The sequence below is a fragment of the Tamandua tetradactyla genome, chromosome 6, assembly GCF_023851605.1.
Source record: "Tamandua tetradactyla isolate mTamTet1 chromosome 6, mTamTet1.pri, whole genome shotgun sequence".
Taxonomy (NCBI): domain Eukaryota; kingdom Metazoa; phylum Chordata; class Mammalia; order Pilosa; family Myrmecophagidae; genus Tamandua; species Tamandua tetradactyla.
The window spans coordinates 160,007,348-160,151,526 of record NC_135332.1 but is presented as its reverse complement, the minus strand read 5'-3'; the positions used below and the strand labels follow the sequence as shown (position 1 = coordinate 160,151,526).

General features: G+C 36.6%; 1 long non-coding RNA gene and 1 pseudogene across 1 annotated transcript; one reads left to right on the top strand and one right to left on the bottom strand.

Moving 5' to 3' along the window:
* Positions 1 to 58,991: 58,991 nt before the first annotated feature.
* On the top strand, positions 58,992 to 122,774 carry LOC143686461 (uncharacterized). The gene is made up of 4 exons (XR_013177171.1): positions 58,992 to 59,165; positions 80,779 to 80,972; positions 98,088 to 98,263; positions 122,177 to 122,774. It is a non-coding gene; the product is annotated as an uncharacterized LOC143686461 (long non-coding RNA).
* On the bottom strand, positions 116,302 to 116,827 carry LOC143686460 (NADH dehydrogenase [ubiquinone] 1 alpha subcomplex subunit 12 pseudogene; annotated as a pseudogene).
* Positions 122,775 to 144,179: the final 21,405 nt, after the last annotated feature.

Sequence of the window (144,179 nt, the reverse complement as noted above, 5' to 3'; positions counted from 1 at the left end):
AGTAATTAAAATGCAAGTTCCAAGGGGGAATACCTTTCAGAAGAAAGCCACAGAAGCACCTGATTCTAAAAATATCAGGCAGTTTTCAGAATTTTAGAATGCCATTTGTTAGAAGGTACAAGTATAGTTTATAATAGTACCTGACTCTCAATAGCTTCAACAGGAAGCTGGTAGTTTGATGAAAAAGATTTGGAAGAACCTTATTTAAATCTTTTCTTCACTTTGGTAGCCACCATTTAATCACTGAAAATTATATTTCCCTTTAGTAACATTTGCTTTCTCAGTTTTTCAGTGTTTTAAAAAATTATGACTTTTCTAACATGTCTGGGTGAAATGCTAAAACCAGTGGTTAGATTGAAGTCATTATACATCTTTAAATATAAAAACATTTCACATGAATGAATATTACGGAGAAATATAGCAGTACTCTTAACAAAAGGAATGTAATAAAATCATTCTGTTTTGATAAGGCAGCCCTTTCAGTCTATCTGGAACAGTTGACAAAGACATAAGATTTCCATTTTAAGATAGTAAAAAGGTGGAAAATAACATGCTCTTAATTATTATTATATAACCACTTAAACTTTGAAATAAAAGTTCTATCTCACGATTTACGTGGTCTGCATTTTCCAAAAATATTTTCTAGACCAAAGGGTAATTTAAAACTTACTTTTCTCTCCCTAAAAATTCTTTTTCGAACTTAATCTTACTTATCCAGCCTAAGATAAGAAATCAGAAAGCTCCAGTTCAATGTCAGTATATCCCACATTTGTGAGCCTTGTCTATTAGCTCTAACGACCTCCCAGTTTGTCATGGGAAGCTGCCTTGGACTCATCTTAGTAACCTCCCCAAGGTCTTCATCTTTCCATCCATGACCCTGTTCATATACACTTCCTTCTTAATGCTTTCGCTCTCCTTATTTTAGTGTTTTGGGAATTCTATTCAGGCTCCTTAAGTATCAAATAATAGCTAGTAGTTGCCTATTGTTCATGAGTGCCAATTGAGAATTCCTTCCCTGGGATCTTTATTGAGTATTTGCTGTGATTTAAATGAGTAAACTACTTTATAATTTACATACGTGCTCCAAACCACAAGCCTATGATGTAGATAGGACCACGGTCAATATATGGATGAGGAAACCAAGAAGCATATGCTGAAATTCATAACAGAATTTTTGATTCTTTACTGCTCACTCTGTACCAAGCATTGCAATCGAGCTCAAATACATGGGACCTCATGTATTACTCATATCCAAAGACTCTGTAGTCTTTTTTGAGCCCTCTGTTTCTTTCCTATTTGATAGCTGATCCTTTACCAAATCCTGTCTGTTCTACTTTCAAATTACACCCGGAATCTAACTGTTTCTTACCACCTCCACTGCTGTCATCCTGGTCCAAGCCTCCACAGTCACTCACCTGGAGGATCACAGTAGGTTCCCAAGTGAAGTAGCCTTCATTCTTATATTTTCCCCACCACAGCCCATTCTTAACACAGCAGCCAAGGCAAACTTGCCAAAACAGTGAGACTGTATCATGAATTTGCTCACTGCCCTTAGTTGGCTGTCCACTTCACTCAGAGTAAAAACTACAAGTATTACTCTTATTCGTATAATAATATTATTATTAGACTCTACACAATCATCTCCTTTACCTCTGTGACTCTCTCTCTAAACAAGCTCCCCTGTGTACCCCCCAGACTCCCCCAATGTCCCAGGAATACTCTCCACTCACAGCCTCTGCATCTGATATTCCTTTCGTTGCCTTCCTTTTTACAGATCTTTCTTCAGATGCCCTCCCATCTCTGAAGCCTCCCTTGTGCTCCCCATCTAAAATACAGCCACTTCCCCCAATCTGATTCTTCTCATTGCCCTTCATTCTCCAGTTTGTTTTCTTGATAGCACTAACACTGTCTAGCATAGTGTATATTTTGATATGCATTTGGAAATAGATTAATCTTGTTTGAGCTCTGGCTGCTCTTTTAGAATGTAAACTGCATGAAGGCAGGGCTTTTTTTTTTTTTTTTCCCTTTTCCTTTTATAGATGAGAGATGAGAATAGTGCCTGGCATTTGGAGGACACTCAATTAGTATCCGCTGAATGAATGAATAAACGCCTGCATTATGTAAGCAGCAGCAGCAGCACCATTATTATTATTATCTGCACTTGAGTAGTAGCTAACTGCAGCCCTCAGAGTGATCAGATAACTTGTGAGAAGCGACAAAACCAGGTTGTCTAACTCCAGCAGGTACTTGTAACCACTACTCCATCCTCCATCCTAGAACTACAACTGTAATTCCTGACCTTGGGCTTTCCCTACTTTCCTATGCAATTTCCTACCTGACATGTCCCTATGAGACATGAGCTCAGGCACATAAAGAATAAGGCAGGGCTGTAGCTGTGGGTTGCACAGCGCAGATATGCAATGCTTATTTGAGCACATGTGAGAAATTGAAGGATTGAGAATTATCCTATAGGTGCGTGCAGTTTATATGAAATTTAAGAAGTACAATTTATAAGGAAATGTTTCTACTACTTAATAGCTGGATGACTTGGGGGAAGTTTTTTCACTTCTCTATGCTTCCGTTTCCCATTAATAAAATGGGGTTAGTGCTGGGGAATCAGTGATGCTGTGTATACTGCTAAAAGTAGGGCCAAGCACATAGCAAGCACCAGGTGTGCTCCTTCTTCCTATTAGCATTATTAGGGTTGTGGCTGGTATTTTAAGTTGAATGAAATACAAACAACTGGATGCTAGAAGGAATTTTAATATAGTGATTCAACAGTCATACTCATTTGATAAATCCTATCTTCTATATTATAACTCCTCCTTCTCCTTTGATCCTTCTCCCAATCTATAGGGATCCTTGGGTGATGCCCATTCTGTCTTCTTCATGTTGAGAAAGGGTCTCAACACTAAAGGATAGAGGGATGCAATTAAGGAGCAGCTAGAAGGAAAAACCTGAAATAGTGGAATGGTAACCCATAACAAACTCTGGAATCTGTTCTGTAACTACTTGTTGAAGTGTACTTTGAAAATTAATTGCTTTTTCTTTCTTTGCTTTGTACATGTTATATTTCACAATAAAAAATGTTAAAAAATAAAAATAAAAACAACCACCACGACCTAAATAGCTTTACAAAATCTCACTTCTGCCAAATTCACAACTTCACGTCTTTTACATTTCCCCACTTGCTCGGCTCCAGCTACTCACTGTTCTCCTTCGTGAACAGCTCATTCTCTGCTCAGGGCCCACAACTGGCTGTTCATCCCAGAGAAAATTCGCCTCTTCCCACTGCTGCTTTTTCAATCTTTAGGTCTCAGTAAACAGTTACCTGCTTAGTGAGGCTTCTGTGGCAACCCAAACAGCTCCCCTTAATGGTTAGATAACTATCTATCAATTTCCTTTTCTGGTTTTTCCTTCCATATTTGGAGTTATCTAAATGTTTTAAATTTTTAAAATTGCCTGCCCAGAGGAATGCAAGGGGACAATGGCCTTCTCTCTCCTCTTTATGTTAGCCCCTCAGCAGTGCCTAGTTCATATACTGGATGTTCAGTAAAGACTCATGGAATAAGTGAATGAATGAATAGGTAGACCGTTTATTTAGGATGTCAGGTTCAGATGAGGAAGTTCAGATATGAGGACTTGAAAACAGATCAGATAGATAATAGCCTAGGAGGTACGAATGAGAATTCAGCATGTGGGGACAAATCCTCAGCAAAGACACATGTTTTGTTTAACTTCTGGTACAAATGTTGTATTGATTACTTGGGCACAGCCCTTGCATGTCTTCGTAGCATTAAAGGTGCTTTCAAAAATGGTGCAATTGTTGATCAGTTGGAGGCTTGGTTCCCAAGAGTATTATTTGGGTACATGGCCCATTTTCACAGGCTCCTCTCTCTAATGTACTCAGCATATCATTTGACCCCCTAATTACTGAAGAGAATCTGAATCCCCATGCTTTTGAAGTGCCTACAGGTAATGTGAATCATTAGAAGCATATGCCATAAAAGCTGAAGACATTTTTCAAATCACTTAAATTATAATAATTAATTTAATATGCTTCATATGTTTAAACTATATTTAGTTTCATGCCATATGCTTTTTTACATGAAATGCAGTTCCAGATTTTTCTATTGCTTTTAAAATACAGTTCCCAATCTGGAATTTTTCCAGCACATCAAGAGTTAACGTGCCTACAGTAAAGAAACACGTCTTCAGTATCTGTACTGAGTATTAAGGGTAAAAAACGAAACTGTCTTTTAAAAAAATGACCCACTTTGAGTAACACCATTTCTTAAGTCAGTTACTTCTGCCTTGGTGAGCGCTTGCTGTGTCCAGCAGTCAAGGCTTTGTTCAGACAAAGGCCTGAGCAGCCAACTCTGCTAAGATAATTGATGCCACAGCCTAAGACTTCCTGTCACAGGTTCTTAACTCTGCTCTGAAGGTGCTTTTTTTTTTCTTTTTTTTTTTTAAGAATCTGGCTTTCAAAATATTTTAGGATTTGAGATGCCTGTTTTGTCCTTAAATATTTCTAGTTCCTCCCCCCCTTTTTTTTTTCAGTGATGAGTTAGCTGTTTTAAAGTTCACCATTGCTTCTATTTTATATGTTGTTTAGTTTACTTTTCAGTTGTTACCATCACAAGGTCACGTAACAGTTAAATCTTGCCACTGAGGCTTTGCTGATGATCAGATGCGAGGGAAAGTGTGCTGACAATATATGCAGTGGCAAATATAAGATTTTATGGCATAAATAGAACTACAAGTGGAAATACTCATTGACAAATATTAATTTTTCTGTTTAGACTTGAATTGTTTTTTATTTTTCTTTTAAGAGGGTATTCAATTTGTGGCTTATCTGGCAAAGGCTATGTAGCAGATTCATTTTAATTTGCTCTCTCTGCTGCTTTCAACAGTTGTTGGGTAACTGGGCTGATAATGGAGATGAGATGAAGAGAGACTACTACTTAGTGACATGACAAGTCATGACTGAAAGGATTATTAATCATTTGAATTCCACTGCATTAGTTCTCTGACTTTTCATGAACTTTTATGTAGATAAGCGATGACATCATTTCAGGAAGCAATTTTTTGAGAGAGATAGGAATTTTTTTCTATCAAGCCCTCTACATAAGTTATATTAGGAGATGCACTAGTCAAAATATAAATTTTGTACCAAATTTTGTACCAAAATGTTTATTTGAGAGATAGGAATTTGTTTTTCACCTTAATTTAGGACTTCCAAGGATCCTGTAATTTACTTGAAAAAGACCCTCTTCTTTTCAATTTGCATGCTTTGAGTTACTTCACTGATCACCCAGTAACCTGTTCCGCCGTGATATTTATCTAGGGGAGATTCTGACAACCAGAATTTAGTATCACCTGCTTAGCTAAATTGTGAAAGGTTCTTATTCTTAACACACATGTATGCTTGCATTTGCTTCCTTGTGTGTGTGCGCGCACGTGCGTGTTTTAATATGTATAGAGAGAGACAAGTAGTTTTGCCCCAAGTGAAAATCCTGGGGAATCTAGTTGACAGCAATATTCCCTATTTGATGTCTGTAAACTCAAATTAGCTACAGAAAGGGGGATTGCCAGGCCAGTGTGTGATGCTGATAAACAGCTGCATGGACAGGGCTGGCTATCTGCTTCTAAGCTTGCTTTTGCTAATGTCCACCAGAACACGGAAGAAACATAAATAAATTTTTCTTTTTGCAAAGACTACTTCATTACAGACCAGCTGTAACCTTAATGGTCAACAGCTGTAAGTACACGTTGGCCAAAAGCAGAGAGGAATTAAAACATAAGAGATTCAGAAAATAGAAGAATTGACAAGTGTTGGAAGAATACACAATTGCCTAAAGTCAAAGATGATTTAAAGTGGACTATTCTGGGAAAATGTCAATGGGAAGAATGTTCTTAGGATTAAAAAAGACTCCTAGTAACTGGTGCTTCAGCTTTAAGAATTGATCCTTGGTCCTTAATGTTTTATTTATAGCTCTGACCCTCATGTGCTATTGCTCCCAAATGCATTTTGGACAAAAGTATGCTTTCTTCCTGCCTTTGATTTGTCAAATATTTTTTGGAAAAATAGTTTTTGATCAATTTTATTCTTAAAGTTTTATTGAATAATAAAATACACATTTTTCTGTTCAGAAAATTAAATTTAGGTTAAAGCTGTAGCTTAAAGAGCTCCAACTTTCCTCAAATAAAAGCCAAATTAATTATTTTATAGTATCCCTCAGGTTATGGACGAGATGTGTTTCAGCAAAATTTGAATGATACTAAACCCTTTTATGACCCATTTAAAATTTTGCTGGACATTTTTCTACTTTACTAATTGTTTTATAAAAGGAATTGAGTCCAGAAGATCAAGTAATAAAAACACTGTTTCCAAGAATTAATTTCAGCTCTACAAATGATTCCCTTTCTGACTTTCGAAACAGGATCTACCTGCAGTTTCTCTAATTGATTGAATCTTAAAAAAGTAATTGTTTTTATGAGCTGTTAGTATGAAAACGTGTATATTCTCAAAACAGTTGCTAATCAATAAATATTATTGGAAAGTCATTTTACGTATAGCCCATTCAGCTTATGCAATAAGAACTTATGCAGTATAATTTCAAATAGCTTTTTGAAAACATTGTGATATAGATATTAGCTTTAGGTCTAAAGTATTAACACCTGGGGAGAGTTACAGAGTAGGATGGAAGATAGCAGGGAAAGAACTGCTTGCGGATCAACACTTCGTGCAATTTTATTCTTGGGACTGCCAGGTGATGATTTATATGTTTATTTTCTTGTAAACTCCAGTTCATTAACTTCCCTGAGACTTGGAGCTCTGGAAATTTAAGTTATATTAGAGGTGGAGCACCTGCTCAAACTTCTATAGGGTTTTTGCTGGTTTCATTCTTTTGGTCTCTTGCTGCAGACATTCTGCCAGTGGAAATGCCAGCGATGCCTTCTGGTGCTCTCGTGATGCTATGCTACCATTTTACAGCATATTGAAATCACAATAAACATGCCAACCTCAAAACAAGCAATGTAAGCAGACTGCATAACTGCCTCTTTATACAAATGGTGCCAATACAACACTGTACAGGGCTAGTGCCTCCAAAAGATATCATTCTTTTACTCCTCATCAGAATTGTGTTGTCGTCACTGAAAACCTTTTGCTCTTCACTTATTTTGGCTAACCCACATTTTACGGTAAAATGAACGAACATTTTAACATGCACTAAAAGCATGTCCTTTTACCGTCCCCCCCCCCCCCCTTTCTTGTCTATGTGCTAAGGATAGTCATAATGTCCTCCTTGTTCTTGCTATTTAAAAAAAAAGTTTACAATTCATACTGCAAAACATTCTGGTAAAGCCTCTGGCAACTACATACAGTAAATCAGCCCTGCCCTTGCCGAAGTTTTAATTTGCATGCCTGCATCTCTGGAAACATTCCGGAGTCTTCTAAGAAAGCATTCCAGTGTCTGCCTCTGTAAGAGTCCATATGGCAAATGCCTTTGAGATCACAGAACTTTTCTTATTTAAGGCCAAACATATCCCCCTTTGTGTTTCGAGTTCTCAGTAGGAGCCTAACAAAGATTCTGGAAATTATGGGGAGAGTAAAGGCAAAGTAGAGTCAAGAGAATGAAGGAAAATAAATTGGAAAGCCAAATCCTTTACCTGCTGATTAAGCAGCACTCATAATGCACATCTTGGAACAAGGCACACTTCTCGCTTTTTTACTTCAGGAAATGAGAATGGAGGGGACATATATCAGATGATGGAGCTGATTCGGTTAGCAGTTCAATTTAAGTTTTTAAATGTTCCCTCTGATACATACTGGTTTCTCATTTAATTGTACTCAGGAGACACCTACCATGTGTGTTATTTAAAATGTAAGACCTAGGGATTTTAGGAACATTTGAGTTTTTTGAATGGGGCATTTATAAATTACATGTGTGCAAACCAAACTTTCAAGTGTGTGCTCACCCGGTCCAGCCCTAAATGCAAAAGGCAGTCATGCCTCTGGAAAAAATAAATCACAACATCAATTCTGTCTCTGAAATGTAAAATTACAACTTTGAAATCACATTTAGGACCTCGTGCTAACGATGAAAGAAACTTAAAGGGAATAATGAAAGGGAAGATATTTTTAAGTGGGTCTTAACCCCCTAAAGACTTTGGTAGTATTTATTTGTTCCAGAAGCATTCACAGAGTGCCTTCCCTGTGCCCTGCTCTCTGAGGGGTGGGGGGGGGGGGGGTGGGGGCGAGCAGAAATGATTATACTATAGTTCACCCCTTTAGGAAACCCACACTCTCATGGAAGAGACAGACATGTAATGAATGATTATAAAACCGCTGGGGGAGAAAATGACGAAGAGGCTATAGAGTTAAATTCCTTTTCCCACCGCCACTACTAACCTGATAGGAAGGTTTTGTAAAATAACCGCTGAGCTGAATCTCATGGATAGAAAGAGCTAGCTCCATAAATAGGTGTAGGATTGGGGGAAGCAGAAAGCACGAGCACAGATGCAAGTGGGGAAGAAAGAGCCGGGATGCTCCTTTACACACGCAGTTCTACACAACTGTGGTATAAAGAGTGAGAAAAGGATTGGTGAAGGGGGAAGTTTAAGAGATGACCAGGTGGTGCCCAGACCATTGGGTTCTTGGGCTTGGAGTTTTTTCATTGTAGGTCTGGATATCCTACACCAGTGTAGGTGCGACTTCACTATTTTTGTCACAGCTTTGTATTACCATCAGTACATTCTTTAGGTGGTCTCCTTTGGTTTTTTTCAATTCAATAATTTACTTTCAAAAAGAAATTTTATATATGGTTCTTCCAATCAAAAATTTAAAGGGGGGGGGGTGGGTGGTGACCGAAGGTTTAGTAGATGACTGCAGTGAAGACTGGTGGGCTGGGAGAGAGCTGAATGCTGTCAGCACCAGAGGGAAATGAACATGCTCTCGAGGCAGTGATAGGAACCAGGGAAGACTCTAAACCACCCCTTCTGATCCTCAGGGCTGGCAGAAAGACGAGCCTTGACCAGGCACAGAGAAAATGTTTTCAAGGGAGAATTAGATTCCAGTACAGGGCCCTCTTTCAACATTGGGAGGAATATAGAAGAAACTGTTACAAATAATTTAAGATTCCAGAGCAAAGAAGCAAGCAGTGTGGTCTGAAGTAAGGGTCCAGGTTGGGGCATTTATAAGAACTGGTTGAGGGTACTGAAGAGGATAGGAGACTTGTGGGGTGCCTGGGGTGGGGGTATGGGTGTCAGGTAGGAGGGAAAGCTGGTAACTGCAGCTTGGAGAGTGATTGGCTTCAAATGGTCTAATTTTGCCCAATTGATTCAGTGCCAAAACCGGTCAAGCCATAGAAGGCTAAGGTTAGTATCCGAATGGATTTGAGATGGTATTTCAATTTTGTCCTTCATCAATGCTAGGTGGCTAAGCTAGAAGGCAACCTAATTAATTCTACCAGCTGGACTGCAATATTGACTTGGCCTCTTGATGTTGTATGACTTGAGCCTCAGTGTCCCCAGCAGAAAAATGGGTATAGTCATACTTAACTTCTTAGAATTGATGCCATTATTAAATGAGGTGATGTGCATAAAATGCTTATCAGACTAAGTGCTCAGAAACTTTGGCATGGTGTTGTTCTTAGAATGAACTGGAATTGCCTCACATGCTTCCCTTAATGTACGTTATTGCTTAAAAAGTTTCAGTGGAATATATTTATAAAGAAATATTTGAGACATATATTATTCTTAGGCCATATACAGAATGCTTAAAGTAGTCCAGTTACATTCTAGGTTTTTTTCCTTTGTTCCCAAGCACTTCAAATTAGCTTTGTCATTGAAAGATCAAAATCACTGGGAATGACCATGTTCACAACAAATAATTTAACCCACGTTTTGTGATGGCTGATATACGCATGCATGCCTGCTTGGCAAAAGTTCTTCTTGACAGCCATCCCCTTTCGCTACCACTGCAATATGACTGCCACTTTACCCCTGGGGAAATACTCATTTTTTCCCTGTTTGCACAGTTTCCTGTACAAAGTTCCACCCAAGACCCTTTCTCATATTACTTATATATATGAAAGGAATGCTTTCCATCACTCAGAAATATAGTAAAGCTCTCAAATATTTTTCCATGAGCCAGCCCCTAAAGACTTCTTAATGGGAACAAATTATTGGAAAGGGAATGGATATTATGGATAGGCAGACAGGATGAAAATTAATGAAGGCTGATCTAATGGTAATATTAGAGGAGTTATGGAACCAAAAATAGAAAGATAGATTTTCCAGGCTTCTTTGTCCTCACACCCTACATTTCTTTGTCTCTCTCCTTAAGTGTCTCCACTATCCTTATTCCTTATAAAATTCCTTATAAAATTGTCTGACCAAATATGGAGGGGCAAACAAGATAGAACGTGTTTTCTCAGCAATGCCATTGGCTCCCTGAGTGTTCACTGTGGAAAGAGACAGGAAGGAGGTGAAACACTTGCTCCCAACTCATCAGAAGATGCCACTAAACAGCCTGGGAATCCAGAAATTATTACTTCTGTGCAGATTCTTATTATTCTCTGAGCTCTTTGAAATATTGTAATATATGTTAGGTTTGTCCCCAGCTCTTCCTTTTCAAATATCTGACGTCAAATACTTTAAAGCCTCTCCAGGATTTTCTGCTAAGAAAAAAGGGATCTGCTCAGTTAATTCATATTGAAATGACTGTGATTATTATTCTTGGGGGGTGGCATTTATATTGCTGTTTAAAAAAAAGCATGAATAATTATCTTTTAGAGAACTAATATTTTTTAGAGAAATTGTATTTAAAGGGAAATTTTGACACCTTTACATAGTCCTCCACCAATATGTGGATAATCTTCAAGGCAAAATTTGGTTTATTTCTTCCTTCACTTGTTACTGAATTTATGTGAAAATTGCAGTTCAAAGCATTTTATTTCTCATGGTTGCATCATGAGAACAGTGACATCTGATTGTAGGCAAATTTGTAAGTACTCACTGCAGCTTCGATGATCTTCATTTATTCTTTATCTCATAGACATTCCTCCAATTTCCCCCCTTGAAATTTGATCCCACATTACCTTTCTAATCAATGGGCAATGGCGGGGGTGGGGGTGGGGGTGGGGGTGGGGTGGGAGGTGGTGTAAGGCCTGGCACCAGGACTACTTAGACGTATCTGAAAAGTGAAACAGTGAAAAATCATGCTTTAAAAAAAAAAAATCTCAATATTTAAAAAGTATGGATTTAGGTCATTACTCATGTATTTATTCTCCCAGCAAAATATAAAACTTTGCAAAGTATTTGTTGATAACGAATACGAAAGTCAGGTCCTGGAGAGTTATATTCAATGTGCTATATGAGAAGGAGAAAAAGGATCATGGAGTGATTCGTTACTATTTCACCCGCAGAAATTATAAGCAATTGCAAAGGGGAAAATACGTGCATCCGAAATTGTGTTAGCTTAATGTAACCACCATGTTAAAAACAAAATAGAAACAGCACCTCACGTTCGCCGAAACATCAGCTGTGCCTTTAAACTAACTTCTAGGCAATGTTCAAAATCCAATCAACTTATCAATATCCCATCCGTGACAACAGTATTGAGGAGATATTCTGTGGGGCTTTAGTTCCCGACGTGGTGGCTCTGGCGTTAACCAGTGATGGAGGTAATGTTCAATTAGTCACAAACAATTGTATGTCAAAGTTTGCAGGGCTGGTAACTGCTGGGAGAAGAGCTGCGACACCATCATCAAAATCCACATGGGAGAAAAAAAAAATTGAATGTCTCATAATCAGTCACCAAATCATTATTTCTGGGACTGGAACTTCCAACCTACGTATTAATAAGTGTTCCCAAGTGAATTTTATGCCTTTGCCTTACTTTACTATATGTGTAGAATCTAATGACTTCTTACAACTTCTGCCACCACTCTGCTCCAAACCCTCCTCGCCTCTTCCCGGATGATCGCACCGACCTCCTGACTCGTGCCCTTGCCCTCTTAATTCTCAAAACAGCAGCCAGAGTGACCCTGGCATGACACAAATTGGATCACATCACACTTCCACTCAGCACATGTCAAAGGCTCAGAATAATATCTGAGGTCCACTCAGGGCAAACAAGGACCCTACATGTTCCAGCCTCTCACTAACTCTCTGCTGTGTCTCTCGCTTCTCTCTCCTTATTGGCTCCTTGTTGCCTCTCCCTTTGCTTTCCTCTCCAGGGCCTTAATATTTGCTGTCCCTTCTGTAAGGAGCAACGTTGTCCACTAGAACACAGTGACACAAAGTGACACAAAGTCCAACAGTGACAGAAAGTCCAACACTGTAGTCACATGAGGCCAGGGTTTTATGTCGGACATCACAATTCTAAAGGGCTTTCCCCTAGATAATTACATTCCTTCCTTTCTTCTTCCTCCAGATCTTACTCTAATGTCATCTACTCAGTGAGACCTCTCCCAACCACTGTCCCTAACATTTCAACGCACATCCTTCCAGAATTTTCTATCTCCTTCCCTAATTTATTTTTCTTCTTAGCATTTATTACTATCGATGATACCATATATGTATTCTTTATCTGTTAATTGTCTGTCTGCCCTACTAGTAGGTAAGCAGCAAGAGGACAGGGAATTATTTTTCTTGTTTTGTTTGGTACCAATTGGTTCGGGCTCACTGCTGCATTCCTAGCACCTGGCGCAGCATCTGGCACAGAGAAGTTTGCCACCAAATATTGTATAAAACAATGGTGATTGAACATTAATTTGTACTTAAAAAAATGGCCATCTCAGCATTTGTGATGGTAGTAGCATTTGGTCAGGGCGGTGGGGGAGGTGATAGAATATTTCATGCATCTAAAAGTCCCTACTGTGCTGAGTTCTGAAATATCCAAGCCCCAAAGAGGAGTTACTGTAATTCTAAGCACTAGATATTCCAAAGCTGTAAATTACCACCCAAATCTGTGCAATGCTGGCATGCAAATTTTCCTCTATTTGGAAATACATTTTTTTTTCTTTCCTACAGCCATTTGTCAGTAAAAGAACAATTTTAAGATTAGGACACAAAGAAAATCCCCATTACTAAAAACAAAGAAGCAACCAAATACAAAATTAATCTGGGGTTACTTACTGTCTTGAAATATCAATTACTCCCTTAGCTGCAACCACCTGGAAGTTTGTTTTCTAATAATATCCTGCTCCCTTCTGTTAAGCTACATAAGAAGATAAAAACCTAATTGCCAAAAAACATACCTCTCTTATTAAAAAGTACATAGAATTTTTACTATAGCCAATAAAAGTTCTGAATAATTTCCAAAAATCCTGAAATAAAGTATAACAAAAATTCCCAAATAGAGTTTTTGGCCTTAGTCTTAGCCCTCAGATTGTGATTCTAAGAAGATGAAAGAACACCATAAAAATAACTGCAAATTTATCTGACACTAAAAGTTCTCTTGCTGGAGAAATATCAGGGAACGAAGCTTAACTTGGATTTTAACAAACTGAATATTGAATGTAGTATGTTTTGTCAGGTTGGTCTTGAGAGAAGATGCTAGAAAATGTACTGAAGGCATCCTTGATTTTAATAGGGGATGGGAAAGTAACTGTGAATCTGCACTTTTAACCACTCCCATCCCACCCCACCCCCACCCCAGGGAAAAATAAAAAGTCTGACAAACATCATCAAACTATTTCACCATGATTATCTGCAGGTTAAACGCTACCGTCTGAAGCAGATGGTCAATTGGCAGTCTAATAGAAGGAATTGTTATATTTCATCTCATCAATTGAATATGCTTTTGAAACCCACCTATGCCCCTTGCCGGGTACAGACTCAAATCGTACTCTGCGCATGATAGAGAAACAGAATAATTGAGACTGTCAGAGCATCCTTTCTTTTCCCATCTTTTTCCTTTCTATAGGAAAATTGTTCTACTTAAACATAATTAACATCCAAGAACACAGCACAGGGGACTACCAGGCTGGGGTCTTACAGACCCATCAAAATGAAAATCATAACCATCTGCAAGATAAAGAACTACTAATAAATTTAGAATTTCCAGTGTAAATTATGTCTATTTTTTAATACTGAGCATATTTGGGCATGAACCAGAATCCTTTTTATTAACCAAAGGATTTTTAGCTTAAACTTTGCAATAAATGTGTACTGGCCACTACAGTTCTGTTATTATGCTATTTCGTGTTGAAATTTACTTGGGAGAAGGGCATTTGTTCTTGTAGTGGAAAATGCTTGTAAATATAATGTCATTTAGTTCCCATATTGAAGCTTACTTCTTATCAGATTAAATAGACTAGCATAATGATGTGGAAAGAGCACAAAATGACAAAACTAAGTCCAAGTTCAGCTATGCTTACTGGTTCTGTCATCCTTGTTAAATTTAAATCTTTCTTCATCTTCCTACCTTAGATGGCTAATTTACACAGATCATATGTAAAGTAGATAATATATATGGTACGTTATTAATGCTGAATAAATTATAGCTATTATCATTATCATCATCATTATTAAATTGTGCAAACATTATAATTACTAGTAAAAAACACTTAAAAGGATGAATTGGTAGGAAAAAAAAGAAGAGTCCACAGCAAAGTGTTAAGAATGGTTGTATCTAAGAAGCCTCTTTTTCTGGTTTCTCACATTTTTCTGAATTTTCTCTAATCCATTTAATTTCACTGCTAATTGAAAGAAACTTTCAGTTTTCAAACTAAAAAGTCCCCTTATGCTAATCAATATGTTCTCCCAGGAAAAAACAATACAAATTATATGTTGGTTTATTTAAAAGTGGAAGCACATTTTTAACATTTTATATTAGAGAAATATCAAAATTAATTTGCCAATACAATTTCCACCTTAAGATTTTTAAATCCCTGTGAATCGAAAGAAAAAAAAAGTCCCACCTTATCAAGTAATTTTTTAAGAGTTATTTGATGAAGAGGAAATCCTCAGATTTTTATAAGCTTTTCTTCTTTGAAATGGAAAGTTCCTTCGTAGCAAAACTGAGCGCACTTCTAGCCTGAATCCCACAAGATTTGTATAGAAACCCTGGGCAAAACCATTCTCTCAATTCCAGCTTTTGCCCAAATCATAGCAACTTAACCTTTCCACAAATGGAGGCCCTCTTTTCACTGAAACTGCACATTTTGCACCACCTAGAGAAGTTTCAGCCAGGGTTTAAGATCATTTCATTTTTCTCTGTTTAGGACCAGAATAATTATTTTTAGTGGGAAACTTTCCATAGTTTAAATATATATTTTCTCATGCTATAATGTTCCTAGAGAAATATTCTGCTCGGCTTTTCTTTCTTTCTTTCTTTTTTCTTTTTAATTTTATTTAATTTTCTAAGTATTTGTTAAAACTCCTTTTTTTAAAACCTTTTTTTATTGTATGGTATAACACATATACAAAGCAAAGAAATAAAAAAGCAATGGTTTTCAAAGCATTTTTCAACAAGTGGTTACAGGACAGATCCCAGAGTTTGCCATGGGCTACCATACGATCCTCATATTTTTCCTTCTAGCTGCTCCAGAATATAGGAGTCTAGAGGGCTTAAATAGTTTTTTATCATCACAATTGGTTTTTTTCCTTCTTTTTTTGTGAACAATAACATATATACAAAAAAAAAAAAACCCTGTAAATTTCAAAGCACAGCATCACAATTAGTTGTAGAACATATTTCAGACTTTGACATGGGTTACAATTCCACAATTTTAGGTTTTTACTTCTAGCTGCTCTACAGGAGACTAAAAGATAACAATTTAATGATTCAGCATTCATATTCATTCGTTAAGTCCTATTTTCTATGTATAATTCCATCATCACTTTTGATTTTCCATACCTCTCTTTGGGGTTGTTTGGGTTATGGCAATTCTGAATTTTTCTTATCGGAAGGGTATGCCACTAATATAGGGTAGGGAGATGAAACTATCTGATGTTCTGAAGAGGCTGGGCTAGGTTTCAGGACTTATCTGGACCAGGGACCCAGCTGAAGGTTGTAGGTTTCTGGAAAGTTACTCTAGTGCCTAGAACCCTTGTGGAATCTTATAAATTGCCCTAGGTATTCTTTGGGATTGGCTGGAGTGGTCCTGGTTGGTGGTTGGCAGGTTACGACAGGTAGCAAGATCTACCTGAAGTTTGCATCAGAGCAACCTCCAGAGTAGCCTCTCAACTCTATTTGAACTCTCTCTGCCACTGATACTTTATTGGTTATACCTTCCCCCCTCCCCCCTTTGGGTCAGGATGTAATTCTTGATCCCATGGTGCCAGGTCTGGATTTATCCCAGGAGTCCTTTTCCACATCAACAGGCAGACTTTCACCCCTGGATGTCATGTCCCAGGTAGAGGGAGGGCAATGATTTCACTTGCAGAGTTGGGCTTAGAGAGATTGAGGCCACATCTGAGTAACAAGATGCCCAGATTTCTTTTCACTGTATTTCTGCCATTTTTTATTATTCCTTTCTCCACCCAAAGTCCTTTCTCTTAATCTGGTTTATTTTTTGTGTTTCCTTTGTACACGATGTTAAGGAATGTCTTTGAGTTGAAACAAAGAGAGAAAGGGGAAGTAAGGATTGAGTAGGGAAGTAGGAAGGAAGGGTGGAAGAAGGAAGGGAGAGAGAAGGAGAAAAAAGAGAAGAAAAAAGCAAACAGCTGGAACAAAATCTTTCATAGTTCTTACTGTTAATGGTTATCTCAGCGTTCAATATCGGCCCAGCGCCAAGGGACACTTATCCATTCTAGAAGCCCCCGTACAAAGATTAAGTGAAAATTTGCCAGGGGATGAGGGCAGCTGACTGCTACTCACATGGCTGAAAGACAAATAGGCCTTCTTCAGATGTGAAGCTGCCCAACGGCACCTCCCCAGAAGCACACAGGGATGAGGTGGCAGTCTTCTCTTGACAGATGCCTCCCTCTCTCCCACCCCAAGCCCTCATTCCTCTCTCTGTGGCTTGCAGCAAATGATGAGGGGCTGTTTGGGGGAATTTTTCAACCTTTGCATCATACTAAGACACCGCGTCAGCATTCTTACCCTATTCCGCAGAAGTTGGCAGGCCGCTCATTAAGTGCACGGAAGGGGGAGAATTTTTCCTTCACCACGCTGTTTGTAAGATCTTTCCATGGGAGGGGACTCCGTGCATCCCCAGTCACCTTGAGTCTTCACAGAATGGAAAGAGCTTGACTAATATCCGCCCCAGAACCCTGTGATTTCATTCACAAGGTGACGTGAGCCTGGATTGCACGTTGTCTGTGTCTACTCCTGCTGCACCAGGCTGCGGTCACAGAGGGGGTCCTGAGCAGTTCTGTCTCTGATGGGTGCAGAATGGAGTAGAAGGGAAAGCTGGCGGGGTCCCTGGGGCAGCAGCTGCTGGAAATAAAGACCCAACTATTCTGCCTATTGGGGAGCTGTTTCCCCCATGTCAACACTCTGTCCACGGGGTAGAGGGGCTTTTTACCGTTTTATGATCTCCTGTACTTGGCATCTGTTCTGGCACTTGAGACTGTATCTATTTCGGGGACCAGTTGTATATTCCCAGATTGCCATTTTCCTCTGCTTCTCGCTCTGTTAAATATTCTGCAGTAGATTATCACTTCATCCTACATCAGTTCTTGCCTCTGACAGTGGTGCGGGCCAGTCTGGACGTGCAGGCACTTCCTCTCTCAAACTCAATCTGTCTAAATGTCAAAAAGCAAATAAAAAAAAAAAGAAGGGAAAAGAGAGAGTAGAACTCTTCAAACTCCCAGCAATCTGGCGTTTCTGAGGAAATATTTGATAGGTGTTGCATTTCTGTAAGTCTATTTGCTGGGGCGGGGTGGGGGGATTGGGGGTGAAAATAGTTGCATTCATGTTTGGCTTTTTCTGAAAAGCAATGTGTTTTTGAGAGCCCCAGTCAGAAAAGCAGAGGCTGTTTTGACACATAGATCAGTCTGTTTGATCTGAAATAGGCGATAGAAATTTGGCTGAATGATTGGGTCAACTATTTGATAAAATTCACAAAGCTAAGAGATTTTCTATTATTTCCCCCTCTGTCCTTCTCCCTTCTCTCCCCTCTCCTTTCCTCTCTCTCTCTCTCTCTCTCTCTGTCTCTCTCTCAATCTTTCTCCATGCTGCAAAAGAGAGCATCAACTCTGGCGACATGAAAGTACAAATCCCTGACAAAGTCTTATTGAAGGTTTTGCTGCTAGCCATGTGGTATAGTGCTGGCACTGGATATTTCCAGGTTCTTTCAAACCATCCTAATTATAGGTTATCAAGAATAAAATTAGAGATGGCTTAACTAGGTCACCAGAATTCAGTGATAACATATTACTGTGTGGTAGAATATCTGGGATTAATGAAGTGTTTTACCTAAAAGTACATCTATTGAGCAACATTCAGGAATGCTCCTGAGCTTGGAAGCAGAAATATATCAACTAATAATGCTGAATAACTCAGGCTGCCCAGAAACAGGATGTGTCTGTTGCACCATGTATTTCATAACTTTTACAAGTCAGGGTAGCCTTTCATTCCTTTACTTGTTTCAGGAAAAAAAAAAAAAAGTCAGTATAATCTGAAAGCTAACTAGTCTGAACCGGGGAGGAGGGAAATAATGTTGGTTGAGACTTATAAAATTTGTTGGATTTTAATAAACCATAGCTCATTTAATTGTCAGGACACCCCTGCAAAGTTCTCTTCCCTCCCAATCTTAAAAATAGAGAAACAAGACTCAGTCAGCGCGGACAATAGCAACCAGAACAATTTGCCCAAGATTACACCATCAAGAAACATCAGGACAAGGCTTTTTTTTCTCAAGTGTTTTTTATTAAAGTCCATCCACTCTCCATAACTCCAAACCCGTATCTCTAATTTGTTAGACAACCTTTTTTTTTTCCTTTAGGGATATGCCTGCTTCTTAAGACTTACAGCAGATTATCAACCTTCAAAATAATTGCCAACTCATTTAGCTAGAATGCATGCGAGGCAAAAGGAAAATTTATTCTCGATTAGGAAAAACATTACAAATTTCATTTGCTTTATCTCACGGACAAAGGCACTTTGGCAAAAAAAATTTGGTCATCTATTAAATACGTTAAATCTGTTTAGAAGATGGGAAAAGATTTTGAAGTATTTTTAAAATCTCTATTTTGCATTTAAAGTCATCATCATCACTAAAATTTATTTCTAAGCATCTAAGAGGAAGGAGGCTGCATGGTAATATCAGCTAAAAATTGTGTATTAGCTTTCAGAACACCACAACCCTAACTCTGAAATATAAAACTACTTTTTCTGTGTTTTCTTTTTTTTAAGTCTGCGGCCATGCAAGTACCCAAGACTGCCTAAGTTCAATTCATGGCAAGTTTGAACCTGATTTTTAGTAAGTTATCTCCAACTAAACTTTTTAATCAGTGGCATTTCAAAGGGAGGATTTCATATTTTTCAACTTTGGCATAGTTTTGGTAATGAATTCAGGGTCTCCTCTCATCCTTCAAATGTGGGATTATACAACAGCAGACCTGCCAATAATTCATTTATCTTCTGGGAGAATATGGAGTTGTCTATGTCTCTCAGTTCTCCTGATTTCTTACGAGTTATTCCTTGGCTCAAAGGAACAAAGCCTTTTCCTTTAGGCTCGCATAGGAGAGTCTGGATACTTGTGATGGCTCCTTGGCTCTTTCATGGGTGCTTTTCCTCTAAGGACACGCCTGTCCTCTGGTGGGGCCCTCCTCTATCAGAGACATTCCCTGTCTACACTTTCATGAGTCTGGATCTCAGGTGAGGCATGGCAGAGGCGGATGCTCATGGGGAGATTTCCTGACCCTCTTGTCTGCACACCATGTGACAAGACTAGCTCTAAGAAAAGAGGTGTTTCGTCAAGGTTGACTGCAGCATGAGGGATACAGCAATAGCAATTTATGCCCATATTACTCCTTTCTTTTATGTTGATTGAGGGTGGTTTCTTTGAACACTTTCAAATGGTAACTTCTAATATCACACCTAAACTTCTTTTAATAAGAGAAGAGAAAAAAATGCATGAAGGAACAGAGAGCCTTGAGACACCTACCAAAATGATTTCAGAAAGCTCATGTAACTCCAAGACCTTAATCACGATCACACTGTGAGACAGAAACAAAAAGGACTATACAAAAATGTTGAATTCTCCCAGAGAGCATGGTGTGATGCGTTGTGGAAAATCTTGGCAGCAGTCCTGGGGTGTAGTAACGGAAAATCACTGTACTGACACACAGGCACACATACAGTTTTATCCACCCAAACATGCATATACATAAATACTATGTGTGCACGTGTGTGTGCATGTGCCTGTTATATACAATGCACTCCCGTTAAGGTGAGTCTATTTAGGGACAGAATAGTGAATCTATTTAGGGGATACACGTACTCTCAAGAGACATTCCTTTTTCCAAATATTACAGGGGATTACTTTTTTCCTAATGAAGCTAGTAAGAATAGCTTGCTCTCTCCAAGCAACTTATCAAATCAAGAAGCTGACTTCTTCTAAATGCCACCTAGTCAAAAAATAGTAGAGAATTCCTTATTCTAGTTGTATCTCAGGAGTTTGCAAGCAAACCAGATGGGCAGGGACATATCAACATTTACATTTTAAACCTTTATTTTTCAGTTTGCATGTTAAACTGAGACAACTGTGTGAATAAAAATTTATGTTCCTGGTATGAGTCTGCTAGATATTATCCCAGTAGTGTTTATAATTTTATTTCCACCAATCACTGAGAATTCTCTAGAAAAACCACACTGCATTCATTAAATAGCCTCTGGCAAGGAGAAGAAGAGAAAGGCCTGGATTTTCTATCAGATTCACAGAAGAGCTTTCCTTTCAGGGAAGAAAGCACCTTGAAGTATTTGCCAAGAATGTGAAACTTCTGGTGTCTCTAGAGTTCAATTGTGTTCTTGGTGGTACTTGGGTGGAGGAAATTTTGAAGTAGAGATTTAAAGAAAATGGATTAGTATATATACAGAGGGAGCTACACCGAGAAAGTGAACAGACAAAGTGATCCATGGAGAACCTAGTGTCATGTCTAGGGATTATAACTAAACTCTGATTTCCTGAAATGTGAATTAAACCTTTTAAGGTTGAAATTCAATGAAGCTTCATTCACCTGATTTCTTCATCCGTGTCTGCTATCTGCCAGGCAGTGAGCTGTGTGCCAGGGACCCAGGGACACAGGCTCCACCATCACAAAGCTCACAGTCTAGTGGAAAAGAAAGCACTTAACCACAATGTTATGTGGAAGAGAGGGCAGCAGTATGAGAGAAAAGCACTAAATCCAAGAGGTTGGAGAGGATGGCCAAAGAAAGCCTTCTGGAAGGTGGGACACCACTGCTGAATGTGCAGGAAGGCAGCTCAGGAAACTTCTTCATGCAGTGTGTCTGTGGTCAGCACCTCGGAGAAAGTCAGAGTTGATCCTAAGCAGTAGACTGAGGTCAGATCTACTCCATGCGTGGTCTGGGATTTGGATTTTATCCTCAAAACTGCGAGAATCATAGAAGGGTTTTAAATAAGGGAGTGACACCGATTTCTTTTCTGCCTCATAAGATGGAAGACAGGGTGCGCTGAGGTTTGCAGGTAATAGTCTGTAAGATAGCAGGAGTTCTTCATGAGGGGAACATCTTTATCCTCATATCCATTGTTGAGGGAAGATTCGCCAAAGAGGTAGAGACCCGCAGGTGGTCTTCAGGTCAGGAGCATTTATAAACAGACAGGAAAAGACCCATTCACATGTACTCTAAGCTCTTTCTTTCAGCGTAGGCTGTTGCTCAGGCTGATTGATTCTTTATCTTTGGCTTTGTTTGGCAACAAAGACCAGTTCTGTCTCTTTCAAGTCTTATATGAAGAATATCTCATCTCTCATGATACCTGAGTAAATCCAAAAGTCAAAATGATTTTTCATCAAAATAAACTTTTGATTTAAACTTCTTTTCTAATTCGATGTATCTTTCTGTTAACACGGTGAACAGAAATGATTCATCTTTATCTATCTGTTTTCTTGTTTTGGGAATGGAAGATGAGACACACCTTACTTAAAAGGCTTCAAGCAAAAATGTTTCCACTTTTGGCAGCCAGCCGGCTATTCCTTTAATAGGGCATACGAACATTTCTTTCCTTAATACTGGCAGTCTAAGCAAGCATTGATTGTGAAAATAAATTATTTTTTTCCTCACGTATAGTTATTTTTCTACATCTCTGTGATGGGCTGGGCTAGTTTTAGGATAGAATCCTCAAAACAGTTATTTGCCAAAATAAACCAATTCTCTCTGAGTTTACTAGAAATCTCAGTATCTAAGAAATTGTAAGAAGATCCATGAGGTTGGCAAAATTAGTCGACTTTTCAAAGTGCCCCCTAATTTAGAACATTGCTTCTTTAATTACATTGATTAGTTTTCTCATAAAATACTTTTTTTCTTTCTTTAAAGGAAACTCCATCAAGACATTGCCGATTACTTCATAATCCCTTGAAAAGACATTTAAGAAAGTAATTGGAAATATGTGACTATGTTTAAAGATAGAAATGGACCTTCCCCCAAATCAGATATTCTAAGTAATCATACTTATACTGTAGCTAGTTTTCCAAACAGTCCTCCTTTGAATCAGAATAGGAAATATTTGTATCATAATTGATTTATGCCCCAAATATAATTTTTCTGGGCCTGTAGTGCTTTCCTTTTGACTCTCCCATGTGCCGTTACACTACCTCTGCTCTGCTACAGGGTGCCTTCACTTCCCCATCGCTTATCTTTTCCCCTTTCCAACCAGTTCCTAATGTTATTGTCCAGCTAGCAAAAATAGTTTGAATGTATAAAGCCTAACGACAACTGGCCGCATGTTAGGAGCAGGGCACATATTACCCTGCTTAATCTTCTCAGTAGCCTGAAAGGTGAGTACTGCATAATTCCTTTTTTAAAAAGAAAGTGAAGCTCAGAAAAGCTTAGCAAGTTGCCCACAGTCATAAAACAGGTTGATGCATCCCAATCCAAGCTGATGCACTCTCTGTTCCATAACTCCCTCTCCCACAGAATGGTCATTTATACCCTGACGTTTTCACAATCAAGAAATCGTCCCAAATTCATCACGTCATATCTGAACTCCTCAGCTTGATTTTCAAAAACCTTTTCTAGTCTACTTCAGTGGAACTCAATAAACATGAATGGGGTGTAGATAACGTACCAGGCACTAGTATTCAGGGTAGGAAGGAAATGTTAAAAGAAGGGGAATGTGTCTTAGCCTACTTATGCAGGTTCATTGTCTCTCACTCCCTGATCACTTCACCTGTTTTGATCAATAGCCTTCTTTTCCTTCACTCACACCATGTTTTTTCCCACTTCCAACCATGTATTCCGCATATCCTATAGGGAGCTCCCTTTTATATTTTCAAAGTATAGTCTTCCTTCAAGGTCAAATTGAAGTCTCAAATTTACTTGAGATTGCACATCCTTTGGGAAATAGTGCCTCATGGTTTAACTCTTAGTATGTTCTTGTTTCGTATCTATTATTTCATCTCACCGGCAAGTCTGTAAGTTGAGCCCAGGAACCAGAGGCACTCCACTTTTTCATTTCTTACATTGTACCAGGCCTCCAGCGATTGCTGAGTTAATTATTCTGTCCACCCTTTAGCAAAAGGGAGAGGAAGCAATAGGGACCTGTTGGAAACTAACTCACAGCCTAGAATTACCGGAACTTTCTCCTTTGCTGAGTAGAGAGCATTATCCAGTGTTATGTGCTACGGAATATTACCAAACTAATTATCCCCATGTCAGCCCACCTCCTTCTTATTATAAAGTTCACAATATGAGATAAAATGTTTAAGGTATACAATGGATTATAAATCATAGAAGTAGACACCACAGAATATCTTGCATGATAGTGCAAAAGTGCAAAGTTTTACTAGGTCTGTAACATTTCCTTGCAGAAGCCAATAAGCATTGTCTTCACCTACAGAGTAGATATAGTCTATTGGAGTTAATATATCTGAGATAAGAGATACAGTTTTTAAGATTTAAATGACTTGCATGAAAAACTCTTGGAAACCATGTTTTTATAATGTTTTGCATAAGGCAGTTTTCTCTAAGGAACACACCAGGGAGAGGACTTCTGAAATGCATAAAGGACCTGTGATAATGTTCAGATGGAATGAATGCTAAATGAGTGCCCATCTAGGCAAAGCCACGTGGAAGATTTGGGAAGGAGAAAACTGAATAAGACTTTCTCCCTGCCTTCTTGGAGTTATGATCTCAGTGCCTCCTATTAGCACTAGAAATTTTGTGATGAATTGCAGCAGGGCACAGAGTGCCATGGTGCTGTGGGAAAAGCCAAAGGAGAGAAATCGCTATGACAATTTCCACAAAACATGTCTTAAGTAGAGGGTCTGAGCAAACAGTAGCAGGTTTGAGAAAGATTTAGGGATATTGAACTTGCATGAAGCAAAATTGCGTGATATACCCTCTTGGTACAGGTACAATTATTTTCATTTCACTCTCTGTTTTAACATCTTGAAACTCTGAAGACTTTAAATGAAAAGTTGTACTCCATTTGGCAAAGGATCAAAGTTTCCAGGTTGGTCAGGGAGTACAATTTTCAGATTTTCTGATAATGTTATCAACTGAAATCAGAGTTCTGTGTACAGGATCAAATATTATGCCAATATCTTGCCAGAATTATCTTTTGCAGAATGAGAGAGACAGCAATCACAAAACGAAGCCTCAGATTAGAGCTTGATCACATTCACCGACAGGAGTTTTTACCCGCATACTAGGAGACTGGCAAGACAAGGCCTTACTCTTTGGGCCAGAGTCCTGCGCACGTGTGTTAAATGGCAAATTCTTTCCATTTTCACTCCATCACTACTAAAGACATACAGGACGTCCTTCCCTTGTTTCTTTGCACAACCATTAAATGCAGCAGCTTTCTTTGGGTTCTAGATTGCCAGGAGAAATAAATTGCTATAACTCTAAAAGGAGCCGGAAATAAGCCTTTTTGTGATTGAGTTCTACCATTTTCACCAGGACAACAGAAAACAGGATTTAAGTGTTGGAGAAGAGCGTTTGACCATTTCAAACATGTCTTTTCTTTCCTACTGACCCTTCTGCACTTTCCTGTTAAGATTCTGAAATAAGGAAGTTAACAGGCTCAGAGGTCCCACAGTTTCCTACTTCTATTTCCAGTAATAGCTCTCAGGGCTACTTTGTCACCACGACCCACAGAATTGAATGCAATTGCAGCAAAAGGTACTGTGAGTAGAAAATGAATCCCTTATGTTGAAAAGAGAAAAAATGTGTTGGTGCTTTAGGAATGAGCCTGTAGACGATGGTACACTTTCAACAATATATTACAAAGGGATGGCTAAACCGATGGATGATTAGACGATTGACATACTTTTTCAAAATAATAAAGCAGAGTTTTCCAATTTATTTTGGCTTTCATGCATTTTCCTTTCAAATTGCTGGTTATAATGCTAACCAAAAATTTAGATGTGCAAACTGACCATTTTGATGTGTTCTGTCAGCAAGATTTCATAAGCGATATGAGCTCATATAAAGTCTACTTACCTTACAGTTTTCTTCCATGAAATAAAAGTCCTTAACTCAAGACTGGAACAACAATTCTTACAAAAATAAATGGCACCCAGTTATCCATGGCTTCTAAGTTAAAACTAAAACGTAATGTCATTTGAGCTGTGGATGCTTAGTGATCCAATGAACTCAGAAAAGACTGGGAAATTTGTACAATTGTCTATTATAGTATGTCCTACATACAGTCTGAATTTTGGCCTATAATATATATGCTTCATAATATTTATTTCCAGGGAACTTTGTCTCACCTTTCCAACATTAACAAACTTTCAAAATTGAGGAGCAGACTCAGAGGACTCACATCCTGCAGAACAGTTAGGTTTGAAAATCAGCTGGTAAATCAATTGCTACACATAGTAAAAATTACCATTTAAAACCTCTTAAATTTCCATGAAGTACAATAAAATATATAGGAGTTATATAAACAACCTTAGACAATAATACGTATATATGTAATATATGTGGTAAAGCACAATACTTAATAATGGTGCAATTTTAATTACATAGAAATGAAAGCATAGTCATGTGAATTTGAGTCAGTTGAATGCATCTAAGATTTCCCTATAATGTATTCTGGGAAAATTCTTATTCCAGAGAAGTTGGGGTGTGATGATTTACCATAAACTATCCAATGCTTTGACAATATATGGAGTGTCATCAATAGAAAGAGAGGATATGTTGGGGAAAGAAGATATTTAATGGAAGAGAAGAAAACCAGAAGCCACTGGATTGCTCATTCAGGCAAATTTCACCAATCACTGAGTTACTTTTGATGGTTAAGTTATAAGTTTAGGAAGTCAGTTGACTTTTTTCATTCCTGATGGCTGTATTACAAAAGCTATTGCATACGCTCACCTACTTACAAGCAATGGGCACCCAGACATAATAGGGCAGCTTGGTGAGGGTGCTTTAAAGTTGTCAAGCAGGGCTGACTTCTCAGTTGCTAGGTTGCACAGTAATAGCCTCAGCTTTTCTTCACAGGGCAGGTCACTGTGACCTCTGGTATTCTGAGTCCACCTCTGAATCCCCCCTCTAGCTAAGGAAGTTCTACCAAACCCTCCTGGTGGTAAAACCTACAACAAATAGGTTGTAGGTGCTGCCGTGGTTTCCTATCTCTGTCCTACTCACCTTTGTCTGGCCCCAACTTGTCCATTATTAACTGTTTCTTATGCTCTCCTCACTTCAGCTCCCCTACAGAAGTGCTTGGAAACCCTGCCATCATCCATTCTGACCATGAACTGAGGGGGACCTGCTGCAGCAAGCACTGCCCAGAGCTTGGCTGTGTCTGAGGACCTGGTTGTAAGGGCCCTCTCTTAATGTTTAAGATTAAATGAGGCTCAGGGATGATGCTGATGAAATTGTTTCCAGATCTGGATGTGGTGCCTCTGCAGCAGGTCTAAGTCCTACCGTCATAACAGGGGTTGGACTGACTTGCCTTTCAAGTCTGGGCAGATGCACATTGCAGGACTGCCTCTACTATGAACGCCATTCTACTCTGAACGCACGCAGGACAAATCCCATTTTGAAAACTCCAAGAGGCTGTTTACTTTGCTAACTCCATGAAGGTTCTTCCGTGCTGCACAGATTTTTTTTTAATCTCATGGAACTTTTACATACATGTCCCTAGCTAATTCTGTAAGCACTCTCCATTGGCTATTTCTTTCTTTATGCCACTCGTAGCACACGCTAGACCCTGCACTGGGAACTGCGAGGCAAGGCATTATGATGGATATGATTTGGGGCTTTGGAATCTGACAGACTTGGATTGAATCCCAGTTCTGTTTCCAGGGCAAGTGTCTGGACATCATTAGTACTCATTTTCCTCATTTGTGAGGTGGTGAAAGTCAAAGCACCCACCTCATAAGGTAGCAAGGATTATCTGAGCCAGTGTATGTAAATATCCTGGCACAATGCCTGCACAGAGTAGCAATTCAATAAATGGTTGATATTATTCGAATGCTGTTATTTTTAACTGAGGGGATGGGATATAAGGTTTTTCCCTTCAAGTAATGTGTCAACTTAGTATGGGGCTAGGCATGTAATCAATTACATATATATATTACATATACATATACATACACATATACATATGCATATACATATGAAGACCATAAGGAAATTAGTGAGATAGAAGCTTTGAGGGGAGTTAATCAATTCTGCTTGGGGGAGGGGAGTAGAGTCCCAGTTGAGAAGGGTATCTAAGGAGAATACTCAGACCAGAACTTAACAAACAAGAAAGGTTTTGAGAGATTCTTTAGTATTACATAATTTTACTGTATTTAATGTGTGTTCTTAAAATGTCCCTTCAGCTTAGAATATTCTTACTCTGCCCCATTCCAAAATCCTAATCCTTTCAGTTGTGCAATCCTAAAGGTCCTGCTCAAATTTTTTATCTTCCTTGATTCCTTCCCTGATGAGTGGATAAATTAAATAATATTTCAAGCATACTTGAAAGTATGCTTATAGGCTGAGGCCTGAAAATAATTTTTCTTAAACAGAAATTTATCTTGGCACTAGAATTGCCATAATGGAATATAACCTGTATTAGCATGAGTGCCGTCAATCATTTTCTGAGATGAGTATGATAAACATTTCCATTTTTGATCCAATTAAAGCTGGTAAAGCTAGAAAAAAACATATGGGCCCTTTTTCTTTTTTTAAGTAGTATAAATTTCCATGGCATAACTATCCAACAGATTCAGAGACAATAATATGCCAGTAGAGTTTGGATAAACAATCTGCTGCTATAACATAAAGGTTTTGGAACAATAAACAAGGGCTATAATACAGGGAACCAATGGCATCAGGATAATTAGATCTATCAGTACATTTAGCAACAACCAAATGAAAGGCAACCACCAGCCAACAAGCTAGAGGCATATTGCTTGTCCCCTTGTGCTTAATAGTTCTAACCAGGTAATATTCGATAATAATGAAAATAATCAGGAATGTTTACTGTAAAAATAATCAAGGCAAGCTATACCCATAATAATTCCAGAAAAACAAACCCCAGGAGGCAGTATTCAACATACACCAATATTTCTATCTCCCACAAAGTACTGCCAAGTCCTACTGCTGAGAACCTAAATATTAGCCACGAAGGCGATAGCTACAATGAGATATCATTCAGACGTGAAATGTTAAATAAGTATCATAAGGGTCCTAGCAAAAAGGCATGAGACTCTGCTGTATCTAATGCCCAACAAGGGGGTAGAAAGTGGGAATTGGGACTTAAAGTAACCCTAAAGATAGTTTTACCTTGAAAGTGAGTAATAGGATGATAGGTTGCATTTTGCAGAAGTCACAAACTAGCTATCTGCTGGATAAATGTGGCCCCCTGACACGTATTCTTTGTTTGTTTGGCTTACCTAATATTTAAAGTAAGTTTTACTTAATTGCTAGTCTTCACGTGAAAATCCAGATTTCTGTGTTTTAAATTTGGAACCCTGGTATACTCCACTACCAGCTATCTGCAACGCTCTCTCCCTCACCCCTTCAGGTCTGCACTCAAAGTTCATGTTATGTAGAGTCTTTTCCTGAATACCCCTTCAACAACTGCATCCTACAAACTCTCACCCTTTTCTGTTTTGTTTTCTCTATAGCACTTAAGGCATTTAAAATGGTATTCACTTTATTTAATTGGGTTGCTTATTTTCAATCTCCCCCAGCAGAATGGAAGTTCCATGAGGGCATGGATTCTTTTCAATTTTTGTCACTGCCTATTTAATTTTGTCTATTTTGTTTGATCTCCAAATGCGAATATAATATGCATTCAATAAATATTTATTGACTAAATCGGACAAAACTAGACTTGCATTTCTACACATAATTTACTCACAGTAAACAACAGCTGCCTTCATGGGTTAGGGTCCCACACTCTTCTGCTAAAACCATAGCAGTCTTTTCTTCAGTACTTAGTTTAAAAAAATATCAGCTTCCTTCTTACCACAAAGAAACCCAGTAGAAAATAATTTTTAAAATATAATATTCAATACCCTGTGATAAATATTTTATATGCATAAACACCAATTTCACAAAAAGTGAAATCTGAGGATTTGTAAGCCAAAGCCAGTGGTCTAAAAAAAAAAAAAAAAAAGCAGACCAGAGATTTAAGTCCTGGTTTATCCAACCTCAAAGCTATGCTGTTAGCCTCTCTGAGCCTTAGAATTTTTTAAGACTTAACATGAATATTTAGATCAATAAGAAAAGATAAGTTGAACCCTCCTTAGAAACCAAGACTTTATTCATTTCTAAAACCAAGAAAAAGAGAGCTATCAGCTGTAAGAAAGAAAAAAAAGTTTCAGGGAGACTACTCAGAAATCCTTGAGAAAAAAAAACACAGAAATTATGCATAAGTCAAAAAGTAGGGAAAAAAAAGCAGACTTGCTCTCTGGGGGTTGTGCAGTCAATCAAGCCATCTGTAGATTCTTCCTCTCTAGATGTTAAATCCTCTGACTGACCACATGGAAAGGGACTACAGCTGGGTTATTTGATGTTGAATCATGATGTGATCCCTGCTCTCATGAGATGAACAGAGAATAAGGCAAACTTTGCAATACTGTTTGCTCTGCAGGAGTTTATGTAGCTTTGGACACCTCTCCTCATTTTTTATTTCTTTTTTGAGATAAACTTGGCCCTGTGGAAAAATTGCAGTAAACCTGCAAGTCTCATCAAGTGTGAAGAAAGACAGGGGATGATAACATTCCCAGCAGTCTTCCACTACATATCCGCAGAGTACATTCCCCTCCCCACTCCCAATCCCGCAGTGGTACTTTCAGTTTCTGTTCATATTTGCTTTCCAAAATCCAACTCCAGGTTGCATAGCTCTCTGATTATCCAAAAGAGAATGTTGAGCCATCACCCCTTTCCTTCTAGAATGGTCTTGGAGATTATGGCCAAGAAAAGAAAACAAAGACTATAATGGTGATTTTTTGTCTTGTTGCTTGGCTCATGTACATTCAAATATATTAGTTGACCTGTGGAGGGGTGGGGGTAGGGTATTTGTTTGCAACAATAAAGAAAAATAATAAAAAATATTAAAAATAATAAAAATATATAGTTTGTGTAGAAAATTGTCATCTCTCCAGACTCTCCAGATTTCCTTCTTCAACATGGCCCCAGTAAGAGCTAATTCCTCCCTTCTGCCATCTTGCTTGAGTTCAAGACATCACAACACCATCTCAGTATCTACTTCTCCTCTTATATGAGGAAAATATTCACATCTCTGCATCTTCCATTAATTGTCTGATGTTTGTGTGAAAAGAACTAGCCTTCCTGGTTTCCCCAAACTTCCTGTTTTTGAGTGTTGTATTGTTGGTTGGTTGGTTGATTAGGGGATACTGTTTGAATTATTATTTTGGTTATATGTTTTCAAACATATCTTAAGAACTGTGGTGGAATATGTTTGTGGTTTAGGGAGTTAACATGAGTCTGATGGGATCTGCAAATGTTGGAGGAAGCCCCTTTTTATATCTGCCTTTTTTTTTTTTTTGCATGGACAAGTACCAGCAATCGAACCTGGTTTCTGGCATGGCAGGAAGCCCCTTTTTATAAGGCAGTTCAGGTCTGGCAGGAGACACCAAGGCCTGAGCTAGAGGAATTCTGGCAGGACAGAGGCTGTGATCCCTGATGGGTGACAAGAAAGGACATATACAGTATGTTGTTTTGTTCAATCAAGTAACAGAGTTCAGATGGTACTAAGATGCTAAGACATGCTCAAATGAGGTTTTGGAAAACTTCTACTTTTTTTTTGACCATTCAAGTCTATACACAACCCATATAGTGCCAAGCATCCTGATTTGAAAGTGGAAATAAAAAGAGGGAAGGGAAGACTGTGCAATGGTGGCTCAGTGGCAAAATTCTCACCTGCCATGCCAGAGACCCAGGTTCGATTCCCGGAGCCTGCCCATGCCAAAAAAAAAAGGAAAAAAAAAGAGGGGAGGAAGCATGGGGAGAGAATTATTTATAATCCTTTAATTAAAAAGGAACTGTTTGCATTTAATTAAATGGCACTAAAAAAATGTCCAATTTACGTCAAATGCAAAACACCTTGATCACCTGAGAACACTAAACAATGATAAAAACAACTCAGAGGCAAAATTAGAGAGGATCAAACTTTAGCATTGGTAGCATTAATACAAGTCTTCTCTGCCACCTCTGGTATGGAGAGCTCATTAACCGGTGAGATAGGGGATTAATTTCCAGATCCACCCTGTTCTCATGATGAACAGAAAAAAGAGGGCTTTTCCAACAGAGGTATTTTAATATGCAGTCTAAGTAACTCTCTTCAGGAAAACTTTTCTAAATTCCAGAGTCTTGCTGCATTTGAAGGTTGCAGCCGAGTTTGGAGTTAGATTCTGCCCCTCTTTCAGCTGCCCAGGATACTGAGATCATGAAGTACGCTGCTCATTGCAAAGGAAAAGCAAATATTGGTCACTCTGACTGAGGTCATAGTTTCTCCGTGTCTAGACAGCACTGGTAACCGCTGCCTTCTGTGCTTTCCATGGGTCCATAAGTGTGTGAATTGCTTTGTATTTGGTTGCATAAAATGTACTACACTTCCAGACAAGTTCCGAAATTGTATTTTAGATCTTTCCGATAAATCTCTGCTCAAGTTATTTTTTCCCTCCGCTTTTAATAAACGACTTTTTCATAATGAATTCGTGAGCAATATGATGGCTGTTTTCTGTATTTTCAAGCTCACTGGGCCGATGTTGTTCACATTTTTTAAACTAGCTATATTTTTGTTCCTGTTTTGTTGTACCTTGTTTCAACCATTTTGAGTTTAAATTTAAAAAGAATGAGAAAGAGAGAGAGAGAGAAGAAAAGAAATATCTGCAAAAGTAGCCTGAGAAAACAGTTGCTTATTACAGAAAACAGAATGAATAGAAATCATATTTTCTTTTTACACTTTTTTATTCTCCTTGTAGATAGACCATTTTGCTTTGGTTCTTTTATTGCCTTACCATGTCACAATATATAAGAAACATGAAGTGTGACAAAAGACACACTCACACACATATGTTTTTAAAGATAGTCCAGGGAAATAACTCTTTATGAATAGGCCTGAACAGCTCTATAAACAACTTGACTGTCAGATTCCTATATAGTTAGTTTCTTAAATTCACTAAATATTCACGAATGCAGATCTATAAATGCACTTCTGTGAACACAAAATAATTTATTGCATGTTATGCCAATGTTCAAATAAAAAATAAGCTCTGTGTATGTACAGGCTTGAGAAAAGTGTGTTTTCTAAAAAAAATGCCTTGTGGGCTTATATGTTTCAGGACTTAATGTATTATTTTCAGCTTCTATCCTGAGCATTGAATCTTTCATAATTTCTAAGACTTCAACTGACCCACGTGATATTATTTAGAGAAATACATCATAACACGTTCTCTGACATAAAATTTCTAGTGGTACTTTAATTATTTATGTCTTAAATAGAAAATAACATATTAAGAACCTGCTACAATACCAGGTAAGAAAGATACATCTACTCCTTATGGTTGCTATGAAAAACTTTTAAGTTATATTGATCTGTCTAAAGCAATTTGTTCTCTATAGAAATGCTTTGCCAAGCATTCTGTTTTGCTGTTGTTGCTTGGGAGAAAAAGGAAAACTACTTCCATGCCACCAGGAAAGTAATACTAACCAAGTTATAATAAAACATTAGTATTATTTTAATAAGCATTAATGAAGGAGACTAATACCCTGTCTAAGTCTGAGGAGGAAAAAGCCTCAGTAGTCAAAGCACTGCAAGCTGGCTTTCACTCTGATTTATACTGTGATTTTTTGCTTTCATGGAAAGAGGAAGGGGGTATATTGAAAATCCATACACCATTTCTTTCATTCACTCTCTTTACAGACTTTTCCTTCTTTCCTGATGTCTATCCCTCCTTTTCTGTTTGGCTCACATCTACTCTCTCTTCAATATGAGTGATACCCTACAAAGCCTTCACATACCTTCCAATTTGTGTTAAATAATCTCAGGATTTACTATACCATTTTGTACAAATATCTGTTTTAGGACTGGTCATACTGTACTTTGTTATTTATGTATCTTTTTTCTTCTCTGTGAATTTCTTAAAAGCAGAGAGATCCAGATGCTTGCCCAAATAGTCAATGCATATCAATTCATTAAAGTTTATTTAAGAAAAGTTTTTAAGCTGGTTAGAATTTTGGAAAATAATTATTTCAGTTCCATAAGGTATACAAAAATAAATTCCAGTTGGATTAAAGGGTTGAATTAAGAAAGCAGTATCACAAACATATCAGTGTAAGAGTCAGGAGAAAATTATGTTTTTCTTAGCAATTGAGTTCGCCCTTAAGAAACAACCATTCCTAATATGCTGATGAGCTGCATGAGGTAAGGAATAAGACCTCTTAGAGCAAGACTGAACAAAATTAGGAAGTTACTTAATTGAGTTTTAAGGAATCTGTGCAATTCAATGTAGAGCTTTTGTTGTCCTAACTCAGGTTAGACATGCAAGATTGGAGCAAGCACTGAATGGCTTCAGAAAACAAAAAGTTTCAGAGATCCTGGAAAGAATAAAGAGAAAGAAGAATGGGAGAAGAAGAAAGAAGTTGTTGCCATACATGGAGGGGACTTGGTGGGTAAAGAACGGTAATGCCTAATGGAAACACTTAAGTAAGTTTTGCCAGGCAGTATATGTTGTTACACTTTTTTTTTGTCTCTCCATGAAATTGTTTGCAAAATCTATATGACTCACAAGTGCATCAGGAACTTGGATCTGTGTTTTGAGGACGTGATGGAATCACGAATAAAGTTTTGGGGTTGGTGTGGCACAAAAGCACACACCATTCACGCTGATCAAACCAAGGAGCATGTTAAGTGGTTAGGTAGAGACCCGGTCATCCTGCAAATTTCAAAAGAATAGGAAAATAACAACAAATAAAATCAGTGGGTTCAGCTGTAGAAGTTTAAAAATTTAGAACATAGGGAAAAATATATAAAATACAAGGAAAAATAGCACAAAGAAAATATTTGTAGTAGAGGGTTAACTCATGAGCAAGCGCTCATAAAAATTCATAAGAAAAGCATCAAGACACAAATATGGTAAAAAAAAAAAGGATGAAGAGACAGTTGATAATTAGTAAACAAACATATGGGAAAATGCTCAAATTCACAGGTTATTAAAAGAATGTAAATTGAAAAAATAACCCTTTTATATTATTAAATTAAAAAGATTTTAAAGTAATGGTATATCCCCATGTGAATGCAGATGTTTTTCAAAGTAGTATGTATTTATTCTTTGTTATTGGTGGTTTAAATTGCACAACTCTTTCAGGGGGAAAAATGTTACTATATGTTTCAAAAGCCATAAAAATGTCCAGACTCTTTTAATGTAGTATTCCTGGAATTTATCCTGGAGAAATTATACAAAAGACAAAAAAAGAAAAGAAAAAGTGTCATATGGATGAAGTTTGTCCATAACAGGAAAAATCGAAACTGTTGATTTTTAAAAGCAAAGGGATTTTGAATGCTTTCAAAATTTGATTTTTCCATCATTATAGTTTCATGTTTGAATTTCTGAAAATAATCAGCTCTCCTTAAAGCCCCAATTTTTTAAAACAAGATTCTTCATTTTCTATAATAGTAAAGATCATCACTTCATTTTATTATGCATAATTTTGCTAGAAAAATAGAGTAAATAAGTAGTATACCAATTAAAATGTAACTTACAGTAGTGCTTTGGTTCCAGAATTGTTGTGATTTAAAAAATACATTAATTGCTATTTCTTGAGCTTAATCCATATTTAAAGTAAGGTGCTGCTTTTAAATTGAAACAAGATTGGGTTTACTGCACAATAATGGAGGCCTTATTTCAGATTTCAAATAACACTCAGTTTAGACAAGACTTATTTTGCTAATAATCTCTTTTTTATGATCAAACAGTGACGTGTATTCATTGTAGTAAATACCGAAAAATAGAGAAAAGAATAAAGATAAAAAATAAAATCCCTATCTGCTCACCACAAAAAGGAAAGCATTGTGAATATTTTGTTCTCTATTCATTCTATGTACATGAACAAAAATGGAATAATAATGTGAATACTGTGTCATAATTCTTTTTTTTTTTACTTTATAGAGCATGATACATTTTTGCATTTCATTAAATATTCTACCTCATCATGATTTCAAATACTTACACTGCATTTAAACCTGCCTATTTAATTTATTATCGAATGTTTAGATCCATGCTTCTAAAAGGAAGGCCAGAAAAGGAAGAGGCAAGCAAATACCATTAAGGAGAAATAATTTGACTGAAAAACGTTTTGATAAAGAATACTTCTTTCCACCAAATTCCCTATCAGTCTGCTTTACGGTGCAGGTGTCAAATGTTTTTGTTTTATTGTGATTTTTACCACAGCTCAAAAGTCAATATTCTGCTGTCAGATGTGGGCTTCCATGAGAAGAATAGGAAAGGAACTTAACTAGGAAGCATGAGCTCAGGGAATTGAATTTGCATTTAATTCACTGAGCATACATGTTTACATGACCTTTAGAAAAAGGAATTAAACCAGTTTTTCACTAGCTCAAGGCAATCCACATTAAGGAGGCAATTGAAACATGAATCTAAAATACTCCTTACAAGATAGCTAGGATAACAGAAAACACTTTAATTCAAATATCTTTTACTATTAAAGCACAGCACAGTGACCTTACTAAGAATTTGAGGGTGTGAGGTTTAGTTCTAGTTGAGTTGTCACATAGCCCATAAACTGCCTTAGTAAGTGCCAAAGCAATTTCAAAATGTATGAAATAACAATATTTTTAAATCTCATTTCCAAGGATTCAAATGTCCTATGTCTAATATTCCAAATTAACTTCAGATCTGTGATTAATGATAACGTCTAGTACAAATTGATATAAAATCAGGAAACATGGGTTAGGAGCCAGTTCCATCATTAAAGGCCCATGAGGCCTTCAGAAAGTCACTTAAGCTTCTGAGGACCTTCTTTTTTATCATCTGCAAATAAACAAGATCATGTTGTATCATCTCAGAGATCCCATCTAATTGTAACACTTTGGGACTCTATTACTCATTCTCTGAAAAGTTATCAAAGTGGTATTAGTATATTGCAAGAGCCCTGCTGCATACTGCATTCTCAAGGATGGAATAAAATGGCTAAATGTCATCTCATTCACCGGCTTCCGTACTAACCCTGAGGATCATACAACTAAATGTTTACTGAACAAAATGAATATATGAGTAAACTGCTACAAATATACATGTAGGGCAAGCAGAGGATTGGACTGTTGTGCTAATGCAGTGTTATCTATTGCCAGGGTTGCATAAAGCACGGCTGTATGGAGCTGGCCCTCAGTTCTAGCATCTTATTACTTTATATTTAGACTTGGGTGTGCAAAACTGTTCAAATTTTAAAGGAAAAGTAGCAGGAAAGGATGAATTGGAGGACAAAGGGATGAGAGGGGAACAAAATAGTCCAATAATTAAAAATCACTTGATTAGCTATCTTTTAAAAACTCTTACCATAGTTTGCTTTAAACATATAATGGACTATTCCATTTTATTGGGGATACGAGGAAGAACTGAGAGATAAATGACCATCAAGGGAAGGAGTTTCAAGGTTAATCAGAAAAGAGAAATAAAAACAATTAGCAAGCTGTAGGGATTTAGGAAGTAAAATAAAAAGAAAAATGTACATATACGCTGGCTGAGCAGGGACTGGAAAGAGTAGCAGTGCCCTCCCAGAAACATCTGAGGACTTAATGATGATTTTGTTATGTCCCATGGGAAGGAGTAGGATGCCCAGGATTCAGGCTGGTGTACTGGGGTAGAAGAGTTCAGTGTTAGCCAGAGACTGAGCAACAAAAGTGGAATTCCTTATGGAGAACAAGTGAAATATAAACAATATTTTATGATAAAGGGTCAAGTTTTATGTTCACAGAAAGAGTCGATCCATATTTTCAGTTGTTGCCAACTTTATTGTTTTCATGTTCCTTAGACTACATCTGGGGATATATTGATCTAGAATTTCATAAGTAGATAGGTGATCAACTACAAAAGGTGATAACCTATATAAATAAAGTGAGCAATAAAGTGTTAAGGTTTTCTTCACTCCAAAATTTCTCAGAATCTTCCATGTAATTTATCCATATTATGAATCTCCAGAAAGTGAATTACTAATTTATTGGGCTACAGACTAGTCCAATAGTCACATTTAAGACTATTAGCAGGATATTAGCATGTGACACCTATTACATTTTGCGGGGCATATGTTAGATGGACGAGCCTTAAACATGGCTCTAGGTTTTCATCAGCCCCTAGATTTGAAGATGAAACACATCTTTTGCGTTACAGGAAATATTTACATGAATGTTAAAGAAATTCAATAGTTTATTTTTCCATAAGTTTTTTTTTTAATATGCAAGAGAAGCCAATTCTGAGTAGGTTTACAATAAATATTTCAGCAACTATTTATTGACTTCCAATTATGTGCAGATGCTGCTGCAGAAACTGGGAATAGACCAGCGAACGAAACAGAGTCCTCACTCTCATGGAGATTGCATTCAAGGGTAGGGGAGGAGACAGGAAATACACAAATAGCTGGACTATAGATCAGGTGATGATAAGTTAATGAAGAAAAGTAAAGTGTGATAGGGAAGAGAATGACTGGGTAGGTATTATTTTATACAGGTGTTCAGAAAAAAATTATTTTTGATACGATGAGATTTTAATGCTGATCTGAATGAAATGAAGAAGGAAAAAAAAATATGAGCCACGCAGGGAAGACCTTTCCAAAAAGAGAAAACAGTAAGCGCAAAGACATTGGGGCAAGAATGTATAGCATGTTTAAGTGTGGAAGAAGTAGAATGTATCAGGGAGTAAAAGGCAGGAGAGGAGCTCAGAAAAGGTAACCAAGTACAGATCATGTTAGGCCTATAGGTCTTAATAAGAATTGTGGATTTTGATCTGCAGGAGAGTGAAATCTATTGGGTGATTTTGAGCATAAAAATTAATATTTGTAATTTATATTCCAAAGTACTCTTTCTGATTGCTGGCAGAAAACCAGTTAGATTTTGATTAATTAACCCAGGAGATGATGTTATCTTGGACTAGAGTGATGGGTATAGGATCAAGAGACATGGTTGGAATATGCTTAATTTTTGAAGGGGTAGTCAAAAGGGTTTGCTGATGGATTTGGAAGTGAGATGTGATGGAAAGAGGGGAGACAAAGGCAGTACCTGTGAATCCTGCAAATATGCTGGAATGCAAGTACCAGAAAGGAAAACATCTTCATCTGTTTTGTTCCTTGATGTGCTCTGAATGCCAGAACGGTGCCTGTAAAATAGTAAGCCTTCTATCAAACTGTGTTAAATGATCATTTTAGTCTCAGTTATTTGGAAAAAGATGGAATTGCCTTTTACTAAGATGGAGGACACTGCAGTGGGAGCAGTTCGAGGTGAGAATGAATAGTTCAGTTTTGCACATCAAGTAGAGATGTCAGTTAGACATCCAAGCAAAAATGTAGAATAGGTAGTTGGAAACATCGTTCAGGAATTCAGAGGGCAAGGCAAGGCTGGTGAAATTAATTTGGGAGTCATGATATGTGTTACGATAGAACTTGATGAGATCACTTGGAAACCCATTGTAGATAGAAAATACATCCAGTAATTATGCACTCAGATACTCCAGTGTTTACAGCCTAAGATAAGAAATATTCAGCAAAGGAGGCCAAGAAGGAGCGCCCATGAGACAGATCACAAAGAAAGATGAAAATGCTAGAAGCCAAGTGAAGAAAATATTTTAAGAAGGAAGAATCAATAACTGTGCAAGCTGTTGTTGATAGGTAAATTAAGATGAGGATTATAAACCACTGGATTTATCATTAGTGACCCTGAAAAAAACTGTTTGGGTTGAGACAAAAGTCTGATTGACATAGAGTCAACAAAGCATGAGAGAAAAGCAAGTGATGTGACAGCAAGTTTAGACAACTCTTTCAAGTAGTTGTGCTTCTAAAAGGACCAGAAAAAAACAGAGAGGTATGGGGAGCCAAGAGAGGGGAGTTTTTTTTTTAATAGATGGAAGATACTGTAACATTTTTATATATTTTTTTGTAACCTAAGGGAGAAGGAAAAAGTAATGAGACATTAGATATAAGTGTAGGAACAAAATATTTGAGAAGTCATAAATGAATGTGATCCAAGGTATAAAGAGAAGATTTGGCCTTAGATAGGAATGCAGAGAGTTGAGGATGGAGGCAAAATGCATAGATGTAAAAGCAGGTATATTTGAATTTTTTCTTGTAGAAGCAGGTGGATGTTTGTGATAATTCTTAATTAAATAAGAAGCAAGTTCGTGCCCTGAGATTGAAAAGTAAAGAAAGGCTATGGGGAGATTCAGGAGCAAAAAGAAGGGTGAGATAGTCCTTAACATGAGCAGGGCTGCCAAGCAACACTAAGAATGATTAAATAATACAATAAGGCTTGAGAATTGTATAATCTTTGGTCATGAATTTAATCTGAGAATTGTCAGTATGGTCATATGTTTTTTCCAGCCATGCTCTGTAGCTTGGGGCAGGAACTGAATGGGATGATTTAGATAGAATCGGGGTTGGTGATTTTTCTCTGAAGTTTTGACAGAGAGAGAGAGAAAGTCAAGAAGTCGAGGGTATGACAAGGGAGTAATTAGAATATTGAACTAGGATATCTAAGCTATAAAAGAAGGAATGGGAAGTCACAGTGGAGGAAGGGGGACAGTGAAAGAAAGGTAGACTCAACCAGGAGAGTCAACCAGTCAGAAGTTCCTGTGGGGTTGTTGGAGTCAAGTTCTCTGTGAGGTGCACTAAAATTTAAAAGAACTCCTGATCACATGCTTGAGTTTGAAGTGATGGAATTCAACTAATATAATGTCCAGGTAAATGAGTAGTTGATCTAGGATAGAAAATAAAAACAGTAGAGGAACGGAGAGGTCTGGTCATGAAAGGATAGCCACACTGAAACTGAAATCCCAGGAACTGTGACAGAATGAAAGTGTACAGAGATAAAGACAATTGGTAAAAGGAATAAGTAATTCCTCAATTAATAAGGAACAGCATAAGGAAGAGATGCAATGGAAGGATACTGATGTACCTCACCCATTGAATGAAGAGCTACATAAGAGAGACTTGGAAAGGGTTGGATTTGAGCAACAGGTTACTGTGGACCTTTTTTGCTAAGCTACTGCCATCATGGGTCTCAATTCCCTCCCACCTTCCATCTCTAATTATCTCTGCTAAGTGTCGAAATACAGGGAGAGAGCCTTTCCTTGGCTGGCATGGCTAAGGAGACCATCCTGTGGATCAACAACAATATACTGGGTCCTTCCCTTGACCAAGGATGTGGGAATCTGATATCAGAAAGAGTCTAGGAATAGATGCTGGAGTAAACTAAGAACAGCCATTGTAGGCCATCACCCAGCATGAAGATAAGTAGAGATAGTAAATTACCCTACTGAGGCATTAGATTCTTATTAAGTGTGAGATTCCTATTAGGGCAGTTGCTGGGATCTTTGTGAGTGCCAATTATGGAACAAAATTGAAAGACAAAAACCTAACTATTCTTACAACTATAATCTTATCAAGAAAGTCTGGTACCATTCCTGTTGGAATATTTGTAAGGTTTCTTATTCATGCCATTTCTGAGATCACTGCATCCAATGTTTAAGCCAAAATCCCCAAACATATACACGTTTAACTTTAAAAGAGTGAGCATTTGCCCAATACATTGTACATGCCTGATATGAGCAACCAATGAAGTGGGGAGCTGGGAAGCTGGCATCCAACTCTACAAGTAACCTTGGAGAGAGGACAATGCCAAGGGCAACATTTGGTTGTGGCAATCATATACTTTTTTATTTTTTAATAATTAATATGTGAATATTTGCTTATTGTAAAAAGAATGCAGATGTTTATGGGGGAAACAAAAGTAAAAATCATTACTCATCACCTCCAGATCTTCAATACCTCAATATTTCTGCCCTGTCAGATCCTTCACCCTTATCATTTAGACTTTTAAGATTTATCTATTTAAATGTATCCATCTCTTCTTTTATAGATTTTTTCCTCACTTAATTGAGAAGATGTTTCAGATCCCAAGATCATAAAATATTTTCCCATGTATTTTTTAAACTTTGTTTTGTTTTGTCACTGTTGTTATTGTTTTACTGTTTAATACTTAATGCATTTTTGTGTGCTATGAGAGATATGAACTAAACTTTTTAATTTTATAAAAACGCATTATTCTTCCAACAAAAATTATTGAACAGTCCATCTATTCACTACTAATTTAAAATATCATCTTTATCATTGTGTTGGACAGCTGCTACTTTTATCTGCCTAGATCACCTCCAACCATCCACTAACAATAGCTCCACTTTGGGGGAACTATCAATCCTTTCTTCCATGCAGTTCTCAGTGGGTGGCAATAGCATAATTCAATCCCCTGAGGCAACTGGGATGGTTGAATCTCCCAGGCCAGGTCAGTCTGATTGAGTCACTCAGGAATTTAAGCCCTAAGAGCAAATGTACCATGGCAAACGACAACTGGAGATATATTTAAATCTTAATTCATACCTTTATTAAAGTTAGAATTTCCCTTCAAGTTGGACTTCCATATTTCTTTTAAATGTAGCCCTTGGTATTTTAGAGCTCTTGTTGTTATTGTGAATGAGTTATCCCCCACAAGTTTGCAAATGATGGGAGATATTTTAATAAGTAGAAATAAGTAGGCTGAGTCTCTGAAGACTCATGGGTTGAAGAGAAGGTACATATGATAGAGGTAACTGGCCTGGACCTGAGAAAGAGACTTAGAGCTAAATAATAGATTGACCTAATGAAGCTCACTGCCAGCATAATTTGTATTCTCTTCTCATTGTTCCTAAAATGATTTATTAGGAACAAGTATCCAGACAGTTGAATATTTTCATATATTAAATGTTGAAAATTTAGTCAAGACAGATTGTACTATAATTTCCAAATATATTGCAATCCTGTTCCTATAATTTTGCTGATTTCCAACTCAAAGTATGACTGAAGATGTTATCTTTGAGTAATGAAATATTTTGTGATTTGGGTGTTTTAGAAACATTTTTTCTCCCACCCAGTTTAGATCATTTGGAGAATTCTTGCTCATAGCTGCCAAAATAGAGTCATGTGAGACTATAATCATGGAACTTTGCATTGGAGGCTACCATTCATGCCTGTGTTTCCAAATGGAGCTTCTCTTTCAGAAATTACCTTTTATCTTCATGCAAAAGACTTATATTGAATCACTCTGAACATAGTGTCAGGAACCATCTTGTCCAAATTTTACTGAAAAGTTTCACCTTCTTTTTCCCATTGGATTCTGACACCTTGCCATAATGACCAGGTTATCTCTCTCCCTAGCGTCTTCAAGGGTGAAGATGGTATCCTATCCCCTTTTGCCACTTGTCTAACATATTACCTAATACTTAGAAGGTACACAAGGAATAGTTGTTGAAAGAATGGATGCACACTTTAAAGTACAGCTTTTTAATGAACCATGTTCTTTTTCAGATATTCAGTAAACACTTATTGATCTCTTGCCCTGTGTCACATACTCTGTTAGGTGCTGAGCATACAGCAATGATTATAACAGGATCTTACCCCCCAAGGTATTACATTTCAGTGAGAGCATACAATAAGTACCCAAACAGTTATATTAGGAAGGTAATTTCAGAAGGAAGAGACAGGGCATGGATGAGGACCAAAGTTCAGAGCCGCAGGTAAAACATAGAGGGCTGACAAGTAGGAAGAGGGAGCAAAGAAGTCTGAGAAAGGCCTGCCAATGAGGCAGATGACAATTCAGGTGGAGGTGAGCTGGAAGATTAGGTAATAAAGCGCTTCAAAAAGGAGGAATCGGGGCTATGCAATGGTGGCTCAGTGGCAGAATTCTCGCCTGCCATGCCAGAGACCTGGGTTTGATTCCCAGTGCCTGCCCATGCAAACAATAACAACAACAAAAAGGAGGAATTGGACAACTATATTGCATGCTGCTGAGAGATCAAGTCAGGAAATGAGGGGACTGGTCATTGGCTTTGGCAAAATATAGGTCATTAATGACTGTGATTAAATGTTTCAGTGAAATAATGAAAAGAAAACCCAGATTGGTGCTGGCTGAAGAAACCAATGAAAGGAAATAAAAGAGAGATAATGAATATTGGGGGAAGTCCTGATATGAATAGTTAAAGAAAAATTGGGTAGTAGCCAAAGAAACACTGGGTCAAAGGAATTTTTTTTTAAGTTGTGTAATCTTCAGGCCTATTTTTAATGTTAATTAGAATGAGCCAGTTCAGAGAGAGAAATTGATAAAGTAGGAGAGAAAAAGTACCATTTCAGAAAAAAAGTTCATGGAAAGATAAGATGGAATTATAGGTTTCTAATGAGGGTTGATTTGTACTTATTCCATTTTATTAAGAAAAAAAATAAAGTATATGTGTTCAGATGCAAAAAGTCTGTGGAATAAATAGTGGGAAAATACTGTCTCATTTCATGTATTTTCCTCTGTGAAATATACAATGACCTTATCACCTGAGAGTTTATCAGGAATGAGGGATTGGGGATTTTAACAAAGTGAATGAAGGAAGAAGGATTAAATAGCCATCCCTGAATGGACACATGAAATCAAATAAGGGAAGTTAAATGCAGTAAGATCTCTGATTAGTACAGTAGTGTGTGATGTGAACAGATTCAGTACAAATACATGATGTTTTCCCTTAGCATTTAGCTTCTCCAGTGCAGGTATGAGGACACAGACAGTTAAATTTAGCACATAAATAATTAGGTTTGGAATTTTTCCAGACAAAAGGAGTAGGGAATATTAAAAAGGAAGAAGGCCATTTGCAGGGACACATTATAGCTGAATCATAGAATTTAGGCTGGGTGAAGAGGGAATTGAGAAAGGTGATATAGAGTAAAAAAACTAGTGTACTCCATGGATTGAGAGTTTTTATAGTATCTAAGAATTGCTGGAAGAAGAGCCCTAGAGAAAGAGAGAGGGAAAGAGTAGTAGCGAAGTGTAAAGGGTAAAATGTTTGACTTAGAGATTTTTGATTTGGTACAATATTGGTGTTGTCAGGAAAGGGCAAGGCAACTTAAGTGGGAGGCTGAGATCATTGGAACGTAGAGGTCACTAATTAAAGAGGTCAGAGAGATGGGTGGGTCAGAGACTTATTTAAGTGACCAATTATGGTGACAGTAGCTATAGAGCCAAAGGAGCCAGTGAGGTAGATACAGTGATGTAACTAATCAATGATTGAGGATTACACCCACACATTTTAGGCCTAGAGGGATATAGGATATGAGAGAGAAATCAGACGCCACTTAAGAGGGAGATGGGGAAATATTCTGTTTAGTGAACAACCAAGTTTCAGCTAGTGCAACAGGATGAAGGCAGTGTTCTGAAAATAACTAGATTAAATTGGTTTGTTGGTGATGGACCAAGAATTCCTGAGGGCCAAGTGGCAGAATGCTGAGGACAGAGAGTGATTCGGATTCCAGAGAAGTATAGGAATAAGTGTTCGCACCACGACAAAAGCATGGAGAAGAAAGAATGATGGGGATGACTTAATGCACATGGTGATGAAATATCTCAAGGTGTCCTGACATTCCAAAGAGGAGTTGAAACAGAATGGTGCATGTAGAGGCACTTTTCTTGCATTCTTTACTAGGCATTCAGTTTTGGGTCTTTGGACATGTGTTGAATGAATATACTGTAGACAACACAATAATCTGTCTAAAATGATCATTTTTACTATAAAATTGTTCATGTTTAAGGTTAAAATAGCATTGTAAGTGGAAATGTAAATGTCCCCTTTCATTCCAACACATCATAAGAACTATTCTCTTAAAGTAACCATTATTAACAGTTGCTTTTATATTCTTCCAGAATTATTAAATCCAGAACTACAAAGACAGTAAAATTGCACACATTGTCCAACAGCTTGTTTTTATTTCTTTTACTTAATAAGATCCTAGTTAACTTTCTGTATCAGTATGGATACATCTACAGACCTCATTTTTTTGAAGGCCACATAGTGTCCCATTATAAGGTATACCCTGCAAAAGGGAGTTTTTAAACTTACCATAAGAACACCATCATTCCTGGAGAATTAGAAGCAGAAAGGCTAACCCTGATTAAGAGTGTCAAATAGCTTAGCAAAGGCCAGTAAAGAACAGACTCAGAGTTGTAACTGAATGTCCAGATAAGGAGACTTGCCCTTCAGCAAGCATCTAACCTGGGTCAGTGATTTGCCAGGTTTCTCTGGCATTGTCACATATTAAACAAGCTGACGGTCAAGACCTTGTCCAGGGGCTGAAGTACTACATCTTTGAAGGAAGTACTTGCACTAATGTCAATGAAATTTTTTCTGAAATAACTGAAAATGGCAATGATGATTCATCTGTAAACTGTGCTCACTCATGGGCTGCCCTGTGTCCTAGGAAATGAGGTACTATCATCTTCTCTTTATGAATAAGTTTTATTTGTCTTATTTGACTAAATTTATTTACTTTATTCATTGCAATAAAAACCAATAACAAAAATTAAAACATTCATTTCATATTGAGAGGTTCAGCATCTGACCTGGTCCATTTTAGAGTCAACTTCTCAACAAAATAGTTTCTTTTTTTTGGTATGCTGTACAGTGGGGGTCACATTTCAATCTTTTTCCATGTGACTACCATGTGACTACAAGTTTTTGCTGAATTTTTTTCTTTTGGAGGGGGGAGCTAGTGCACAGGCCAGGAATTGAGTCTGGATATTCTGCATGGCTGGTGAGAATTCTACCTCCACAAAATAGTTTTTACAGAGGCAGTCCTCAATTTATGGAATATATGCATTCATATAGAATTGGTTTTAAAGTGAAATTTCTTTTCCTATTGATTTTTTACAAAATGGAAAATATGCTGGCTTGTAAAATCCATAAAGTCACTGCTTTTTTTTTTTTTAGCAAATCTTAAAAGCAAATAATTAATTGTTGGCAAAAACATGAACTCTTTTGCTAAGACTTTTGGCAGAATAACTACTTCCCAACTCTCAGACATGTCTGCTGTCTCCATTTGGGTTTTCTTGGGTCTTTTTATCATTTCATAAGAATTCCCCTTTAGCAAGAAATCTTCAGGCTCCATATTCAGTTTCTAGGATTCAGCTTCTTTCCTTCCTATAACAGAATATCTTTTATTTTGTTCTGCTCAGCACTCAGTCATTCTTTTGTAACATTCTTCAAAGTTTCTTTTGGGAAAACCAGCTTAGCCACATTCTCTGTCCATAGGTATGGGTAAGTTCCCTGTGCTGCTCTCCAGGTGGAACATGTGACCCTGTCGTGACCAATAGCTGCACGCCAAGCCCCCTCATGCTGTTGCCTGGGATGGGACAGGTTATATGGTTCCCGTTGGTTCAGTAAAGAGCTCATCTCAGAATTTCTGTGGGATATCCTGGGTAGAGACCTTTCATTTTTCTTTTGACTTGCAGCTGTGAAGATACTGGCTTAAAACTGGGTGCCATCTTGTCATTACATGAAACCTGATATTGAGGCCAAGATGAAGGAGAGAGACCCAAAAGATAGAGAAAGACCAGGATGGAATGATATTATTAAGTCTCTGAACTGCACCACTCTTGAAGACTACATGGATACTTTTCTGGTATGTGAGCCAATAAATTCCTATTATGATTGTTATTATTATTATTATTAAATATTTTAATAATAATACTAGCTATATTGAGTTGGACTTTCTGACCCTTGCAACTGAAGAATTTATAACTGATGAAAAGAACTTGCGAGAAAATTACATCTTCCTTAACACCCCACCCTGACAGGTAAAGAAGCATCACGGAGAGACAGACCGGAATTAGGCTTGCAGTCCTTGAAAGCCACATTAAGTGTTCAGGGCTTTATTGTTGTCATTGTGAGAACCCGCTGAGGAGTTGGAAGTTGGGAACTTATGTAATTGGTGTAGAAGAGAGTGGGTAGGCTAGGGGAATGCCAGATAGGAGGCTCTCTCTACAGTCCATGAGTGATGTTTGAGGCTCAAGCCAAACATAGCAGTGGACATACAGAGAGACACATGGACTTTAAATGTATTTTACCAACATTTATAGGCCTTGAGTCATGGACTTCTCCAGCTCTAACATTTTACATTTGCTTCACCAAATGATACAATTATTAATATTAATTTAATATGCTTCCTTGATGTTCTGAAGTGTTTTTCTCCCCAGTTCCATGTTTTTGAGGCTTTGGACCTAGCATTTGAGTATCATGGATCATTCTGATGTTCTATTTATTTTTTCCCTACATCATCCTTACCCTTCTCTTCTTCAAAAGGAATGAGTCACAGAAAATAACAATCAATGAAATTTTACTCATCCTCTTGATAGCTGATATTAATGTCTTAATTCCCACGTAGGACTTTTTATTCAGCACCATAATTTAAAGACTCAGTTAATGCAGTTGCCTGGATGATATGACAGCAGACATGGAAGTTATTGCTTGGGGTGCTGCTCTACACAGCCCCCTTTCATTTTTCTGTATGGTTTCACTATCTGTCAGAAAGGGGCAGAAGATCTTTGCTGTTGACTGATTTCTTATTCTGTCATACACAACTAACTCGGAAATGATACTTTCCTAGATGATGAACTTTAAAGTTTGTCTTGATGGAATTTCATGAAGTCTTGACATGGTTTTGAAGTTCTTTATAAAGTTCTGGTGACTTTTGCACCATTGCATTTATCCCTTTACTCCTCCTACACTGGAATAGGCCAATAGAGGAATTGTAAGCATCTTAGTAAATTATAAAGTATGGGAAGATCGAGATTTGCCTCACTTTACAGATAAGATGTGTTCCTAAAAAGAGTTCTAAAATAAATCCAATCCTGATGTTAAAATGCTGGGAAGTAACTATTTAAAGGAACCCAGCAGAAAGCCTTGTTTGTGTGAACCAGTATTGCATAGTCATGACTGGACCTATTTGTTTTATTATCTAAAATACGTCGTATTTGGTTTTCTTGTATGGCACATTTGCATTTTTAATTATAGAGTGTATTACATATAATGACAAGCGTCTTTCACTCAGACACACAAACTTAGCATCAAGATATAATATTTAACCCAAGAAAGGAACATTTATATATATTTCCATTCTTTCCAAAAGAAAATCTCTATTCAAAACTGTCCAAAGTGGCTAAAGAGTCAATAATATTAGCAACTATAATAAGAATGAACCACTAAATCGGGTCTTGTGGATATGTCTGCTGTCAAATATAATCACTTACTATTCACTCTTGTTTTCTCATTAAGCCATTACTACCCTTAACAAATAAATGGATTGTTTACATTTAAGTTTGTGTGTGGTGGTGGTATTTTTAAAATTTCACATGTGCTATATTTGAGAGTAGGAAGCCAGACTATTGACAACGTTACCCACATATATACACCCATAATGAAGGCATTGTGTCACTATTTAGGTAACAAATATCTTGAAAGGAAACAGACATAGGAAAAACTGCCTTGTGCACAGGCATGTTACAGCCCTTTTTCTTCTCAAAGATTTTAAGATGTCTCAGTGAGAAGATACCAAGGAAGGGCTGAGGGTACTTCCTTGGTACCCAGGAGTGAGCTTCTCCTTTCTCATACACATGATGGTCCATCAAAGAAAAGGATGAAATGTGGTCCCCATGGATGTAAGAAAAGGAAATCTGTGAGTGTTTTAGTTTGCTAAAGCTGTCAGAATGCAATACACCAGAAATGGGTTGGCTTTTATAAAGGGAATTTATTAAGTTAGGCGTTTACAGTTCTAAGTCCATAAAAATGTCCAAACTAAGGTATCGAAAGAAAGACACCTTAACTGAAGAAAGAGCAGTGGTGTCCAGAACACCTCTGTTAGCTGGGAAGTCACATGGTTTGTGGCTGCTGGTCCTTTGGTTTCTGGTTTCAAACAGCTTCCCTACAGGCATTTTCTTTCCCCATCACCAAGCATCTCTGTCTGTGTTGGCACTGAGCTTTTTCCAAAATGGTTCCCTCTTAAAGGACTCCAGTAAGTGGATTAAGACTCATCTTGAATGGGCAGAGATTAACATCTCCATAGACACCCACTCTTGGGTGGGTTGTATTTCCATGGAAACAACTTAATAAAAAAGATCCCACCCAAGCAATAAGACTGTCCCCACAACACTGGATTAGGATAAAGAACATGGCTGTTACAGTTTCAAATCAGCACAATGAGAGAACATGATATAAGACAATAATTTTGGAGCTATTTATATAAAGAAGAAGAATACCTAAGGTTTCATGGGTCTAGAAAAGTAAGTGAAAAACTAGAGGAGAATTTACATGTGTATGTTGCTACTGTAATAAAAATCATCACGCCATGTTTCCAGTATGGAGATGGAGGGTCTAGAAAGGCTAAAACAAAACTGCATAAATATAAAGCATTGATTATTTAAGATAATTATTTTGCATAATATTTCCCTTCAAGAGTGAAATCTCAAGATTTTGGACTATAACTAGCATAATAAAGAGGAATTTAAGAGACATTAAAATTATTCCACTAATAAATATATAATGGACATACTAACAATGGATCATGTTTTCTTAACACAAAAATTTGGAATTTCTATCAAGAAGATGATCAAGAGATACCAAGTATCCTCACCCTGAACCTCTTCCATCTTCTGACACACAGGCAGCTTCCTTTGTCGTGCCCCAGTTGCCCCAGGAAGCATTTTCTTTCCTTCCACTGAGCATTTCCAAACCCTTCTGACTCTTAGTTGGTTTTCTCTCACCAAGTCAATGCCAGACTTAGGGACATTTTTTCATTTTATAAATTGGAATTTTGAAAAGGAATGGACTTCTGTTTTAAAAAAATATGCATTTTAAAAATATTGTACTTTTACACATTGGACATATTTACAGTTAGTTAATGGATGTACTCATATAATGCCAAATATCTACAAAGTGCTTTGACCATTCCAGTGACAAAAGTTTTTCTTTCAAGTAAGTCAGTATTTTAAGATTTTTCATATGCTTTTACCAGAACCCCTACAGTTTAAAATGTCATTCAATATATTTTTATTACAAGGCATGGTCAATAAGGCCAGTAGACACTGAAGTACAAAGATGAATAGAACACAGTTCTCACCTCAAGGAGTTATGGTCTAGTAGGAAAAACAAGTAAGCAAAACAATCAAACAGCAAAACAACCAGTCAAGTACTGTGATAGCCATAAATATATCATAGTGAAGAGGATCCGCAAAGGAACCGCACCATGCCATTTCTGTGTAAACTAGGAGATTTTACAAGGTTATAATTTACGTCATTGCATGTTGAATGACACTGACTCACTCACTAATTTGTCTTTTCAGTTCCATTTGAGGTAAAAAGTCAAGCTTAAAAAAATTGAGCAGATAAACCTATTAGAAATGTTTCTCTTCCTTGTTTATATTTTTGCTCAGCCCATCGATACTCCTGTGGGATTGTTGGCAGAGATCGTGACCCACAATGACTTATGAGAGGTAGTAAGCAATGCCTGGAATTGTTCCTAAAGGGTTCACATGGAGAAATGAAAGCCATACTCAAATAATGAACTTGAGCAAGAATAAGCATCTTTCTTTCATGTTTAATGGAGAAGTTATAAAGTAGAGACAATAGAAAGTCAATATGATAGTTGATATATTACTTTTCTTATTTTTAATGTATTTTTACTAGTCTTCATACAACAAATCACTCTTGGAATTTCATAAGCAGAGTGAAGAGTTTTGCCAGTGTGATGAAACTGATGTGGTTTTGGATTAAAAGTGTTTAAGTAGGTGTACTCTTTGACCTAGATAAGGAAGTAACCAATTATGAGATAATGGTAAACATATAGTCAATCACCTTAATTACGAAAATAGAAAACTATGAGAATATGGATTTATACACACACAAGAATCAAAGGAACTTCCTGAAAAATGACATTCATAATACAAGTCTCAGTGACCTAAAAATCCAAGAATTAAATCCAATTAAATATAGAGTATGCTTACAATATTTATCCCATTAGTAAAATTGAGAACTTTCCTATTGGGAAAACACCAGAAAAAATTTTCCTTTAATTCATCCTAGGGAAATAGAATGCTCATAAACCAAGTCATTATTTTTCCTCACTCTTCCTTCCACTGCCTTATAGATCCTGAAACACGTTTTGCTAATTGAATTTTTCTTTTGCCTTCATCTATACAACATGCATTATCTGGGATAGCTAATGTGCTTTCCCCGCCTAGTGTGAACTGTTTTTTATCAAGGCAAAATGAGCTGTTGATACTTTTGTGTATAGTTGAAGCAGTTCCAGAATAATCCACTTACTTGATTTGTTAATGCTATGATACTACTATCCTTTCAAACTCAACCCTCATATTTACTAGCCCTATAAAAGAGATGCTGTTCCCACAGTGCGAAGGCTACCCTAAAGGATATCTGCTACTTGGCACCCCTCCCCATGGAATGCTGTAATGTTAACTCACACTTCTCTCAGAGGGAAAGCAATTCAAAAGTAAACAATCAGCTACCTCTCCCAGACATCTGACACATTACATGCAAAGTACCATCAGTCCTGGAGGCTATTTTGTCAGCCTGGATCTTTAAAGTATATAGCATAACAATTTAAAAGAGCCACCCGACAAGCGCATGGGCATGCCTCAACTTTCACTTGGCTACATTTCAAAGAAACCTCACTGGCCACCTGAGCAACTCTGCTGTATATTCTATAGAAAAGACAAATCTTCTGAATAAGAAAGAATCTACCAGACTAGAAAGCACGTTGACCTGCGTGTTTGAGTAAAACACAGCGCAGCCAAGTAGTTATAATCCCCATTTACATAAATGCAACTAAGGTTTTGTTCTTTGTTTTATTATTTTTTTTTACCTGGTTCTGATCACTGGACCAGAAACTGGAGCCTATATCCAGGTAGAGTCTGGTCCAAGTGGAGATATGGAATAGCATTTTAAAGACTTTTTCTAATTTAGAGCAATAAAAACACCTATCACAGTATCTCATAGAATAAGACATAAATATATTCTGAATGAATATGACAAAATTATATGCTGGAAATGACTAAATCAGCTTTCCAGAATGAAAGGCATAAAAAGTTTTATTCTACTTACTTATATGAACATATCTCACATTTTACAGGTGAATTTTTTAAATGTTATCTTTTGTATACAAGCTCATCCCAGGAGAGTGAATTTTTTTTCCATCTGTAGGAGCAAAGTCTGGTTGCGATGTACTTGGAAGCGTTTGGTGACATGCCATCAAGGAATTTATCTTTTTGGACAGCTTGATAAATATCTGTCCTTTAGAAGCTGATCTCATTTTCTCACATTGAAATACATGCTTTTGTATGTTAATATCATCCTTATTTATGGCAAACATATTGCGAGTGTTCCTATCACTCTGTTTCAATTTGCACAAAACTTCTAAGAAACTGTTCAAAGGTCTCAAGTTAATATTGCAGCTGGTTGCTTGAGGCATTTTTGTAATTTTTACTAGCATATCATCAGGTTTTTCAGTTATCACCATTATGTAATTATGCACAAATGTTATGAGTATTACCAATTTGGTAATTTGCTGCTTTATATCCAGGGTATTAAAGTTTTCTTCTATGAGTTTTTTTAATATCAAGAAACATTTTGGTACAAATTATGCTTTACACAATTTCCATTATGTAGAGGCACACAGAGCCACATAGGATTTCTGATGTCAGCCTCTATTCCTCATCAAAGGGATCCCTGATAATCGACTTGAGCCAATGTGGCCAAGCTTATTCTGGTCCCACCAGAATCCTCCTCTATGGGTCCTACTTAGTTACTGTTTTATGTGCTTTAATCTGTGTTGCAATGACTATCTCTTGCTTCCTAGCCTTATATGTAAATCTTGGTTTAGGCCCCTGCATTAGCTAAAAAGAAAAGTCTTTAAATACGAAGTCTACAGCAATTGATATCAATGGAAATCTACAGCCATTGATGTCAACAGAAAGCTTCACCTCCACTGGCATTTTGTGAAGCATTCTGAAAGAAAGTAGTCAGATGTGCACTTGGTTCTCTTTCTCTCTGGGGATCTGTGACTGCTTGAGAACCTATAGAGTGGGCAATGGAAGAGACACTTTAAACTCCTTTGGCCTATGTCATGGTCAGGTTCACGTGTCAACTTGGCCAAGTGGTGGTACTTGTTTGTCTGGTTGGGCAAGTGCTGGCTTGTCTATTGTGATGAGGACATTTCATAGAATTAAGTCATGATCACATCAGCTGCATCCACAGCAGACTGTTTTTGTAATCAGCCAAGGGGAGTGTCTTCTGCAATGAGTGATGCTTAATCTAATCACTGGAAGCCTTTTAAGGAGGATTTAGAAGAGCCAGGCTCTCTTCCTGCTTTGGCTGGTGAGCCTCTCCTGTGGAGTTTGTCCAGACCCTCCATCGGAACCATCAGCTTCACAACCTGCCCTATGGATTTTGGACTCTACATTCCCACGGTTATGTGAGACACTTTTATAAATTTTATATTTGCAAATATTTTCTGTTGATTCTGTTTCTCTAGAGAACTCTAATACAGCCTAAAAGACCTAAAAGAATGATTTCTTATTAAAGTTTACACTGGAAATACCCCTCCCTCATAGACTCATCTCCCACTACAAACCTGCAAAAGCAGTGGAAAGCTGTTGTGACTAGACCATCATTAAAACAAATAATAATATTAAAACTTCTTCCTGGGATGCAGAGAGGTGCATTGGAAAATATAGAGGCTTTGAAGGGTTAAAGACTTGGGTCAAATTACAACTCCTCACTAATTATCTGTGGGATCTTAGACAATGCATATTTTATATTTCTGGGCTCACATTTTATAAGGATCATGAGAAATAATACATGCCAAAGTAGGTGACTCATTAAACAATTATGAAATACATGGTATTTGCGGTAGCGATTCGAGAATTGGAGAACTGGCAATAAGCGAAATATAAATCCTCACTACTCAGGAATGAAAGAGGAGATAGAAACCCTGTTAAAGGTTTGCTGCATACTTAAGCTACATCAGAGGAAAGCACTTGTCCTAAGCAAGTGCTGTCACTCCAGTGTTGGTTTTCAAATTCCTAGAATTATATTGGGAATAGCCATAAATCCTGACAAGAATGATACTCTTCAGCCATTGTAGTTCAGGTAGCACTACTTATCTGTTCTTTTTCCATGACTAGTCTGATGGAGTCTGGTTCTGTATGTCTAATGAAAAGAAATTTGGAGAAGTAGATAGAGTGCACCTTTTGTGCACCCTCACACGACCATCTACCTTGCTGTATAACCCATTCACCTTATGCCTCTCTATTGTTTCCTTTCCTTTCTCTCCAATTCTTCTTCTTCTGTTTTCCTTTGAGAGTGAGCTTCACTTACGGCCTTTTTAGAAAAAACTATTCTAGCTAGTAATGAAGGAATATCAACTGTTGTTCGTTAGTTCTTTGCTCCATTCCCATCCCATCCACTGTCTTCTATGAACTTCTTTTCTTCCCAGACTTTTGCACCTTCAATTCCGTTCTTAAATCTTTGTTGAACAGGCTTATGTGCTAGGTGCTGAAGCATACAGACCAAAATCAGACCTGTTCCCTAACCTCAGGGAGCTCACATTAAATGTAACACCAGATGGCTGAAATCCATTCATTTACTCTATACTGTATTCATTCATTCACTAACCATATATTGAATAACTGCTAGGTGTCAGTCTCTCAAGTTACTACTAGAGAAGCAAAATGAGCTTTCATCCATCACAAATTTACAATATATTGGAGGGAAACATTAAAAAATTGTGTAAGCAAATGCAAATTCTGATTAAGTGATATAAAGGAGAAGAATCAAATGCTATGAGAGAAAATGACAAGGGAATTGAGGCTGGTTTCCCAGACTTTGTGGTCTGGTAGGGAATACATGTAGGCAGATGATCAGTTAGGAGCCATGATGGGCAAACAGGGGGTGCTATGGGAGCACATGGGAGGGACACTTAACCCACATGGTTGGGGGTCACATAAGACTTTCTAGAGAATGTGAGGTCTAAACTGAAGGAAGGGTAGGGGGCCTATGCAGGCCTTATCTCATTTAACACCCCCAAAATCTCTGAGGTAAGGACTATTTTAACTTTTATTTTGATATAGAGGAAATTAATTCCATGAGAGAAGGGAGTGCTTTATACCTCTAGCACATAGTAGGCATTCAGTGAGTACATGTGAAGTGAATAAAAAAAGGTCAGACCCAGGGAAGCTGGATTGAAAGTCCATGCAATGAACTCCCACACCATCTGCCCAGGACAGACATGGTCTGCTCTGAATGGAGGGATTGGAAAGTTTTGTTTGTTGTTGTTGTTTAATTTAAAAAGCCCTACCCTGAGAAGCTGTTTAGTGAGAAGCTCTTATTTTATCCTCCAGCTTGAGGCATTTTGTCCTTCTTGTATCCAGCAGCCCACAACATGGATAGAAGGAAAACTTAGGGGAAGCAGTCCATTTGGCAAAACAAGGTATCAAAATTTAAAAACAAACAAACAACAACAAAAAAACCACAGCTTTTAACTGATGTTTCCATATTGGTTCTATCTTTCACTCGAAAGTGTTGTGGACAGTGCCATGGTTATATTTATTCTAATTTAACTGAAGTAATTGTATCACATGGGAAAACAGCTTTGATTTTTAAAATTATTCTCTTTGAAAAGCTTTCTATGACCAGGGTGACTAAGTCTAATCTTTTTTATGGAGTTTTATTCATTGGTTTAAGAAAATAATCTCTTTTCTCAAATTTTCAGAAGCTTTGTGTATACGTGCTTTTCTCTTATTTGTAAAATTTTGAGAACTGTAGACTGGGAAAAGAAGGAAAAAATAAAGCAAGAGCAATGGATGACCCAAATCAGGGAAGCCTTCCTGGGTTCCTGATACCTGAATGGAATTTTGAAGGTTGAATAAAGGTCAACAATGTAAAGAAGGTGAAGAAAGAGAACTCCAGGAAGTAGGGAAAACACATGCAAAAGCATAGATGCATGAACGAGTAGGATGCACCTGAGCATGCACAAGTAGTTCCTGGCCAGAGGGAAAGGTTCATGTTGGCAAATGGCAAGATATTCGACCAGAGCCTTAAAACATTTTGCATTTATCTGCTATAGAGCTACTGTCAAAAGTCCAGATGAGGCAACTGATATGTGTAAGAGAAAGAGCATTCTAACCCTTTTACATCAATATTCTCTAAATTCTACGATCATATCCTGTTACATCATCAAATAGCAGGTACATAGACTAGGCCTATCAACCCTGGATATGTGTTAGAATTATCTGGGAACCTTAAAAATGCACATTTTCTGGAGCTTAATGAGGTCTAAATGAAACAAAATATTTTCTGGTAGACACACATAGTAGACATTTGTCTGACATGAATAAATGAAAATAACCATGAATTTGATTTTTATTCCACCTATGTCTTTTATTGCAGATTCACTGTTCTATATATGATTCTATTATAAGGTAGGCTCTTTTTATACTATCCCAGCTGTGTCTAGGTAATACAATAAGCAATTTTTTTTTTAGAACTCTAGTTCTAAAGTGCTAAGTATAGAAAGCAGTGTTGAGTGTACATTTTATTAACAGAACAATTTTGAAAACATGTCTCTATCTTTGTTGCCCAACTGGAAAAAAATGACTACTATTGGAAACTTTGGGACTAATACAAGGTTGATGTTACAACAGAAAGTGAAGTAGATATCTGGGGACAGATGATGTATTGGGTCATCCCTCAAATGATTCCATGTAAGATTGTGCTCACTGCACCTATGCATAAAGCAAACACTCTTTGTTGAAATGTTGCATTTTCTTTGAAATCAGCATTCTTCTTGAGTGGCTAGAGGAATCAACGGCACAGACAAGTTCAGAAACTGCCTTCTTCAGCTCATTCTGTACTTGGATTAATCTGAATACCTCACTGCGTGGCTTGGGAATTGAACTCTAACCACCCATTGAGCAATCTCTCTAAACCTTAGCCTTATCTGTCTTAGGCGCTCAGCAAATACTGATTGGCTAAACTGGGACAAAACTGCAAACAGTGCCTGAAGCTAGATAAGTGACATTCTCATATAGCAAACTTATTCATATTAATATTTTATTCCATCATATTTCAGCTGGAGCAGGGATGATATCTTAACTTTGTATCTTTAGGGCCTAGCACAGCCCCCAATTCTTAATAGCTATTCAATAAGTGTGAATGCAATTATTTTGTGAACTTAGAAAAATGCTACAAAAAGAAAAAGAAAAGGACTCTAGTTGGCTGGACTCTTACAATGGAAATTTGTTTTACCTCATTTTTTAAAAAGAGGTAATATGAATATAGTAATAATTTTTGCTTGCTTTTCTTTCATATATATGCAAAGGATATAAAATATATGTATATATTTACATATAGATGATCGTTAATTCCATATGTCAAGTTGGCTAGGTTATGGTACCTAATGTTTGGCCCATACTAGCCTACCATTGCTTAGAGGCATTTTCTTGATGGGATTAGCATCTATGATCAGTTGACTTTAACATAAGCAGCTTCCATAATGTGGGTAGGCCTCAGCTAATCAATTGAAGTCTTAAGGGCAAAGAACTCGAGCGCTCCAGAGAAGAAGAAATTTTACTTCTAGGCTTCATCAATTCTTTTTATAATTTTCAACCCACTGGCTTCCCTTGGGGATTTGGGACTCAAGACTGCAAGATCACCCTTATCAGAATTTCCAGCCTGCCAATCTTATCAACAGATCTCAGACTTGCTAGCCTCCCAAATCATTCCTTAAAATCTATCTATCTATCTATCTATCTATCTATCTATCTATCTATCTATCTATCTATCCATCCATCTATCATCTATCACCTACTTATCTATCTATCTATCTACACACATATATCCTGTTGGGTCTATTCTCTGGAGAACCTTGAATATATATATATGTGTATATATGTATATATAATATATATCTTCTTTTTTCTTTAACAGAATACATTAGAAAAATTCTATGGGACTCAGAGTTAATCAGTAAGAAAACTAAAATTGAACCCAGCAGTCAAAATTATGAATTAAGCAATTTATACAATTTGAGATTTTCTATTCTTCCCATTGAGAAGTGAAGTCTATTTCCTCTAATCTAACTAGCCTTGTGACCCATTTTGACCTACACAATTCCATGGAAATGAAGCTGCGTGATTTATGAGACCAGAATAAAAGAAGCCCAGCAGTTTTTCCCATCTGGGTCTCTTGGAATGTTTGTCCTTGGAACACTCTTTCTTAGCACTCATTGCCATGCTGTTAGAACTTCAAGACACTATGAGCAGGCACTAGAATGGTCTGTTCAAGCTGAGGTCTCACAGCCGGGACAAACCACCAGCCATGTGAGCAAGCCATCACAGACAAGCAACCCAGCTGGGCCTTCAGATGACTAAGGACTCAACCAACATCTGACTGCAGACACTTGAGAGACCTTACATGTGAGTCACCGCATTGCTCCCAGTTGATCCATAGGACTGAGACGTAATATTAAATGGTTGTTTAAGTAATATGTTTTGGGTGGTATGCTATGAAGAAGAGATAACTAGAATAGAATTTGTTATCAGAAATGAGGAAGTATGATAATAATAACATAAAACATGTGTCATTGGATTTGGGACCAGGCAATTCTTGAGACCAGGTAATGCTGATCCAGTCGACGTTCCTGTGAAGGATTTGGGGGTTGGAATGAAAATGAAGATATTATTATTGAGGTCTGGTGAAAAGATGACCTTTGTTATGTAGTGGCAGAAAGTTTATGGCCTAGCAGTAATGTGACCAACAGTAATGTGAAAAATAGAAAATTGACCTAGTGAACTGGTAGACTGGTTAAGGAAATTTCCAGGGAAATTGTTGAACATGCCAATTGGTTTCTTTTAGCCACATATCATAAAGGAAAGATGAATTTTTTAAAAAATGGAAACTCAGATTTTAAGCAGAATTTAGAGAGATATAAAGGATGCAGGACTTCCTTTGTTCAACAATTAAACTGGTTCTAATTACCAGCTACTCTAGATGGCTCTCAAAGTAAGAAAAAGCCTCAGGGTAAAGATCATCTCAAAGGTGAGTTGAAGGAATAAAACCTACTTTTAAGACGAGAAAGATTTAAGAGTGTGCTCATAAATTCTCTCAACTAGATAGTCTTATAATATTCTTAAGACATAATTATACAGTACCCTCACTCTCAATCTAAAAAAGTCAACAGTCTTGAAGAAATTAGTAGCTATTTTTTTGTCTAATACATTGAAAGATGATGAATTTCATAAGAAACCAACAAAGTTTGAAAAGAATTATATTGGTAAAACCAAAATTAGTTCAGCTAAAATAAAAGAGGTGGTGGAAAGACAGTTCAAAATTAAAAAAAAGCTTTTAAACACATAACCTTATATGGACAGGAAGCAGACTGAAAAGCTATTCAGCTGCAAATATAATCATTTTTCTCTTTTCTGCCAAAAAGGAAAGAGGACACACAAGGCAGAACAACGTCAAGGTGGGTAGAGCTAAAAGCCCAGGTGTGGAACCAAAAGCCACAGAAAATATGCCCCAGGAAGCAAAACTGAACATCAACCAAAGCAGTGATAATTTGTGCAGAATTGAATTTCAATACTACATGACTCCTGTTCCTCACTCCCAAAATTAAATAGGAGGGTAAATGGAAATTAATGAATGTTTGGAGAGCAAATAACTTTTCCTTTTAGATCACAAGTATTCAGATCAAGGGAAACCGTAGTGAATATGCAGCATGCAAGGAGACTTGTACACTTAAATCTGATTTAGATTTTAAAAATCTAGCTTTGGAGTCTTGGGTTTTGTTGTAATAGATAAAAGCTTGGAAGCCTTTTGAACGGATGAATGTAAATAATTTGCAGCCAGATGGATGAATGTGATAGAAATTCTTTACTAATTCTTGTATTGAGAAGCAAAATTAATTTCCCTACCCTTGAATATGACTTAACTCTGTGACTTGCTTTAACCAATAGAATGAAGTGAAAGTGATGCTGTTAAACGTCAAAGCTTAGGTCATAAGGATTCATGTAGTTTTTCATTTGGGTCTTTTGGAAAGTTGATCTTGTAATGCACCATCTCAGAATGAGCCATTTTAGACATGTAGTCAAATGGTAGTGATATACAGATATCTGTAGCCTCAGATGACATCTCACTGTAACCATGTAAGAGGCCCCAAATAATGACTACTCGTCTGCATTTACTTACTTAAAATATGTGTAAATACAATAATGGATTGCTATTTTAGGTTACTAAGTTTTGTAGTGTTTTGTTTTGTAGTAATTGATAACACAAAAACTAACATTTTGTCACTATTTCACCACACACACACACAACTATTGCCCATTATCCCAAGGCAATGGTTTGAAATACTTCACTCTCAAAGAAAGAACGTCATGTTATGGACCAGCAATTTTAGCTGGGTTCATGCTAAAGGAGCCAGGAGTTCAACTCTAAACACTTCTTGAAATATTTACTAGTTTCAAGTGATTTATCAAGAGAAATGTCCCCGTAATCAAAAGTTTGGAAAATGTTGCAAATTTATAGCCATCTAGGAAACTCATGATGTACAACAACTCTCTGAAAAATCCTAAACTAAAAAAAAATATTTAGTTTAGGTAATCTATTGTTTTATGAAACAATTTAGACCCCGAAACACTTCTGTTTTCTGATGTCTGTGCAGCTTCCAGACAAGGTGCTTTGGGAATTGTAATCTAAGGCATTTCCATGCCATACTAGAGAAATGGTTCAATATTGATTCATTTATCTTTTAAACAAAAGTTGATTGAGTATACTTGTTTATAATACTGGGTCTTGAGCTACCAAGGCTATGAAAAACTATTTTGCTTTAAAGGATTTCAATACTGAGTAGAACAGACTAAATATTTGAATACATAATTTCAAAATTATGGAAAAAGTGTTATGATAGAATACAGATATGCAAAGAACATTAATAAAAAGGGGGGAAAGTATACTTATTCATTATCAGTGGGGTGTCAGGGAAGATTACAGAGTCCAGGAGTTTGACAGGGATGAAAAGGAGAAAAGCAAAGACAGAAGAAATGTATTTTTTAATTGCAAAGACTGTTAGAAAAAGTTACGGGAAAGGCTAGACTAAATCCTGAGGTACTGGATTAGAGTTAGAAATAACTTATGAATATATTTTAATACATAGAAAATTATGGACATATGTGTATATATGGGTTAGTATAAATTTCATAATTTTGCCATAAAATTTGCATGGTGTAATTAATTAGCATTTTAGATATTTTAAAAAGTAAAATATTTAATGCAGGGAATTTGTGCTTGTAAAAATCTTGGCAGAGATGGAGAAAAAGTAGACATGAGAGCCTACCAAGTTTTTAGGTATTCAAGTTAGCAAGCCACTGTTAAAGATAACTGCTAGTTAGAGAAAATTTTTGGTTGATTGACAAAAAAAACTCAGATTTACTACATATTTGTACAAGATTGACAAAAAAATAACTCAGATTTACTACATATTTGTACAAGCCCACAAATCTGCCTCTATTGTGCAATATAATCACAATGCTGAAAACCATAGATAAAGAGAAAACTCTTAAAGTAGCCAAGAGAAAAGGGCAAGTTAAATGTAGAGGAACAAAGTTAAGGTTTACAGCAGACTTTCATTAGAAAAAAATGCAAGACAGCAGACAATGGTAAACATCTACAAAATACTGTAAGAAAAAATGGCAATAAAGAATTCTAAACAAAAAAAATCAATGAAACACAAAAGTGAAATAAGGGTGTTTCCCAATCAATGAAAAACAAAAGTGAAATAGGGATGTTTTCAGATGTAGAAACATAGAAATAACCCATCATCAGTGCACCACAAGAAAAGTAAAAGGAAAATACCAGGAGAAAACATTATACACACAAGACCTCCGTAAATAGTAAACCTATAGTAAAATATACATATAAAAGATATTTTTGTTTCATTTTAAATTACTTCAAATATGATTAACTTAAAGAAAACAATATGATTAGCTAATATGATTAGCTTAAAGAAACAATAATGCAGTTCCAGGAAGGTAAAGTTGAAGTACACTGGTGAACTTGTAGTACACATGGAATGGTATAAATTTATTTTATGATAGACTTTGGCATGTTAAAAGTGTATATTATAAGCCTTAAAACAACCACTTAAAACTAAACACAACCAAGAAATGTAGCTACTAAGTGAAAAAGACATTACAAAATAATCCAAAGAATTCAGGAAAAGAAGGAAAAGGGGGAAAGTACAGGCAGGAAAAGAAAAGAATGAAGAAAAATTTAGAGACTGAAAGAATGGAACAATATGCAGCATACCAACATACATATGATGGGCATCTCAGAGGGAGAGGAGAGAGAGAAAGGGTAGAGAGAATGGTAGAGAGAATATATAAAAAATAATGGCTGAAAACTCCCCAAATTTGATAAAAGATATAAATCTACACATCCAAGAAGGCAAATGAACTGAAGCAGATCCAGAACAAGACAAAATATAGTCACATTGTTGATAGAAAAAGAAAATTTTGAAAGCACAAAGAGAAAAGTGACTCATCACATATACGTGATTTTCAAGATTAACAGTTAATTTCTCTTGTGAAATCATGGAAGCCAGAAGGCAATAGGATGACACATTTAAAGTGCTGGGAGAAAAATACTGTCAACAAGAATTCTATATGCAACAAAATCATCCTTCAAAAATGAAAGAGAAATTAAGACATTCCCAGACAAACAAAAACTGAGTAAGTCCATCACTAGTAACCCTGTCCTAGAAGACACGCTGAATGGAGTAGTGCAGGATGAAATGAAAGGACACTAGAGAGCCAATCAAAATCATACAAACACATAAAGGACAAAAGCAAACATAGTGTAACATAGGTAAATAGTATTCTGGGAATATTTCATTTATGATTTGTAAGTCTTCCTTATGTGCTGTAAAAGAAAACTGAATGAATTAATATTTATAAACTTATACAATGCATGAAAACAATAACATAAGGCAGGGGGCAGAGTTTAAAAGTTACAGAGATTTTACTGCTACTGAAACTGTTTGTATCAATTCAAGTCTTATTGTCATGAATTTAAGATGATAATTTTAATCTCCATGGTAACTACCAAGGACACAACTTAAAATATTCAGAAAAAGAAGTGAGAAGAGAATCAAAATATACACTAGAAAAAAAAATCAGAAAACAAGTCAGTAATGGAGGAATTGAGAAATAAAAAGGTGTATATATATATATATATATATATATATATATATATATATATATACAGTTACATATAGATATGTAACAAAGAGCAGAATGGCAGAAGTAAGTTTTCCCTTATCACTAGTTATTTGAAAATTAAAAAGATTAAACTCTCCAATTAAAAGGCAGTGAATTGGTAGAATGTTTTTCTTTTTAAATGATCCAGTGATATGCTATCTGTAAGGGAATACTTTAGATACAAAGACAAAAAAAAAAGCTGAAAGCAAAAAGATGGAAAATGATTTTCCATGCAATGTTAATCCAAAAATAGGTGGGTAGCTACATTAAATTATATCAAACTTTATACCAAGCACACAAGAAACAAAAGAAAATGTAGGTAAATGGATTTTGTAAAACTTGAAAACTTTTGCACATCAAAAGATATTTTCAAGAAATTGAAAAGGCAACATGTTAGAACAGGAGAAAATACTTGGAATCAACATATCTGATAGGGGTTTATATTCAGAATATACATAAAGGACTCCTATGACTCATCAAAAAAAAGAGAAAAAAACAACTTTTAAAATGGTCAATATTATTAGCCATTAGGGAAATGTAAGTCAAAACCACAATGAGATGCTACCTCACATCCAATACAATGAGTATTATCAAAGAATAGAAAATAAAAGGTGCTGACAAAGATGCAGAGAAACAGGTACCTTAAAACATTTGTGATGAGCGTTAAAAATGGTGTGGTCATTGCGGAAAATAGTTTTGTGGCTCTTCAAAAGTTAAACACAGAAATTCTGTATGACCCAGCAATACAAATTCTATGTCTATGTACATAGGCAGACATTTTTACAATGATATTAATAGCAGCATTATTCATAGTTGCCAAAATGATGAGGCAACACAAATGTCCATCAGCAGATGAATGGCTAAACAAAATGAGGTAAATACATACAATGGAATATTACAAAATATGTAAAAATGTAAAAATAAAATGGATGAGACTTTAAGACTTCGTCGTCGAGTGAAATAAGTCATACACAAAGGAACAGATATTGAATGATGAAAAATCCAGAATAGATAAAGTAATAGTAACTGGATCAGTTTCCTATGGCTGCTATAACAAAGTACCACAAATGGGTTACTTAAAGTAATGGAAATTTTTCTCTCATTGTTCTAAAGTTTAGAAATGTGAAATCAAGTTGTTCACAGGGTGATGCTCCCTCTAACACCTATAGGGGAGAGCCATTTCTTGCCTCTACCTAGCTTTTGATGGCTTGTCAGCAATCCCTGGCATTATTTGGCTTGCAGCTGCAGCACTTCAAACTCACCTCCATCATCACGTGACATTATTCCATACACAGAACCCCTCTTAAACCTTTCTTAGAAGCATACAAATCATATTGGTTTGAGGGCCATCCTACATCAGTATGACCTCATTTTAACTTAACCAATTAAATCTACAATGACCTTATATAAAATAAAATCACATTCTGAGGTACTGTGTGTTAAGACTTTACAATATCATTTTTGGGACATATTAAAACCATAACAGTGATGAAAAGCACATTAGTAATTGTGAGAGATTGAGATGAGTGAGGAATGGAACTTGACTGCTTCATGCATATGGAATTTCCTTTGGGGATGATGAAGAGGTTTTGGAACTAAATAAAGGTGATAATTGTACAACACTATGAATTCAATAAATGTTACTGAAGTGTACACTTTAAAGTGTTTAATTTTGCATTGTGGCAATTTTACCTCAATAAATAACATGAATTGTATTTCTACTAACAATAATCTACAAACTACTAGATGTTTAAATTTTAAAATATATCATTTACAATAATATCAGAAACATGCAATACTAGGGATAAACTTAATAAAATATATGCAAGACATATGAAAGCTATAATATTGAGAGAAGTTAAAAATGACCAAAGTACATGGAGAGCTACATTATGCTCATGTGTCAGAAGGCTCAATATTATTTCAAACATACTTTTCCCTAATTTGTCTCTATATTAAATGCAATGCCAATCAAAATCACAGCAGGAAGGGTCCCACTTCGAGAATGGAGGTATTAGAATCTTTGTAGATTTGTTCACCCGAGACAAATATAACTGGTGAAAATTATACAAAAATAACCATTTAAAGCCTCTGGAAATTGTTTCAAAGGCATACACATATGAAGAACAGTCATTTCAGAAGATGTACTAAAACTCATTAGGAAGAGCAAGAATTTTTAGCATTTGAACCACAGCCTGCTCCTCCCCTCCCCAATCTCAACCCACTGTGACAGAAATTCCACTCCAAATAGATGCAGTGAAGATCCCAGTGCTCCCTATCCCCACAGCTCCCAGTTCGTGGCTTTAGTATCTCTTCAGCAGGGTTAGGCCACCAGCACTACTTACCTCTCCCATACATGAGTTGCAGAGGTAAGGTGCCAGCAATTACAACCAAGAAGTCAGAAATTTTTTTTCTCCGTCCTGCCCACACTTGTAGAATAGAAACTCTACCTCAGGAATGTCATGCCAAGACACTGGGACCCTGACTTTCCTTTTCCTAACTCACTCATCAGGCAAGGGCTCCAGGGATAAGCAAACAGAGAAGACAAGAGCCTATCATCCTGCACAGCAACCTGATCATAAAGCATAAGGGTCATTCTGAGAGAAGCATGCTGTCCTTCTCATATCTACAGAGAGTCTCAGAGATTTGCCTAGAGGTATAGGCAGATCATAAGAACAAAGAGCTCAGAAGCTCTCCACAAAGGAAATTTATTTATTTTAACCAGTCAGACCTAAATTTAAATAATTCCTAATTTTTTTTTTATTTTAACCATTGTTTCCTCTTGAAAACAATGGAGATTTTGGTGGCAAATAATTTAGAGAATGTTGGTAGTTTCATGAGAGCAAGCTAAACCATAGGTTAACTAGGTATCAGAAAGAACCAGGGAAAAGATAGCCAAGAACAGCTCTCCCCAGGACAAATGAACATCAAAGTCTGGCCTCAAACCTACCCATGCAAAGGAATTAAAATTTAATTGGATCAGACTTTGGAGCGATTTATGCCCCCAGAGCATTATCAAGAACAATAGAGCAATCAAGCAGCAATTACTGCAGGCTATCAGCTGGGTATGATGCCATCAGAGGGATACAGTTTAGCAGAGAGACCAGAGAAAAAGACACAGTCAAAAATAGCCCTGCTCAAATCACTGTCAACCCATGTGACAGTGTGCATGCCCAAGGCTGTGTCCTCTGAGAAGAGACATCAGACGCTTCATACTCCAGGGGATAAAGATTTCACTAAAATATGCCATCAGCCTGTAAGAAAATCAACAAGCAAACAAGAAAAACAAGCCCCACAGCAGGGGAGCTTATTATCCAGATTTTCTACAATATATTATTTTAAATGCTCAGTTTTTGGCAAAAAACAAAAAACAGTAACTAAGTGGCATGCAAAAGTATGATTCATACACAACCAAAAGCAGACAGCAAAAACTGCCTGTGCAATGACCTGGTTATTGGATTTATGAAACTAACACCTCTAAGCAGCCATTATAAATAATATGTTAAAAGAACTAAAGGAAAGTATGCTTAAAAAATCTAAAGGAAGGTTTGATAATAATGTCTCATCAAATAGAGAATACCAATAAAGAGATCGATTTTATAAAATGGAAATGGAAACTCTGGAGTTGAAAACGACCATAACTGAAATGAAAATACTCTGGAGGGACTCAACAATAGATTTGAACTGCCATAAGAAAGAATGAGTGATCTTGAATAAAAATGGAAAGAATTACTGCAATCCAAACAACAGACAGAAATAAGGAAGAGAAATTTGAGGAACAATTAACTGCTTCAACATAGGTACAGGAAGGAGTACCAGAAGAAGGGAGAGGGAAAAATATTCAGATAAACAATGCTTCAGATCTTCCTAAATTTGCCAAAAAATCTTAATCTATACATCCAAACAGTTAAACCTCAAAGAGATCCACATACAGACACATCATAGTAAAAATGCTGAAAGAAAAAGAAAATCATGAAGCAGCAAGAGAAAATCACTTGTCATATACAAAAAAAACCCCAAGTAAGATTAACCTTGACTTTTTATCAGAAACAATAGAGGCCAGAAGGCAGTGGTATGGCATATTCAAAGTGCCCAAAAGAAAAACACTATCTTTTAAAAATGAAGGTGAGGGCAGGCCATGTTGGCTCAGCAGGCAGAGTTCTCACCTGCCATGCTGGAGACCTGGGTTCAATTCCCGGTGCCTGCCCATGCTAAAAAAAGAGGTGCTGAAATAAAGATATTCCTAGATAAACAAAAACTGAAAGAATTAATTGTTATTTAATCCACTTTTCAGGCTGAAATCAAGTAAACACAAAGTATAATTCAAATGCACATTTAAAAAGATCATTTGCAAAGGTAAACAAGCAAACATATAATTCAGTAAAAGTGCATATTTTTGTCTTCTTTTTCTCTCTTAAATAATTTCAAAAGCAATTGCATGAAATAATATGATATAATTACATTGTTGTGTCTATGGCATGGTGACAAACATATTTGATGATAATAACACAAAGGAGGTGGAGGAGAATCTATATTGTTCTAACTCATTGATGCCAGATGGTAACCTACAGATACAAATGAAGATAATGAAAAGTGATAAAGAAAAGGTTAATATAACAAATCCTATAAATATATACATATCTTACTTTCTCCTCTCAACTTTTTCAAAAGACATAAAATTATAAAGTAATAACTATAACAGCAAATCATTGGATTTGTAACATATATAGATGTAATATGTATAACAAAAGAGCACACAAAGAGGGATAATGAAATAGAAGTAACATTTCTATATATCACTGCAATTAAATTAGTAATATTCTAAGTAAATCTTAATAGTTAATATGTATATGGTAAGCCATGGAGCAATCATAAGAAAATAAATTTTTAAAAATTGTGAAAATTTAATTAAAAGAAAATATTATAGTATTCAGTTAAAACAAATTAAAATAGTAAAGGGAAATAGAACAAAAATATGAGATATATAGAAAATGAAAAATAGAGCAGCATAAATCCAACTGTATCAGCAATTTAAATTTATATTGATTAAATATCAATGAATGAATATAAATATAAATTCTTTAGATTTAAATATACAAATAAGTTTAGAGTAAAAGATTGGGAAAAATTTATATATTAGTGCAAACAGCAACCACAAAACCTGAAGAAATTATATTAAGAAAAAATAGACTTTAAAACATCAAAAACAATGATGGAATTATCCATAGAGACATTTTATAATGATGAAAGAGTCAATCCATGAATAATATATAGCAATTAAACATATATATATATATATATATATATATATATATGAACCTAAAAAAAGAGGCTCAGAATGCATGAAGCAAAAACTGACAAAAGAATCAGGAAAATAGGACATTTCAACAATAAGACTTGGGGTGTTCAATATCTCACTTTCAATAATGAATAGAACAACTAGGCAGAGGATCAAAATTAAACAGAAGCTCTGAACATTATAGACCAACTACACTTAACAGAAATTATAGAACACTCTACCCAAAAGCAATAAAATACACATTCTTTTCAAGTGAACAAGAAAAATTCTCCAGGATAGACCATAGGCGAGGCCATGAAACAAACCTCAAATTTAGAAAGACTGAAATCATACAAAATATGCCCTCTGACGAAAATGGAATGATATTAGAAATCAATAATAGTAAGAAACTAGGGAAATTCACGAATGTGTGGAAATTAAACATCGTACTCCTAAAAAAGAATAAATCACAAGGGAAATTGGAAAATACTTTGAGATGAATAAAAATGAAGGTACATAATGGCAAAATGCATGGTACTCAGTAAAAGCACTTCTTAGAGGAAACGTATAGCTATAAACTCCTACAATAAAAAGAAGAAATTTCTCAAATCAATAAATTAATTTACATCTTAAGGTGCTGGAAAATGAAGAGTAAACTAAACCTAAAACAATTAGAAGGCGGGAAATAATAATAGAGAGTGGAAATTTATGGCACAGAGAAAGGATAAGCAATAGAGTAAATCAACAAAATCAAAATTACTAACTTTCCAAAAATGAAAACACTATGCTCACATGGCTTCACTGGTTAATCTTACCATTTACAGAATTATTAATATGAATTCTTCACAAACTATTTCAAGTAATAAAAGAGAAGAAAACACTTCACAACTAATTCCATAAAGCCAGTGTTAACCTAATAGCAAAGAAAAGATCACCGCAGATCAATTTCTCTTATAAATATAGATAAAAAATTTCTCAACAAAATATTGGCAAATAGAATCCAGCGATAAATAAAAAGGATTATATATCACAGCCAAGAGGATTTATCCCAAGAATGCAAAATTTATTAAACATCCAAAAATCAGTTGATGTAATAGATCATATCAATAGAATAAGGCATATGAACCACAATATCATTTCAGTAGGTGCAGAAAAGCATTTGATAAAATTCAACACTTGCATGATAAAAACTTGCAACAAGATGAACAAATAGAATTCCTCAATTTAATAAAGCTCATCTATTTAAAACCCACAATAACATCATACTTAATGGTAACAGACAATGTTTTTCTACACGCTTGTAAAGAATAATCTGAAAATGAGATTAAGAAAACAATTAAGTTTACAACAGCCTAAGAATAAAATACTTAAGAATAAAAATAAAATAAAATACCTAGGAATGAATTTAACAAAAGAAGTGAAAAACTTATACTCTGATGGCTTACAATACCTGATTTTACAACTTGTTATAGAACTACAGTAAACAAGTATGCTGGTTTGAAACTGTTGTGTATCCCAGAAAAACCTTGTTCTTTTAACCCTAATTCAATCTTTGTGGGGCAGCATGTTCTTTTAATCCTAATCCAACATTATAGGGCAGAACCTCTCGATTAGATTGCTTTTACACAGATGTGACCCACGCAATTGTGGGTGTGACCTTTTGATTAGATGGAGATGTGACCTCGCCCATACTGGGTAGGTCTTACTTAGTTTACCGGAATCCTTAAAAGAGCCAACACAGAGAGCAGAGAGTGCCGATGGTTGGAGACAGAAGAAGCTCAGAGTGGAATGTACTGGAACCAGGAGCTGAAAGCAATGAAACCCAAGAGCAAAGGGCCAGCATGTGTCACCATGTGTCTTCCCATGTGACAAAGAAACCCCACATGCTGCTTTTCCTCTGAGAAGTTATCCTCTTGTTGGTACTTGAATTTGGACATTTCTATAGCCTTAGAATTATAACTTGTAACTTAATAATCCCCTTTATAAAAGCCGATCCATTCCTGAAATACTGCATTCTGACAGCATTAGGAAACTGAACAACAAGATAGTGTGATTATGATATAAATACAAGCATATGGATAATTGAAACAGAGAATTTATATACATAGGCTAATCTGATATTCATCATTAAAGTCGTTAATACAAGTATAGGTAAAGGATAATATTCTCAAACAATGGTGCTAGATTCATTATATATTCATATGCCAAAACCAAAACAAAACAAAGCAAAAAGTTCAACCCTTACATAGCACTTGCACAAAAATAATTCAAAATGTATCATAGAATCAAATGTAAAGCTAAAACGGCATTTTCTAGGAAAAATAGCATTGGAAGAAATATTTGTGACCTTAAGTTTAAGCAAAAAACCATTTTAATAAAGTACAATTATCATGAACCCTAAAAAAAAATATGACAATTTGGGTTTCATCAAAATTAAAACTTTTGGTCATGAAAACACCATGAAAAAGATCCATACAGGGGGTGCGAGGGTAGTTCAGTGCTAGAATTCTCACCTGCCGTGCAGGAGACCCGATTCAATGCCTGGCTTGTGCTCTTCTCAACAAACAGAAAAACAAAAAGTTCAACAAATGATGCTGCAATAATGGGATGCTCACATAGAAAAAGAATGAAATGTGACCCCCGCCATATAGCATATATATAAAAAAAGATCCATACAAACATGGAAATTTCAATGGAGAAAATATAATCTTTTCATAAAATGATATCAGGATAATTGGAAGTCTCCATGCCAAAAAAATATAAAAACAATAAAGACTTTCACCTGAACCACACAACTTACACAAAAATTAACAATGAATCATTGATATAAATATAAAACATAAAGCCTTAAAACTTTTAGAAAAGTAGATAGGAGAAAATGCTGGTTACTCAGAGTTAGAAAGTCCTTAAATATGACACTAAAAGCATGAAACATAAAATTTAAAAAATTTATAGATTGTATTTCATCAAATTTAAATTTTGAGTGTTGTGAGAGAGTGAGGCACTATTAAAAGAATAAAAAGACAACAAAAAGGCTGGGAGAAAATATTGGTAAATCACATATCCAATAAAGTCACGTGCCAGAAGATATAAAGACCTGTCAGAATTGAACAGTTGGGAAACAAACAATCAAATTAAAATGGGCAAAAATCTTAACCAGATTTTTCTGGTTTCACCAAAATTGATATGCAAATGACAAATAAGACTCTGAAAATACGTTCAACATCATTAGCCAATCAATGAATGCAATTTAAAACCACAATGAAATTCCACTACACAACATTAAAGTGAGTAAAATGACAACATAAAAATACTGACAATATCAAGTGCTGGTGAGGATTCAAAGTAACTAAAGCACACACTCGTTGCTGACCATAATGAAAAATGGAACAGCCTCTTAGGAAGAAGCTGGACACTTTCTTAAGTTATATATACACTTATCATATGACCTGGAAAGCACATTGCTAGATATATACATATATACACATTAATTTTTTTTTTTTAAATTTGGGCAGGCCCCGGGAATCAAACCCCCAGTCTCTGGCAAGGCAGGCGAGAACTCTGCCCCTGAGCCACCATTGCCTGCCCCCTATTGTTAGATATTTACTCAATGAATTGAAAGCACGTTTACACAAAAATTTGTATGCAGGGATATCTAGCATTTCTGCATATTATTCTGAATCATTGGAAATAACCCAAATATCCTTCACTGGGTGAATAAATACTCTATGTATGCCTACATAAAATAGAACACAATTCAGCAATACAAAGAAACAAACTATTGCCATATCCAACCACTTGGGTAAATCTTAAAGGAATTATTCTGAGTGAAAGATGTCAATCTTGAAATTTTACATACTATATGGTTCCATTTATGTGATATTCTTGAAAAGATGAACCTATAAGTGGTCCGACATCATTATGAGTTAGAGGTGTGGGGAGAATGTGAATACAAAGGAATAACACTAGGATTTGGGGAGATGATGGAAGAATTCTGCATTCGGAGTATGATGGTTATTTTGCAAATACATACATGTGTAAAAATTCATAGAAGTTCACATAATAAATGTTAGTTTTACAGTAGGTTCATTTAGGAAATTAAAATGAAGAATAAACACTGTTAAGGAGCCCTGTTTTCACTCAAGGATGTAAAGGGATAGCAGGAGTTGTTCTCACCCTTATAGTAGCAAAAAACAGAAGAAATTACAAGTTTCAGTTCAAGCCACTGGAAAAGTGAGGTTACAGGGCATTTAAAATGACAAAATTTAAGGAGCACTACTAGCCTACTAAGAGACAGGCTAGAGCATTTGCAGAGGCAGCTGGAAATCAGTGATTTAGCGAGAAGAGGGAGTACATTGGCGGAGGCTGAGTGTCACTGGTGAGAGAATGGAATCTGGAGCAAAGTGAGGGCAGCACAAATACAGTGGGGGTTCATGCCATCTTGTAGATTCTTTTCAACATAGACTGCACCAGCTGCTCATAAAAAGATTATTGTGCATAGAAGATAGGATTTATCAAATGAATATCATTGCTGAATCATTAAAATGATATCTCTTTTAGTCTCCAGTATTTTAGAGCAGCTAGAGGTAAAAAATGTAAAATTGTGGAATTGTAACCCATGTCAAAATCTGAAATACCTTCTACAACTAATTGTGGTGCCGTTCTTGGAAATTTATAGCTTTTTTGTATATATGCTATTTTTCTCAAAAAAAAAAGAGGGAAAAAAATCGATTGTGATGACAAAAAATATTTAAGCCCTCTAACCTCCTGTATTCTGGTGCAGCTAGAAGAAAAGGTATGAGAGGATCATATGGTAGCCCATGACAAACGCTAAGATCTATCCTGTAAACACTTATTGAAGAGTGCTTTGAAAATTGTTGCTTTTTTATTTCTTTGCTTTGTTATACTATACAATAAAAAAGTTAAAACAAAACAAAGCAAAAGAAGTGCACCATTGGATAGTATCATCAAATCATTAAAGCCTTAAAAAAAATTAAAAAATATAAAATTAAAAAAAAGATTACTGCACTTCCGCAGGAACCATCCTCCTTATGCAGACCTGGGAAACTGCTGCAGGATGGGTGTAAAAATCCACCCGGACACTTACCTTTATTAAAAACAATTTTTTTAAAAAGTCTTACTCCATAGAGGAAAGGCAACAAAGAAGTTCACACTTAGGGCGCTGGTGGAGGCAGTGAAACTGGGAAAGAGTAAAGATAAAAGGTCTCTCTCCCTGATGGAGAGGCAAGAATTGTGTTGCTCTCGGATCGATAGCAGGTGAGGAACAGAACCATTAAAAAAGCTGCACACCTAAGATTTAGGGAGACAGAGCCTGCTTGAGACTGAGGCTAAACAGAAAGCCAGAACATCCTCCCGCCTTCCCCCATGAGGCTAGCAAGTACCAAGGAACTGGTAACAAGTGGAACACAACTTAGAAAGTTCCAAGGGCACTGAGTCACATCCTCTCTGGGGCACAGTATAAAGGCAAGATGCAAAGTGGAGCAGACAATGAGGAAAAAAAGTGCTGGCACACAAGCTCCCACCCTAAATGCAAGGAATTTGAAGCCTGCAGTGCACTGAGGTTAAACACAGCCACAACAAATTCAAACCCAGCCCAACACCTCCGTGTATTAGCTTAAACTCCAACTCTGAAGGCCCATCAGAAAGAAGCATATGCCTATTTCCAAACCCACAACCTATTTATCTCAGTTTCCAGGATTTTACACCAGTTGGTCACATTTCAACAACAACAAGATAAACAAAAGACAAGAAAAACAGCACACTACCAAGAAAAAAGAAACAAAAGAAAACAAATGGAAATACCACAACTGAAAAATATAGATGAGACGTGTCCAACAGGTTCATCTGAAGAATTGAAACGGGCCAGGAAAAAAAATAATAACAAATGGAAGATAGAACAATAGTGAAACTGAAACACATAGAGAAAGAGGAGTGGGGAAGAAAACAGAGTAAAGCATCCGAGAGCTGTGGAAAATATCATAAGATCTTTAAAAATGCAAAATCAGAAACCCAGGAGAGAAGATAGAGGAAAAGGCAGGAAAAATATTTGAAGAGATAGTGGCCCATAATGCCAGCCAATTCTAACAAGCACAGACAGCATCAAGAAGGATAAATACCAAAACAACAACAATGTTAACAAAGGGTGGGGAAATCATATTCAAACTATTGCAAACAAAAACAGAAACCCTTCAAGGTAGCCAAAGGGGAAAAGATATTTTACATACAGAGAAGTACAGATAGACATGATTACAGCAGGTTTCTTGTAAGAAACAAGCAGTACACGAGAAGAAAATGGAGTAAGAGCCTTAAAGTGTTAGAGGAAGAGGAGGAAGATGGGGGGGAGGGAAAGGAAAAGAAGAAAAATTCAATCCAGAATTTTACACACAGGAAAAAAAATTTACAAAATGTTTCAAAAATAGAGATGCCTAGAAAAAACTAAAATCAAGAGATATCCCTGCTACAGACTTACTCTGCCAGAAAAAGAAAAAAAAAGAGAGAGAGAGAGAAAGTTTATAAGACAGAAGAAATAGGATATCACACTGAAACTTAGATTTATAAAAAGAAATTAAGAGAACTGTAAATGGCATAAGTGAAGGTAAAATGAAGTTGTTTATTTTTATTTACTTTAAAAGATAACTGACTGTCTGGCAAAACTTTTCTGTAAAGAGCCAGAGAGTAAATATTTTAGGCTTTGTGGGATAGACAGTCTTTGCGGCAATTAACAACTCTGTGAAATAAGCTAGAGACAATGCATAAATGAAAGGGCAGGGCTGTGTTGCAAAAAAACTTATTTACCAAACCAGCCCAGGAATCATATTTGGCTGACTCCTGGTCAAAAGCAAGAATAGAAAAAATGTATTGTGCATTTATAGCATACATAAAAGTAAAATGCATGACAAAAATGTCACAAAGGACAAGAGAAAGAAATGGAGAACACATTTTTTTGTAACATCCTCACACTAAAAATTAAGTGGTACATTATTATTTTAAGGTAGGTTCAGGGAAGAAAAGATGAACATTGTAAACTTTAGGGCAATGGGAAAATTTAAAAAGTCAATAGGAGAGAGAAAATGGAATCACAAAAATGCTCAATCAACACAAGGGAAGGCAGAAAAAGAGAAAAATAAGAAACAACGTATTAAACAAAATAAAAACAGCTAGGAAGATGGTAAATTTTAATCTAACCATAAATATAATGATATTAACTGTGAATGACCTAAACACAAATTAAATGAAAAAGATTGTCAGATTGGATAAAAAGCAAGACCAGACTCTACATCAACAAATAAAAATGCACTTTAGATGTAAAGAATTTTACACAAAATATAAAAATAAAGAGATGAAAACATATATACTAGGCCAACACTAACCAAAAGAAACCTGGAAATGGAACATAATACTTTATTGTATTATACTATATACTATATTATGCTGTATTATATCATATTATTATAATAATTTTTAATGTAGACAAGTATGCTTATTTAGATCAAAGATAAACAAGGCATGGTAAATGATAGGGTTCAATTTTCCATGGAGACATAACAATCCCAAAAGTGAATATACCTAAAAATAAAGCTTCAAAATAAATGAAGCAAAAATTGACAGATCCTGGAGGAAAAACACACAAATTCACAATTTTACATAGAGGTTTCAACACTTCTCTCGGTAACAGATAAAATAAAGAGACAAAATCAGTAAGCATATAGAAACGTGAATGACACCAATAGCCAACATTGCCTAATTGACATTTATAGAACATTCTTTCTAGGTTCACATGGAATATGCACCAAAGTAACCATATTCAGAGCTATAAAGCAATACCTAACATATTTAAAAGCATAGATATCATAAAAGTATATTCTGGGACCATGGCAGATTGAAGTAAATTAAACAACAGAAAACAAATATGGAAAATCTTACCACAAATTTGGAAATAAAAAAGCACATTTCTAAATAATCCTTGGAACAATAAGAAAATTAATTGAAAAATATGAATGTAATCACAAGCTGATTCTTTGAGGAGATTAAGAAAGGTGATAAACTCTAATAAGGCTCACCAAGGGAAAAAAAAGACAAGCCAAAAAAGAAATAAAGGAAGAGACATTAATACAAACCCATAGACATTAAAAGAGGACTAAGGCATAGTACAAACAACTCCATGGCATAAATTTGACAGTTTACATGATAAGTACCAATTCCTTGAAAGACACAAGCTATCAATACTCAATAAATTATAAACTACAAGCTGAATGGAATTGCATCTACTAAAGAAATTGAATTTGTATTTAAAAGCCTTCCAACATAGAAAACTGCTGGCCAGGGATGATTTCACCATTGAATTGTATTTGTTGCAGCTCAGGACATGAAACTTAATTTGATCAAGAAAAGAAATAAAAGCAAATTTCTATCTGATATACAGATGAAAGACCCCAGCCCCATCATGCCCAAATAAAAATGTCCTTTAGGCCATCTACAAAAGGTTTAGTGACTTTTGTAAGATAAATGTGAACACAGAAATATAAGGATAACTTTAGGAAGCATAATATAATGATTTTACTTATTATGAAGAATCATATGATAAATTTACTAGATGACCAAATGCATCACTTTGGAATGCTATTAATTTATTTTGATCTTTGCATTTTATGGGGTCCTTGGAATTATTATCAGAATGTTTTGCTTTTTTTTTTTTTTTTGCATGGGCAGGCAGCAGGACTTGAACTCGGGTCTCTGGCAGGGCAGGTGAGAACTCTGCCTACTGAGTCACTGTGGCCCACCCAGAAACTTTTACTTTTTTAAGACCAACTTTTATGAGGTGCCAGGAAACTACACCTCATAGGCCAAATCTGGCATACTTCCTGTTTTTGTAAATAAAGTTTTATTTCAACATAGTCACTCCCACTTATTTATGAGTCTTTAGATGCTTCCATGCTACAACAGCACATTTGAGTAGCTGTGACAGATACTATACAGCTTGCAAGACCCAAAGTATTTACTCTTCCGGTCCTTTCAAAAAAAAAATTGTGACACTTGACTTAGGTGTGTGGTGGTAGAAGGAAGGAATTAGAGGATGCAAAGGAAAAGGTGGGGAATAAGTAATCCAGATGGTCTTTCTGGGCATACTGAAACAGATGGAGGAGGGAGTATAGCAATGGTTACTACACATTATACCCTTTCATCCTGTGCCGCCATTAAAACTGTAGATGTAAAGGTAAATTTTAGCATCTGGAAGGAAATCTAGAGGTCATTAGACCTTGGGCAAATCCTGCAAATCCTTTTAAGTCCTCATTTCCTCCCTGCTATATGGGATTGTAATATATTTTTACCAGAGTAATATCAGGCTTTCAATATATGTTTGCTGCATGAATGTTAGTTGTTGAAACCCCCTCATTTTACAGAAAAGGAAACAAGCAGGAAGAGCAGATGGATTGGGCAAGGTCTCACTATTTACATGTGAATAGACCCACATTTTGTATTTCTGCTTTCAACAATCTTTCCATTGGAGTCTTCAGATCTCCTTCTAATTCCCTCTCCCCATGCCCTATCTTTCAACTCCTCAACACGGTTAAGCCCCCTGTCCAGTTCATAAGGAGAGAATATCCTCTTTAAAATTTGGCATGAATAATACTCATTTTTATGTCTTCTCCTAAGACATTAGGAAACATTTTTAATGTCTTCTCCTGATCTTTCATCAGGTTTTGGGGGTTCTTATTACTGTGTCTGCTTTTGCTTCTTTTGATGCACAGAATGAAATGAGAAGGTAGAACTTATCCTATATTACCTGCATCCTGTATAATGACATATCATAAGCATATATTTGCATGCTTATTCTGTGGGAGTTTGTATATGTTTGAAAGTTTAAGCATTGAAAAACAAATGCTTAAAGTCCACTTCCCCACATCTTTGAAGTGAATATAGATTGGTGCTGCTCAAAAGTCAATGTCAAATCTAATCGACTTTTCTCAGCATATACATGAACAACATAAGGAACGCTTTCTGTTAAACTATAGAATGTATCCCCAAATATGGTTTAATCTGTAGAACCATACAGAAAAGATAGAGAAACAAGTTAATCAATTACCACTCATTAAAAAGACACTTAACATCACTGAGAAGTGAGAAGGATATTTTAGTCTTTATGTCCTCGGTATCAGTGGAGCCTTCAGTGCCTGTGGCTTGCAGTAAGCAGTCAATTGTTAAATGAATGATATTTTTCTCCTTTGAATGGTTCCTTCACTTCATCCTCATACAAAACAAAATGTAAGTGAACAAAGGCTTTAAAAATTACGTCTTTCAAGCAAACTCTTTAAAATCTTTATGGAAGTTCAAAAACATTTTAAAGTGTTTTAATTTGTTTTGCTCTTTCTGTACTTGATGCCAAAGGCATGATGTTGCCTGCCTCTACTTGCTTACAGATAGAGAGACAATTTGAATCCGTCTAATGGAGGATGGCAAGAGAGGTGAAAGAAAGCATGAGATGAAGACTTTATTTCAGAACTAGATTTCACTTCGATTAGTCTGTCATGGGGTGGAGTGGCAGCTCAATTCCAACTCTACTTGCTATGGTAGCAAATAATACTAAAAGTGTTGATGCTTTGTGTATGGTGGACACTGCCAGATCTGAAGAACCCACAGTTTTCTCTTCTACTTGAGTCCAATTCTGCCTGAATCACTTACTATTGTTCTTTGAATTGGTAAAAGATAGCCTAACAATCCTTATTAAACCATGGGGGCTTGATGGTCACTCAGAAAATCATTTAGGTTCCTATTATCAGCATTAATTGATAAGTATTTAACCATCCAAAATAGTCAGCAAAGACCTAGAGGCCTCTTAGGAAGTCTCTTAAGTAGAATACTGATGAAAAAATCTGCATTAAAGCAGAAATTCCAGTATTTGGCAGAGAGGGTTATGCAAGGTTTCATTTTAAACAGTTTTCACCCCCCTGAAACTTAGGAGAAAAATGAATAGCATAAATAGCACTTAGCATGTGGACAAAGCTCAGAGAACTTTAAAATGTAAATGGGCAAATGGTTATAATGCAACCATAGAATGGGATCTGTAGGCAAAAGAGTTAGCTTCAGAAAAGTGAATTCATTTACTTCTGTTAAGTTGGAAGAAAATTCATATAACAACTTTATTATCAAATTAATATTATACATAAAGCTTTATTTTATTATGAACTAAAATATGACAACATTTTTGGATTTGGGAAAATTATCAGCCATTGGCCATAATCCAACCATTCATATTTTATTTTTGTATGTCATTTTATAGTCTAGGTTTGCAAGTATGCATTTTCTTATCAGTCACAGTTATTGAATACATATATATACTTTATGATCTTTTCATAATTAATTCAGTATCTATTTAAATCTGAGCTGTTTTCATGAGAAGAAACGTTTTTGTATGGGACTTCTTTAGGGCACTGAAAAGTTGGTCGTCGTCTTTTTTTCTTTTTTTTGCATGGGCAGCCTCCAGAAATCAAACCCACGTCTCCAGGACAGCAGGCAAGAACTCTGCCACTGAGCCACTGCTGCCTACCCCATCGTATTCTTTTAAATCCCAGTGACAATGAAAGCTTCCTACCTTTGTACACGGACATCAGAACGACACCAGACGGGCATCGTTTATTTTCACTTATTATCAAATATCAGGAGGAAAATAAGTGAGTCTGTTTCTTAAGACCATCACTTAGGTGGGTGTGGTTGGCATTCCCTGGCATGGGTTTTCTAGCAGGTGGCATGCCAAGGTCTTAAGGCTAAAAGTAATTATATCCAATGTAAGTTTGTTATTCTTTGCCAGTTAAAATTGTCTTTTCAAAGAAGGATTTGAATCTACACACATATAAACTATTTCAAGAACAGAAGTCCAAGAAATACAAGTTAAATTATTTATTCAGTTTTCAAGTGCAAAGAGAAAGTAAGAAAATATTGAATGAGAGTAAGAGAAAAACACATTGGAGTGTTAATGGCGTTTCTAGGTAAGAAAAATTACCTTGTGTAAATCGAAAATTGAACATACCGTTTTGCCTTTTCTGTGTTACCATTTTCCTCCATCGTGCTCATCATGTCCTAAGGGGGGAGAAATACCGTCATTGTATTGCTCTTGTGTATCAAGCTACATCTTTTATATAAAATTACTTTATCTGGCCAAGTAATAAAGTTTTCTAAAAATATACATGTATTTTTAGATGTATATCTAAATGTAAACAGGAGCAAATGGTAATAATGCAACCATTTGCATGTTTTTTTTCGTACTCTGATTGTCAGGTTAGAATAGCTCCTCAATAGCACATTGTTAATATGCTTTGCAGTTAACTTTAAGTGAAGTTGGGCAAAAAAGTTTTATGCATACTAACACAGGTATAATATACATATGTATATTACACTCTCTATATACTATATAGGGTAAAGAATATGAACCCATTCATTTTAAATTAGTATTCCTTAATAGCACTAAATTTCTTGCTAAGGACATCATGACTTTTTCAAGGGTTTTGGCTTAAACCAACTAAGATTTAATGATGGCTCTTTAAACTTTTATTTTGATTTTTATTTACCTGCTTTCAAAATATTTTGTTTTTAAATATATTGGTCATATTCTTTAAATAATAACAACTGTTATGTAGTTTCCACAATGTGCTAAGCCAGGGATGGTTCCCTCTCTGGGTCCTTACAATTTGTGTAAGTTACATTTATTATGCCATTAACATGGCCCACTTTTCACTCTGATTAGATGCAGATGTGGCTGACAATTCTGTACATGGTTTCTGTTCTTTTCAGATGTAGGTTTAACATGTCCCCACATACATCCGCCCCCCCAAAAAAGAGAAACTGTAATCTCTTTTAATTAGAAAATTCCTATCTAAATGTGATAACATTGTGTAAGACTCTCAACGTCAATGGAATTTAAAAGGAAGATAGAGACAAACTGGATTCATGAATTTGAGTCTTCTCTTTGAGGCCACCAAATGCCCCTCCCATCCTTGTGTTCACACCCTTGAAAGATGGGCAGGCAGTTATCATGTTCCCACTTAGTCATGGCTTAGCCAAGCTATACACAGTCTTTTAATTTTTTTCTTACAGTAAGCCAAACCCTTTTTCATTTTCTCTGAACTCTCTCCAATACTTTTACATATATTTAAAAATCGTATTCTAGTGTTGACAATATGTCCATTGATTCCTATTTCAGAAAGCTTTTAAAGGAGCCAAAGCCACATCCTGGGTTCTTTTGATAGAGTTCATTTCAGAGAAGACATGTAAATAACAGCATTATTATTATTACAAATTGTCATTTGGCCAAGTAACAGTGCAAGGATAAGAGCATCTTGATTTCACTTACTTTTTCTACCTTTCTGGGTTATAGGGATAAGTGATTTCAAACAGGACATTTCATTTTTAAATTATTTTTTCCCAAATGTAAGTGAGGCTAGGTTCATTGAGTTGATAATGTCCTTCAAATGCCCCCTTTTGTAACTGTTTCGTTCATCCAATTTTTGTTTTTTCAGTGCTGTGAAGAAAAATTGGATGAATCGAACCCGGTTCAATTCATCCAATTTTACAGATTAAAGTCTAAAGTTTCTAAATCATAATTCCTTTGCATCCCCTTATCTCTACCTCCTCATATTTTGTGCAAACTTGGTGTCATGATTTTGCAATGAAATAGATGCACTGTACCTTGATCCATCAAGAGAATTTGAAATTTATTTATCTTAGCAAAGGAAAAAAGAATTGCTATTTTCTGTGTCCTTTATATTTTAAGAAATGGAAAACGAAAGTTGCTCTAATTTTTGCCTCATTCCCTCCCCAAGGAATTCCAGGTATATCCAATAATGCATAGGTAACACACCATCTCCAGTACCAGAGCTGCTGGTCCAGTTTTCATGGAATAATGCCTCAGTATTTAGTGCAAGGAGAGAAGAGAGAGCACAACAACGAAGCAAGAGTAGATTCTCTCAGGAGAATACAGTGTTAATGCATGAGAAGTTGAAACTTTCTTCTTCCAACAAGAACTGATTTCATGGATGTAAAAGACAGTGGCTCCAAAAGCACTCTGCCTGAAGATGTATGATTATTATTATGATTGCCATTACCCTTTATTTTCCCAGAATGAGAAGTGAACCAAAGGGTTTAAATCACTTGACAAAATCTCTGTTGATGGAATCAGTGGCCACACATCTCTAATATACGCACAAACGTGTCAGAGTCATCATTTTACCAACTTGAAACTGATATTCCAAGGTAAAATGTGATCAGAATAAGGAGAAGCCAGCATTGCTAATCAAAGTAATTATAATTAAAGAAAAGAAAAATAGGAAAAACAGGATTGGTTAGCGAGAAAAGAGTAAAACATCTGGAAAAAATGAAATTGGAAAAATTAATAGGGAGGATGTAGCTCGAACATTTCTTTGTATGTGGTGATGTGGTTGGGGAGGGGTTATCTAATGGCAGGATTTGACAAATTCTTACATGCAGGAAAACAGGACATTCAATTTACCATCTGACATTTTTAGTTGTTATCAGAATGTTTGGTTATATAGGCATAATCAAATTTCATTTTTCTAATATAAAAACATGCTAAAATATTTTATGGGGCAAAAGCCCATTCCTTCAGTAAGCAAATGAACAAAACTTATTTTGAATGATGGACTAAATGGCTTGGGAGTCCTCTACAGTCAGCTTAAAGATGTTATCGGAATGCATAGAAATGTAATTATGTAACTATAAAAATGTCTTCTTTCTGTAGTTTTTAAATCTCTATTTTTAAATAAATGGATTGATTGTTTAAATAAAGAGCCCTTGTATTTTTCAGGATGGGCCACTCCTAATGCAATCTTTTTCTTTTCCTCCCTTTCTCTTCCTTCCTTCCTTTATCTCTTGACATTCTTCTTTCTTTTAAATAAGAAAAGTATAATTCCCTAATGATTAAAAACTTTTCTAGACATTTGCTGCCTTGTACACAACAATATGAAATGCGTGCACATAAATGTCAAGGTATGGGTTCAAAATGGGGAAAGGGAGTCTTAGCCAGGATGTTTCTTATCCTACTATTTATTTGCTTTGTCCTAAAAAAATAAATCCGCATACTATTCATGGCCAGTTACAAGCCAACTTGCAAGTGTAATTAATTGCACAGTAAAGACTTAATGCAGTAAAAGTGTAAAGAGCAATGTAGGGGTTACTTTTCATATTAAGCAAACAAACATAAAGAAATATGAAAACTCAGGAAGCGAGTTTTATTCTCTTAGACACTAAATGGGCTAATGTAGATGACTTTAACAGGAGATGAAAATATTAAATTGTTTTCAAATGTAAACAAGGAGCCAATAATCATGTATTTACTTACTATGCGTCCACACTCTCCTCCTCAAAAATAGACTTCTTGGGTGGCACTTTTCCCCAAAAACTAAAACATTGCTATTGAAATGAAGATGTGCTTCAGAACTGGGAAAAGATCTGTAGCTGGTGGGTGAGAAAATCTTCAGTAGCTTTGCTCTCAATTCCAGGGTGAACTTCTATTTTTCAACTTTTTTCTTCTTCACGTTGAACCATCACTGGAAGTGAGTATGAGTCTTTCTGAGCCGTGGAACAATGGAGAGGAGTTTCCCTCTGCCCTCTCCCAGCTTCTTTGAAATTTCACAGAAAGTGATAAACTCTCTCCTTGCTGTTTCCACTCCGGTTTAGAGAACTCTTTTGCCCACACTGGAGATGAGTCAAGGGGAAGTGTTCCAACACCTCAGGGAAGCCGGGCAGCTGGAGGGAAGGACGGTCAGAGACACAGGTCTTCTCAGCGACCTTCTACAATGGTTGCTGATGATAACAGTGACTTACATTCTCTGAGCAGGTAGGAAAGCAGCGCACTGGGGCACCACATGGTTTTCCCTGGTGTATTAGGAGAAGATGGGAGTTGGAGGAGAAACTTTTCCATCTTTGGAAATCGCTGTTTACTTTCCCCAACTCACAGGGGCACACTGGACTCGATGACTTCTAATTTTTAAAGGTATTAGATAATATTATAAGAACAATAACAAATGCAGTAGGTTTCAACTTTATTTTTAAGATGTCCTCTTTATTCAGGTTTTGCAAGAAACTTAAAGAAAAAATCATTTTTAAGAGACTAGTTTCCTTAGTATCCAAGAGATCAAATCAAATAACATTCACTGAAACCCTGCTACTGCCTAATAACAGATGGAAAATTTTCTTAAAAGTATATTTGTAAAAAAAAAAAAAAAAAATGAGGATTCTTACTCTTCCTAATTCTTCATACAGTATCTGATCTCGAAATCCATAATGAAAACATTACTTTAAATGTTTCCTCTGAACACTTCTTTCAGAGGAAAATAATTTTAATACTGTTTTTTCCAAAGATCACCAAATACAAACCATGTTTATTAAATGTGAAACTTTATCTACCATAAAATAGTACACACTCAGAGAGAGAGAAAGAAGGTGAAATGAGGTTTTCTGATTCCTCATAGGTTCATGTGTTCTTAAATATAGTAATTTATTTTGCAGAGCTATTATGTTGATTTCTAGGTAAGTCGATTTCACAAAATAGGCTGGCAAAACATCCTTTAGTTCATATCTGCTTCCCAAAAAGAAATCTATCTAATATAGCCTTAACAATTGGCAGAAAATGGGACTCCACACCCTTTCTTAGAAACACAATTCATAAGTTTCTAATCCGCAAATTTTATTAAGAGCCTTGCTTAGAGAAAGCGTTTATAAAATCCCATTCTACTCCTATTTGGCTGCCTTGAGTGGAAACAATAAAATTGCTTAACATTGTTCCCTGCAAATATTTGAATATTATTAAATGCCAGCTCCTAGGCTTCTCCAGATTACATGACCAATGTACTTTGTTGTTCATTTTGCTATTCCCATTTACTTAAAGAATCTAGAAAAGACTAAAACATCCTTAGAGTAACATAACAAATTTAAAAAAGAAAAGAAATGTTGTTTTTCTTATGTAATTAGTTATTTATTGGTAGAACTCATAGACTATGGCTGAGTTTATAGGATTTATTGACCAATTATGTGCAAATATGTACCTAATATCTACTAGGCCCTTTGCAAGTTTCTGGATGTAAGAACATCGTAGGACAGCCCAGAGAAATCTATAGCAAATAGTTATCCTAGAATTTGATAAATACTATGAAGAATGTGCATAAGGTATTTGAGAACAAAAGGGAAGACCTCTGTCTGGGAAAATTGGGAATATTTTACAAAGTTAGCAACATTTGAATTAGTTTTAACAAATTGAAAGATAGCTCTCCATTGAAGAAGTGAATCTCATGTGCAAAAGCATAGAGTCTTGAAATAGGTGGTTAATGACAAGTATTCAGAAGGTTGAAATATAAGGACATGCATACAGAAGTTTTGGGAGTTGAAACTAAAAAGATAGATGGAAGAGTTGAGTGGAGCATTAAGGGCTATGCAGCTTTATTTTGTTGGTTCAAAAATTATTTTAACAAATATTTATGAAGTTCCTGCAATGTATCCAACAGTGTGCTAAAAACATGGGACACAGCAGTGAATAAGACAAAATACCTATTGTTAAGAGTTTACATTATCTAGGTGGGAGAGAGTAACACATCAATATAATAAGAATAATTAGCTGTGGCAGTAGTTGGGAGCTATAAGTACCCCAGAATATTCTTAAATCTAATTCATTCCTGTGAATGCAAACCTCTTGAAAATAGGACCTTTTGCTATTTATTTTTCAGGATGGGTCTTGATCCTTATAAACAGAATGAATACAAAGAGAGAAGGAGAGATAGTAGGAGAGAGAGAGAGAAAGCCATGGAAGCAAGAAGCTGAAGACAATGAAATGTGAAGGGAAGGGAGAGCCCATCAGGTGCCACCACTTGCCTTGCCATATGGTAGAGGAGCCAAGGACCATCAGCAGCTGGGCTTTAGGAAGAAAGCATCGCCTTGACAATGCCTTGATTTGGACATTTTCTTGGCCTCAAAACTGTAAGCTAATAAATCCCCATATTCAGGCCAAACCATTTTAGGGTATTTAGCCTAAGAAGCAAAACAACTGTCACAAAGGAAATGAAAACATTGTAAGAGGAATGGAAGTAATTTGGGATAGGAAGAGTGGCCAGAGAAATGCCCCAGGCAGAGGGAAGAGCAAGTTCAGAAACTTTGAGGAAAAAAATTTCTTAGGTGATAAATTATCATCAAATTCAAATACGATGAGCTATATCTCATATCTATCTCATGTCTCCAGAGAACCGTGCCATTGGCAAGAGGATGAACAGAAACATATTCTTAATTAGGCAGGACAAAAAAAGCTTTACCCAATTGAATTAAAATACTTTTAAATTATAAACTTCAAGTTCCTTGTTTACCTTATCATTGCTTCTCACCTGAGATGTGGGCATTTTTGGAAACACAATTTAAATGTTGAATGTTGTATGCATTTTTAGATCTTAAAGTTTGCATCAGATACTTGGAAAATTCTAAAAGATCATCTTATGTATGGCCATGTTTAAATGCTATTGAATGCTATGGGCGAATGTTGTCCATTTGACTTGGATTAACTTTGATTTCATGGAAATTGTTCATGAGAATGGTTACAACATGAACTTTGATAGTCTACATGACAGCAACTCAGAGTTCAATAGGTTCTTGGGTTTTACAGTCTTTCATATTTTTATACGAAGAAAATGCTGCTCCTCTTGTTGCCATTCTAAGCATTTGTTACTAGGTCTGGATGCTAAAAGAGAGTATTATTAGGAGATTTGGGGTTCTGAAGGGTTGTTTCTGATAGCAGTTTAGACTTTGCCTCTGTGTTTCAAATTGGGTTTAGATTCAATTTATGTTCATGGCCATGCATCTCTGGAGGGAGACATAACAAAAGACAAGTAGATGTACTAAAGGAATATTAGGGGCAAGATGTGCTATCTATGGAAACATTTTTAAATTCCCAGGTTCACCAGAGATTTTCATTGCGAGAATTTACTTACCACCTTCTCAGAAGTTTCTCTCACAATGAGAGCATTTCTTTTCCCTACCCCAAGGAGTTCTTTGTCATTTTAAAATTCATCTGCTTTAAACAACATTTACCATGTTGTGTCCCCAGACGTGTGCTGCTTTTGATTTTATGACTAACCTCTCTTCCATCACTTGGCATTTGCCCGTGAATTTATGCTCATAACTAAAACCTGAGACAAAGATCTGACAGATTTTCCCCACAGCATCATCCTATTCTAAATAAAACAAGTGATGGTTTCCCATATGTTTTATGAAGTGGCACACAAGCTGTTTAATTACAGTATGTCTTAGTTTGAAAATTTGAGACTAAAGAAAGAAAATGCTTTCATTTTCTCAAGCAAAGAAATTCCCCAGAATTTCTGTGGTACCCTCATAGTCTAACAGCAGAGAAAGATGTATTCCTGTTTCCTTGTATTATCACAGAAAGACAAAGAAAAGGAATAAAGCCTGAGGTGTAGGAAACCATAATGAGTGGGCAAAGCAGCAGCAGCATGTTAACTCCTGCATGTCAACAGTTCATGTAAATTTATTTTGACCACAGCCAAACTTTTTTTCTCCTCTACTCTCACTCCAAGGGCAAGTTATAAATCTAGCCTCAGCACCTTAACTCTGTATTATCCTGCAAGCACTTTATCAATAGAATGTAGACAAATCTGTACTTGTGTTTTATGAGTTGGTTGAGTTTACATTGTCATAAAAGAATTGTAGTAACTGATAGTTTAAAATATTTGCTTTGGAAATAGCAGAGAGTATGAAAAAGCTAAGCTTTCACTAACAGCTGGAGAGGACAAAGGGAGTATGAGTCAAAAAGGCAGTTTGCTGTGTTCCACACTCTTTACTATTCCTTACATTTCCCATACATTTTCAGTCTGAAAGTGAGGTGCCTGGCAACAGGGTGGAACTTGTGATCTAAGATGGAAAAGAAAGCACTGCATGAACCTCTTTGCTAGTCAGTGATGATTTTGAATTAATCTTCAAAGAATTTTTATTAGATAAAGAAAATAATTAACTTTCTCTTTCTTGGTCTAGTAAATGGCTTTTTCAAAGGAAGCAAATGTTGAATTCAAGTGGCCAAATAGGAATCAGCCTTTATATTTTATTTGAATAATAAAGACAATGATACTTAGAGCTGCACTGCCAGTAAGGCAGCCGCTACCCACATGTGGCTATTATGCATTTGAAATATAATTAGTCCAAACTGAAATTTGCTCTAAGTATAAAACAGAGACTTATGACAAAACAAAGAATACAAAATATCTCACTAAAGGTTTTATGTTGATTAACTGTTGAAATGTATTGTGGATGCATTGGGTTGGATAAAATATTAAAATTAATTTCATCTGTTACTTTCTATTTTTTTAATGCAGCTACTGGGAAATTAAAATTTCATGTTGCATTTGGATTTCGCCTTATATTGTCATTGGTTTACAGGTTAGCTTGCCATCTTTATGTAATTTAAAAGAGGTAATGAGAATATTAACAATAGAAGTTAATATTATGAAGCACTTATTAAGGGTCACCTACTCTACTAGGCACCCTCATTCCTTCAAAAACCCAGTGAATCATGTATCATTATCCCCGTTTTACACATAAAGAAACTGAGGCTTGAAGAATTTTAAGTAACTTTACCCAAGATAACACAGCTAGGATATGACTACAACCCAGATTTCAATTGAAGTTAAGTTGACTATAGCACTTGCCTATTAACTGTTTAGGGTCAAAATATAATTATTTTATTGAATGTGTGTTTTCTGCATGTGTATTTGTCCTTTGTAGTTTATTTTTAATTTGTAGACAGTAAAATCTACTCTTTTTTTTGGTTTCCAGTTAATGCATAGTAATGTAACAGTATTCATAAACATCACTTGCCGAAATTCCCTTGAGCTGTCTCCTTAAAAACAACCTTTCCTTTGAGCTAATCCTGGCAATCACTGACCCCTATCCCTATGATTTGCCTTTTCCAGAATGTGTAATAAAAGGGGATTTATTTAGTTAACTTACAGTTCTTCAGAGGAAAGGCAGCTAACTTTCAACTGAGGTTCTTTCCTGTGTGGGAAGGCACAGGGCGATCTCTGCTGGCCTTCTCTCCAGGCCTCTAGTTCCAACATCTTTCCCTGGGATAATTCCTTTCTGCATCTTCAAGGCCTGGGCTGAGCTGCAACTGCTGAGATGAGATACACTGAGCCGCTTGGGCTATACCACATTGAGCGCTCTCATTTAAGCACCAGCCAATTAAATCAAATATCATCCATTGCAGCAGACACGCCTCCTAGCCAACTGCAGATGTAATCAGCAACAGATAAGGTTCATGTACCATTGGCTCATGTCCACAGCAGCAGAACTAGGTGCCTTCACCTGGCCAAGTTGACACCTGAATCTAACTACCACGTAGCTTTTACATAGCTTTTTTTTTTTTTTGCTTTTTTAGCATGGGCAGGCACCAGGAATTGAACCCCATTCTCTGGCATGGCAGAGAACCTGCTTGCTGAGCCACCATGGCCAGCCCTACATGGCATTTTTGTTGTTGAATATTATTCCATTGCATGTGGCACATGGGTATGGCACAATTTGCTTGTTCATTAACCAGTTGAAAGACATTACGGTTATTTCCAGCTTTGGGTGACTATAAACAAAGCTGCTATATACATATTTGTGTACTGCATAGGTTTTATGTATGAACATGCATTTTCATTTATCTTAGGTAAATACCTAGGAGGAGGTTTGCTAGGTCTCATGGCAATTATAGATTTGACTATATAAGAAATTGCCAAACGACTCACCAAAGTGAAGGTGCAATTTTGCATCTCTACCAGCAATGCATAAGAAATCCAGTTACTCTGCTTCCTTATCAGTGCCTGGCATTGTCAGGAGTTTTGTCGGTGGTTTGGTGTTGTTGGTTTTGTATTGTTTTATGTATAGCAATATCTCACTGTGGTTTAATTTGCATTTCCTTAATGACTAATCCTGAGCATCTTTTCATGTGCTTATTGCTATTCATGTATCTTTGTAGATGAAGTATTTGTTCAGATCTTATGCACATCATTTATTGGTTTGTTGTTTTTATTATAAATTTTGAGGTTTCTTTATTCGTTATATAAGTCCTCTATCAGATACATGATTTGCAAATATTTCCTTACAGTCTGTGGCTTGTATTTTCATTCCCTTAATAGTGCCTCTCTCAGATCAAAAAGAAAAAAAAGAAAAGAAAAAAAAGTAATTCTGATGAAATTTACTTAATCAATTTTTCTCTTTTAAGCATGCTTTTGGTGTCATATCTAAGAATCTTTGCCTAGACCAAAGTAGCACAGATTTCCTCCAGTTTTCTTCTTAAAATATTATGATTTCAAAGTTTACATTTTAATTTTTCTTTTTATCTTATTCTTTTTTGCATATGTGTCCAATTATTCCAGTACCATATGGTGAAAGACTATTCTGTGTGCATTGCACCACTGTCAAAAAACAATTAATCGTATTTTTTTAAATGTATTGCTATACACTCCATTCCATTCCATTGGTTAATGTGTCTATCCTTTTGCCAGTATTACTCTATCCTAATTACTGGGCATTTATAGTGAATCTTGCTATCATATAGTATGACACTTCCAACATTTTTTCAATAGTCTTTTGGCTATTTTGTTTCCTTTCATGTTTTTAAATCCTACAAAAACAATTGTATCAGTGTTATGATTGGGATAGTGTTACATCTATAAATAGATTTGGGGATAATTAATTCCTTATAATATCAAATCTTCCTATCCATAAAAGGGTATATCTGTATACTTCTAGGTCTTTTAAAATTTCTTCCATCAGTATTTTGCAATTTTCAGCATACAGATCCTGCACATATTTTGCTATGTTTATGTCTATATCTAAATATTTTACTTTTTTGAGGTTGCAACATACAGTACTGTTTTAAATTGTGATTTGCAATTGTACATTGTATGTAGAAACCCAGTTGATTTTTGTATACTGACCTTGCATATTAGGATCTTGCTAAAATCATTTATTAGTTCTAGAATTTTTGTAGATTCCTTGAGACTTTCAAGGATATATGATCAGGACATCTCCAAATAGAGAAAAAAATATATTTCATCATTTCAATCCTTGTGCTTTGTTCTTGTTTTCTTGAAATTTTCACTAGTTAGGACTTCCAATACAGTGTCGAATCCGAGCGGACAGCCTTCCCTTGTTCCTGATCTTACAGGGAAAGCGTTAGTCTTTTCAACATTAAGTATGCTGTCTGCCTTAAGTATTTCTGTAGATATCTTATATTAGGTTAAGGAAGTTCCTTTATATTCCTACTTTGCTGAAAGTTTATTTTTAAATCAAGAATGGATGTTTAAGTTTTCAAGTGTTTTCCTGCATCTATTGATATGATTATATGATTTTTCTTCTTTGAGCAGTTGGTATGGTGAAGTATTGATTGATTTTGAAATGTCGGACCAGCTAGAATACCTAGGAGAGAGGCCACTTGGTCATGCTATTTTAGCCCTTTCATATATCGCTGGGTTCAACTTGATAATGGCTTGGTTTTGATTTCTGCATCAATGCTCATGAGAGATATTAGTCTGTTGTTTCCTCATATTTCTTTGTTTGCTTTGGTATCAAGATAATGCTGGCCTCAAAAAACTAGTTGTGAAGTGTTCCCCTTTCTATTTTCTGAAAAATGTTTTTTTAATTGTATTATTTTTTCTTTTAATGTAGGTTATAGACTTTTTATGCAATCTGAAAATCTGCTTGTTAATTGGCATGTTATAGACCATTTACATTTATTGAATTGGTATGGTTGGATTTAGGACTACAATATTTATTATTTTCTATTTGTCCTCTCTGATTTTTGTTTCTCTGTTTCCACTTTCCTGCCTTCCTTTAGATTACGTGATTATTTTTAAATGTTCTTTTTAATTTATACATTTGTTTGTTGACTATAACTCTGTTTTAGCTTTCTAGTAATTGTTCAAATAATTCTAATACACATACCTAAGATTTTCATGATATACTAAGATTTAATATTGTATCACTACATAAAACGTAGAAGCCTTATAATCACAGGTTACTTTACGTAGACCCTTTCTGTTAAAACTTTCATATATATTTTACCTATGTTTAATGAAAATGCCACCAATGTTAAAATTTTTCTTTCACCAATAATATATAGTCTTAAAATTAAGAGAAAAAAAATAAGAGAAGATAATCGTCTATTATATGGACCTAGATATTTACTATTCCTGTGGCTTTTCCTTCATTTCTAAAGCCCTTGTGCTTCTACTGGTATCGTTTGCTTTAAACCTGAAAAATTCCTGTAGCATTTCTTTTACAGCAGATTTGCTCATGATACAATAAAACCTATTTGACAATCATAGAGAGCAGAAGGAAACTATAAAAGTATTTTTTATATCAGCATTTTAAATATTGAGGCCATTCAATAAAGATTTGTGAGACACAGGGCAGCATTTAGTGCCCTCTCAGGGAAGTATATCTATTTAAGCCACACTAGTTACCCATTCATTGCACAAATATGTACTGAGTATATAGATACTATGTGTCAAGTGCTATACTAGGCCTTGGGTACATAAAGGTGAACTGAAATAACTATTGTCCTGTTGTAGCTTACAGACAAGTGGTTGATTAACTGAACTGATTAAAAACACTCCTGTTGGTCTGGATTGTTCTGAAGGAAAGAAGTCTGCCAGGGAGGGGATAATGTGAGAAAAAAAATTCTAGCATAAGGATGTATTTGAAAAAATAACTGGTTACATAATCATGGAATATAGTTACGGAAAATAATAAAAGTGATTAAACACTAATGGTCGAGAAAGAACAGTACAAAAAGGCATATAAACATAATCCCTACTTGATTCTCTGAAGCAAATGATATTCAATGGGCCATAAGGATGTAAAAACTGATTATACTTTACCTAAAATATTGTTGTAAGTATAACATAATAGGGAGAAATGTGGGGTTGATTTAAGAGAGCTAAATTCTTTTCTATCAAAAAAGGAAGTCAAAAGATAAAATTGTAACTCATAAATTAGGAAACAATAAATAAAAACATTTGGAAATCTGGCGATAAATACCAGAAGAAAATTTCTCAACAGTTCAACGTTTCATTGCGTCTTACAGAGAGGACTAAATAGAGGAGAGGTATTACTTTTCATAATAAGCCTTTGGAAACAAATTGATTTTTAAATGCTTGCACATATTATTTTGATTACAACTAAAATAGTATTAAATTATGCAGTCTTCCTTAGACCTTTTTCTTCAAAGCAGCATTAAATATGTAAATGTACGCATGTTGAGCAGAAATGCAGAGAACGATTTATAAGCTGTTTTCAGCGTATTTCAAGTGGTATTTCCCCTGTCCTGTATCTCGGGCTTCTTATCAATTCAGTCATTTATAATAAAAATAGAAGTAGGGCTGTAGACTTCAATGGCCTTTATATCTGTCAAGTGCTTGACAATTATAAATTCATATCCTAGAAGGAGAGGTGATATGCAGAAGATCATAAATATTAGAGGTGATATAAGTATGTGTTTGTCCTAATACTATAGAGAGTCCTTGACATGGAAAATGGAATAGTCAATAGTTCTAAGACTCTTTCTACATAGATTGCAGATTAGCTCATTATTTCCAAGAGAAATATTTTTGAAGTATAGGGAGCAACTTTATCGTCCCTCATTATAACTTTGATGATAACTCATGGTAATGAATCAATGTCCAAAATTACAGGAAAAAATTATATATATACATAAGCAGATTTGAAAGCTATCCTACATTTTCCTATTTAACCAAGCCCAGGAGAATGATTCCTATTTAAAAAGTTCTTAAAATGATGCAATGGGAAACAAAGAAACCTGGTGTGCTGGTGTGAAAAGATATATGTACCCTAGAAAAGCCATGTTTTAATCCTAATCAACCTTGTTAGAGCAATGGTTTCTGCTAATTCCTAGTCAATACTATAGGTTGGAAACTTGATCAGGTTATCTTCACAGAGATGTGACTCAATCAATGTGGGTATTAAACTTGATTAGATAAAGATGTGTCTCCACCCATTCTATGTGAGTCTTGATTAGTTTACTGGGATCCTATAAAAGAGGAGACATTTTTGGAGAGAATACCTTTTGAGAATGACGAGAAAGCCACAGTAGAGCCAAGCAGAGCCATGTGGCCGAGAAAACCAGAGTCCACCAGCCAGCGACTTTTGAAGGTCTTGAGAGCGCAGAGAAGGATGACAGAATGCCACAGAACCATGAAGCAGAGAATCCACCAGCAAGTGACTTTTGGAGGTGAAGAAGGAAAATGCCTCCCAGGGAGCTTCATGAAACAAGAAGCCAGAAGAGAAAGTTAGCAGACTTTGCCATGTGCCCTTCCAGCTGAGAGAGAAACCCTGAATGTCATCAGCCTTCTTGAACCTAGGTATCTTTCCCTGGATGCCTTAGATTGGACATTTCTATAGACATGTTTTAACAGGGACATGTTCTTGGCCTTAGAACTATAAACTAGCAACTTATGAAATTCCACTCTTTAAAAGCCATTCTGTTTTTGGTATATCACATTCTGGCAGCTAGCAAACTAGAACTTCTGGGTATAGAAAAAAAGGAAATATCTAAACACAGAAAGTGATCTTGGACTATTTATTGAAGAAGAACTTTTAAAAAAACATGAAATAGTTTAATGTTGCAAATAAGTCTTCTTGTATGAACCCCCAATTCAAATCCTGTATCTGCCTTAAGCAAGTTACTTTAATTCACTTAGCCTCAATTTTCTTATCTGTAAAACAGGCAATTACATGAAATAATGCCTATAAATTATGTGCTGGCCGATGCAGTCATTATTGACGCATGTCTTTGTTGCGTGCTCAGTGCAATTTTCAGCACTAATGAAAACTGCCATCCTTGCTCATCCCATTTGTACTGGGTACTTTACATGACAGTCACTAATCCTTAGGGAACCCTCTGGGATAAAATTTAAAGCCAGAAATGCCTGATTCCAAAGTCTAGGCTGTTTAGATGATTATCTCACTGAGAATGTTGTCGTATTTAAGTCAATAGATTGGAATTATTCAAAAGAGTACTGCATTCAAAAGAGCTATGGAAATGAAGAGCAAGCTTCTGACTGTGTTTGATATTATTAACAGGACAATTGTAAATCTGTGTCCCTTCAAACTAATTAAAGCAGGTTCTGTCTAATTAAAAAGAAAAACCAAGACCAATACATTCAACTCTATATGGAAATTACTTATCTGAGCATTAACATAAAAATTAAGGTTTCTAATAAGACTTATTAGCGGTTATATGCAACACAGGTATTTAAGGCTTTTGACAGCAAAGTAATTTACATACATTTAAAAATAATCCTCATTTTTTTCGCTGTTAAGGTAAGTAGCAATTATTTTTCAAATACTGACACAAAGGAAAGGTAAGAAAAAATCTGTGTATCACTCAATAGATCTCAAATTTTATTTTTAATTTGTGAGCATTTGCTGTGTTTGATGAGGATTATAATAAACTATACCTCTATTTTAAGTAAAGAAATGATAGTGAGTAACTATAGCACTGTAAAATTTAATGTTATACACTGAGTTATAACAAGAATAGGGAAGAAGTAAACTAATCTGTGTGTTCCTTCTACAAGTGCAGAAATATCCAGTGGCACCCTGGCAAATATTTTCATAAAACAACAGCTACTTTCATCAAGTAAATCATTGCTTTCACATTCTAGTGAATGTAAGGTGGTGAACAATCACATTTAAAAAGTGATAAACCCATCTGTCATGGTCAGGTTCATGTGTCAACTTGGCCAGGTGGTGGTACCTATTTGTCTGGTTGGGCAAGTGCTGGCCTGTCTGTTGCAATGAGGACATTTCATAGAATTAAATCATGATCACGTCAGCTGCATCCACAGCTAATTCCATTTTTAATCAGCCAAGGGGAGTGTCTTCTGCAATGAGTGATGCTTAACCTAACCACTTTTAAGGAGTATTTAAGGGGTGACAGGCTCCCTTCCTGCTTTAGCTGGTGAGCTTCTCCTGTGGAATTCATCCAGACCCTCCATCAGAATCATCAGCTTCACAGCCTGCCCTAAAAGTTTTAGACTCTGCATTCCCACAGTTACGTGAGACACTTTTATAAATTTATATTTACGAGTGTTTCCTGTTGATTCTGTTTCTCTGGAGAACCCTAACTAATACATCATCAGATTCCTTATCTAGTTCTTAATATATGACATAATGTCAGCAATTCCCTCTGGATATTTGTGATACCGGCACTGCCCTGAATTGAAAACTCAAACTATAGGAGGCAAAAAATATCAGTATGTAGTTATTTAATAGTTTTATTTGAAAACTCATCACATGGTTTCCATGAGTTTTAGGATGAATTAGAAAGATGAAAAGAAAAGTGAAAGAAAGGATGTTGCCTCTCCCTCCTGAGCCAGATTCTGTTCACCTGATTTGCAAAGTTGTACTTTAATGCATCTGTGATGAGCAAATAGCAGTTTAAGAGCATTAAATAGCTGCAGGATTCTCCTATCAGTAGTTTCTTTAACAATAAGATTTAAATTCATTGTCTCTGAATAGTGAATGCTATTACAAATTGGATATAACAGCTGTCATTTTGTTCGTCTTGTCTTTGTGAGATATAAAGTTTTAATTTTATGTTGAAAAGACAGTAATTACTCATTTGGTTCATTAGATATAAAAAGAAATACAGGAACTAGTGAAATTGGGTACAAAAGACAATGGTGGAAATAATCTTAATTTGTTCACCTATTCCACAGATATTTAATGAGCACCTACTATGTGTGCGAGACTGTGCAAGACACTTTGGATAAAATGGTGAACAAAGACACAGGCCCAACTCTCACTACAGCCTAGCGAAGAAGAGGGGCATACCTCACATGGTTACACAAAGAAATGTGAAATCAGAAGAGTGAAATGTTACAGAATAGAGAAGGTATGTGATTATATAACAGCAAGTTTTGATGTCTTATGGATGTCAGAGAAAGTTTCCACTGAAGAAGTGAGGACAACATTGAGATTTGAAGGATGATGAGGAATTAAGCAGATGTTGGAAGGAAAGCATTTGGGGAAGAACAAAGACTATGTACAAGAGCCCATTTTGACTCACCCCGATCCATGTGAAAAACTCAGTGAAGTTCAGCGGGCCTGAGGCAGAAACTGGGGAAGGAATATTTAGTACAATTCTATTATATATAATTCATGGAGAAAGCTCTGTGGGAAATGTTGCTTCCAGCTATGATGGAGTAACAAGGACTAGATAGTCCTTCTAGCCATTCAATAGGGAATGTAGTATAGCAATCACTGAAGGAAGAGAACAGACAAGGTAAGTTCTATAATTGCCCCAATTTACTGCTTGGAGAACTTCCAAGTCACAGTGCATGCAGGGGGAACTGAAACAGAGCCCAGCAGCATCCCTCTGTTAAACAGACAGAGTTAAGGAGTTAGGGAAAGCAGAGTGGCTAGAATTTGTAGAGCAGAGTACCAAAGAAAAGAAAGCTGCACAGAGATCATTTGAAAATCTGTAAAAGTCTGAACAACCTACCTAACTCGACTACCAGAAGGGACCAAACAGTGCAACATTCAGTGCTCACACAGACACAGCAAAGCTTAATGTTCTCACTAGCCATAGTAATGAAAACTTGGTGAAACACTTAGCGTCAGGCAATGAACACAGAAGGGCATCGCTACTGTGAAGGTGGGAAAATAATCTAAGAAAAACTGCCCTGTTTCCGTTTAACAAAATCAAGACTCTAGAGGATCAAATTATTTACAAGTAACTTAAATATATCCCATCCAAAGTTCAAAAATATGTTTTAAAAGGACACTGCCAAGGGTGGTGTGTTAGTGGCTCAGTGGTGTGTTAGTGGCTCAGTGGTAGAATTCTCACCTGCCATGATTCCTGGTGCCTGCCCATGCAAAAAAAAGAAGACACTGCCAAATCTTCTCCCAGACCCATTTCCTCTGTGAAATAAAAGCTTTAATCTGCAGCTAGAATGACAATAAAAGACGTAACTTGAGGGTTTTGGTGAAAATCCACTGCAACTGGGATTAGGGAATGGCAGCCACCATTGAAACACCATCCAGACCTTTCTTACATGCCCAAGGAAAAATAAAAAGTCTTGATCTTCAGAGGGAAGGGAATCAAAACTATAGACAAGGAACTGATGGAATCCCACCACAGCTAGAGAGGAAGAATGGGAGAACAAGAAGCTCTGACATTGGGGGAGGCCTACTGATCCATGCCAGGCACATCACTATATCCAGAGGAGGGGCCAGAATATTTGTCAAGACCACATCTCCAAGACTCAGCTTCATCGCCCTGTGTATGACTGGGATTAAATCAGAGCATCAGAGGTCAATCTCCTCACTCATTTTCCATCACCACACTAACAAACCAAGTAAAAATAGCAGTGGAATAGAGTTGGGCAAGCTACATAAAGGGGAGAAAGATCCAAGCTGTGCAGGGAACTCACACAAGAAATCAATAGAGGAATGTGAACCTTAGGTGCACTAATGCTAACCAGAGCAACAACAAACTTCAACCGTAGCCCGTCACTGCACTAGACTAACACAAATCTCCATTATAATGTCCTAGTAAAAGGAAAAGCAAACCATTTCAAGAATAAAACAAAATATATTGTATCTAGTGCCCTATACAATATATACAGTATTCAACAAAAAATTATGAGGCTTACAAAAGAGCAAGTAAAAGCATAATCTGAAGAGAAAAAAAAAATCATCAAAACCAGACTAAAATATGATAACATTTGTTGAAATTCTCAGGCAGAGAACTTAATTTAACTGTAATCAATATGTAAAGTATCTAATGAAAAAGGTGGACTACATGCAATTATCAGCAATGTAATTTTAGCAGAGGCAAACAACTTACAAAAAATCAAATGAAAATCCTAGAACTAAAAATCACAGGAAGAGAAATGATGAATACCTTCAACCAAGTCATCACTAGACTCAACAAAGCTGCTGAAAGAATCAGTAATTTGGAAAATAGAACCATAGAGGTTGAAATGCAAACAGGAAAAAGAGAGTGAGACAAAAACATAAAAATCATCCAGGAATTGTGGAAAAATATCAAAATGTTTAATGTACGTGCAATTGGAATTGCAGAAAGAGAATAAAGAGATAATGGGAATAGAGAAATATTTGAAGAAATAATGACTACGGATTTTCCAAAATTATTGACTCTGCACTATAAGCCAAGAAGCTCAGATAACACCAAGCAGGGTAAATGCTGCAATATTACCTCTAGGCATGTATATTCTTACTGTTGTAAATCAAAGGGAGAGAAAAGCTTGAAGGCAGTCAAAAGAAGGAAGAGGGAGAGGTTACTTAAACAAGAATAAGAATTAGAACAAATTTGTATTAGAACCATGCAAGCAAGAATAAAATGGAATGACACCTCTAAGTCACTGAAAGAAAAGAACAGAACAAAAACAAAACAAAACAAAAACACTGTCAAACCTGAATTCTACATTCAGTGGAAATATCCTTCTAAATCAAGGAGAAATAAAAACTCATTGGGCAAGCAAAAACTGAGGGAATTCATTTGCCAGAAGACCTACAGTACAAGAAATGTTAAAGAAGCTCTTCTTGCATAAGGTTTATCTTATGGCTAGAAACTTAGATCTACATAAAAAAAAATCAGAAATGGAATAAATGATGATAAAATACTTTTTCTTATTTTATAATTGCTCTAAAATAATTTACCACTTAAAGGAATAACAGTAGAAATATATTTTATGTTTATAGCACATGTTATGCTGAAATATATGACAATGGTGGAACAATGGATGGGAAGGAGAAGTTGGAAATATACCATAGAAGGTTTATATATTACAGGTGGCATGATATAAAATTATTTGAAGGTGGCTTCAGAGTATTTTGAAAAGGACATTGTAAACCTGATGGCAGCCACTAAAAATGATTTTAACATAATATATAAATAGCACATTGAGAGAGAAGTATGCTCAAGCAAATCCAGGGGAGGCAGAAAAAAGGAGGAAAAGAAATAAAAAGTGGAAACTAAAAAACAGTTCACAAAATGGTAGACTTTAATTCAACATATCATTGATCATTTTTAAAATGAATGGTTTCAACACTTGTTAAAAGATAAAGATTTCAAGTCTGAATTATAAGAAACTCATTATAAATTTGAAAACTTAGGTTAAAGGTAAAAGAATGGAGGAAGCTATACCATGTCAACACTATCAAATAAAAACAACAACAAAAAATAACTGAAAAGCTATATTTACATCAAAAGGGTAGATTTCCACAAGGATTGAAAGGTTGGATGTCCTTAAGATGTCAGTTCTACCCAAATTGATCTACAGATTCAATACAATACCAACTTAATATTCCAAGTATTTTGAATACTTGGAAAAGCTAGTTGTCAAATTTACTAGGAAGGGAAAGAGAACTTGAGTAGCTAAAGTTATCCTAAAAAAAAAGAACAAAGTGGGAAGATGAACATTTCTGACTTTAAGGCTTACTAGAAAGTTACAGTGGCTGAAACATCATGGTACTGGCACAAAGAAAGAAGTGTCAAACAACGCAACTGAAAAATCAAGAGTGTAGAAATTGACCATCAAATGTATGGCCAATTTAACTACAACAAGGCCCCCAATTCCATTGAAATGGGACAGGATAGTCTTTTCAATAAATGAGCTTAGAAGAACTGGATATCAATAGTCAAAAGAATGAAAGAGAATCCCAAATCATACATGTATACAAAAATTAACTCAGAATGGATCAAAGGCCTGAAAATAAGAGCCAGTACCATAAAACTCCTAGAAGAAAATATAGGGAAACATCTTCAAGACCTGGTGATAGGAGGTAGCTTCTTGAACTTTACACCTAAAGCACAAGCTGTGAAAGAAAAAAATTAATAAATGGGAACTTCTCAGAATCAAAAGCTTCTGTGCCTCGAAGGAGTTTGTAAAAAAAAAAAAAAAAAAAAAGGTGAAGAAGCAGCGAACTCAGTGGGAGAAAATATTTGGTCATATAGTGGATAAAGGTTTGATATTCTGTGTATACAAAAAAAATTATACAACTTTACAGCAAATGAACAGCCCAACTACAAAATGGGCAAATGATATGAATAGACATTTTTCTGAAGAGTAAATACAAATGACTAAATTGAGGAGATGCTCATCTTCATTAGCTATAAGGGAAATGCAAATCAAAACTACGAGGTATCGTCTCACACTTATAAGAATGGCTACTATTAAACAAACATGAAACTACAAATACTGGAGAGGATGTTGAGAAGTTGAATGCTGGTGGGAGTGTATAATGGTACAGCTGCTGTGGAAGACAGTTTGGTAGTTCCTCACAAAAAAATAAATATCAAGGTGCCCTATGACCCAGTAATATCAATATTAGGTAGATATATAGCCAGAAGAGCTAAAGCAGTGATATGAACAGAAATTGTACACCAATGTTCATAGTGGCACTAATCATAATTGCCAAAAGACGGAAAATCCAAATTCCCATCAATTGACGAGTGGATAAAATATAGTATATACACACAATGGAATATTATACAGCAGTAAGACAAAATAAGGGTCCTGAAGAATATGAGAACATGGATGAACCTAGAGGATATAATGCTGAGAGAAATAAGCCAGACACAAAAGGACAGATATGGTGCAATTTCACTATTATGACTCAGGTAAAGAGAGCAAACTCCAAATAATACGTCCCAAGAAGAAAATCTGTACACATAGCAATGAACTGCTGTTAGTATATGTAAATGATTTCATAAGCAATGGTTTTCATACGTTTCACACTTTTAGCATTGACCATTCATAATAAAGATTCTATAGGGCAATGGTGGCTCAGTGGCAGACTTCCCTCCTGCCATGCCAGAGGCCCGGGTTTGATTCCCAGTGCCTGCCCATGTCAAAAACAAAAGAGTAAGATTCTATAAAAGGGAAAAAAAAATCACAATAAATCTAAGTCCATGTGCAAATAAGACTATGTAAAAGAAATAGATTTCTTAACAAGGAGTATTACCAGACTAAAAAAGTTACATTACATAATTATAAAAATCAATTATTCAGGAAAATAAAATGAAACTATTTATGGGCCTAACAAGCTTCAAAATTCATGAGGCAAAAAATAGGGGAGTCACATATGATAGAAGAAATAGGTAAATTCACAATTATAGTTGGAGACTTCAACACTCTGTCTGTAATCAATAGAAAAAAGGTAGAAAATCAGTAAGGATACAGATGACCTAAACACCTCTTCCAACCACCGTGACCTAGTGGATATTTATGGAGCCCTCCATCGAACAGCAGCAGAGTACACATTTTTCTCAAATGCACATGGAACATGAACCAAGAAACATCATATTCTTGGCCATAAAGCAAGCCATAACATATTATTAAAAATAGAAATCGTACTAAAAACATTCTCATACCAACATGCAGTTAAAGTAGAAATCAATATAGAAAGATGACTGGAAACCCCATAAAATATTTTGAAATTCAACAACAAATTGTTAAAGAGGTCAAAGGCAAAGTCACAACTGAATTTAACAGATATTTTGCACTAAATGAAATTGGAAAACAACAAATGAGAATTTTGGAAATGCAGCTAAAGCAGTGCTTAAAGGGAATTTTATAGAATTGAATCCTTTACTAGAAGAAAAGAAAGATCTCAAATCTTTCCTGTGCAAGCAGTTTTTTAATCTAAAGAAAGCAAACTTATCTTCCATCTTACAAATTTACAGATCGAAGAGCAAATTAAAACTAAAGAAGCAGAAGAGAGGAAATAATAAAGCTTAGTGCTTTAATCAATGCAAGTGAAAACAGTATTACATTAGAGAAAACCAATGAAAATGAAAGTTGAGTTTTTAAAAGATCAACAAATCTGATAAACCTCTAGCCATTTTCTTAAGAACAAAAAGGAGGCGACATCACTACTGACTCCAGAGACTTTAAAACCATAAAAGAATACTTTAGTATGAAGCATAAAACCATAAAAGACTACTTCAGTATGAAAAACAGTATGATCAAATATTCAACAACTTGTGATAAAATGGATTTATCCCTTGAAAGGCACAGGCTACCAGAATTCACTCAAGAAGAATTAACCTAAATTGTTACATGTCTAATAAAATAATTGAATTAAAAGTTAAAAACGTTCAAAATGAGCAAATTCCCTGCTCAGGTGGTTTCACAAGAATTCTACCAAATACTCAAGGATGAAATAATACTAATACTGCTGATTTCTTCCAGAAAATAAGTAAAGAGGAAATACTTCCAATTTGTTTTACAAGGTAAACATTACCCTAATATCAAAACCAGACAAAGCACAAGAAAAGAAAACTACAAGAAGATCATACGTGAAAATAGATGCAATAATCCCCATGAGTATATTAGAAAATCAAATCCAGAAAAATATAAAATGTGAATTTTATAAAAGTAATGCCAGACTGGCTCAACTTTTAAAAAGCAAACAATGTAATTTACTTCATTGATATACTAAACAAAAAAATCGCATGGCCATCTCAATAGATACAGAAAAAGCATTTCACAAATTCACATACATTCATGATTAAAAAATAAAACGAAACATCTCTCAGCAAATCAGAATAAAAGAGCCATTTATCACCCTAAGAAATGAAACTACAAAAAATTACAGCCATCATCATTCTTAAGGTCTGAAGTGAAGCAAGGATGTCCCCTCTTACCTCTTCTAGCCAACTTTATGCCAGAAATCTTAACAAGTGTAATAATGCAAGAAGCAGAAATAAAATTTGTACAGATTGGATAGGAAAAAAGAAAACTGCCTCTAACTGCAAAAGGCATGATAGTCTATTTTGAAAATCCCAAGGAATCTAGTGAAAAGTTCTTGAAACTAATAGATGAGTTTAGCAAGCTTATAAAATAAAACCTCAGTACATGTCAATCTATTTCTGTAGATAAGCAATGAACAATTTGAATTTGAAGTGTAAATATCATTACCATTTAAAACAGCACAAAATAGAAGTGTTTATGCATATATATGAGGGAATATGTGCAGAATCTGTATGCTACAAACCATAAAAATGATAAAAGAAAATTTTAAAAGATTTAAATACATGGATAGATAAATCATTTTCAGAGATTGGAAGGCTCCATATTGTTAATAGGCCAATTTCCCCCATTTTGATAAATATGTTCAACACAATCCCAATCAAAATCCAAGGAAAGTTTTATGTAGACATCAACAAGATTATTTACATATTTATTTGGAAAGGATGAAAAACTAGAATAGCCAAAACAATTCTGAAAAAGAAGGAAAAATTGGAGAACTCATATTTGCCGGTTTCAAGACTGCTATAAATCTGCAATAACAAAGAAAGTGTGGTATCAGTGAAAGGACAGATATATAGGTGGATGGGACAGAATATAGAGCCTAGGAAGACACCCACAAAAATAGAGTCAACCGATTTTTACAAAGGCTGAAAAGCAATTATAATGTAAAACAGGATAGTCTTTAACAAATGATGCTGGAACAATTGGGAGCCAGGTTTTCTTTAAAAAGGGGAACGTCAACATATGTGTCACATAGCACATGAAAATTAACTCAGATGGATTATAAACCTAAATATAGAACTTAAAACTACAAAACTTTCTAGGAGAAAATCTTTTTGAGCTAGAATGAGGTAAGGAGGTTATAGATATGATACCAAAGCACAATCTAAAAAGAAAATATGATAAACTGAACTTAATCAAAATAAAGTCTTTTGCTCTTCAAAAGACAGTGTTAAACAAATGAAAATTCAAGGCTCTGAATGTGAAAAAATATTTGCAAATTCCATTCCTAACACAATATCATATATAGTATATTTCAAGAACTCTCAAAACTGACAAGTTAAAAATAACAACCAAATATATTTTTAATAGGCAAAAGATCTGAACAGACCTTTTTCCAAAGAAGATACATTGATGGTCGCCAAGCAGATGAAAAGGTACTCAACATTATTTGTAATTAGGGAAATACATTTATACAGTTACTAGAATTGCTAAAAATTTTCTAGCACCAAATGCTGACAAAGATACAGACAAAAGCAATTTTTATTCTTTCTTGCTGGTAGGAATGCAAAATGGTATTTCAACCTTGGAAAACTGGCAGGTGCTTATAAAGTAAAACACATTCTTGTCATTGGCCCAGAAGTTCTAGTCCTCAGTCTATCTCCAAATGAATTTAAAGATTATGGCCACACTGGGGTACAAGGGTAGTTCAGCAGTAGAATTCTCCCCTGCCATGCAGGAGACCCTGGTTTGATTCCTGACCCATGCACTTACCCTCCCCCCCAAAAAAATTCAACAAATGCTGCAATTATGGAATACTCACATGGGAAAAGAAAGAAATGTCACCCCACCATGCAGCATACAAAAAAAAAAAAAATTACGGCCACACTAAAGCCTGTACACAAATATTTATAGACGCTTTATTTGTCATTGCCAAAAACTTGAAGCAAGCAAAATGTCCTTCAAAAGGAAAACGGATTGACTCATATATCCATACAATGTAATACTAGTCAGCAGTAAAAAGGATAGGACTATTGATTCATGAAACAACTTGAATGAATCTTAAACACATTTTGCTAAGTCAAATATCAGCTCCTAAAAGCTACATATTATATGATTTGACATCCTGGAAAAATCAAGATTATAGGGATAGATAAATGTCAGTGGTTGAGATAAGGAATGCAGCTTTATTAAAAGAAGTTGAACAGGGAATTTTTAAGGTTCTGTATAGTACCGTGATGGCAGATGCACGACTCTATTCCTTTGTGAAAACACATGTAACTACACGACAAAGAGTAAATTTACTGCAAGGAAGTTTTTAAAATCAACTAAAAAATAGAAAAGAAAGGTCAGGTAATTATTTTAATACTGTTTTAGTTTGTTAAAGCTGCCAGAAATGAAATATTCCAGAAATGGGTTGACTTTTATAAAGGAAATTTATTAAGTTACAAGTTTATCATTTTAAGTTAATAAAAATATCCAAATTAAGGCATCCAGAAAAAGATACCTGGACTCGAAAAAGGGCCAATGATGTTTGGGGTATATCTGTTGGCTGGGAAGGCACATGGTGACATCTGATAGCTTTCTCTCCTGGTGTTCTAGTTTGCTAGCTGTTGGAATGCAATGCACCAGAGATGGGTTGGCTTTTAACAAAGGGGAATTTATTTCATTAAAAACATGTAGTTCTTCAGAGGAAAGGCAGCTAACTTTCAACTGAGGTTCTTTCTTACATGGGAAGGCACAGGGCAATCTTTACTTGCCTTTTCTCCAGCCCTCTGGATTCCAACAACTTTCTCCAGGGTGATTCCCTTTTGCATCTCCAAAGGCCTGGGCTGAGCTGTGAGTGCTGAGATGAAGTCCACCAAGCTGCTTGGGCTGTGCTACCTTGAGGTCTCTCATTTAAGCATCAGCCAATTAAATCAAACATCATTCATCATGCCTCCTAGCTGTCTGCATATATAATCAGTAACAGATGAGGTTCACATGCCATTGGCTCATGTCCACAGCAATAGAACTAGGCACCTTCACTTGGCCAAGTTGACACCTGAATCTAACTACCACACCTGGCTTCTCATTTCAAAAGGCTTCCTCAGGCGTGTTTTCTTTCTGCATTTCCAAACGTCGCATCTATATCAGCTCTAAAGCTTTTTCCAAAATGGCTCCCTCTTAAAGGACTCCAGTAAGTAACTCCACCTTGAGTGGGTGGAGACATATCTCCATGGAAACCACCTAATTAAAAGGTTCCACTCACAATTGGGTGGGTCATATCTCCATGGAACAACCTAAAAAAGAAGATTCTACCCAACAATATTGAATGAGGGTTAAAGGACATGGCTTTTCCAGGGTACACCATTGTTTCAAACCAACACACATAGCAATGCCAGTTTCAGAGAAAAAGATATTTTTGAGCATAAAGAAGGTCATTTCATAATGATAAAGAGGTCAAACAAGAAATTATAATCCTAAACATTTAATGCATTTAATAAAAGAGCTTCAAAATACATGATGCAAACAAAATAGAACTGCAAGGAGAAATAAATTGATTAACATTAGTGTTTGTAATACATCAATAACTGATTGAACAATTGAGAGAAATAAATCATTAAAGACATAAGATTTGAACAATGGTGTTAAAGAATTTGAACTAATGCTAATGGAACAGCAGAACACACATTCTTTTCAAGTGCACACAGAACATTTAACAAGATAGGCTATATTCTGGCATAAAACAACTCTCTATAAATGTAAAGGAATTCAAATGATACAAAGTATGTTCTCTGATAACAATGAAATTAACTAAGAAATCAATAACAGAATGTTTTCTGGAATATCCTTTAATATGTCAAAATTAAATAATAAACTTCTAAATAACCCATGGGTCAAAAAAGAAAAGAATCTACCTTTTGATTGATAGAAAATAAAAATATGAAATATAAAAAAATTTTGAATGCAGGGCTTAGAAATCTACAGGACCTATAATAGAAATGAAATAAGGTCTCAAATCAATGACCTAAGATTCTATCTTAATAACTAAAGTAAAGCCAAAGTAGGCAGGGAAAACAAATAATAAAGTGCAGAAAACAATGAAATAGAAACAAACAATTGATAAATCTCTAACCATACTGATCAGAACAAAGAGGAAATAAAAACTTGCAGTGTCAGGAGTGAAAGGGAAGGCATCATTACAGATATTAAAGACATAAAAAAGATTATAAGGGAATATAATGAATGATTTTATTTGAATAAATTAGAAAACTTAGATAAAATGGTCAAATATCCAATATACAACCTACATCTACTAAACAAATTGTGTTTGTTGCTAAAAACCTTCCCATAAAGAAAACACCAAGCTCAGATGGCTCCCTGGGTAGTATCTACTAGTTACATAAAGAATAAATAATACCAGTTCAACATAAATTCTTCCAAAACATCGAGGGGTAAAGAATAGGGAATATTTCCGAATACATTATATAAGATTAGCTTATGCCCAGATATGACCAGAAAATAAAACTATAGACCAATATCCCTTGTGAACACAGATACAACAATTCTTAAATTTATGAAATCAGTTCTGACTATATAATATAGACAAGGCATCTTAACCAAGTGGAGTTTTTCCAAAGAATGACAGGCTGATCTAACATTCAAAAATTCAAATCATCTGTATTAATAGGTTATCAAAGGGAAAAAAATCACCGTATCAATAGATGCAGAAAAAAAAAATCATTAGCTAGAATTCAGCATCCATTCATAATAAACATAATTCAGAAAACCAGGAATATGAGTTAACTTTCTTAACATGATAAATGTCTTAAAAATCACACTAGGGGCCAAGATGCTGGTATAGGAGGCAAGAGGGCAGTATAGGAAGGTGCGGAATTTAGTTTGTCTTCTAGAGCAACTAGTAAATGCCAGGAACTGTCAGGAACAGGGTTTGGGGGACATCTGTGACTGGATACACATTGTACACCAGTCTGGAATGGGTGGAAGGACCAAGGTCAAACCACAAAACTGTCAGTAAAGCCTCTAAAAGCCAGAGGCTGATGCCCTCTGACTGCAAAGCAGACTCAGTCAGAAACACTTACCTGTGGGAAAAAGAAGAGACCTCTTCTGGGAGAAAGAGGGGGCAGCCCAACCAAGCTCCAACTGCAGTTTTTATCAACAAATTTGGTCTGCTGAATACAAGCTCCAAGCACAAATAAATTGAGAGCAAGGAGGGAAAGAATCCTGAGGTTTTTCTGGGCACACAAGAGGCAGGACTGATAGAAAAAACAGAAACAAAATAAAAAGATCTAAGACTTTTGGATCAAAGTTCTCCCAGCTCAGAATACTGGAAGAGGGCTGTACTCAAAGGCACAAAGGGCCAGGTACCAATTCCGGCTCTTGACAGGTGAAACTTAGGGGCTGGGGACCAGCTGTGAAAAGGGATGAAAAAAAAAAAAATGAACCACCACAATTCTAAGTGGCTCACTATAGAAAGCCTCAGGCATTTTCCATTGTCAGCCCTGATCCAGGCAAGGGCAGAGTTAAGATAGGTATGAGAGTCAAAGTAACATGTAAAATGAAGGAGTTAATTCCCTAAAGGGCTTATCTTCCCAAGGAAGGGGGGTGGGGCCTAGCTCAACTGGTGGCCCTCAACCAGAGGATTTAGATCCCAAGGGCTAAGCCCTAAACCTGCCTTCTGTCTTAACCAAAACGCTGGCAGGTAAAGAGTCAGCACAGAATTAAAGTCACTGCACCACTTCACACCAGTGAAGAGTTGCAGGCTGACAAACACTTCCTGCTGGGAAGGATAGAAAAGCAGAGTTTAGAGGAATCACAAGAATCTCTAACAACCTGCTGAGTCTCATCCCCAAAGTAACTTAATACTGATTGCACCCTCCTCCTGAGACCTAGGCCTGTCTCATCTGGGAAAATCTGACTGTGGTTGATGATATCTGGGAAGACTATTCTAAGAAAAAACATGTTTCCATTTAGCCAAGGCAAGAACCAGAAAAGCAAGAGCTGAAAATTTCTGAACAGTTAAAAAGAGGGTATGCTAGAGGTCTAGAATAAGTTGTGCTGAATACCAAAAAAAAACAAAAAAAACAAAAAAAAAAACAGAGAACAAAACCAAACAACAAGAAAACTCTAGGTAAAAGAGCAAAATGACATCCAGAATAAACTAATCAAGGAAATCAGATGCCAAGACACCAACAAAAATTATGAGCCATACTAGGAAGTACAAAGATATGGCCCAGTCAAAGGAACAAACACTTCGAATTAGACACAATAGTTGAAACAACTAATTAATGTTCACTCAAAGATGCTAAATAAAGTCAAAAATCAAATCAGTGAGTTGAGGGAAGATATGGCAAAGGAAATGAAAGATATAAAGAAGACATTGGGCAACCACAAGTAAGAACTCCAAAGCTTGAAAAAACAAATGGCAGAACTTATGGGAATGAAAGACACAATAGAAGTGATGTAAAACATAATGGAGACTTACAACAACAGATGTGAAAAGGCAGAAGAAAGGATTAGCGAACTAGAGGACAGGACATCTGAAATCCTACACACAAAAGAACAGATAAGGAAAAGAATGAAAAAATATGACCAGGGTCTCGGAATTAAATGACAACATGAAGTGCATGGATATATATGTTATGGGTGTCACAGAAGGAAAAGAGAAGGGAAAAGGAGCAGAAAGAATAATGCAGAAAATAACCACTAAAAATTTCCCATCTCTTATGAAGAACATAAAATTACAGATCCAAGAATGCAGCATACCCCAAACAGAATAGATCCACATAGACGCACTCCAAAGATACTTACTAATCAGATTGTCAAGTGTCAACGACAAAGAGAATTCTGAAAGTAGCAAGACAACAGCCATCCATCATGTACAAGGGAAGTATGATAAGATTATGTGTGGACTTCTCAACAGAAACCATGGAGGTGAGAAGGCAATGGTATGATATACTTAAAATTCTGAAAGAAAAAACTGCCAACCAAGAATTCTATACCTGGCAAAACTGTCCTTCAAAATCAATGGGAAAGTTTAAAATATTCTCAGACAAACAGACACTGCGAGACTTTGAGACTCAGAGACCAGCTCTACAATAACTACTAAAGGGAGCACTATTGACAGATAGGAAAACACAGGAGAGGGAGATTTGGAGAAGAGTGTAGAAATGAAGACAATCAGTAAAAGTAAAAAGAAACAAAAAGATATGAAATGTGAAATTCAAAAGACAAAATGGTAGAAGAAAGTACTGCCTTCACAGTAATAAAATTAAATGTTAATCGATTAAACTCCCAATCAAAAGACATAGGCAGAATAGATTTTAAAACAGGACTTGTCTATATGCTGTCTACAAGAGACTCACTTTAAACCTAAGGACAAAAACATATTGATAATGAAAAGCTGGAAAAAGATACTTCAAACAAACAACAACCAGAAAAGAGTGGCAGTAGCTATATTAATATCTAACAAATTAGACTTCAAATGTAAAACAATGAAAAGAGACAAAGAAGGATGCTATGTAGTAATAAAAGTAACAATTCATCAAGAAGACATAACAATCATAACTATTTATGCAACAAGCCGGAGTGCCCCAAAATACATAAGCACACACTGACAACACTGAAGGGAGAAGCAGATACCTCTTCAATAAGGGAGACAGAGGATCAATAAGGAAACAGAGATTTTAAATAATGAAGTAAATGAACTAGTCTTAAAAGACAGTTACAGAACATTATACCCCACAACAACAGAATATACATTTTTCTCAAGTGCTCATGGATCATTCTCCATGATACACCACATGTTGGGTTACAAAGCAATAATAAATTTAAAGAGATTGAAATTATGCAAAGCACTTTCTCATCATAATGGAACAAAGTTGGAAATAAATGACAAATAGAAACTGGAAAATTAAAAATATGTGGAGACTAACCTACACATTCTTAAACAACCAGTGGGTCAGAGAAGAAATCACAAGAGAAATCAGTAATATCTTGAGGCAAATGAAAATGAAAACATAATATATCAAAACTGATGGTGCAGCAAAGGTGATGCTGAGAGGGAAATTTATGGCCCTTAATGCCTATATTAAACAAGAAAAAGGAGCAAAAATTGATGAGTTAACAGTGCACATGCAGGAACTAGAGAAAGAACCACAAACTAAACCCAAAGCACACAAAAGGAAATAAATTACAAAGATTAGAGCAGAAATAAATGAATTTGAGAACATGAAAACAATAGAGAGAATTTAAAAATCAGAAGCTTGCACTGAGAAAATCTATAAAACTGATGGACCCTTAGTTAGGCTGACAAAAAAAGAGAGAGAGAGATGCAAATAAATAAAATAAAAAAATGGGAGGGGGGAATCTGCTGGTTTGAAAGTATTATGTACTGCAGAAAAGCCATGTTTTAATCCTGATCCAATCTTATGGGAGCAGCCATTTCTTTTAATCCTTATTAAGCATTAGAGGTTGGATGCTTAATAAGATTATCTCCATGGAGATGTGCCTTAATTAGAACACTTTAACTTCCTTAGAACTGTAAACTTATAACTTATTAAATTCCCCTTTATAAAAGCTGTACCAGCTCTGGTATATCGCATTCTGACGGCTTGCAAACTAACACAGGGGAAATAACTAATGACCCTGCAGAACTAAAGGAGATGATGAAAGGATACTGTGAACAACTAAATACTAATAAAATAGACAACACAGATGAATGGGCAACTTCCCAGCATTTGGAAAGAGCAAGGCTGCTGAATAGTCCCTTGGAAAGGGTGGGACTGCCACTTTCTAAAGCCCCAAGGATAAATAAGTCTCAAACTTTGAAATCTAACGGAGTTTGCCTTGCAGGTTTTAGGAACTGTATGGGTTCAGTGACCCATTTGTACTTTCCAATTTCTCCCTGCAGAAATGGAAACATGTCTCCTATGATTGTCTCACCTTGGTATGTTGGCAGCAGATAACTTATTCTGAGTTTTACAGACCCAGAACTAGAAGAAAAATTTTTCCTGTAACAGACTTTGAGGAGATTTTGTACTGGTTTTAACTTTATATTGTATTTGTATTGTTACTAAAATGGTTTAAGGCTTTTGTGATATTGTGATGGAGTGAATGTATTTTGTATATGGGAAAAATATGTCTTTTGAGGGTCCAGAGGGTGGAATGTGCTGGTTTGAAAGTACTATGTACCCCAAAACTCCATGTTTTAATCCTGATCCAATCTTGTGGGAGCAGCCATTTCTTTTAAACCCTATTCAGCACTATAGGTTGGAAACTTGATTAAATTATCTCCATGGAGATGTAACAACCAATTGTGGGTGTGAATTTTGATTAAATGAGATGTGGCACCATCCATTCCAGGTGGGTCTTGATTTAGTTTACTGGAATCCTTTAAAAGAGAAAACAATTTGGAGAGAGTCAGAAACAAGACAAATGATAGAAGCATCAGAGTAGACAGTAAATTCATAGCAGAGTTGACACAGATACAGAAATGTGAAGAAGACACAGACGTTTGGAGATGCTTGGAGCTCAGCAGACATTGCCATGAAGTGTTAAGCAAGCCAGAACCTGGAGAGAGCCAAGGGAAGCCAAGAGATAAAAGCCAGCCATAAAGAAGTAAAGTGAGGAACCTCCAAAGGAACAGAGGCTGAAAACAATGGAGTCCATGTGCAAGGGACCAGCATGTCTTCCCAGCTGACAGGTGTTCCAGAAACATCGACCTTTCTTGAGTGAAGGTAGCCTCTTACTGGTGCCTTAATTAGGACACTTTCCCTTCCTTTGAATTGTAGATTTGTAACTTATTAAATTCCCCTTTATAAAAGCCATTCCAGTTCTGGTATATCACATTCTAGTAGTTTGCAAACTTACACAGGGTACATAACTTCTGGCCCTGCAGAACTGAAAGAGATAATGAGAGGATATTATGAGCAACTATGTGCAATAAACTAGACAATGTAGAAGAAATGAACAAATTCCTAGAAAAGCATAAACAGCCAACATTGAATCAAAAAGAAATAGTTGACCTCAACAAATCAATCACAAGAGTTTGAATCAGTCATCAAGAAGCTTCCAAAACAGAAAAGTGCAGGACCCAGTGACTTCATATGTGAATTCTACCACATATTCAAGAAAGAATTAGTACCAATTCTGCTCAGATTCTTCAAAAAAATTGAAGAGGAGGGAAAGCTGCATAACTCATTCTATGAAGCCAACATCACCGTACTATCAAAGCCAGACAAAGATACTACAAGAACATAAAATTAGAGCTAATTCTCTTTAATGAATATGGATGCAAAAACCCTCCACAAAATGCTCTCAAATTGAATCCAACACCACAGTGAAAGAATTATGCACCATGACCAAATAGGATTTATTCCAGGTATCAAGGTTGGTTCAACACAAGAAAATCAATTAATGTAGTATACCAACCACATCAATAAGTAAAAGAAGAAAAAACCATGTGATCATCTTGACTGATGCTGAAAAGGTATATGACAAAATTCAACTTCCTTTCTTGATGAAAGCTCTTCAAAAAATAGGAATAGAAGGGACCCTCCTCAACATGCTAAAGGAAATATATGAAAAAACCACAGGTAACATCATCCTCAATGGGTAAAGACAGAAAGCATTTCCTCTGAGAGCAGGAACAAGACAAAGATGGGCACTGTCACCAGTGTTGAAGTACTAGCTACAGCAATTATACAAGAAAAAAAAGTCATCAATTTGAAAAGTTAAAAGTAAAACTTTCACTGTTTGCTGATGATGTGATACTGTATGTCAAAATTCCCAAAACATCAAGAACAAAGGTACTAGAGCTAATAATTGAGAACAGCAAAGTGGCAGGGTACAAGACCAACACCTAAAAATCAGTAGTGTTTCTGTATACCAGTAATGAGCAATCTGAAGAGGAAATTAAGAAAAAAAAATCATTTACAATAGCAGCCAAAAGAATTAAATAATTAGGATTAAATTTAATCAGGTGCACAAAAGACCTATACACAGAAAACTATAAGAAATTGCTAAAAGAAATCAAAGAATACCTACATAAATAGAAGGACATACCATGTTCATTGATATATAGTTCATTGATATATAGTTAAGACGTTAATTCTACCCAAATTGATTTATAGTTTCAATGCAATGCCAATTAAATTCCCAACAACTTACTTTGCAGAAATAGAAAAGCCAATAATCAAAATAATTTGGAAGGACAGTTTGCCTTGAATAGCTAAAAATATCTTAAGAAAGAGGAATGAAGTGGTAGGTCTCACACTATCTGACTCTAAATCATATTACAAAGCTACAGTCATCAAAACAGCATGGTACTGGCATAAAGAAAGATGCACTGACCAATGGAATTGAATTGAGTGTTCAGAAATAGACCCTCTCATCTATGGACAATTGATCTTTTTTTTTTGTCACACAATTTTAATCAAGTTACTGGTAAGCAGTAAAAATGCAATTATATGAAAAGATCATATTTTACGTGTTTAAACAATTTTTCATTGTCTTTACTTGTAAGGTGTTGAAGTTGGGACCCACTCCTGAATCTTCTTTCTAGTGGTGGAATAAGGTACATATTGTTCTGGAGTGCCACTCATGTTGAATTTATGGTTTGCCCAAATGAATTTACAAGCAGTAGGTGGTTTTGTTGTTGGGGGATCATCAGTCATGCAATGAAGCCAACGATGCCATTCGGGGGGTACCATGCTTCCATCCACATCCCAGAATGTGTTCCTGCCATTCATTTCAATAGTATACATAACTCATCGGTGCTGGCCAAAAAACTGCTTGTTGTCTTCATAGTATTTGTTTCCATATTTGTCTTCCCCTACTAATTGACCAACCCTGACATCATTTGTCATGAACAACACTCGGAAATAGCCACAGAGGCCACTGTGGCTGCTGATCTGCTGCAGCCCCTGCCTCAGGACCTGCACTAAGTCCATCTTCCCCCTCCCTCTGGCCCAGCCTCCCTCCGGACAATTGATCTTCTGTAAGGCACTTAAGCCACTCAATTGGGACAGAGTAGTCTCTTCAATAAATGGTGTTTAAAGAATTGGATATTCGCATCCAAAGGAATGAAGGAGGACCCCTATCTCACATCCTATATAAAAATTGACTTAAAATGGATCAAAGACCTAAACATTAGAGCTAAGACCATAAAACTTTTAGAAGAAAATGTAGGGAATTATTTTACAGATTTTGTGATAGGAGGTGTTTTCTTAGACCTTACATCAAAGTGTAAGCAGTGAAATAAGAAATAGATATATGGTAGATAGATAATCCTCGAAATTAAACATTTTTGTGCCACAAAGAACTTTGTTAGGAAAGTAAAAAGGCAGCCAACACAATGGGAGATAGTATTTGGAAACCATACATCAGATAAGTGTTTAATATTCAGAATATAGAAAGAGATTCTACAACTCAACAACAAAAACACAAGCAACCCAATTAAAAAATGTGCAAAGGACATGGGCAGATATTTTCGGGAAAAGGAAATATATTTGACTCAAAAATACCTGAAAAGATGATCAACTTCACTGACTATTAGGAAATGCAAATCAAAACCACAATGAGATATCATCTCACACCTACTAGAATAGCCATTATCAAAAAAACAGAAAACTACAAGTGCTGGAGAGGATGTGGATAAAGAGGAACAATTATTCACTGTTCTTTGGAATATAGAATGGTGCAACTGCTCTGGAAGGTAGTTTGGCAGTTCCTCAGGAAGCTAAGTAGAGAATTACTGTGTGATCCAGCAATCCCATTACTATGTATATATTCAGGGAAACTGTAGGCAAGGACACAAACAGACATTTGCACCTGAGCATTATTCACGATTGCTAAGAGATGTGGAAACAGCCCAAATGTTCATCAAGGGATGAGTGGCTAAACAAACTGGTAAACACCTACAATGGACTATTACACAGTTGTCAGACAGAATAAAGTCACGAAGCACGTAACAAGGTAGATGAAGCTGGAGGTCATCATGATGAGTGAAATTAGCCAGAAACAAAAAGACTAATACTATATGGTCCCACTAATATCAATTAACATTAATGAGTGAACTTTGAGATTTAAAGTCAAGAACGCAGATTATCAGGAGATAGAAATAGAGATTGGGAATTTGATGCTGACAGAGAACAAAATGTTCAACAGGACTGATTGTAAAGATCCAGAAATGGATAGCACAATGCTAGCTGATGGTTGCACAATATTGTAAGTACACTGAATGAAGCTGAATGAGAGTATGGTTGAAGGAGGAGGGATAGGAGAGTGTAAGACAGCAGAAGGAAAGGCAGAGAATAAAGACTGGGACAGTATAACTTAGAGATGCCTAGAGTGAACAATGATGGTGATTAAATATACAAATATAGGAATGTTTTTATATGAGGGAGGAAAAATGAATGTCAACATTGTAACACGTTGAAAATGGGATGGTATATAGGGGGAAATACTATCAGTGCAAACCAGGGTGTATGATTAACGGTAACATTGTAATATGCTTCCATTGAATATAACAAAGATGATATGCCAAAGCTAAATGTCAATAAGTGGGGGGTATGGGAATCTTTTGTGGAAGACATGGAAATGCCCTCATATAGAATGTGGTGGTGAAGTCAGGACTATGTAATTGTACCAGGAATGATTGATTTTTTTACTTAGGTTGAATTGTATGATGTGTGGCTAAAACTGTCTGAAAATGAACAGAGATATAAGTGCTGGAGAAGCTATGGAAAGAGAGATGTACCTACTCACTGTTGGTAGGGAAATAGAGTGGTGCAGCCCCTCTGGAGGGCAGTGTAGTGGCTCTGCAGGAAGCTAGAAGTAGGGTTGCTGCATAATCCTGAAACCCCATAGTTAGGTGTGTACTTGGAGGAACTTCCATTCTCACACTGGTGTTTATGGTAACAGTGTTTGTGATTTGCAATTGTTCAGAGTTGTGTAAAGGGTATATCAAGTGAGGAATGGAAGGGGAAACTGTGGTGTATCCATATAATGGACTAATGAGTAGCTGCGAGAAGGAATGAAGTTGCAGGCAAATGAAACTTGAGGTCAGCGTGTTGAATGAAATAAGTCAGAAACGAGAAGACAAATATTATAATGCCTCACTAACATGGACTAACTATAATATGCAAACTCTAAGAATTGAATTTGAGAGTGTAGATTATCAGGTGAAACCCTATTGTAAAGGTTCCTAGACTGTAAACTTTTAACAGCAGTCACATCTATTCCAGAGTTGTAACCATTATTTCTAAATTCTGAGATACTGAGCTCTTTGTGTAACCTGGTCATTTCCCAGGACTTCAGGTATTTGTGTACCACCTGAGACTCAGAGCCAACAATCTGTAGCTATGAAAGCAGCATTACCCCATATAGCAACTATTAAAAACACTGAAAAAGTGATCAAACTTCAATTACAGATAAGAATAAAGCTTATCTGGATAGGACTAATGTAAATCAGACTAAAGGGTATAGGATGATATTGACTGTATTTTTAAACTTCATCTTCTGTGTGAGACCAAAGGAAGAGTTGTTATTTGGTACAAAATTTATATTTTTTGTAGCGCACTACCAACTTTAATTTGCATGTTTAGCTTATCCGAACACCATAACTTCATGGAATGTTGAATGGGGATTGAGATCCTGTTGGTTTGTTTGATGCCCTGAAACATCCCTGACTAATCTGGAAAGAAGATTTAAAAGTATTTGCAAAGTCCCCCTGAGGGACTGGTGAAAAAGGTAGAAATATTAAACTTCCCCACCTAGGGAAGGTCTGACAGTCTTGCAATCATTGCAAACTTGGGGCTTGCCCTAATGAAACTTATTCCTGCAAAGGAGAAGCTAAGCCTACTTATGATTATGACTAAGAGTCACCATCAGAGAAACCACTTTTATTGCTCAGTTGTGGTCTCTCTCTCAGCCAACTCTGCAGGTGAACTCACTGCCCTCCCTGTTACATGGGACATGACCCCCAGAGGTGTAAAATTCCCTGGCAACATGGGACATGACCTCCAGGAATGAACCTGGCCCTGGCATCATGGGTTGAGAAAGTCTCCTTGACCAAAAGGGAGAAGAGATTGTAAACAAAATAAAGTTTCAGTGGCTGAAAGATTTCAAATAGAGTCGAGAGGTCAATCTGGAGGTTATTCTTATGCAGTAAATAGATATTTCTTTTCAGTTTGGTGGCTATTGGAGGAGCTAGAGGGAAATACTTGAAACTGCAATCCACAACCTTGATTCTTAAAGATGATTGAATAACTATAAAGCTTTTAAGTTGTGAGTGTGTTTGTGAAAACACTGTGGTTGACACTCCATTTATTCAGTGTATGGACAGATGAGTAAGAAAAATAAAAGGCATAAAATAAATGAAAAATAGGGAGGAGGTGTTCTTTTTCAGTGTTATTTTTACTTTTATTCTTATTTTCTCTTTTTGGAGTAATGAAAAGTTTCAAAAAATCAATTGTGATGATGATTTGCACAGCTCAATGATGACCCTGTGAACCATTTGTATAATTTGGATGATGATATGGTATGTAAATAGATATCTCAATAAAATTGCATTTACAAAAGCAAACAAGATTTTATGAATTTAAGATGCTAAATTTAATCTCTGTGGTAATTACAAGGAAAATATTGGAGAATATGCATTATGGATTTAAGATGCTAAATTTAAGCCCTGTGGTAACTACAAGGAAAATATTGGAGAATATGCAAGACCATAGAGACAGAAATTAGAGTACAAGTTGCCAGGGTTGAGGGTGAAGGAAAGGGGGCAGGGAAAAGGGGAGGTAATAGGTATTGGGTTTCTGTTAGGAAGATGGGAACGTTATAGTAGTAGAAAGTGGTGAAGGTAGCCCAATGTTATGAATGCGGTTAATCCCACTGAATAGTACGTATGGGAATGGGTGAAATGGGAAAGTTTATGTGGTGTATTAATTAGAGTTCTCTAGAGAAACAGAATCCACAGGGAACACTCGCAAATATAAAATTTATAAAAGGGTCTCATGTGACCGCGGGAACACAGAGTCCAAAATCTGCAGGGCAGGTTGTGAAGCCGATGATTCCAATGGAGGGTCTGGTTGAACTCCGCAGGAGAGGCTCACCAGCCGAAACAGGAAGAGCCTGTCTCTTCTGAATCCTACTTAAAAGGCTTCCAGTGATCAGATTAAGTATCACTCATTGCAGAAGACACTCCCCTTTGGCTGATTACAAATGTAGCTGACATGATCATGATTTAATTCTATGACATGTCCTCATCACAACAGACAGGCCAGCACTTGCCCAACCAGACAAACAGGTTACACTACTTGGCCAAGTTGACACATGAACCTAACCATGACATGTGGTTTATATGTTCCCACAACATAAAAAGAAAGACATTATTGGGACATTTGAAAAAACTGGAATCTTGACTGTAAGCTTTATATCAATGTTATATAACTTATGGTTGTATAAGTGAATTTGTTTTCAGGAAGTGTACACGGCAGTGTTAAGTATTCAAGGAACATGATATATATAACCTACACTCAGGTGTTCAGAAAATGGATTGATAGAGAGATAGACTGAATGATATGGCAAATGTGGCAAAATGTTAAATAAGGTAGATTTGGACATCTGAGAGGCTAGGGGTAGTTTGGAGCTCTCTGTATGTGGTTGGTATTATTTTGTAACTATCCTGTTACAAAATAAAACATTTAAAAAAATCACTCTACATGATGAAAGACTAAATGCCTTCCCCTTAACATCTGGAAGAACCCAAGAATATCTACCCTTACTTCTTCTATTGTGCATAGTATAAGAGGTTCTAGCCAATGCAATAAGGAAAGTAGAAAAGAAGTATAATTATCTCTATTCTTAGAAGATATGATCATCTATGCATAAAATAAGCAATGACTTCCGATACCTAGGCTGGAGGAGCTAAGCAATGTAGAAACTTAGAAGAACATAATTTTCCTTATGTCTTTATTGTCCAGACTCCTGAGGTTGGATCTTTTCAGTAAAGAGTTCCAATATTAGAAATTCCTTGTTAGAACAGAGTTATATACGAGGTAAGAATCCAGGCTTTACAATCTGGGAAATGCACACTGTAACTCTAGTTCCACCATTTTGGGGGAGGCAAAGCTATTTACACCTTTGATAGCTTCAGTTCTCACGTGAAAAATTAGAATAATAAAGACACTCAAATCAGATGATGTGAATAAAGTTCATATTTAGAGTGCTGGGCACATACTACGTTATTATTAATAGGGAGTCCTTATCGAGCTGAAATTCTGTTCTTTGTTTCCTAGTTCTGTGCTCTGAATACAGCACAAAAATTTAATCACTACCTGCCGCATTTTAAAATTATGTCTGCAAATTCCTTAAGACTCTTCCAGTCATCTTAGAGTTGGAAACTATACCGTCTACCCTTCAGTCTAGGCTCGATTGTGACTGCTTCAAAGAGGAAAGCATGGCAAAAGTGATACTCCGTGACTTCCGAAGCAAGTTGGTAAAATGTGATATAATTTCCTGCCTTGATTGTTGGATCACTCATGCTGGAGCCTCAATCTCCATCTAAGAACTCTGACTACCCTAATACTGTCATGATAGAAGGAAGCTAAGGCATTTGGAGAGGTCATGGGTGAGTGTGCTGGTCAGTGGACAAAGTTCAGTTACTCTAGCTTGGGCAACAGCATATGCACGATCCTTTAAATGGATTCAGTTCCCAAATGTCTAATTACCTTCAACCTGTGAGTCTTCTCAGATGAGGCCACAGCCATCTGGAACAGAGACCAGTCATTTTGACGAGGCCCAAACTCCTGACCCACAAAATCTGTGAGGATAATAAAAGGCTTTTTTAAACCCCTAAATTTTGAACTTATTAGTTATGCAGCTATAGTAATTGGGACATTTTTCTTCATGACAACTCTTCAAATATTATCCACCAGTATTTCTTCTCTTCCTACCACAGTTCCTTCACCAGTTTCTCAAAAAACATGGTTTTGAGTTGTATCATTACATGACCACATTCCTTTCAAAGTGTTACCATGTGACAGTCACAAGGAACATGATACCTCTGATTTGAATAAAAGAGAGAAATACATTCTTATCTTCTTCAAGGAAATTATAATCTTGTAAGGAAGACCAGAAAAACCAGTATCAGACAATCAGCAGACAGCACAACAGAGCAAGTAATTAAGTGCCAGCTTCCTTACTCTTGTTAGAGTAGATTAGAGAAAAATGGAATCAATTAGGCCCAATAAACAAGCGTTTCATGAAGATTCTTTAATGAGCTTGGGCCTCAGCTTTTGGTAGGATTGGTTTAGTTTGAGATAGATGGCCTCTTTAGATATGTGAATCATGTACACAAAACAGGTAGATAAAAGTAAGCCCAATACTATTCACAAGTTAAAGAAGAATGGATCCTGACTTCATGCGCTTCTCAAGAGCAGACCTATGAGGTCTGCCCACTCTGTTCGATCTCACAGTCTAGCTCTACTGCTTACCATGTAACCTTGTGCAAGTTAGCTAACTTTTCAATAGTCTAAACTTTTCTCATCTGTAAAATAGGGGTACTAATATTATAATTCCTAAGAGGATCATGGGGATTAAATGAGATAATATGTGAAAAGAACCCAGTATAATGTCAAGCAACTTTAGCTACTATTACTTCATTCATTCTAAAAAAATGTGTTTGCTCTGTACTAAGAACAGGGTCCTATGCAAAGTTCTGAGAATTATAAAAAAAAATGCGAGTATAACATACATTTGTTCCTAAATTCTAGTACCACACAGTCTAATGGGAAACACACATACATCATAATAATTATAACCAGTGTAAGAATATTATATTAGTGATACATATGAGGCCCTATGTGCTAATACAGTAATAGAGACACATACACAATCCTCACTAAGCCTATATGTGTTTGAAAGGTTTTTCAGAAGAAGAAATCTTGTGCTTCTCTGAATTAACATTTCCTTGAAGTTATTTCTTGAAATAGATGTTCAGCAGACAGACAAGATGGAAAAAAACATTCCAAAAGAGAGGAAACAACTTATTTGAAAGAATGATATGAAGAAAAACCAAGATCAGCTTGGGATTGTCTTTATACACTTTAGAAAGGCCAGAGAATAGAGTCTATATCAAGATTCATGAACAATGCTATCGAACAATTGAGCAGGAAACAGAACTAGAGAGGTCATGGTGATTTTGGTAGGTATTTGATTTCTATGTATGAGGCAAAGAGAATTCTATCAAGTCTTAAGTCATTGAAAGATTTTAAGCAAGGATACAACTGGATCAGATATGTTATTTATAAAGATCTTTAAGGCAGGAGGCCGAGAATTTCTTCCCATCAAATGGCATAAGGTAAGGTTATCTAGTAGGTTTGAACCAGATCATGGAGAATACTGTCAACCAGGCATGTGAGTATATGAGTCACAGGAAACCACCATATGGTTTTGTGAAATGATGGCACATCAGAAACAAACACAAATTTTTTTAAAAAACTGAATGTTTACTGAAGATTTGCCTGGGAGTCATATGGTGACTGTGTCAAAGGCAAGGGAGTTCAGAAGAGACTAAGCAGCTGAGATCATTCAACCATATCTCTGTTGTAGAAAGGCAAGACATAGAGTCAGGACTGATGTGGCGAGGTCTGGGAAGAGAGATGAAAGGATTTATACCAGAGACATTTTGAGGAAAGAAACGAAAAGGTTGAATGACTAATTAGAAAGAGGGAATGAAGAAAAGACGATATGCACAAAACCTAGCCCAAGCTATTTGAGCCCCTGTGGCCTCCTTCCAATTATCCTCCTCAGAATTGAAACTGAGACTATGTCTTGCTCATAGCTGTTTCAACACCAGCACATAGCTAGTGCCTGACAAATAGCAGAAAGTTCAGTAAATGTTTGACAAATAAATGAAAAATGAATCAAACAATGGAGACACCATTAACAGACAAAGAAATCTGCTGCTTGATATCATTTTTTCTTCCTGAAGCTCCACGTCCAGTTTGTGCCTTCTCTTTCCTTCTTACGACAATACAGTTGGTAACACTGGGATTTATCCCATTTGAGACTGTGCTTTACATGTACTATAATTCATATATCTACTATGGATCTGAGTTGGATTAAGTGATATTGAATACTATCTGAAGACCTGGGTGAAAGGGGCGTCTTCCTTGAGCCACATTTAGAACCCTACTTTGACCTACCTCCAACTGTGCCTCTTCTCATAGCATAGAGCCAATCTTGACACAGACTCTATTCTCTAGCCTTTCTAAATTTGCATAAAGGCAGCCCCGCACAAGCCTTCATTTTTCTTCACATCATACTGCCTTCCAGGACTACATGCTTCCCCTTCTATACCACACTATGGTACACAAGATCTCAGAATTCTTTGCTCCAAATGGTCACTCAGTGAGCTTCTTCCCTGTATCTTTCTAAGTGTGTACCACATATTATGTGGACATCTCCAAAGTTATGGTGTGGCCAAGGGCTGCTCTTTTCTGTGAAGCTGTTCAGATATTGGACCTGTAAACTGAGCTGTCGACATACATAGACACAAGACCCCTTGTGGTGCGGGAGGAAGCCTGGGGTTGAAAGAGATTGGACAGCTCTCCCATGTCAGGCCACAGATCTGCAAGGTTTCTGACAATTCTACAGTTCATCATGGCCTTCACATGTTGAGAGGTACATCTGCTAAGGGATGAGAATGGAACATATTCTATTTTATTCACTCCTTACCTTGATTTAATGCTTGTAAATATTTAGACTAAAGGGAAGGGACCATTTTTTCCAGGATCTGCATATGTCAGAGACAGTCCTGTCTTTAAACACGAAGTTTTAATTGAGTAACTACTGTATATCTAAGACTCCACATGACTTCTTGGAGGTTGTATAATCTTGCGAACATTTCTGGACTAATAATTTAGACTTCTTCCCTACATCATAATTGCAGGTTAAACAGTCCATTACCTTATAGTTAAGTATTTCACTCTTCTTTGTATCCCTCTATCACCCACTGCTTTTTTTGCAAAGCCATCTCCTTTAGTTTTGAATTTTGTTGTAGTTGCTGCTGATGTAATGTGCATGCATTTATTGCTCTGTATGTAGTTTTCATTTTGTTTCTCAGCTGGTTTCTGTCTTCAGAGGAGAAGTGTATTTTTTCTTCATTTCAATCCCGTATCTAAATCATCATGTTCTTTGTGTTTGAAAAGCAGAACACAGATTTTTGCTATACAAAATGAAACACGGTTCAGAATTTTAAAATAAGTACAGTTTAGTCATATTCCCTAAAATATTTACACCTGTTGAACTGATAAATTGCCTGGCTTCTAGCAAATCAGAATTATAATTTATTTTGTTTATTAAAAATAGCTTAACCGGGAATAAATACATTTTAACACATCAAATCCAAGATGAACCTGTTTTGTCACTTATTGTAGGTGTTAACTTCTCAGAAAAGCAATTACTAATAACTCCTCAGGGGTTCATCTCAAATGCCATTTTTTCCCTTTGCTGTTCACTAAATTCTAAGGGATACTTTTGCCTAACTTTGGCTTTCTTTGGCATTGAGAGCTGAAGGAAGTCATCCTAGTTAAAACGTTTGACTTTGAGGTAAAACACCCTGTCTCTTGTATTTCAATGAGTCTTTTTTATTGAAAAGGCTAAATATTTTGAGATGGGGTGTTTCATTTCTATGTTGTTAGCATTTGCTTTAATGTGTGTGTGTGTGTGTGTGTGTGCGTGCGTGTGTGTATGTGTGTACAATGGAAATGATAGTAACTAACCTGGATTTATAAATTTATATTAATGTCTTCATAAAGCTACAAAAAGCCTATGCTCCCCTCCTATCATTTTACCCTTTTAAATTCTTCTCCTATTCGCATTTGTGTGGTGGGCTGCAAAGACACATTGTTTTGACTTTCGTTATAAGCCATGCCCTGAATGCTATACAGGCCTTCTTAGTGATTTGAAATTTCCCATTCAGGATCAATTACTTCTTCAGCTGGGCTTGCTTCGAGGCCAAGAAGGAATGTGTGTTAAACACCAATCCATTCAAGACATTTTAATGAACATCTACAACTTTTCTCCCACTAAGCTGCAGAAAGAATACCGTATGGCTTAGATATTATCATTCCATTGTTTTTGTTATCATCGCCATCATTTTTCTATTCAGCTTATATATGACTTGTAAAAGAAAACTGTTTGATAAGGCAAGACTCAGATAAGGATCAATAATACAAGAAGGAAAGGGGAGAGCAAATAAAGCAACCCAAGGGCGACAGGACCTACAGTATCTGAAGTATTCACATTCCAGACAGTTTTTTAGAAGCGTGGAACTTTCCAGTTTTAAGTATCTGATAGCCAGAAGGTGGTGTTTTTAACCATGAAAATCTGGATTGTTCCACCTGCTTGGGATGTATTTTTACCTAAGGAAGCCAACTTTCATTTTCTGGAGAGAAAGGGGTATAGGGTCGCTTCACACTGCCATATGTGCGCCTCGGTGCCCAGGCTCCGTCCGGCTGACTGGAATAGGAGAAGGTGGCCACCTCCCCTTCCCCACTATTCACCCTCTGGCAGCGCTCGAGACCCTCTGCCAAGGCTCTGGCAGTTTTAAGACTATTTCCTGGCAGCCATTGGCTTCGAAAGGCCATATGACTCTGCTTCTGTCCGTCTGGATTTTGCCCTGAATTTCTCAAAGGCTTGCTTCTGAGCAGCATCTCAGCGGCAGCAGGAGCCCTGGGATTCAGCGAGGCCACGTTAGCCAGGCACTTTGGATCCCTGAGCTGTCCCTGCGCCTCCTGCCAGCAGCTCCAGGGCTTCAAAGAAGGGCCCTGCTGGAGCGCCCAGGATGCTTTGCGGCGGCTGCCACAGCCCCTCTTTTGAAGCACCATGGCAGCCAACAGAGAGGATTCTGTGTTACGTACAGTATGACCCTGAGGTGCCAGCCAGCTGCTGTGACTCAGCTAAAAACAGGGAACTCGCTGTGAGGGAGAGGGCGTAGAGGGGAGAGATTACCGAGGGGGAGGGAAGCGAGGAAAAGCAGCAGGAGTTTATGATGCCCAAAGTTTGTCAAAGGGCTCAGAACACATTTCTGGAAAAGCTTTCTGGACTGGCCAAAGGAAGCCCATCTCTGTGAGCCTAAGATCGTTTGGGATGCCGAATGCTTAATGGCCTTCGGAGCGAATGAGAACAAGAGGCAGCAGGATTAGGCAAAAGCAAGAAAATAAATTCTCTCTCCTCTCACTCCCAAGTGCCCTGAGGAAATGTGTAGTAATTGGCCTTCCAGATTTCGTTTGTGATCAAACACATCCGTGTTAAGAAACAGAATCACTTTGCATATCAGCTTCTGTTTCATTTTTTATTTATTATTATTTTTTTTTTTTACTTTTTCCTGTGGTAGCTTTCGAACAGGAGGGGCTATGGTCTGAGTCCACATGATGAAACTGACCATCTCAGAAGCAAGTCTGAATGCAAATTGTGCATAAAACAACACAGTACAGAGGAGAACATATTTGTGAAGCATTGTATTATGTGTGCTCCTTGGCGTTGGGCAGCTTTTTTAAGGAGAAAGGTGAAGCTCAGCTAAAAGTAGAGCTGTAAAAGGAAATCTTAGTCTTATTTTGTGAAACATTTGCTAGGGTACTTTGCTCAGTTCAAAGGTAAAAAGTTACAGGCGGATGGAACATAAAATGCAAAATGTTCTTTGGCTAAAAATACAAAAAGTGGGCCTGAGAAAAGAGTGCAGGAGAAAAGACTTAATAATAGAGAAGACAGTGACAGGAAATACAGATTAAGTCAGCATTTTAAAGCAAAGACCAAGGCACTTAACAGGTACTCCTCTCCTTAATAAGAAAGCACGAAGAAAGCATGTCTGAGACGATGCAATGATAAATCAGGCTAGACAGAGAAGAAAATCAAGTTCCTGTCTTTTATCCACCAGAAATGAAGTCGTGAGTGAGAAAAAGACGTAGGTATCTAAAATGATCAAGTTTGCTCATGAAAAGCAAGAGGGCAAGTACAACCCATCAACTCCAGCCTGGGTGTGTCCTCTCCTGGCAGTGTTTCTCAGGTGATAAAACCCTGAGCAAGTGGTGACAGTGATCCTCTGGGAAGCGAGCATGCAGCCTCCAGAATTTCCCCAATTATTTCTTCTGGTTCGACTGACACAAAACATGTCCAATTGATCTGCAAAGGAAGAGAGGCTCAACCTCAGCAGTTCATACCAACTCCAAGAGTTGGATTTGCATTTTATTTTTTGTTCTCCTGTCAATGGCTACTAAACAGATAAGCAGAGGACTTTCATTAAAGAAGAGACATTTTCCTCTCTGATCCAACTCACACATAAATTCACATAAACAGAACACCACTACCCTCCCCCCCGCAAAATATTTTAATAGATTTTCTCAGCAACAGCTTTATATTGTGGAGTCTATATTCCCGATGAAGGACATGTGCATGGAAAAGAAGCCCATGTCGTCTCTTTTTTTCCTAGCAGGGACTCTGTTTTGAAGTTCTGTGATCACATAAGAAGGAATTAAAATCTCCTGAACAGATATTTTTGTGACAGTTTAAAACAAACTGGGATTGAGAGAGGAGAGGTTAGAAGGAGGGAGGTTTAATCCTAAATGGCTATAAATAACTCCAACAGGAAAAAGATTTTTTAAAGAAAGAAGGAAGAAGAGACACTGATTACAATATCAGAGAAAGGTGTGAGGGAGGAGCTTAAGCAGGAGAACTCAGAATTCCTCTGCTTCAAAGAGACAGAGAAGGCCCTGGGGACCAGCTTCTCAAATGCCCCCCATCCTGCCACTGAAATAAGGCAGGAGAAGAAACTGAAATGAGAGTGAAAGACTGGATACTCTGGTTAAAAAACTGGATTGGCTGTACTCCCAGGTTAGAAGGAGATGATCAATTGGTTACCACCATTTGTTACATGATTTATGTGACTTCTTTATTCCAGGTCCCGCTTTTCCTCACTGTTGGGTGGTAGTCCTTGGCTGATTCTGGATATTCTGTCTGTCATTTTCTAGGCAACTTTGATTCCCAATAAGTCACTGGGAACTTTTAGCACCCCCTCTTGAACTTCTGCATGCAACTTCAAACACAAATTAGCAGTGCTGAAGATAAGATGGAATACAAAAAGCAAAAAGTATTTGCTTTAACTGAACTTTAGTGCAGGCCTATATGAATTACTTCAGAATTGTAAATGGTTTGGGAAATCAATTCGTGTTAATTGAGTACTTACTATGTCCCAAGCACCAGGCTGGTTTTCAGTTAAAGAAACAGCTCCCTGCCCTTAGAAAGTTTTTATTTCAGTGATTCACAGTTTCTACAGATTAGTAAAAGTTTCTTTAGGGGGTGGAGGCTCAACTTTGAAGGATAATAATAAATTGGGCATTACATACAAAAATGCACAAATTCTGTCTTGCAACATTGATGAGCCAAGGGACAGTCTCTATTTTCTTATGGTTCTATCCTGGGTAACTAGCACAGTAGCTGGAGTGTTCTGGGGAGAGGTGAGGGGAATGTATTAAATTAGATAAAGGAAGAAATGGATGTGATACCTGCTGTCCAGGAGGTAAGGGCTCCACGAAAGCCATCCATAGCAGTTGGTATAGAGTAGGTGGGCTTCACTGATGCCACAAGTTGCAGAGGAGGTTTTCAGAGAGTGTTAAATCCCTCTTTATGGTCTATTGATTGGCACACAGCTCTGTTTGAGTTTGTGGCTGCTCAACTGCTTCCCACAGCTCTATCAACCCTTTATACCTCCCCCTATTTCTTTGACCTTCACCCAATTAATTGTATTCTGAATGAACATCTACTCCAAGGTGCCATGCAGCTTCCTATGTTCAATCGGGAGAATACCCCCATCCCAACGAAGGAGGCATTACCAAAGCCTCCGCGTCTGGGAAGCCTGCTCTTTTACAGCCAGCACTGCTGTTGGTTTTGCCTGCTGGCTTGCATGAATTGGCTTTTACATTTCTTAATTTAGACACCAGCAGTATGGAGAGTTATTATATATATATTTTTTTCTGTCTGAGGAGAGCAGTGTTTTCCATTGCACAAATAGAGATGACTGCCAGCAGCTAGTAAGCACGGGGCTTCACACAGCCACAGATGCATCACTTCATAGCAGGAGGCTGAGGTGCTGGGCGCTCAGGATGCTTCCTGTGACTCAGTTGAGACTGTTCTTTTATTTTTTTTCATTTTAATCTGATTAGGAGCGATGATGTTCAAGTAATAATAGTAATAATAGTAATTAGCCATATCCCCAGGTTGGTGACTGGCCTTCTTTCTTGTGTTCCCAAATGTTGGAGGAGTGATCACATTATCAGAATCCCAATCCCTATAGTTAAAGAGATAGTGAATAATGTAGCTAATAATTGAGCAACACTACATGCCAGGCATTGTGCTAAGCACTAAGTGAACACACAGTACACTAAGTGAACAGAAATATAAGGTAATTAATATTTTGACTCCCATTTTAACAGATGAGGAACCAGGCAGTTGTGTATTGAGGTAAGACTGTGGTCTCGGCTGAAGTTGCCTTTACCCTGATTGCATGTGGAGTGCTGAAGCGCATCGGAGCCATAGAATTGTCCCCCCACCCCAACCCCACCTTGAGGCAAGGGGATGGGGCTTTCTAACAAGCCGGCAATCTTTGACATCCAGAAACATATTCCCTTTTTGGCCAAGAGTAATTCTCTTAAGAATGGGGAAGCTGTGACCCGTTAGCAACCAACACCCAGAGCAGAGGGGGTGAGTGCAAAGGCTAGGAAAAGGGGACCTTGGTGGGGCAGTGACAGCACCCACTACCAGCTAAGAAGAGGCAGGGCTTAGCTTCAAGACCTGTGCTCTTAATGCTGTTTTGTATTCTAAATCTAAGTCCCTATCAGGCTGAAGAAGTTCCATTCTTTTATCTGTCTCTGGATTCCAGGTATACACAGTCTCCTGTTAGTAGTCCCAGAGAAGGTGTCAATAAAACCTCATGCATTTTCTTTCAGTGTTTCAAATAACTTGATCTCAGAGCTCCTATAGGTGCTGCAGAATACAGTGCCCACTCCTAGCCCCCAAACATCTTCCCTCCTCTCAAGCTTGCTCACAGCTTGAGCTGCCTACATCTCTTTGCCCCCAAACTTTATGAGGAAGAACAAGGCCTGGTTGATGGCCAAGTGTATTGCTGCTCCTTGCAACCAGCAATAAACAAGCGAGAGTAAGAAGAGAGGAAAACTTGTTAACACCATGCTGTATCTAAACAAGCAATCCCAGATGGCATCCTTTATGCCTTCTGCCTCTGATAAGAAAAGATTGAGCAGGAAAAATATTGAGCAGCTGACAAGCCAAACTCAGCATTAAGACCAACAGGGAGAACAGACATTAGCTTGAGCTATGCCCCAGTCATGGCTCAGCACCCAACTCAAAGCCTTAGCTGCACACTCTTTTATGGAACCAGAGAATCACAGGTGGTTACAGCCCAAAGGAGGTTTTCTTACTAGTCCAATACTCAGGTTTCTGAAGAACACTGAGGTGAAAAGTAATAGGGAATTTTCCATGAGGACATTTTATTGTTAAAAAGATGCAGAAGAAATGAAAATGAAATCCAAGACCTCCTGACTTCTGGCCAGTGATTTAACCAGGATCCACCATGTCTTCTCTTTAAACATGATTTTTTCTAGAATATATAAGTGGCTCTGAGACTATGGTAACTATGACAGCAACTTTGTATTAGTGGATAAGAGTTTAGCCTCTGGCATAAGATTATCTAGGATGGAGTCCTCACTCCACTGCTTCATAGCTGTACATCCTTGGGCAACATTCTCTGCCTCTCTGTTTCCCCATCCAAAATCTGAGGATAATAATAGCCCCATTGAGGTTTGAGGAGCATTCAGTGGCATAATCCATGTATCGTGCTTAGCATAAGACATAGCCAATACAAAGGAAATATCAATGAAGTTAGTTTAGCACTTCTCCATTTATTCTGGTATTACTTTGGGTACTGTTGCAGTTTATTAAAACTGTCAGAATTCAATATACCAGAAATAGACTGGCTTTTTAAAAGGGGATTTATTAGATTTCAAGTTACAACTCTAAGGCCATGAAAATGTCTAAATTAAGACATCAACAAAAGTGTACCTTCACTCAAGAGAGGCAGATCGTGCCCAAGGTTTCTGTCACATGGAAAGACACATGGCGATGGCTGCTGGCCCTTCTCCTGGGTTGACTTCAAAATGGCTCTCTTAGCTCTTGCAGATCCTTTTGGCTTCTGGTGGGTTGTTGCACAGCTTCTCTAAATTCTCTGGACTCTCTTAAAGTACTCCAGCAAGCAGAAACAACCTAATCAAAAGGTCCCACCCAACAGTAGGTCTGTCCCCACAAGATTGGATTAAAAGAACATGGCTTTTCTGGGCTACTTAACAGTTTCAAACCAGTGTAGGTACCTACTCCATGACAGGCACTCTGATAATTGCAGACACAGACATCAGTACAACATGGTATCCATCTCAAAAATCGCAGAGAGCAGATGTGGTTTCAAAGTTCCACTTTAGAATGAAGTGTAGCTGATAACACTTAAATTTTTCAACATGACCATTGCCAACATCGAGTGTGATATGACACAGCTTATAGCAGGCCACACACAAAGCCAAAGTCAGCAATAATATGTTCATTAGAAGGAGCATGATGCTGGGATGAATTAATAGAAATGCTAGATAATAATATAGGAGGGGTACCCAATCTTGTGCTGGACAACCCTTTTATTATGACCTAATCAAATAAGCATCTAGCCCAGTATTATTTCACAATTTGATAAATATGAACGATTAGAGATGGAGTTGAAATGGTGAAGAATTTTAATGAAAACTCTAGGATCTAAGGGCAAAGGTAGAGAAAGTTTCTTTTCTTTCATACAGAAGAGAAACTCATCTGGGATTGACCCTCTTCTTGCTATCGTGCCTAAAGATGGTTGAGTGTTCCATCTCAGCTAAAAGACACTGAGGTTAGACAAAGGAAGAATTTTCTGTTAGTCAAATTCCGGAAAGCAAAGGTTAGTAGGTCACACAAGACACGAATGCCTTCTTTCAGAATGTAAAAAAGTAGCAACTCTTTAGAAAGAGCTTATGATAATGACATGGAAATGAGTCAGAAAATATGCAAATTAAATTCACTTGAAATATATATGTCTTTAAAAATTAGGTGATAACTTGCTTTGTCAAATGCTTTTTTATGTGATTTGCCACCCGCACACCTCCATATTTAAATTCCAGCTTATGATGCTTTCCTTAACCTCATGTGCATTTTCAGGTGGGACTGGAAAGGACAGAAAGGTGGCATTCTTCAATACATAAGTCGGAGTGACAGAGTTTTCAGCTGTCTATGAAAGGAAAAAGAAAGATGAGGATAATATAGTGCAAATAAAAGTAAAATAAATTGCACAAGAATACCAGTGAATTGCACTGAGAGAAATGAAGTACTTAAACACAATAGTGCATTAAATGTGAGAGGTGTCAAGAACAGAGGGCTTCCCCTATCCAACTTGACATTCCTGGTAGTCAGCATAGGACTTACCACATTGTATATTCAAAAACTATTTGTTGAGTAAACAAAATGTGTAGTTTCCTGAATTTCTAACGCACATTTTCATTGTATGTTGTCCTTAGAGACAACTGTTAGCTATTCCAGATAACTAGGAAAAGACGGTGCATTTTGGATGAGAGGCTGCTCACTAAAAATCTGTAAACTAAAACCCACCACATCTGACTGCTTTTAGGAAGAGTTGCCACCAGGTCCAGGACAGCAGAGCATTGGCAGGAGGCGGGGGGGGGTGGTTCGGTGTGGGGAGGGAAACTGATGTAAACAAAGATAGATAAGAACTTAGGGGAAGACTTAGAGTGGGTAGAAAGGATTTGAGGAATTAAAGTTAAAAGTAAAGCTGCCAGTAACCAAGGAAAAACACAATATCCCAAAACTGAAAGAGGGTCGAGAACAGAAAACCAGGCAGCTAGTCAGAGATGCAGTATGGCACCAAAATCAAAAGAGGGGGGCATGCAGAGAACAATAGCAAGGTGTCCAGTCCAAGAAAACAGGTACAGACTCACTGCTCCAGAGACACAACAACTATGAACCTAGGCAAGACCTGACTCAGACAGGAAGCCGTTTATGATATTCCTGCCACAGCAAGTTTGAATGACATCTAAAGGAGGGAACCTTTTGGAGCCCAGGGCATCAAAGTCTGTGGAATCTAGCAACTCCCTTCACTGGGCTGCTTCTGACCCAGGGCATTCAAAGCTACTGTGGAGCCACAGCTAGCAGCCCCTAACCAATTGGTAAGCAGTTTTCAAACTATCTGTAAACCTCCGAATATTGATAACAACCTGTCACTCATCTCAAACGAAAAGGACTAATACATGGCTTCTCAGGAACCCTCCTCTTTCCTACCATTTATTTCATTCTCTGCACAATGAGTGTTGGAATAAATAAAACGCATTTTCCTCCACATAGTTTATCTCTGTTTGCTTAAGTGGTACATGCACGTCTTTGATTTTTGTCACTGAGATTTCAGAGGTCTTAGCGTACTATGGGTTCCCAGCGCCAGTCACAGGAGCAATTTACAGACATGTTTTTGCAGTCTTACCAAACGCGTTTGCTAAAATACTTTCTAAAAACAGGAAGGGAGTGTGCAGTAGATGCCCTTCAGATATTTCAATGAATTTAAGGCAAGAGGAGACTCTTGAAGCAACCGAATCATTTGGCTCTTCCTTTTAAGGCCTCAATTTCTTTTATAAATTGTCACAATGGCAATTCAGAGCAGTTTTGTGTATAGCTCCCCTTCCCCCCAGAATCCTTCCAGGAAAATGGCAATTCATTGTACCTCATCCTTACAATAAGATGAAATGCAGCTCCCTGGAATTTGTCACCTCTGATACTTAGTTCTACCCCCTTTAAGAGCCGTGTCTTTACATACACAGATCTTTCAAATATTCAAAGACATTTATGCATTCAAACACATATTCTAACTCTGATTTTTTTCCCTGTGTTTGATAAAACCCAAATTTCCATATGCTATGGTTTTCCTTTCTCTCATCTAGTCATTCTCTACTGAGTATACTTCAGTTTGTCTAGATCGTACTGAAACAGCCACACCCAGAAACAAACATGATTCTCCACTTAGGGAAAAGTAGGACTTTGTGCACATTCCATCATGGATGCAAACTGTGGTTGCAATAATTCTTCTAGCTGCCTCATTGTACTACTGACTTATTGAATTTATAGTCAACCCAAGTATATATGTATATGTATATGTATATGTATATGTATATGTATATGTATATGTATACGTATAAAACCTTGAGATTTGGGTTGATTATCTATATGCTTTCAAGTAACTACATTTCCTTGAGATTTGGGTTGACCGTATATATACTTTCGAGTGACTACATTTCCTCTAGTACCTTGGCTTACTCAAATGAATGAATACATCATCAGAGAATGCAAATGTCTTCAAGTTTATATATATTACTGAGATATGTATCTTTCTTACCAAAAGTGGCTTAGTTTTTCAAGCAGGAGTAAGGTAGAGAAGTTCATTTTTATATTTAAAGCTGATTTTTTAAATAACAAAGTATAAGTCAAGGCTAAAATTGAGTTTTGATTTCATTAAAGAAATTAGCCCTGTTCACATTTATTAGTTGCATTTATGGTGGCTCCAGCTTCTTATTTATACCTGGCTCATTAACCTAATTATGTTACACAAATCATTATTTTCAATATTATTCAGGCCACAAAATGTCCTTATAAGATAAACCACTCATTTGCTGAATAGATGTAAGAGTTTTTAAGCACCACTGGAAATCTATAAGTTACTGGAAGTTTGATTTTTAGCCTGGAACACCATATAAACTTTGGATCAAATTAGTATAAGGTGGGTCATTTAAAACTGATTTGGCTTTTTCTGATGGGCTTTTGCCTAAAAATAGTTTGCTTATTTTGCTTCTAAAAGCTCAGTTTCTTAATCTGAACCTAGAAGCAAATTTCTTGATAAATAGTGGTTAGGAAATCAGTCATTTACATCGTTGCTTTTATATATAGTCACGTTTCCAATTTGAGCACCCCAAAAAGGTAGGAGAATCAAAGTGTCATCTACTTTATTTTATTACAAACAAGTTTGTAAGATCAAAAAATTGATAATCTAAAATAAAACTTGATTGAAAATACCAAGTCAAAGGCTAACCCTGGAAGTAATTAAAGGAAATCTAGACAGCTCTGGACAGGTGGAGGATGGGTGGCATTCCCCCTTCCTGCATTTCACTGGATGCATATTTGGGTCCAGAGGGTGAAAAGGGAACATACAGTGGAGAGGGCTTGGTACAAAGTCCCTCAACTGGACATGGCAACACTTCTCTCCATTTTGTTAATTGACACCTCTACAATAAGGTCTGCACAAAGTAATTCCCTTGGTTTGACCTGGATCTCCCTGAGATTTGAGAACCCCAAATGACCCTTTCTTTCCTACCAAGAGAGCAGTGTAACTCACCTCTGTGCCCAAAGAGTAATGATTCTGTACCTTCCCAAGTAGAAAGCATCATTCCTTTTCAGCTCTGGGTGTTTGTCTGTTATGGTAAGAAACAAAAAAGATGGATCCTAAGGTACATAGTCCTGCGAAGAGCTACAAGAATCATTTTTAAATGATATCATTGTAGAAGCACTTGTTAATAAATACATTGGTGTTCTTATAGATGTGAAAGTCGGTACACTCATATCTCCACGGGCAGAAAATTATACATCTCTAGGTTTAATTTGGCAAAATAGGTCTATTGTGTGAGAAGAAGCCATAGGAAATCTGCCTGACAGTTACAAGTACCAGGGAAGGTCTAGTGCTACATAATGAATCACTGTTGTTGAACGAAGTAGCACAAAACAGCTATTATTTCCTAGATGAAGGTGAGGCTATTCTGGCTCTTTGGGTGATTGTAAATAAATCTTTTGCAATGTTCTGGAACCAGATCAGCCAACAAGAGAAAGATCAGTTGTGAAGCTTCTAAGCTGCTGACCACAGCTGAGCCAAAGAGGGAAAATATTCTCCTTGAAAGTCTTCTTCCTCACACCTCACATTTACAGGTCTTGGAACACAAAGTGTAACGCCTCCCCTATTCCTTTTTTCCCCTTATAAATGGAACAGAAATGTTGTCCTCTTTACTGGGAACGGTTCTCCAAAGTGTTCAAGTTTTCCTTTCATTTGAGGGCATGTAACAGCTTAATCTGGTGCCAACCGGCAGAAGCAGTGTGAACCGGGGCTCTAACAGGAAAAGGTGGCGCACCAAGTGGTACTAAGCCTTGAGGACAGACGAGTGGCGCAATAAATGTTGAAACAGCCGTATTTGATGAATGGGCAAGGTATGTAGAGAATGCAGCTGAGTTTAGCCACGTTTGTCTCAAGTGGAGACCTTTATAGTAGAAGGCAAGAAGATGACTGCAGCCCCTGGCTCAGGATTTGCATGGAAAGGTTTGAATGTCCCTTAATTCCATTTTGTGGATCAGAATATCTGGAAAGGAGAAAGACAAAGCAGGCAGGAACTAATGCCTGCTAAGGGATGTACTAAGGATGCCCCGAATTTTAAAAGTTCGGAGCAGCATTAGATGAGATAATAACCCTATGCTTGACAGAGTTTGAATTTTCATGTCCATGAAACTCAGAAGCGCACTTCCCAACCCTGCAGATTGCTGCGAGGCCCGGGGAGGCATGGAGGAGTGCCTGCATTTCTAACACCCCTCTGCCTCATATCCACCCTGTTCTAGATCTAATCTGCACCGTCCAGTAGAGTAACCATAACACATATGGCTATTTCATTGTAAAGTTATTAAAAGTAAATCAAATGAGAAATTCCATTTCTCAGCCATATGTCAGGTGTTCCACAGCCACAAGTGACCAACGGCTAACATATTGGACATCCCGGAGCATTTCTACTATAACAGAAGCCTCCACTGAACAGTAGTGTCCTAGAATAGTTTTAAGCCTTGTGAATCTCCTAGATATTTTCGTGGGTATATACAGAGCAGCAACACCAGTGTGGAACCAGCCAAAGCAGTGTTTCACAATTGATATTCTATGGAGAACTTGATTCCGTGGAAAACTTTTCCATGGGAAAAAAATCATTAGTATAAAAAGCACTAAATCATCTATCCCCCTCTGAGAAAATAGTAAGGAATATGAAAGGTTTTGAATAGCCCCATAGTAAAGAAACTTGCCTGCCTCTGATTAATCCAAATATTTCAAAACTACCTTGAATAAACCCCTATTTATTAGACATCTATTAACTTGCTATAGAACTCAGGTTCCAAATAACAGTTTCTTAAGGAGTTATGGCATGGGAGGAACTCAAAGCAAACCTCTTCAGTCACCAGCCCAGCAGAAAGCACGGCAGACCATTAGGACAGCTCCAAACTAGAGTAAAGTTGAACAAGGTCTGCCTGGTCTGGACTTGTGCCTCATGATTTTAAGGGAAATCAAGTTTGTAGATATGAATTAGGGAGCTCAGCAGTGAGCGTGAAGAAATGTTATTCCCGAAGATACTGACCAGATACACGCCAACCTTTGTAAAACAGATTGTCAATTGCCTACCTGAAATCACAACTATAAATAGTCGACCTGGCTTTATGTCCTGGAATCCTGCGAGTCGAGTTCTCATTTCATAGAATTTGCTGAGTCAGACTTGTCAAGTGGGAGTCATAGTTGGATTTTTCTGTACATGGGGGCCCACATTCATAATTCATTCCGCTGACAGAGACTTAAAATTTCTTAAGAAAAAGAGAAACATAATATTCAATAAGCAAGCTTATATTCCCAGATCACTGACCCAGCATTAATGTGAAGCAAAACAAAAACGTGACACTTCTGCCACTGAAGTGCTTCACTCACTGTGAGTGGTCGCAGGGAACAGAATAAAAACCCTTTCTTACTTCTTCAGGTTCCTTTTCTTTTTTCTTCCTTCCCCTTCCTTCCTCTCTCTCTCTTCTTTTATCTGCTCCCTTCCCTTCCCCTCCCTTTCATTTTCTCCTCTTCTTTTTTTTTTTACTTTCTCTTTCCTTCTCTTTTAATTTCTATTCATTTTTTTGGCTTTCTTTTCTTCTTCAAATTGGTTCCATACCTGTGATGGAGTAATTTCTTTTAAGAGCTTTGTTATTATCCATGGTAGCCTCCGTTAAAAAGATGCTAATGAAAATAAATACCAGCCTGATGTCTCTCCTTACAAAACATCAGCAGTTCTCCTTGGCATGTATGCTGTGCAATCTGAAGGGAGAATTACAAGGTAAAATGAATTCTGTACAGATTTGTTTTTTCTTTCTGTGTGATGGCTTCCCACCTGAGGGATTTGTTCTGACTCAAAGATCATCAGCTACAATGGGTGCTAATGCTTAAAAAAAAAAACAAAAATGTAAAAAGAAGGGAAAGAAAAAATGTCTTTGCTGTTCACACTAATACTACTAACAGGAGCATTTCTGTTTAGAATAGCGCTGTTCAAACCCCAGACTATTCAAGCTGACAGAGTATCCAGATTAATAATGTATTTGATCTCTCTAGCTTTAAAATATAGCTTGGATTATTTCTTCCAAAGTAAGTGAAATACAGTAAGAGAAAGCTAAGTTAGAAGGTTTATGCTCATTGACTAAATTCATAAAGGATTTATATTTGTGATTCAAGTTGCAAGATTAAAAGGGTAGTAATTTAATTTCACATAAAGAATTTTTATTACAATACAAATCATTTGCTTACTACCTGTTGGCATAAAGCAGCCCTATCCCAAGAGAAGAAGTTTGAGTCGACCCAATCTCTTTCAGTGGCAAGGAATCGAAGTTTACAAACAAATTCCTGGCAATGACAATATCATTTTGGACAGTATTATATTAAGGTCATTTTCCATGTGTTTTTTTTTTTTTTACTATTAAGCAGGTATAAATATATACGGACAGTATGGCTTGTGCATCTTCACCTTAGTGCATTATTGCTATTTCAACGGAGAATCTCTTCCACGATTTGCAGATTTTTTTCTACTTTGGCAACATAAATAGTGCTATTTTTAAGGTAAGCAATACACAAATCTTTATCTATTGGAGATAGGACCTGGATAGTTCTGTAATAAACGCAAACATAACAAAACAGTTTTGCTGAGAAAAACCTCATAAGCCAGCAAATAAAAAGAAAGCTGAAAAAGTGAATATGATGTTAGTGCCTATCCAAAGTTATGTAGGTAAATGTCATCTCAATGGATGTTTTTTCTACTTTTGAGGCTCTTATGTATGTCAGTGAGTTGAAGAGTCTTGTATTCACTTAGTAACTAGTAGCAGAATGAGTGTGCTGGAGTTTTTAATTAAATCATTTCAAAATAGCTCTGAATGAGGCCAGTCTCTTTTGCCTTTCATGCAGAGTGCACCTGCCTTTGCTATTTTGGTGATTCTAGGCATAGTTTCTCACAATAAAAACCGCTGGGAAGTTTTCTCAGGAGGGAAGGGTTTCTGTTATCTCAATGTGCTTGGATTCTAGGAGGTTTTCCCTCACGCCGACCAATGCTCTCTACGAACCCTAGCTCCTCTCTAGCTATAAGCGCCTTATGTTTCACGAAAGATATGTAACTACAAGAAAGTAAGAAATAAGTACTAGATATTATTTTGTCCTTTGCTTTCTAAAGTAGTAAGTATGGTTTATTGAAAAGAAGTTTTATTATTTCAACTACATATTTCTCCATTTCTCTATCAATGTCTTTAGAATAAAAAAATATTCATTTCAGTGATTCCTCCTGTAAAAAGTTTGCTTGGATTATAGAACCTCCTTGTACCTGTTCACAATCATTAATTCTGCTCCGAGTCATTTCCCTGCTCCCCATTGTCAGTGTTAAAAAACCACCAAATCATCAACCTGCAGCAAATAATTGTTATAATATAGACATTATGATATAAGCACCTTTTATATATTTTCCTCATACTTTGCTTATACCATTATACCACTACTATTGCTTTCTTCATGTATCGTTTTTTAAATTTGGTCTTTCCCCTCCCGGATTATGAATTTAAAAGGCAACAACCTTATTCATCTTTTCTTCCCAGTTTCCAGAGTACTGCCTGACACTGGGACCGTGCTTGGTGATAGCCGCATGGCAGACACTCTTCTGTTAAATGAATATTTGATTTTTGCCATGGTATTTGCGTGTCTGTTAAGTGTGTGACAGCAGCATTCAGAAGAAGAATAATTTATTTTGAGTACATATATGCGCACTGATGCATTGATCATTTGTATTCAACTTTTCAAGCAGAAGTGAAAATATGGTAAAACGATGTGACGCTTTGACGTCTGTATATATATGAAAGTTGTGCTATCATTTCCAGCTACCAGGAGGAGAAGTCATGATTTATTTTCCTTCTTTAATTCACATCATACTTTGCTTCTATATAAATTTTCCTTGTCTCCTTAAAAATCTTCATTGACTTTTCATTGCCTTCACATCAAAATCCAGACACCTTAGCTTTGTGAAGCATCTACCTTTTCATCTTCTTTCCCCTTATTACTTTCATTCATTGAGAAACTCCCTGATCTTCCCTTATAACTTCAACTCTATGCCTACACGCCACCACCTATGCAGCATCATCACCTGGAATAATGTTTTAATGTCTCTGCACGTCCAAATGCTGCCTTTCACAAGCTCGAATGCAATCACTGCCTTCCAAAGAACTTCTTGGTCATTCAATTTAAAGTAATTGCTCTCCTTTAAACCTCCATAATCCCAGTAAGGCCTCCTATGATCTCTCCTAAGATGTTTATTTCTGGCTTATTTATTTTACTAAACTAGCATTTACTGAATATTCACAATAAACCAGCACAGTCCTAGTGTCAGAGGCATAATTGTCTAGTCAACTCAATCAGGGCCTTCTTGGGGAGAGCAACAGCAAATGTTGGTTACATATACTCTAAAGGATATGTTTAACTTAGAGTTTTATGTGAGTAAAAGGACAACTGAAAAGAAAGTAGACCACATTATGAGATTCTGTGCAAGGTCACTATCAATGCAATTTACATGTAATGTATGTTCTCCCTTTACTACCTGCCAACAACTCCACAGACATGTACAAAATGATTAGTGAAATGTGAATAGCAGGAGGGCTCTGTGTGATTCTGGTTCCAGCTGTGTACTGGTGAAGTCTTTAGCCAGAAGTCACTGTGTTGGAATTAGCTCTTCACTTTGTCCATCACCTTGATTTTATTGCCAACTTCAAATCTTGAGTTGTTCACCACCTGGGGATCTGTGCTCTCCCAGGCATTTCAGTAGAAATTATAGAATTTCCAAAATGCCCACTCTTATATTTTTGATCTCTTTTAAACTTGGTGTGTTTCCATTGTCCCAACTACCCCAATTTCATCAGGTAATCGCAACATGAGTTAACAGGCAAGGAAGCAGCAGGTGGTACGACTGGGTCTTTCAGCATCTTAGCTTCCCTGTACTGTCAGTCCTGCTGTTGGTGACTGTCCTCATGCCAGATTAATATCAGGAGGCAACTGTGCTCCCAGGCACACAGATTTCCAACGTTCTTTTTATGAAAGGGGAGTGAGCCACCCACAGAGTACGTACACTCTGACCCTGATTTAGGATCCATGTTTTTGGATGCAGCACTCATTCCTGGGCTTCAGAGTACAGCAAGGATTGACAAAGAAGTGACAGTGGTTTGAAATGTGTGTGGACAAGCCTCACTAGGTGTACTGGTTTGAAAAGATTTATGTACCCTAGAAAAGCCATGCCTTAACCCTAATCCAATCTTGTGGGAGCAACCATCTCTCTTTAAGAGAGAGATTTAGCACTGTGTGCTGGAAACTGATTAGATTATCTCCATAGAGATGTGTCTCTGCCCATTCTATGAGGGTCTTGATTATTTTATTGGAACCCTTTAAAAGAGGAAGCATTTTGGAGAACCACTGAACTGAGAACCAGAGTCCGCCAGCCAGCATCCTTTGGAGATGAAGTAGAATGCCCCCGCAGGAGCTTCGTAAAGCAGGAAGCCTGGAGCAGAAGCTAGCAGACCTCATGTTCTCCATGTGCCTCTCCACTTGAGAGAGAAATCCTGAGCTTCCTCAGTCTTCTTGAACCAAGGTTTCTTTCCCTGGATGCCTTAGAATGGACATTTCTATAGACTTGTTTTAATTGGAACATCTTCATGGTCTTAGAACTGTAAACCAGCAACTTATTATCCCTTTTTAAAAAAGCCATTCCATTTCTGGTGTATTGCATTCCAGCAGCTAGCAAACTAGAACACTAAGGGAAA